General features: G+C 42.9%; 1 long non-coding RNA gene across 1 annotated transcript; it reads left to right on the top strand.

Annotated features, from left to right (window-relative positions):
• Positions 1–70,593: 70,593 nt before the first annotated feature.
• LOC311268186 lies at positions 70,594–129,007 on the top strand. Its single transcript, XR_014623942.1, has 4 exons — positions 70,594–71,194; positions 108,079–108,140; positions 125,076–125,140; positions 127,910–129,007. It is a non-coding gene; the product is annotated as an uncharacterized lncRNA (long non-coding RNA).
• The last annotated feature ends 15,172 nt before the right edge of the window (positions 129,008–144,179 follow it).

The raw sequence follows: 144,179 nt of genomic DNA, 5'->3' as shown, positions 1-144,179 counted from the left end.
GTTGCACGTTGTTTCTTTTTTTGCAGAACTTTTTTGCAGAGTTTCAATGGCACAATAAACTGCTTTACATTTTGTGTCTGTCAACCTTATTCTTAAACCCTTGGCAGCCTTTGTCAACTAAAAGGCACTCTTGTGGCAACAAAAGTGGTTCAAAGATCCTGCAAGCAGGAGACTGACAAGAGAAATGATTTTAATTTTGGCATTTAAACTCTTCCATATTTCCAAACCTGCGACATAAATGGGCTAAACATGTGAGGAATCATCTTTTGTAACACAGAATCATGGCTCCAACCTCCTCTGCCATTTGTTAAAATAAGTTAAAATAAACAGTGCAGGGCTGCTTGTATGTGAGCGTTTCTGTTCAAACACTTCATCGATCCACAGTGTTTTGCTTTTGACAGCTGTGGTGACTTTTAAAAAGTCAAGTCACTCAGGTCTCAGAGTCTCATCCAGCTATAGGGATTCAGCTGCTTAGCTGTCAGTAAAAACTCCTCAGCACGTCAAAAGTCAAAAGCGCCTCCACACAACTCGTCACCTCAGTGGGGGCACAGAAGTTACCAAATTTGCAGGCAAAGTTTGCTTTCAGTGCCTCCGAGAAGCCTCCATCGCTTCAGTTGCTCCGGTTGAGGAGTGGGTTGTGCAGTGGAGGGATGAAAATCCTTCATGTCAATCTTTAAAAACTCCACACTGAGTAAATCCACATTAATCTGTGGCTAGAAAGTAGCCCTAATCAAATGAGAGCTGGAAGGTTAATTAAATATTAACCATCAGAGACAAACAATGGGAGTCAGCAGGAGTCTGTCAAGCTATGTGGACATGCAATTCAAGATTCAAGGTAATTTATTGGTCATTTTCAACACAGTGTTGCATAACGAAATAGAAGTACGTGAACATCCCTCATGCTACGCAAACACAGAACACATATACACTTTTTTATATACATACAAACGTAGTGTATATTTTTACGTCAGGGTAAATGTCAACAGCAGCATCAGGATGATGGGCATAATATGGTCGGCATCTTCACATTAAAGGTGCGTTATGTAAAACTGGTCACATACTTAAATAAATAGAGGGCGCTGTATCTCCAGAGTAACCGCTAACTGCTGCCAACTGTAGCTCCTGTTAGCTAGTCAGCTGTGCAGCTAGCAGTCCAGTCTGGGTGCTTGTAGCACCAGGCAAGTGTCAGTGTTTACGCCCATAGCACAGGAGCTTTGTACATAGACACAGTAGATGTAACACTCATTCGTTCATCATTTTACTTAAGTTTTGAATGTTTTCAACCCGGATTCTTTCATATTGCACCTTTAAAAGTTTGAAATCATGGGAAACACTGATCAACAACTTTGACTGTGTTTGAGTACCGAGCATCAATGATGTAAACACGGAGTCCAGCTCTCCTCGTCTGGCTGTAGTCCTGCACTCTGGAAGACGGTCTGCCGGTCGAGGGAAACAGCTTGATCTGGGATATTTTGGGGGAGACAGGTCTCTGTAAAGATGTCTCTGATTACCTGTTGCTTGGCCAGTCCCAGTCTCCATTTGTCATTTTCCTGCGACTGGACATTAACCATAAGCAGCCTTAAATCCAAGATGGATTAGCATGACCCTTATCCTGACTCGCTTCCTCTTTGGGGTGGTCTGATCCTGGTCTGGTTGGATGGTCAAAGTTTCTGGGCAGTGATTAGGGTCCTCCACTCGTCCTCGCTCCGTTGGCTGTCTGCCCATCCAGTGCAACAGCCTGACCCATGATATTGTGACGAAGAGGTCATCTTGCCACAGGGCACAATCAATGACCCATTAGCTTTACTTTAATTAGATCTGTGTTTTCATTTAGCTTCTTGTGATATAAGGGCAGTTAAAGATTAATTGATGACACAAAACAAAACAACCCTTCGGGTATTTGCATTGTTTATCAGTTTTCTCCCACAGTGAAACCAGCATGCCAATACAAGTTGTCACTGAATGATGGTCAGGGGGAAGTCTTGACGGCTGCCTCGGTTGAATAGTTCTGTGTTACTTGAACTGATAGTGGTGATATAATGCAGGAGAGAGCTCGAAGCTCAGGTTTTTTATTTGCTTTCTAATTGCTGAGGCATGGCCGTGCACCCCTCTGGCTCAGGCCCTGAATTGAAAGCACTGATTATACATCCTGCCAGGGTAAATTGACAAACAATTAGTCGCTAGCGGCAGCTGCAAAATATTCAGTGAATACTGCTGGTGTTCTGGGCATTTTTAAAATGATTTTGCTCTGAGACAAATGCGTTACCCAGGTGTTCTGAAAGGTATTTCTGCAATATGTAAGCACAGAACAAAGGTATTATATTCTTTAGTGGCCTCAAGCAAACTTTTTCTCATTTTCTTAGATTCATTCAGAGGAAAGGAATAAGATTTGGAGTTGCATTTTCATTTAATGGATCAAAGCCGTACATCCATCTTGATGTTTGTCAGATGGTGCTGTACGTTTCATGCTGCCATAGTGCTGTGGTTGTGCTTCTTTTGGATGCTTTATATTCAGGTTTTACCGACTGTGTCTTAGTCATCCTTCCATCCGCTTCATGTCGTCTGAGTCACGTCGCAAATGTCTTTCTGTCTAATTTACTGTGAAGACACTCGCCCCTTTTGGGGCTAAATGGTCATCATTGACTCACTTCCCCTTCTCATCTTTTTACTTGTCAGGGTGCAGCGTCATTAGGCTGATGACATCATGACCTTTCACATTTGGGAAACTAAAGGTCGTCAAAGATTGAATTTAATTCTCTTCCATCTCATCCGATAAACTGTGCTGCCAAATGTGCTCATATAAGGAAATGGAAAATAATGATAACCTGTGTAGCTACATAGAATTCCCAATCATTATATGTGAAAAAGTGGAACTCCAAACCAATAAAATCAAGCCGAATCAGGCTCAAGCTCTGGCTAAAATCGGCACAAAAGTGTCATCACCAATGATTGCCTTGCCATATATTGTCTATCATACTGATTCAACTTTTCTTTATACTTATGGACTTTCTATGTATCAACTTGCTGTTCTGTGTATTTTTGTTTTTCTTGCCAAGGCCCAACAGATGCAAATGAGCTGCTAGCTAACTCCAGTGCAATAACTTTTAATGGTGTGCTGTCCCTGTAAAAATAAACAATAGAAATTAATTAATTCATTAAAAAAAATTACTATTTTCATCAAATGTATGTAATGGCCGGTCAAAACTTATCGAACTAATTAGCGCCCTTCGAGGAAATAGAGGCGGAAGCTGTGCTGTGGTTAAGATGTGACGAAGGCGAGAAGAGATTGCTAGCTTGTAAACAATGGCGGCCCCCGAAGAGGCTGGCCTGGAACAAACCCTTTTGTGAAACAATCCATCTGGCTTGTGAGGTTAGTTTCGTCTGGCAAACTGTCCAGAATATGATGGAGGAATCCTAGAACAGGAAGAACATTTGACTCGTCAGCCAATCAGAACCACGTTCCTTCCAGCCACAGAATAAAAACAACCCAAATTCGCAGCCCTTCCATTGTGACTCTTATCAAGTGAAAACAGTCCCAGTCATAAGCCTTGGCCGATACGTACAGTCTCCTCTGTGTGTGCTCTTTACACACTGCTGTTTATTTACATAAAACGAGTGTGGCTTGCTGTGATAAAGCCTGCTGAGGCACATCGACTCCTAGGAGACACTGTTGCAGTGACCAAGTGATTCTGGAGGATGTCCACTGTCGATGTGTCTCCAGTTCAAAAAGCAAAACACACAGAGAGGAAGAAATATGACTCGTGCTACTGAAGTCTTATGTTAAATGAATCTGTTCCTTATACCTCTGACTCTGAAACCTACCTCTTCCCTGACATTTGTATCATTTTTGCCTTCTCGCGAGGGCTAAAAAAATCGTAAAAACTGTAACACAACATACCATTTCGAATGAGGCAATGTATCCCTAAAGTCCAAATTAAAAGCTCTGTGAGTGTGACACATTCGGGCCACGTCCCGAAGCTTTCATGAACCACAGGTGTGATACTGTGCTGTTCATCTTTCTAACAGGTGCAGCTGTGAAACTGCAGGTGAAAGCCAAAGTGGGACCAAACAGTCTGAGCCTGTTGCTCCCGACTGGGACCAAACAGACAAGATAATGAGGAATCGGGGTTCTTAATAGAGAATATAAATACCTACTAATTACACCCGTGACATTTGACAAATCTGCATGTAAAATCCAAATTAATTAGACTTTAATCTGTGTGGTCGTACAGCTTCATCTAAAACTGGATCATATAAATGAGTTTCTGATTGAATTTGTTGGTAAAGTTAAGATGAACCTGCAATAGAAAGAATCTTGGAGGAAGTAGAAATGTAATTCTCCTGTTTATTCTGTCTTTTGAAAATGACTTTCCCAACCCTAACCAAGTGGCTTTTCTGCCCAAACCTTACAACAGCATAAGCCCAGTGCTGTGACAAGAGATACATTGAAAACTGAAGCTAAAGAAACAGAAAGTAGCAACATAAAGACACTGAAATATGTAACTTGGCAAAATGGGTTAGTCCGAAACCCAAAGACCTGACAATGAGTATCATACATGAAATCCTTACATTCAAGAATCTGGAAATGTTTGACTTTTGTCTGCGATTATTTTTTTCCCCCCAGACCCACTAATTGATTAATCAACCAATCGTTGCAGCTCTAACTTCAACAGAAGTTGTTGTACGTCCGCAGGGATCATAAAACCATATCGCCTAAAACATTTCCAAAAGGTTTTAGCCGCAGCTGCAGCTCAGACACGAACACTTATTCTGAAATCGAGCACACTCATTAAAAATGAAAACATTTATAGCAGCTCATTTTGTGTATAAAAGCTGACAGCTGGTCCAACCCAATCACCAGAATAAACGTTGGCAATGGACGTTCTGTTCTGTCCAGATGTGTCTGAGACATCTGGAAAGTGACCTGATCTTTTATGCGCATCAATGTTAAAACACCGTCTTGAACACCTGTCTCCAGCTGTCATGCCACCACCCTCTACTGCCGGACAACTCATGTACAAATAATGCAAATGCCTAAATTGTATTCTGGTGTCTGGATCAGTTCCTGGCATGGCTGCCTGTGCTCTCAGAGTCTTGTTGCAACCCGTTCTCTCTCAGGCAGAGCAGCTGCTGCTCATTTAAAGAACTGCTCATTACAAGTTCGTTAAGTTCGATTGATTGTGTTTGCTGCAGATTGTTCCAGGCTCTCAGGTTCAGTCCCGAAACTCTCATCAATTCCCCTTCTTTTGTTTTGGACCAGTCACAGGCAGTCGCTCTCTTTCATCACTTTATTCTCAAAGATAAAACAGAAAACATGTACAACACAGTCGTCAACATCTGAAGACATGACTTGAAATTGGTGTTTATTGTACCGTTTGGTGCCTTGTGGACTCTTTATTTCTATTTTGGGGGGACTTTCATGTTCATTTCATTTTTCCTTTTGGTTATGAGCGCATGCTTTATTTCCGGTGGAATGTACTAATTAAAATGTAAATGAACCCTTTGAATACTGAGCACTATTTTCAGAACACAGGATCAGTGCCACGTCGGAGCTTGGCAGCAAGCTCTCAACCTTGAGATGTAAGTGGGTTGGCATCTTTATAGTAGGTCTTCAGGCTTAGCGACTGAATGTTAGCTGTAATTTCTCAACATTTTCTTTTCCTCTCTGTATAGATTTAAAGGGCATTGGTATTGGTTTAATCCACCGTTAAATTCAGCCCTCAGACAGAGATTTATGAATGTTTTACTCCGGCTGTCCAGTGCACAATCTCTTTCAAGGATTAATGGCTGGTCCTGGCTGAGACTCAACAATAGCCATTTATAATTCAGGTAAGCAGAAAGCATCTTAGGTGCTTTGAAGTTGTCCCTGAAATAAGCAGCCAGCGAATAAATCATTGAAATGGCAAGAAATGCATTTCAAAATGTTGTATGATGAGTATGATTGAAGATTTTCTTCTGTTACTTTAAAGCAAAAAGGGACCCAACGCAAGACACGGAAAGACAGGCAGGTGGAAACAAAAGGCGAGCTTTATTAAAACCAGAAGAACAATAGTGTGAATGCTTTGGAGCATTCACACTGATAAAGCTGTGAAGCAAGTCCAATAAATACTAAGTCCAAGCACAAAAAGCTGGCAACTAAAGAAAACAGAAGGAGCAGGCAGGGGCAAAGTCACAAAAAGTCTGATAGCCTGATGGCAGAAGAAAAGGTTAACCAGGGATTATAGGCAGAAGGCACAGGCACTGTGAATCTGCGAAATTATGAGGCTGGGGCAGTAGGCCCAAGCGAAAGTCCAGACCTGATCTGAAGGGTGACCTGAAGGCAGGGCCAAAGGGTGGAAACCTTCTGGAAGCCAGCCGCGGAGACTCAAGCCTTCAGAAGGCCGACTGCAGAAACTAAAGTCTTTGGGAAGCTGGGCTGGAGGCCGCTGGCGAAGGCGGAAGCCCGAAGGAGGCCAGGCTGGAGCAGCACTAGAGGGTAGTAGCTTTGTTGACGTCATTTCTTTCTGCCAAAGTCATGGTCAGGATGTTGCACTGCAGTGGATCTTTTCTTGCAACAGCAGTTATTTAATTTTTCCAGCCTTTTTTCACTCGTGACATGAATGTCCTGTTTGTGAAAAGTGAGATTTCCATGTCTTTTTAATACAGATTCTGTTTTAAATATTGTTTAAATTTAAGTAACAAAACAGTCAATACATGAAGCACACAGACTGCGTTCAGAAACTGTTCCTTTAAACAAGCTGTCAGGACCGCCGTAAGGTTGTGAGGTCACAACTATACAGTCACCACCCCAAGTAATATACCTCCAGCACAGCTGTGGTTGCAAAAACACCACCAGAGTTGATGTGGAGACAAAAATACCTGCTCAGACCTGAGAGAGCTGACCAATCAGAGCAGCTTGGGATGTTCGGGAGGAGGGCCTAAAATGGATCATTCAGTCAGAGGGTGAATAGAGGTGCTGCAGCAGTTGACGGCACGAGTAAAATCATGTGTTATTACTTATTTTAGAAGACATCTAAAATGACAGTAAAATGAAAATGAGTGTCGTATGGGACCTTTAAAGCGCAACACAGCAACCACCATGTGAACAAAATGTGCTTCAAACAGTAATCCACAATGAGGTGTGCCTATTATCCATTATTCACTTTGCTTTCTATAGCTGGATCTCACAGCCAAAATTTCCTTTCACAATTCCACGTGAGAGGACAGGCTGAGTTGTCGAGCTCCCGGCCACTGTGTGCACCTTTCTAATCCCATGAGACCAAAATTGGTTTTCAGCCTTCTTTTGAGAGCCCGGAGAGAAGAGATAACGTGGCTCATGGAGGGAGGGCAAGGCGTCTGCTCAGATTTCAGGTGGGCTCTGGCTGAATGAGATGTCGGTCGCACTGACCAACTTTTGCTTGACCATCTGTGACTCACCATGTACAGCATCCCCTCCATCACCCCCTTAGTTTATAATCTCAGGATCAACACTTTTTACAGATAAGAACAGCCTCGTCATTCATAGTGTTTTATTTCACTTGTCATTGTAGATATCCAGCGTCCAGTCAACACATTATAGCAGAGCTTCCATCCTCTGTTCTTCCACATCCAACGACTATTTAATGGCTCTTTTTCATGCAGTGAATGTTAGAAAGTTACCTTTCTAGTTACCTCAGTCTGTCACCTCTGATGCCGCTCAGTCGTACCAACACATCAGCAGGAACTCCTCTGTGAACAGACAGAAAAATCTAATTGTCTCACACATTAAAAACACTTTTCTCCTGATGCCAGCTGGGCCCCTTACAAGCATCAATGATGAGTTTGTTCACATTTTTAAGATCCTGTTCTACTTAATGTGACATGTATGTCCCACATAAAAATATATTCCTGTTGCTGGGCTGAAAAAGAAGACGCATGATTGTGAGTGCGTTTTAATTATAAATTGCCTTCGGATCGCAGGCAAATTAATGGAGTGAGTAACACAACACCGCGTCCCCCAGTTCTGTTCCTGCTGCGTGGGTGAATTAAAACTTAGCCCATAAGAGCTGAATGTTATTAATGGGTAGACACTAAAGGGGAAAACATGTTTTTTTTTTACGTGCACTGGTCAATTTTTGGACTATTTTGCTCCCATAACATGTCTGCTTTCAGACTAGAGGTAAGGAAATGTCCAAAAAACACAAGCAGGTGTCCAGAAATCTTTTTATTTTTTAACTGAATGTTATAATATCTCTGGATGTATTGCAGTGGATTCAGATCAGCAGTGCACATGGTGTGGAGACTGGCTCCTAGTGAATGAGTGAAAGCAGCTTGGGGCATTCAGGGTGTGATGACACCATTTTGTGAAGGCTCAAAAGCAGTGGGGGAAAGTCACCCAGGTCAATCCGACGCTCATTCTGACTGTCCTTGACACACTGCAGACCTCAGCCAAACACTCGGTCTCTTTAGGCTCTGTTGAGATTTCTCTGCTGCCCTTGTTCGGTCTAGCTGAGGGAAATTAAGAGCGATCTACAGTTGAGCGTGCAGCTAAAGTCAACATTCAACTTGGCTACCTGCATCGGGACTGTGCTGATATGTGCAACAGTTTTGTTTGCTATCCTGGTTTATGTAACATTTTATACATATTGACAGTAAATTCTAATTTATGGAGATATAGACATTTAAAACACCCTCTGTATGAACCTTTAACTCTAAGATGTCAACAAGATGAAACAAGGATTTTGAACCTGGCTTTATCTAATGTTTAGGTTTCTGTGGAGAACAACATTTAATGCCCCTGTGGTAGGTAAAACATGACAGAGTCCCCTCTAGGGTGGCCTTCCAGTGGAGGAAACAAAAGGTGGTGCCATAAAGGCTTTAAAATCCTTTTGTAATTTTCAGTTAGTTGTGCACCGTGAGACTTAATTACTCCAACCTTGAAAGAGGTAAAACTGCAAACCAACAACAAACAAATGCCAGACGGCTCAGAGATATTTGTAAAAATAAATGAGTATTTTTTTAAAGACTTTTTGTGAATTATTTTCCTCAGAGGACCATCTGTATTTGTTTGTGTGTGTGTAAAGGAGGCTCGGTGCACTTAATATATTAGCCTTCAGACTGGGGCTGGGTTGTAAGATCTGGCTGCAGAGCTGTTGCTCGACGAGAGGTGTAAACAGAATGTGCAGCCATCTGCACAACAAAGACCTCTCTCATCTACCAACGACAACTGAAACACCTGCCAACGTTCAGATCGCTTGCGAAAGTAAAAATTATAACTTGAGGTAGTCTTGACTCTAATTTTTACAACATGACCGTCTGAGCATTTGAGCTTGTTGAGGATATGTTTGCCCTTGTCTGCAGGGCTAACAATGTGCTTTTCCCTCTTCTATGATTACATGCTTCAGGTTTACTGTAATTACAATTTAAATTAAAACGTGTAATACAGTATGCCACAGGATATCTCGGTTTGTTGTTATTTAAAAGGTTAAAACAAACCTTCTGGGAGCTGCTGATAGGCAGGTTGCACTAGTTGAAAAGGCTCTGTGTTCAGTAATCAACAACAGAGGAGCGATAAGGAGAGGAAGATGAGATTCCAGCTGAATTGGATCCTCTCAGGTGACACTCTTGACATGCTTCATACGTTATATCATGCCAGCTCATGTGAATTGAACTGGTTCCTAAACACGATCTTCAGATTTAAAAATGTTTCAAGATTTATGTAAGACGCTTTGACTAATAATGCGGCACGTCTCTGCAAAAGTTTCAGTGAGCACAGAAAAACTTTCCACTTTCAGCAGACGAACATGAAAAAAAGAAACATTCACCAGCAGGAACAGGAAGGGAAAGTTTTGTGTGAGACGCAGCACAGCACACAATGGAACAAAGGGATCAATGGCAGCTAGTTGTCCATTTGTCACAATTACACTGAAAAGACCCAAAAGAAAGACACACAGGAAAGGCAGGTAGCATTACAAAAAGTGAGCTTTAATGGGCTTACTGTCCAAAATCCAAAAAAATGCAAACAATAAAAAGAAGGTGGCAAAAACTGGCAACAAAAGGCAGGCAAAGGAAAGTACCGAAGTCATACAAAAACTAAGGACGAACCAGAAACCCACGGGGAAGAAACCAAAGCCTGGAACACACATGATGGATGGGGGAACAGGCACAGGAGACACGTGGGCAAAAAAGACGAGTGAGGGAACAAACTAAACTAACGAGGTGATGACGTTAAGGCGGAGAGACACTGGGAACACAAAACAGGAAATCAACGAACCAAACCATAAAGCCCCTTAACTCATTTCCATGTTGTTTTCTAGAACAAACGCTCTCACCTCTTTGTATCTGCCTTGTTCATAGAGTCCGAATATGGATGTTGATTTAATGACAGTTAATCAACTTAATTTGCTCTCTAGTTGAGTCAAGCCACTGTATGTATACATATGTCCAAAGAGTAAAATGGTCCTGTTCTTGACCTGAATCTGAAGACCTTGTTTCAGACAAAGTTGAATTTACATGAGCTGTTGTTGAAGTGGGTCAAGAGTGTGTAAAGCAATCCCATCTCTCTCCTCATCTCTTCCCTGGTGTTGATAAGCAAACACAGAGCCTTCTCAACTTGCTGCCATGACGTAATGGCCACATTATGTTTCAGCGGGACCAATTGTGAAATCAACACAAAAGCAGAGCGAGATGCGAGAGACAATCTATAATCTACGTTAATGCAGCTTTGTTCACAGTGGCATGGACTGTTTATGTTACTCTTTCACAGGCTGAGATTACGCAAAGCCCGGGTCAATATAATGACCGGTGGTATTAAGAACACATTTTCCTACATCATGCTTTGGGTACGTCGAATCTTTTTTTCTAGCTGCTTATTCGCTTTTCTCATCTTGTAATGATTCGGTCTTTTTCCTCTGAAGCCTTTTATGTGCATTCTGTAGTTTGAGCCCTTCAGCATTCACGACGAATAAAAGGACAAATCTCTTTAAAACTAATTAGCTGTCATCAGGGTGCGATTCTACCTTTTGTCTCTTCATTCCATTATGGTCTGTTAACTAGAAAATGTTCCGTTGAAAAGGCGCTGGTGCCATCTTTGTTGTAGTATATCAAACGAGGTCACTTCCAGCACATTACAGATGTTACGCGTAATAACTCGGCGGATTCTGCCACGTATGCCCGTACACAGCGCTGCAGCAGCGTGGTGTCTCCACCACCAAGGAGTTATTCAGCACAACAAAAGCCTTCTTCTTTTTTTAATAAGCTAGATGAAAAGTAACCTGTCGTCCTCTGTTCGTCCATGTGTCTGCTCGCGTGGGATGAGTTGTTTTCAGTTCTGGCTTTATTCATGCTTACGATGTGCGCCCCGTGGCCCTGAGGGGATTATCTCCGGTGCCATGGATGTGCATATTTATCTTGCTTAAATGCCACTGCCTTGAGTCTCTCAAACACACACATGGATATGCAAAACCTCAGACAACAACATGAATAATGTGTATAAAACATCAGAACTTTGTTGTGCCGTTGTTTATGCTTTCTTTTCATCCACTTGTAAGAAAGCCGCCTTTATTATAACACTGCGCCTTTCTAGATCTAAATCCCTTTGGGTAGATGTTATCTTGCTTTAGAGATATGGTTACCTCCAACACACGTGGCTGCTCTGTCAAACAATCCTTTCAAATTCCAATTTCCTGGAGTCATATGGCTTGTTAGGCTGCAAGTAATGATTGCTCTCATTATCAATTAATCTGTTGATTAGTCTCTAGATGAATCATTTGGTCTGTAACAAAACAGATTCAGTTTACTGTCAAAAAGGAGTAAAGAAACCAGGAAATATTTACATTTAAGACGCTGGAATTGGAGAATTGTGACTTATTTTTCCAATAATTGGTAAGTAGTTGGTCATTGTTGATTAATTGATGAATTATGGCAGCTCTAATGGCTTGACTAAACTACAGATAATACATCAATGAACCATTAGGTAATGATCAACTCCCTTGGTGCCCCCATGGTCGAAAAAAAAAAACGCTGCAGAAATCCCCTCTTTGATGCCCCTATGGTGGATAAAACATGAAAAGGCGCCGTGGGTTGCCCTTCCAGTGGACAGTGCTCTCTTCCCTATAAATATATACCGAATGTCTGCCCTTTTTATTTTTTCGCCCCTGCCCCTCAAACATCCTGTCGCGCCACTGCTTTTCGTGTATTGTATTGTAAAATGTTACTGTTTCTTTGACCATAGGTGAAGCCTAGACTCTGGATTACATACAGTTTAATAGCTATACGTTCTTTGTCAGCTTTTTCTGAAGGTCACTTTGTGCTTTTGTTAAAAATATCCTTGTTTTATTTTCTTACTAGGCAAAAACAGTATGAAATGCAGACAGGTCAGGCTGACCCTAAAGTGTCTCTGTGCCTCTGCTGCTTGATTTCACTCTTTTGCAAGTCTTTTCCCGCTCTTTAAATATTTGTTTTGGGATGTCTGTGTTTGCCTGTGCAGCAGCCAAATTGATGCAATTTCTGCCGTACATACACACTGGCTGTAAGCTTCTCAGCAGAGGTGTCCTTTTTTTTTTGCTTTTGTGCTTAAAAACACTGACGCAAACCTGTTACCTTGTGTATTATTGCCTTAAAATAATATCGCAATATTTGTAGAGTAAATCGTGATACACTAAGCTACAATAAGCGGTATCTCGATATTTTTGAGATCTCTGAGACTGGGCGACAAAGTCAAATATCACAATATCGATATTGCAACAATATTGTGGAGATGGCTATTGCTACTATCACAAAACATCATCAGTAATGTGGATATAATGACAAAGTGGGTAAAGACAATGACTTGACTGTGATGCAGCCTTTAAAACCAGGAAAAACAACACTTATGTCAAACCATCGTCAAGGCTGCAGCTGAATTACATGTATTTATCCACTTAGAATCGTGATTTGTTTGTGTTCTCCAATAAGAGGAAGTCCTTGTTTGTTTGTCCACATAATGCCCAGTGAGTAACAGTTTAGAATTTAAGCTCCTGAAATCTGTATCTCCGAGGCCCGCGTGGTGTTTGCTTAGCAACACAGATCACCGAACACACGGGGCCGGGGACAGATGGCTGTGTAAGCAGATACAGAAACACGGCTAGTGGCAAAGTGAGAGCGCCAGCGCGAGAAAGCGAGAAGGTTGTTTTCCTGTAGCGGCAGCAGAGGTGTGTTGTCATACACAAGCGGAGACGCGGTTACAGAGATGGAGAGCTGGGCTGCCTCCGGCTGTAAGCCCCTGCTCCGATAAAGCATCGCCCGCCTCTTAATGAATCTTTAATCTGAGTGAAAAAACAAGAACATCGATGCTATTGGAAGCTGCCATGTGCTTTGGGCTGTGTAATTGAGGGGGAGATTTGTAAATGGTGCAGTAATGAAATATAAATAACTTTGAATTATATTGAACAAAAGAAAGTACACACAGTAGCCTGTCAGCCATTGACTTCCACATAAATTATGACTCATTAAAACACAAAATAGTGTTGCAAATATCTCTAAGAGCTTTGTATAGATGTGAGCAAATGGTGACAAATCAGCACAGGAAACTGAGGTGTATGATGCATCAGTGAGCTTTCAGGCTGTCTGTAAACAGTCCGTAAGAGAATGATCTGCCCACTCTTATTCACACCAGACGTTATCCAATAAACATCCTTTCAAATCACTGTCACATTACGCTACCGAGAGCGAGAATCTGCAGCTCAATGCTAATGTTCGCCCAACTCTAGGTGAGAGGTTTCAGTGTCGAGACTCGTACCTGCCGCTGTTGAGGTGAACTGATGTGGATGGATGGGCTGTTGCGAGGGTAGACTGAGAGAAGAAAACAACAGTCGTGACTCTGTTAGACTCATTAGATGTGCCGCGGTGCAGCGGACCCATGTCTCCCGAGTCAACAGAGTCCAGAGGTGTCAGTCAGGAGTGTCTATTACATGCTGTGTTATTTAGCTTCAGGAGAAGGAGATGAAATCATCTGTTGTTGTGCTCTGAAGCTCACAGAACCGCAGGTCAGGCCAAATGCCACAGACGCTCTGCGGATTTCAGAATATTCTGAACTTTGCTTTGATGCTTCAATCAAGATTAGAAACTCTTTATCTGGATTACAGTTTGGGGTCATTTCAACATGCACCTGTGTGATCTCCATCCTCTCCAGTTAATCTGTTGTATGATTGCTTGAACATGAGTAATGTGTATAAAAAAATAAACATGCTTTTGTTCATATTTTCTCTACTTCTTTTAATATAAGAATGCACTTTTCACATACAAATCCCTTCGAGTCGATGTTGTTTCTGTTTGGAGACAGTGGCAGACTCAGGATGTTTGAGGGGCAGGGGCGAGAAACATTAAAAGGGAACCAGCTGTATGTGGTGGGGACAATGACAGTAATGATAACTGTCATTGTCGATGAATCTGTTGATTATTTTCTCGATTAATCGATTAATTGTTTGGACTGTTAAATGTCCGTCCATGTCTCCACAAGCCCAAGATTACGCCCCCCAATGTTATTTCGTCCTTTGTCTGTGGTTAATCTTTTGTATGATTGCTCCACTGTAATTGTGTATGGATCACATGCAAGTCAAAAGGGTCATTTTTGGATTAATGAATAGTTGTAGGATTTATATCTAAGTCCCAACAATCCCAATATGATTTCTGTTTATTTGTATGTGACCTTTTAGATCTTTACAGTTTGCATTTAATCAGTTTTGTAAGCTACAGCTGTTCACTTCTATTTAAAGCAGCCCCCATGCAAAAAGCTGAAAATCTATGTGACAGTAAGAAAGACATATTAAGGGGACCTATTATGCTTTTCTGTTTTCTTTTCCATTTCCTTCAGTGTTTCATATTAGTTCTTGTGCAAGTAAAAAATCTTAAAATGGTCAAAGTCTGCACCAACAGAAGCTCCTCTCTCCCACAGAAAACACTGCTCCTGAAACGCCTCGTCACCGGGATCACCATGTCACACATTTGTTTAATTACTGTCTAGCAGCTAGTTCGGTACGTATGATTTGATTTAGCCGGGCTGCTCTGTTGTTGTTGGCCTTAGAGAGACAGGAGCTAAAACAGATGGAGGGGGAAAATAATTATGAACCTGAAATTTAGTGTAATATGTCTCCTTTAATGCTTATAGCCGTCATGCTTGAGTTCTTGTTACATCTTCAAATCACTAGTTTTGGAGGTTGTGTCGGAACATCTGCACAAGTCTCACAGATTTAAAATGCGTTCATGTGAGAAATATGACCGAGATCCGAACTGGAACGTTTAACTGTGTCGGTGTGGACTTGACATCAATACGGATAACTACTGCGCTGTGACCCGTAATCACAGCAGGTGTCAAGTGTAATTTAGGACTAGCGTACCAACAGAAGACATTTGGTAATAAATGGATCGAGGCAGCTCTGAAGCCACTGAGCAGAGGGGTGAATCTGATTTAAATGAGACACATAAAGCTGCAACATGGAGATGAGCGACTGCAGCCATCATGAAGCCATATGCCTGTGCACAACGACAACAAAACCGACAGTCACTGGGATTTTCTATCTTACAAGCAAAAAATAGATGTTAGTTCTTTTGATGGGTTGCAGATGTCACAGCAGGCATAGCATCTTCCCTCAGCGTGTCAAGGCGGAATTGAAGTTGCTTTATTTTCAAGAGAGCTGCTGTGGAGAAGGTTTGCGAGGTTTTGTGGGCACCTGTGGCTTTAGAAGGGGGTTTAGATGGACTCTTTTAAAGGCTTTGAGAGAAAAGGGATAGCATGGGATGAAAGGACTGCTACTGAAAAAAGACAACTTGTGACTTTCTTGAATTTTTTTTAGCATGCAAATTCATTCTCAAAATGGAGCATGATGAAAATTCTTCCTCCATCCGTCAAACAATTCATTTGACTTTGTGTTTTCTAATTAAATGTATTACACACTCCGATGGTATTGTTGGTTTGAATTGGTTTGGCCACAGTTATGGTGAAAATCTCCAGCAAATTCTTTTCATACTTTATCCAGCTATTTTTCATTTTGGGGGAAACACAATACCAGTTAGATTTCATTGCTTTCATTCTGAGATATTGCTTTTTTTTTGACACATTATCTCCTTGCAAGGCCTGACTGGAGGCAGTGTTACGAGTTTAAAAAGCTTAATGTCATTGGGGGTTTGTTGCTGATAATGGGCACTGATGACTCATCGTTAAGTTCTGAAGTGTAATCAAATAAAGCCAGAGGCATTTTGGCCAAGCTTGCTTCAAGTGGTTGTCCAACCTGAATAATAAGAACAATAGTTCTTGTTTACAGTGTTTTCACATCAGGAAATAAATATCAAAATGTTCACATAAGCTTCTGAAACCACTCTTGCATCATTGCCAGTTTCAGCAGAAAAAACATATTTTTCCCCTGGTACACATTTTCTTTTTGTCTCTGAGGCTAATTTTCCCTGTTCATGACAGCTGCAGGCTATGATGGGGGGATTTTTATGTACATCACTTATTTAAACTATATTAAGGCATGCATTATTTAAAGGCATAGCCACTGTGAATGAAAGCTGTCAGCAACCAGGCTTCATTCAACCCGCCTCAGATCCACCACCATCCTTTTAGCCCTGTTTTGAATTAGAAAGGGCCAGATTCAAAGGTAGCTCCAAAACTATGGGGAGCAGCATAACTAATAATGATAATAATAATAATAATAATAATAATAATAATAATAATAATAACTACCTGTTGTTTACTGTATTCTTTGCTGTAGCTATGGCTTTGGCTGTAGTGATTAGCTGCTGTTAGCAAGTGGCCCTATTAGCTGACAGGAGTATGTCTGGATTGCAACCTTGGATAACCGGGAGACTTCAGGCAATGGGGCTCAGCTCAACCGGCCTCCCAGTGACCAAGTGCTGGACACCAGACTGAGACTGAACACAGCCTCTGAGACTTACAGATGCCAGTTTGATGACAGGGAATGAAGTATGGAGGCGATTTACAGCATCTCTGACCAGGAATGACTAAACCATGTACTGGATGCAAATATGAACCTGTTGTCTTCATTTATTTGTCTCTCAGCTACTACTCTTTGTGTTAGATAATAGACATGCTTGAATATAGATGGCTAATTTACTGTCGATAGCATAAAGCTGATGTGCCAATTAAACATCATAGGAACATGCAGCCAGCAAAACAAGCTCATATGCACAGCATGACTAGCTCACATGATTTCTTGAAACCAGTTTCACCCGGATTTCCATTGCTGAGTGTTCTTGTAATCGACCTCGCTTCCATGATTCCTCTAATCATATGACCCTACATCCCCTCTGATCCCAATTACATCTCAACAGCAGCAGCAATAATTCCATAAATGCTTTTTATTCATTCAGCACAAATCGTGCTGCCCCTTGATTGTAGCAATGAGAATGGGTCAGCCCCCACAAGGCCCAGGATGTATTTGCATTTGTCCATCACTTCTCAAGGATCCAAACACAATAATGTTTTATTTTTTACCCCTGAACAGATATCATGAAAAAAAGAAAAATGACATGCTTCCACCTCTCTTTAAAAAAAGCTGCAGTAAATTCTTTGAATGTCAACAGGCATCGTGTTGTTAGGCATGAAAGAGCATTTCCTTTCTGCTAGATGGATATTAAATTGACATTGATTGGCTCAAGAATCACAAAAGTAGACATGTTGGCAAACTGTAAAGCGTATCATGGCACAACCAATCTGAAAACACTTGCTTTGAGAATTATGAAGACTCCAGATGGACGCTCTACTTTCCCCTGTCCATGCAAAATAAGGAAATATACGAGTGACCTCTATGGTGCCGTGTCTTGACGACTCTCAGACATGTTATTTCCAATTAGGTTGCTCCTGCTGGGAGAGAAATCTCACAGAGGCTTCCTAATTCCTATATGTGTGTGCATGTGTGTGTGTGTGTGTGTGTCTATGTTTGTGTTAAGGTTTAATAAAGGTCAGAAGAAATAGGCTCAGGCTCAGGGGAGAGAACCCTTTGTTTGCCATCACTGGTCAATGTTTTCAAATCATTAAGATGAAGGGGACAGCCATTTGTCTTCTAAGAAAAAAAAAAGGACTCACAGACTGTGATGTTGGTAATTCATCATCCCTAGTCAACTGTACCAAATTATATACATCAACCTGTGGTCCATTTTTCTTTGCCTACTTTTTGGAGCACTTCTACCCTGTATAACACGTTACAGCCCACTGCGATTGGCAGAAATGTTGCCATGTTGCCATGTGACTCTGTTGCTATGGTCAAACACGCCACAGGGTACCTGTATCTTTCATCGTCTGATCTCATTGATGAAGCGTCTTTTTTATGTGTGTGTGTGAAGTGCAAGCTGCAAACCAACCATAATTTTAGTTACTGATCACCCTCTTATAACAGGAAAGCAGGACAAAAGATACATCTGTCAGCACAGAGCCTTTTAACTCTCTAACTACAGTCTAACGGCTCACTGATGACTGCAGTCTAATTGGCACAAAGTTTGGGTCATTTTTGAAAAAATATATTTTATGTGAAACTCTTGATGTGAAGTGCGGTGATATAAAACTCACTCAAATTAAACCCAGCTCAACACAAGATATGAAGTGTTGTCTTCACTGGAGTCCATTATAATTCTCATTACGCTCTCTCTAACGGTCTGATCAATTATCTATTCCATGCAGATGTTTTCTCATGCGGTGCTCTGTGGGACCAAACTCAATATCTTTGGACGCCCCAGGCATTATTCTGTGGAAAATAACCTAATATCCGGAACATACCTGTTGAGAAAGATTGAAATCATTAGATTCCAGATGGGACAATTGTATAGCGGTCAGGATTGTTCTGGGAGGGGGTTTGTATTGCTGGCAGCGTGTTCATACTGCATTCAGCGCCTTTGGTATGGGCAGATGGAAATGAGATGGAAGCGTGAGTCACAATGCATCCACAAGTCCAAAGCCTGCAGTGGGAAGTATAGTATGGTATAAAGAGTTGTAACATGAGGGTACGTTGATGGTGACTGACAGCAGGGTGGTGAGGGATAACTTCTCCATGCCGAACCAGCGAATCAGGAGCCAGCAGGACCCGGACCAAGGTGACTGCAAGAACACCAGAGAGGCAGATTCAACAGGTCACTGTAACTGCATGGAAAGAAGCAAATAATAATTGTGTACACATAAATGTGTATGTGTACACAAATAGTCAGTTGTGTACACATTGCAAATATATTTTTAACTCAAACCTATGAACCAACTGTACTTCTGAAATTAAGGATTAACTTCTAAACCTTACAGAAGTATAAATCAGGCTTTTTTAGAAGGGGCAGATTTGAGGAAAGGTGAGGAGCCATGGCCATACATTTCCTATTCCTGTGCTCAACAACAGACAACAAATGAATGGACGAACCAGCCTAAAACTGAAATGATGATCCTTTAATAATCAAACAATGTAAACCCGATGTTTGTGCAGTTATTTTCTCATTTTAAATACGAAATAAAGTCCTACCAGCATCGAAAACACTGAAAAGGTTGCTTCATATGAGGTCAGAGCACTCCACAGACGGTGATGAAAGTGAGAGGTGGTTGGTTTGTAATGACATTCATGTGCAAGAAACTGGGCTTATATGTGATCCAAGCATGACAAGCAGGAAAGCCACAAAGGATTCTTGCATTTCAATCTGTTCTAGTTGTGGGGAATCGTTGAGTGATATCAGCACCCTACTCCTTCTTGTGTGAAAGCCTCCCTTTGCAGAGAAAGGGTTCCCAGCCAACTGCAACGCCTCTTCAGGTAGTTTAAAAACATCAAATCTTGCGCGAAAGTTTGAGTGCAACACAATGAAAAGACATGCGAAAAACAAAAAAGGTGCGCCTCATTCAAATGTTGATTTAGAGTTTGAATGAAGCTCTGAGGCTTTTAACTGCAGTCTTTGCTCTATATCCTTTTGCTTGATGGAGAACATGCTTTTTTTCCATTCTTAGATAGAAGAGAAGCCAGCATGAGCTTTAAAAAATAATATAACTGTAGAGAGATAAAAAAACAAAAAACAGGGTGTTGATGAAAGCATTCCTCACCACACTTTGAGGTATTAATGGCACAGGGTGCTGCTCAATATGTCAGTCTGATAAGTCGGAGACAGCAAAATGAGTTTTCTTTGCTCCTCTTAATGGTTTTTCGGGTGCTTTTCAATCTCTGAAGCTTTAGAGGATTAGCAATAATGCTTTCACGTTGAACTGAGATACAAAAGCTGAGCTTTTTAATGCTCATGTTATTTTTTTCTAAGATTTCACAGCTCAAGAGTGATTGATTTTTAGTGATTATATCAGCAAGATCATCTTTTTCTTTGTTTGTGTTTGTTTTGAACTACTGAAGCCTTCACACATTCACAGAGGCTCAGTCTGTCAAGACAGCATCTCGCTTGTCTCATCCACCCACCACTGGAATGTGTTCAGAATTAAAATGCTGTGATAGCTAATAAATGAACCTTGTATAATCTTATATAAGTGTGCATTATGTTTGTGGTTTGTGTTCAGTAAGTAGCATTCGATATTAAAGTTCTCTATTGTTGCTGATACGTCTGTGTCAAGCAGAAACACGTTCTCTCTCGTTGCTCTCCCGCTGGCTTCGTCGCTGATTATCATCTGTGTTTGGCTGAGCGACAGCAACACCAAAGCGTTGGAAAGCACCGACACCTGATGTGTATCAAAGATCATAGAACATACGGGAAGGATATTGCCCCAAACCTAAGCTGCAGTCATCCTCTGTCTAACACGGGCGCTGAATGGGACCCGGGCCGACAAAGACGAGCTTTGTTCGCAAGAGGAATGACGACAGCTTCCTTTTTCACTGTCGGAAAAGGTTAAGGGGTTAACGGTGTGTTTCGTGACACCCATTATGGGAAGAGATAGAAGGCTTGATGAGAATCATTTTCATTAGAGCTTCCAGTCAGCTGTGTCCCCTACAATCAGTATATGAGCAGCTGATCTCAGAAATATAGTGGACAACAGTGCAACAATGGGCTTTGTTTTGCATGCTGCAGGAGATAGGGATTCTGGAAGTGGCAATGATGCTATTGTACCATTTAGATTTTTTCCTACCTGTAATTATTATCTATTGCAAATTAGTAAATGGTGTGCCAGATGCCTGGCGAACAGTTTATTCAGGTGTATTAGAAGGAGTAGTTCTCCTTTTCCTTTCAAATACCTGTGTATGTATCAAACATCTGTTTAAAAATGACTGAATAGGTAGATTGTCAGCATTTCCCAAAACATCAGCATCTATACATATTTAAAAGCCAGGTGATTCCAAGATGGCTCCCTCTCTCCCTCCTGGGAGCCTGGGGCTTGTTTGGCCCCATTGTTTGGGATGTGATTATGTTTAGTTAGCCTTGGTTGTTAAATAGTTTAGGTTAGCACCCACAGTTTCATTGCATCTTTCACTGCAGACTTTACACCTCATAGTTTGCTTCTGTTGAGTTATCTTTAAGAAATGATTTGGTTTACTTAAGCTGTTACTGTGTGGACCTCCCTTCTTTGTTGTGCTCTGAGTGTTACTTCAGCTGCCCGTCAACACACAGCAGTGCAGTGATTTGGTACCTTAAAGACTGTTTGAAATTAATGTGATCCTTCATGTGTGTATGACCGGGCAGCAAACAGTGCATCATCATCAAAGTCAAGGGTGGTGAGACGAGCCGGGAAGCGCTCGCTCGTCTGGTCTGTTGGTGGTTATCGGCAGCTTTTTGATGTGTCAGCCCAGGACTCATCCTGCCACCAAAGCAAACAGGCTAACTGAGAGAGCAGAGATAACATGCAGATGCTCTGAACATGAGCGCTTTTCATACCCACAGCGGTAGCAGCTCTAGCACCTAATGGCTGATAAAGACATACTCTAACTGCTGCAATTATATGATAATGATATGAAAATAATGATTACGTGAATCAAAATGTTGTGATTAATTACATAGGTTACATTATACATACAAGACGAAGTATATATTGTCAATATTGACTTTATGTTTCTATTATTATTTTAACTATCGCTTCTTTCTCTCTGTTTTTGGCTCTGAGCTGCTGTAACAAGTGAATTCAGACGCTGGCTCTTGAGGCTGATTGTTGTGGTACCAGTGTTGGTTGGATGTTGGTGCCGGTGTTTGGGGCCTGAGGCAGCTACAGGTGCAGTCAAATCAAATCAAATCAAATTTTATTTATATAGCCCGAAATCACAATCACATTGCCTCAATGGGCTTTACAGTCTGTACAGTGAGCGACATCCTCTGTCCTTAGATCCTCGATTCGAGTGAGGAAAAACTTGCCATCTTGATGGGAAAAAAACGACCCTTTTAACGGGGAAAAGTCAGCTGGACTGATAACGGGGATCATGATTAATGATTGGCTCCCGTGTAGTGAAGTCAGAAGAACGCTTGGCACAGGGAATTTGATGAAGTGCAGCACAGAAAAAGTTGGATGATGGGAAGTGTGGAATCTGGAGCCACGCGGCGTTATGAGAGCGAGTAATAAATCAAGTAGTCGGGGAGCTGTACATACAGTACTTAGCAAAATGATCTTAATAGCTCAGTGAATTTGAGTCGTGAAGCGAGTTCTTGGTATTCGGTTCTCTCACAAAATGAGAAAGGATACATGGTTAGATACATGGTACAACAACAACAATCTGTCCCAACAACTGTGGGACAGATCTAGCAAGACAGATGGATTCAACCGGACTTCATCTGGAGAGCATCAAGCATGCTACATTTAGCAACTGATCATCACTAGATTGACGCTAATAGGTTTCAGATTCCATTTGCACATCGGCAGGTGTCACATTAAAAAGGCAAAACCTGGTGTGAGATGTGTGTCCCCTCTTTGAAGCCAAACACCATTAACAAGAAAAAATATTGAGTTCATTTTGTCCAAGAACACACACATTGCATCATGCACAGTCACACACAGTGCTGTATCCTCTCTGCAGATGTTGCACCTCCCTCCCCGCTCTGTTTCACACATATTGTATGATTGGCTGACGCTGTTTATTCATAGCTGGGGGGGAGGCATCTCCTCCTCGCTGAAACTGCATCTTGCTCTTCGGAATGCAATTATCACATTAGAGCGATTATTACAAATCACTTTTAGCAGTTTGCAGCGTTAATCACTTCTAATATCTGTCGTGTCGCGGATCAGCTAAAGAAAGGACTAGAAATAAAGGTAAAATCAGAAGAAGGCTTGATAGTGATCTGCAATTTCCTGGTAATATCCTGTGATATCTGCTTGCATGATATTATGTGAATGGCACCGTGCGAGTGATTGACTTTTGTTTTCCTCAAACATTTGTATACAAGTCTTCACACATTATTGCCTCATGAATAAATGTTGTGTAAGAGTAATTTTCCCCCTGTTATTACTGTAATCACTCAAAACACTGTTGATGGCAGTACTAACAGTTTCACCAGCATTACTCCATTCATCGGGAATCGACACTTTATGTACAAACTAAGAAAGTGATATTCTCCTGCACTCATAATACATGTGAAATAGATTGTATTCGCATTTTTGGAAAGCGGCATGAATGCTCAGATTAGATGTGGAGGCTTCCTGTGATCTGATATCTCAAAATATTAAAGGTGAAATATCTAAGGATTTTAGTTATGACATTAAACACAAAAATGATCAACAAAATGTGAAGAAATAACAGTTTTGACGTCATGACGTCTATGTATCGGATGCTTCCAGGACAACAGGGAGTACAGAGAACTGACCCAGGACTTTGTGGACTGGTGGCAGCGATCAGCCTCCAGATCAATGCAGGGACAACCAGAGACCTGGTGGTGGATTTCCACAGGCAGCCATTTTCAATTGAGGGGTCTGCTGGGGCAGCAGCATCACGACTGCTGACAGAAAGTGACTTGACAAACTGATCAAGAAGGCCAGCTGTGTCTTGGGATTCCCCCTCGACTCAGTGCAGGTGGAGGGAGAAAACAGATCGATGTCCCTGTTGGAGAACGGCTCCCACCCTGTGGAGGAGCGATATCGCAGGTCCTTCCTTCCTGCTGCTGTTAGACTGTTCCACCAGCACTGCTCCCAGTAGACCCCATACACACCAAATCGACTTTAAACTGAGCAATCTCATTATCCCAATGTGTAAATGTATGCACCTCAGTGTGCAATGATGTGAATATAAGCATCAGTGTGCAATATTGTAAATATTTTCAGTTTTTGTTTCTTATTCATATTGTTTATATCTTTTTTCTGCTCTTCTACCTATATATTTATTTATATATATTTTTGACTGATTTATTAATACTGTTTTAACTGATGCCCTCCATTTTTGCTGTCTCCTTTGCTGCTATCTTATTGTGTTTCAGAGATCTCTACTGAAGTTAGCATGCTAACCAGCTAGCCCCCAACGGGCCTAAAGCTTCTGTGATAAACCGCTGGCTGTGTGGCTAACTGAGCAAACTACCTCACAGTAGCTAGTTAGCAGCAGTTAGCGGTTACTCTAGTGATTTGCTGCCCCCTACTTGTTTCTACTTGTAATTCTTACATGTTGCACCTTTAAAAAGTAAAAAAATGGTTGTTTAAAAGTGCAATATGTAAGAATTTTAGATGAAAACATTCAAAATTTTAGATGAAAACACTCAAAATTGTAGTTCTGACACTATGAAGGTGTATTATGTTGCAGAGATATATTAACTGAAGTTAGCATGCTAACCAGATAGCACAGGCCAACTCCCTAACATTTCTCCATCGCTCAGTCCGGTCCACCAGCTGTACTGCTACCAGAGCTAAATTGCTAATGGCAGCCACAGTTAGCAGCAGTTAGCAATTACTCTGGTCACTCTTACCTAAGAATCATGATCTTCAGTCACACGTCTGTTAATCTTTTGCTTAGCTCATTTTCAGTAGACAGTAACTTGCGGTGCAACCCCATCGAGGTTTCATAACTGGTCCGAGTGACCCATCTGTCAGTCTCTCTTGGTGGCCAGCCACAGCTCTCGCTCTGCATTTTATCAGCAGTCACTCCGACTGAAAGACAGCTTGACAGCAAGTGAGCCATCTCATCGGAGAGCAGATAAAAATCAATATTTCCAGAGAGTGAGTCATATTTCTTCATTTGGAGTCGGTCAGCTTCATAATAGAAGAAATTATGCTTTTTTTCACCTGATGACCACCAAGGTCAACGTACACATATTCTGATGTTGCAAATGCGAGAGAAGTGACCGAGTCTCTGGCAGAGTTTGTGCGTTAACCAACTGAGCCACCAGGATGCACCATTGTATCCCTCCTCCACACAGTGGTGGATGTCTGCTGCGACAAGACGTGTGTCAAAATTCTTTCATCAGTCTCCGGGCTTCTTAGGGTCATCGCCATGGTTACTCTGTGAAAGTCGTGACATTCAGGAGCTCAGTCTTCGTCGGATTCTTTTGCGAGGACGTCGGACCAGTTGGCGAGCGACGGAAACTTCTCACCTCCCTCTCTCCTGTCGAGCCAGCTGCCTCTCAGGGTGGACAGACTGCGCTGTGCTCCATCAGCCGAGTCAGTCACAGAGCAACAGGGCTGCACAATCTTAAGCATGAAGCCGTGCAAGTCAGTGCATACTGCGAGTTGCGAAAAGTCTCGCTGATATAATGGCTTGAAATTAATTGCCCTCCATTTCAAAAGACACTTTAAGAGTATTTATAGTCTGTGAGTCAGCCTAGTAACTATTGTGACTGCAATAGAAGGAAAAACACAGCAGTTTTTCATCCAGCTACGTTTCCATGTTCAATAATCAGGCTGTGATGTTTGCCTTCTGCTTTTCAAAAGATAACAACAACAAACAGAACAATCGAGAGGCTTTTTCTTGATTGGTGTTCTGTCTGCTTGCTCCATATCGATCTGGATTTATGAACAATGAACCAAAGTGTTTCGTATATTCGATGTCAGAGACACTGTCTGTGTTTTCCTAGTCTAAACAATGACTCACGCACACACAACATTCTGGTTTTCTGCTTAGACTGACTGCACCTTGGGAGCAGCTATACAGTGTAGATGCTGAGGGCTCACTTTATGGACATTAAGCTCTGCTTTGGCACCACTAACCTTTCCCATCAGACCTTCCCACCAGTGTTAGACTAATTAGCTTCTTATTTTACCAAGCCCTAAGCAATCATATAATTCTGATGCCCAAGCAGAAAAAAATGACATGCTTGCTGACTTGATGGAAATTTCATAACCTTTTTTAAAGGAAGGTTCCACATAAATGCTTGTCTGGCTAAATGTGTTAATGCAATGCCAGTTATATCTCAATCTGTCGTGACATTTGTCTTGACCCCCCTCCATGACCTCTGTTTTTTGCCTAAAGGCTACTGTTTGTCTGTAACTCAACAGCTATTGATTGGATTGCTTATTTCTGTATATATAGTCATGGAGGATGACTCCTTATCATTTTGGTGACCCTGTGACTCCTTCACTGCCACCATAACATGAAAAATAGCTAAACAACGTTTGGATGGATGTCCACAGACATTCAGTACCCCTTGGGATGACTGCAACTAGGCAGTTTATCAATGTTATATAGTCTAGAGACTATATAGCGGGCTAGGCTTAGGCACAAAATCCAACGCCATTGGGCAAACAACAGCTAAAGCAATACTAGTAGAAAATGTAATAATCAACCTGATGAATTCATCATATCTGACTACCACAATGCACCGATTGACACTTGTGGCACAGATTTGAATATGACAAATGTTGTTTTCCTTCAATAAATCTCATCACATCTTAATCTGGCCCATGATCTCCAGAAGGGCCAGCCAGTGATATCCTCACCTACTCATGGTTTACCGTTTGTTTGCCACCTTCCCTGATAATTACTTAGTGACGAAGCATGTGGGCAGGTGATGGAGGAGGTGACGCGGTGCTGCGTTTGTTTCCTGTGATGTATTTGTGCGCATTGATGTAATTTGCTACAGATATTCTGCACCTTGTGGTTCATGTCTAGGATTAATCAGTTAGAAGCATACACAATGTAAAACACAAGGTTTATTTACTGACGGCGGCAGCGTTGACTGGTAATGTTTTCATGTTGTGAGTCTTGTGTGTTCACAGTGTGTGTGTCTGTTGGTCTGTGGACATATTTTTGTCGGCGTCACAACAGGTGTATAGGTGAGATCAAAATGACAAAAGTTTAAAGACGGGTTACCGTCTGTACCCCTGACTTTGGATATGGCTTAGCATTGTTGCTCTGCTTTTTCAAAGTCATTGAGGGGAGAAGGTTCGATTATCATTGTGTCATGCTCAAATGAGCAACCTGTTCATTAAGGGAGGGGGCCTGAGGGTATCAAGGAGAAAGAGCAGAAATGTCACTCCCCTGTATCCCCTTTATAACACAGATTGCCTCAATGGAAGGAACACTGTTTTGGGGACCATGCTTATCACATTTAGTCTTACTATGAGTCTCTCAGCCATGATATGAACAAATGAATTCCCTTCCGATTCATCCCTGCGGGACTTAACCTTTATTCTCATCCAGATGATTTTTAATACATTTTGAGTTTTTCATTATAAAAGGACAAAAGGAGAGACTGTGACTACTGGCGATGTTCCTGACAATGTGTGCTGTCTCTGTGGGTTTGTGACAGCTTCGCAATTACCTGGCTAGCTATAAACTCAAATGCCAGGCAAGAAGGGAGGCTATATAAAGGCAGGTCATTAAATTGAAACGTAGCTCATTAACTTGTGTTGAATACCACATGTCTGACCTGTTGCTCTTTATTCTTCCTGTGGAGGATAAACAAGACTAGAAAAGCCACAGCCATGCTAGCGGCTCTGTGAGGCTGGGGTGATTTGAGCTGAATGCTCACATCAACATGCTCACAGCGACAATGCTAACATGCTGATGTTAAGCAGGTATAATGTTTACCGTCTTCATCATCTTAGTTTGGCCTGTTCGCATGCTAACATTTGCAAATTAGCACGAAAGACAAAGTGTAGCTCGAGGTGATGTGAATGTCATTAATTTTGTTTGCTCAACAAATAAAAAAATTGATCTGATGATGTCGCTGCAGGACAAGTCAGGGGGTCACCAATGACACAAGAATTCATGACAAGCCATCAAATTGTTGTGGCGACATTTAAATGCCCAAAATATCAACTTCACCACGGCAGTAGACGAAAAGTCAGATCATTAGTGTCTGTCGGATTCATTGTCTGGACACCAACGTAGCTGCCCATTTAGCCATGCTGCTAACGGGGCTAAAAACAATGAAATCTTGCAGCTTTTCTGTGCTTGCCTGCCCTCAAGGTTGCGAAGGGCTGGAGCCTATCCCAGCATGCACTGGGTGAGAAGCTGATTTGGACTGGTTGCCAGGCTATAAGTGCTATGCTATCACATGTACAAAGTTTGGTTCATGTTGGGTGATGTCTTCCAAATTGGCATATGACGATGTCCACAGTGAAGCATCGCCATGGTGGATGACATCATTGTTGGGTGGGTGGAGGGACGGGGTTACTATGTGTTTCTGAATGTGAGGTAGTTTGTCCCCTCAGAGTTGCTGTAAGGCAGGAGTTCCTCATTAGCAGACCACTGTATCGCCACCGTTTTCCCATGGCGACCTCCAACTGTCTCACTTAGCCGCAAAAACTGTCTCTTTTGACTTGTTTTAACATACAAAAAAGCAACAACCCAATACGGCCAAAAGAGACCCTCCCACTGTGAGGTTACAGTAAAGTCTTGCGGTGCAAACAAGAAGTCCCGTCTTCACTGACTGAATCCTGAGCTTTTGTGTTTCGTTGAATAACAAAGTCTGCAAAAATGAACAAAGCCGTGGATCCATTTGAAAAACTGCCTGCGAGAAAATCAACATAGCTCATTAGGTGTTCCAGGCTTTATTGTTACGATCAATGAAACAAGTAGGAGCTGGGAACTGAATGGGAAAGGCAGATGGTGGTTTTGGCTTCAGGATAGTTACTTGGATCAATCCTCAGAGCGCTGCAAAGGCCGTATGTTGCAAGCCTACATCAATTACATCTCATGTTCTTTCTGAAATTGTTTCCTTTCTTTCAATTTTGTAAATTAAGTGAATATTATAAGCAACAAACACTGGCCCTGTTGCTTAACAGATGCAACTTCTCTTACATAGGTTATCATGTGCAATCAGGAGCGTCGTGTGATTATGGGAAAGTGGTCATGCTGAGTTTAGTGCGTCATCCAGAAGCCGACAGACACTGTCTCCCTGCAGCACCGCTCATATCTAAGTGGTGTTCATCAGGTTCTCTTCCAGACATTTACACGCTTGAGTTGTTGAGTACACTTCGGTGGTGTCAGAAATGATGGACCATCAATGCGGTTTGGCTGTACATGCGGAGATTTGTGATCAGCGCCCACACAACAACAACACTTCCATCAAAATGCCGCTATCTGCATTTACTCTATCATCTACCATCCGGTGCTCGAGACGTGTCCGTCGATAAACCAGCAAATAAATGGTTATGACAAGTGTCCCTAGATACTGCCTCAATCAGACAGAGTAACTGATGATAAGTGCAGCAATATCCCCTAGTTATGTCTAGATGTGGAAGTATCGATTTCAGGGATAAGGATTTACAAGCAACACTTTCAGTCCATATCAGCATGGTTCTTTTTCCTTCGAGCAGACGGCCCAGAGAGCCTATAGATCCATCTTGGAGATTTGTTCAATCTTGGGCAGCAGAGCACAAAGTCTAGGCTGAAAGATTTGAGAGATTATCAACAAGCTGTTTTTTTTTTTTAAGCTCTGGTACTGCACCAGAGGAGAGTGGGATGTTTTCTCAGGGCAAGGTGGATGCCTGTGATCTCCTACTGATCTGTTGGAGCCCCCGAGAACGTGGGATGATCTCTTAAACAGCTACCTCAGTCTGCGGCCTCAGGCTAAAATGCTCTCCACACAACCGAGAGTAGAATTTAGGTTGATTGATTTCAACACCCTCCACACAATTTGTTCTGAAGTCACATTCTGTTTGTGAGCAGGGACTGGACAAATATGCAGTGAGAAACTTAGAGAGCAATTTGGTGATATGGGGCTTGGCAGGCAAGTCTGAAGCAGGAAGGCACAGATGGCCCCTGGCGGTGGTGATGAGGCGACTTTACAGTAAGTGTGGAACAAGGTGAAGTTATGAAGGACTAACTATGGCTTTGAGGTTAACGTTGGTGGGTTATTTATTCGATATTTCTTTTAGGTTGAGGTTAAAAGGATTTTCATATACACCATAATCAAGAAAATGGATGAAAATATCAATTCTGCTTTTTAAAACAGTGAAATTATTATTAATAGTGACATGTTCAGCTGCAAGACAGTTGGAAGAACAGAATTTCGGCAGAGCATCACAGCAGGGGGCGCTATAGTCAGTATGTATACCCTGTTCCTCTGAGCTTTATGTAGAGTACGGAGCATCTATCTTTCTTGACCTGCAGATAGTGTTTCTCCTAAACAGTTACTGTGCCTTTCAGAGGAATCAAGGCTGTGTTGTTATGAGCGATGCTCTGGAGGCAGTAATTGCACATAACTGAAGCAGGACGCATACATGGGGCTTTTAGAGCTCACACATCCAGAGGTGATTTATCAGAGTACAATGGCACAATGACTCTGATGACACACGACTGAAGAATCCATTAGAGCGCCATCCAAGAAAGAGACAGAAGTCTCTGAAGAGAGATCAAAGTTGTTTGATTAAAGAGGGATAGATGAGGACACCTGAGGGATTCGGTGATGGTTTCCTGTCTGATGGCAGTACCAAAGACACGATAAGCCTGCAGTGATACAGGGTGTACTATGACCTGGATTGGGTTTAATTCCTGCTCCATACAAGCATTACAAAGTCTTAGTGTGATCCCAGAGAAGGACAATTCCACTGATGCGTTTAAGAACATATTTCTTTATATTTTAATAACTCCTTCCTCTGTGTGTGTGACTGTGTGCTGTGTCTGAGCACAGTGTAGGCTCCCCTCTGCTGTGTGGTGACGCCACCTACTGGACAACCCTCGGTCGTACATTATTTTCGATCAGAATATAAACTCAGTGGTGGGTCCATCTCTTATCAACAGGACTCTTACACTCACGCACGTCTTGGTTGTTCAGCCTCAGAGGTCTATTTGCTCAAGATGGGTCATCTCTTGTGCACCAGGACAAAGCTTTCCTTTGTTAGCGGGATTTATAGCACTTTCCCTTCTGACTCTGCCTCTGTGGACTCATGATAAAGACACAAATACTGGCAGATTTCTCAACCACACCCTTTAGGGGTGATGCAGTCAGATGTTTTTGTATTTAATAATGTTCTAATTTCCTGAAAACGACTTAAAACTTGCCATCTGTTGTACAATTTTAGAGTTGACATTTTCTCACATTAAATTACATTTGCATTATTTTTATAATGTAGCCCCTAATGAATTTTGTATAGCAACCTCTTTCTATTTGTATTTTCCTGCTTTTTGTTCAATAAATTAGATCTTATTATCAGGATATTTATGTGCTATGTATATATATATATATATATATATATATATATATATATATATATATATATATATATGTATATTCTACTGGCACTGTAAAAATTCTTGAATTTTGCATAGTGAAATGTATTACCCTCCTCTATAGTTTTGTCTACCAGTTTGACCTGCAATTTATGAGGAAATGTATGTACTTTTCTATTGTTATATATTCATGATATCCTATGGAACTGTATACATTCTATTACAATATCAGTATGGACATCTGATCACATTATTGGTCGAGTTATTACATTTAAAGCCTCTCTGACTATCGATTTTTGGGGCTAATGCCAATACCGATATTAGGAAGTCAAAACTTCCGGTATCGATATATATCCAATATAAACAATTTTTTTGCAATGATCCCTTAAATGTGGTGAAACAAAACTCGTGACAGGAATGTAAAACTAAATGGTAAGGACCCAGATGCGAGCTGCATGCTTTAATGAGATGATGTTCCAAAAATACAAAGGTGCGAACAATAAAATGGCAGGCGACAAAAACTGGCAACAAAGAGGCAGGCAAAGAAAATACCAAAGGAACAAAAACAACAAAAAAACACTAGGAACAAATCAGGAACACGGGGAACACACGAGGACCACATGGACGAAAACGGATAAAATCAACAAAGAGTGAGGAAACAACACAGGCTTAAATACGAACTAAACTAACAAAGGGGATGAGGCGCAGATGGAGAGATACTGGGAACAAGGCAGTGCCAACGAGGCTGATGTGAGACAGTTGTGGGGGTAAAATCAGGCTGGGGAGGAGCACGAGGAACCCGGGAGGGAAACAGAACACTGGGAACACAGCTGAGCTGTAAGCAGAAAGTGACAACAAGACACAAGGGGATATAACTACAAATAAAACAGGAAATCAACAAACCAAAAAAAACAAAAAAACAAACCATGACCGCAGGATATTTCACAGCTCTCCTTACATTGTTGGGTTTTATGACATTTTCAATCAAGTTGAGGGCAAATTGTACTGCAATTAAGGTGTTTTTCACTTTACTGGGTGCTACATGGGTTATTTAGTTTATATGATTAAAGTATACATTTACTGGCTTTCATTTCAAGCCCTGATGAGCTGATAAGTGTCCTCAACAGGTGCTGGGTATCATTCTCAAAGCCGTACACCTGTCTTTGACTCGTATTCCTAATGAATCCCACCCGGTGTAGTTCACCAGCATCTGTGTCCGTTCTCGGCTATTCCGTGTTTTTAAGGAGGCAGACCAAACATACTGGGAACAAAGAGCACACTGTGTCTGCTGGAGATATTCGTCACCTGTGGTAACACTATGATGTAGTGGAGCTGGGATTACACGGGTTTAGGAATGTGAAGGGTGACAGTTTGGACAAAATGGCTATTGTTGAGGGTAACACCTGAACTGGTAGCAGGGGTGAAAGATGATCAGAAGGAGATGGGAAATGGCTCGGCGGCGGCCAAAGAACAGTTCTGGCAAAACTCTATAAACATATGATCTTATTCCCGTCCAGTCCAGTTTCCAGTCTAGTGATATCATAATATCACAGCAGTTCACAGTGACTTTAAGCACGTCGATACTGTATTTTATTATCGTGGTTTTTGTTTTGTACAAGAGCCAAGCTGTGTTCTCATTATGTTCAAAGAAAAGGTGAAGACAGGAATACACTTTGTATGTCATTTTAAAGTGCACAATAACAAAGTTAGCGCCGTTTAAACCCTCCTTCACAGATCTGAGGCCGAGACAGTAACAGTTTAATCTTATTTTGTTGCCCCTTTACGCAAATTCTTTCAAGTTTGAGTCTCTGCCTGAGGAAAATGTATGAAAACTCAAAGACTCCTGAAGTGTTGCGGCTATAAACCTTCACAAACTGCCAGCAGAACAAAGTTCTTCAAGGAGAGCTTGGAGTTTCAACATGTTCAGATCTGAGAGCTTCTCTGAATAGAGCACTGTTTTCAAGATCACTGCAGTCATATTTTTCAAATAAGAAACTCCTTAAAACTTCTGAAAACCCCGAGGCTGTCACAGCTGCTCCACCAGAATCAGCTGTTACAGATCAAGGTAGGAACTTTATGAAGAGTGAATAGTATTACTTTATTTCCAGTCCAGATGGGATGCATTAGGGAGTAGGCCTGGTCAAGTACACCAAACTATTTCAGCCTCCTTATAGCAGGTCTGTGCCCTGTGCATTAGGCGGCCAGCTGCTGAGAGTTTCAGATCTTTTTTTTTTTTACAAACGGGGCAAAACATGGAATAACATTTGGAGGGCTGGGAATTTTTTCACACATATGTAAGGTGCATGTCACGCAGGGTGGTGAGGGGATGTGAATAGAGCGATTGAGAGGCATGAGACCCCGTGGAATGCGCCGGAAACCACTGTCCAGATGTGGAGTGGTAAGGCAGGGTGGGGGATATGGGATAGGGGTGTGGGGTGGGTGCAGTTGGGGTAAGGGTTGGGGCTTGTACAATGTAGAAATGGTATGTTACATATGCAGCAATACAACAGAAGAGGGATGGATATTAGACCAATAGTGTGCAGACACTTTGCTCCTGATTCTTAATTATGTTAAGTCCGGCATTAATTTACTTTTACATGATTAACTTCCTTGGTTTTAATGTTGATAAAGATGCAGCATTGTTATTTCAAAGTTGGGAATCCACTGAACAGTATCAGGGCAGCAGACAAACACACGCAGGGTTGCTATGATAGGATTGAACAGCCTATCAATTAGCACAACACATCCTCACACACACATTCAAATTCAAATTGCAGTTTCTAAAAGAGGTTAATTTGATATTTAAAGATGTATTCATGTATGTATGTATTAATTTTTCATGCACATCAGTATCACAGCAAGACGATAACACACTTATTTGTCTGACAAGGAAGCAAGGGCAATAGTTCACCTGTTATTAAGTCATAATTTTGATTAGCCTCAGAAAATGGATAACCAGAATTTTTCCTTTCTCGCTTGCCTGTCTGGGCTTCTGTCTCCACTGTTCAGTTTATGAGAGCGATCATGTCCAACACACTTTATCAATGTCATTATTTGTAGTTTTTCAGGCCTGTTGTTCATCCACGATCATCCAAGTCTGCCTCTGAGTCCCACAGTTCTGTAAATTCTCATAAAAGCTGCCTTTTCTTTTAAAATGAGCCAGAGAGAAAAGTTTAAGAGGAGGAAAAGTGTTTTTATAGAGCAGTGCACCCAGGAGTCCAGTGATGATGAGCTGTGATGACTTGTTCCCGTTCTATGTTGAATGTTTCCCACAGCTACAGTCTACTATACAAATATGAAGTAAACCATTCTGTGTATCAACCCTGCATCCTAAAGGCGGTGTCTGCTTCCCGCATAGAAACGGTCAAAGTGTCTTTCCACTGAACACTCAGGGTGTGTTCCTTATGTGTGTGCATGTCCGTGTGTCTCTGTGTTTTCTTTAACAAGTGGTTTCTTGTGTGTGGCTCCGCGACGCATTGTACTTATTAAAGTCAGTAAGAAAGGAGTCTTTGTCACGGCCATCATCTAAACCCGGTCACACGGGCCATCTTGTGCCAGAGAGCCCAACTCATTTTTACCACTGCATTCCTGGGCTGTTTGGTAAGCCCATAGGGGTCCTTTGCCTTCTCTCCTCCTCCTCCTCCCTCCCTCCCTCCAACTCCTCTCGCCTGGATTCCTCATTCCATCTTCATTTGGGTCCTAATGGGAACATTAGTCTCACAGCCTATAGTCTGGACCCTCAAACAGGGGTGCACTGCTATAATTAGTCAAGTGTAATGCACTTAATTAGGTGTCACTGTGTAATCCAATACAACAATCTACATATCTAATGCCTAGAATGTTGCCATAGATGTGATAATTAATGTAAATGTTTTAGCATGATGGTGTTGACCTGGACTGTATTGAGAGGTTTTCTAATAATCTGCTCTCCTCGTATGCAGGAAGGACTGAAAAATCTGCAACTTTTATTGTAGCACAGTTCAGTAAAACATCACCTTTAAAAGGTCCCATATTATACTGTTTTTCATCAATTTCACACAGCTGTCAGAGGTCCAACAACACTGTATTCGAAATGTATTGCCCCAAACCCATCCTGGTCCTGAATTTCAGCTGTCTGAAAGTCGCTCAAGTGAGCTCTACTGAGAGCAGCTGTTTCTGTGCCTGCACCTTTAATGCTAATGAGCTCCGTCTGTCAGCGCGTGCCTTGCCTGCTACGCGCCCTTCAGGGAGAGGATGCCGCTGACGCTAGCGGTAGCATGCGCTAATGTTTACGTGGATGTATCGCTATGGCTCGCCGAGACGCTGTCGTTCAACCACACCAGTTTGACCCAGAACCGGACCCAGAAGCAGAGGCTCCTGAAGAAATACAGACTCTGCGGCTGCAGCAGGACGTTTCAGAAGGGTTAGTGTGTCTGAGTATGTTACTTAGTTTGTTCGTATGTGTTGTTACAGTTACTACCATGTAGCTAATGCTAGCCCCTGCTAACGGTAGAAGTAACTTACAGTTCTGACTTCACCAAACTCGTAGGCAGCTGTAAATACTATCAACACGTGGCGACACTTACCTGTGGCTCCGGTGCAGTTGCTGGGTCCGGTGTGGTTGGGACTGATCCTTTTACGAGGGTCAGTGTCGAGGCAAAGCCAGCTTTGTACTGACCCTCGTTACTGAAGCAGTCCGATGTGAAGTGGTTAGCACAGACAGACTTACGGAACCGTAGCCGGCACGTTGTCGTTAAAAATGAAACGCAGCCACTTTCTCTTCTGTTCTTCTGTAACTGGGACAGAATATAGGCACTTATGTTGATTATTACAACCAACAACAGAGCAATTTGCGTGTCTAGCTCTGAGCGACGACATTGCGAAACACTGCTATCTTACCGCTGGACACACCGACCTTCACCTCGGGGATGAACGCCCCCCTCTCGGGTATCTCCGGAGAGAGGGGGGAGTGTTTTCGGCCTGTGAAAATCAGGAGCTGAATCTGAACAGCCTGTAGGAGCCTCGTTTCACCAGTGGGTGGGCTGCAGAGAGATGCAGGACTCGTTTGCTTTCCACATTCTGGGAGTTGGTAGGCTCAGGGAGGACCAGTTTATATATGTAGACACCAGAGAAAACGTGTTGTTCATAATATGGGACCTTTAAGTGGGACCTCATTAATAAACATATGATGGCTGGAAAAGCTTGGAATAGCTCCGTCAGGTAAAAAAATTAATTGGATAAATACTAGTCACAAAGGGTATTTTTCCGCAATTGTAATGCCATTTTGTAATTATCTACGAAAAAATGTGATTTTAAATATGTGTATTATAGTAGGTTGTTTGATTTGAGTCTTGGAGGCTCGTGTGTGGATTTGAACCAGAACATTTTCATTAAAGTTTAATAAACTTACACCTAAAACTGAACATTATACGCGTTGTAAGGATATATATAGGGCAGGGCTGTTGTTGTTGGTGTACCTAATAAAGTGGCCACCTAATAGTTTAACCTTCAATAAATGTAAACCCAAAGTAAAATCTCGATATGCATACAGATTTGCACCAATACTCTGCGTTAATCCATATATCTGTACCATTTCTGAAAGCTTATGGACCAACAGAGCTGTACCACGGTAGTTGTTGGCAGTGTAGCCCGACCATAGGACAAGGGGAGGAAGTTTTAAAAGTTGGTGAGAAGTTTTAAACATCTGTATGATGTTACTTCACCTGAGCACTGAGACAAAGCATTACTACAGAACAGCTGGGAGGAGACCTGACGGTGGCGAAGGAAAAGCCGAGGTCATACAAGATCGATTTGACCCTGAGCAGCGCCCTCTAGTGGAGTATGTGGGCAGTGATGGTTATATCATTTGAAACGAACGTATGTAAAGGGAGTATAAATGAGCCTTAAGTCTGCATAAAAGACTTGTAACTGTTAATGGTTTTGTTTAAAATAATTTTAACAGTGTGGAAATACACATAAAAAGCCCAGTTGACACCTAAGTTGTACTCAAGCGTATCAATGATTAAACAAGAAAAGAAAGAAAAGTATTAAATGAAACAGGTTATATTGCAGAACTGTGATTGGATGTGGTCAAGAAAGGATGTTAGTGAGTTAGTTCATTTATGAAATAAAAAGAAAAAACTGAAAAGCTATTGACAAAAACAGACCAGCCCCTCAGCATAGTTGCATACACCTTTCAGGCGGTATGTAGCTTCAGCTGCTTAGTTCCTGTTTACAGTTGAGTCGAATGCCAGATAAAGAAAAACACCTGTGGAACATCCGACGAACAGTCTGCTCACACTACTGCAAAAATGTTTAAGTTTTTGTTATCCGTTCATTATCAAATGAAATGAGGATCAGCCGAAATGTCCCTCATCACTCTGTAGGCAGCTACTTTCCCGTGTCGGTACTGATTCCCTCACCAGGCCCTGAGCTTTCACTTTCTGCAGCCAGGTTGACGATTCTACTGCACTTTATTTCAATATTGTTGTGACCACTTATGTCTTCCAGAAGTTATGTTACATAGTGTGCTATAAGCCCAGAGGGAGCAGTTAAACTGATGGCTTTTGCAGTTCAGTTGCTCTTTTCTCATCTGTTTTATTTCCCCCCCGTCTCTGTAAACGTCTCGTGTGTTGCTCCCCGCATCGTTTCAGCGACTGACAAACAAACAATCCATTCATAGGACAGCCAGACTTCCTACGAAACTCAACCGTATGTTTATACATTCTTTCAGGGAAAGAGCCTATTTGCGGTTGAGCTATTCTAGTTTCCCATGTTCCACTCTCTCCTGTTGCTTCGCTCACACATTTTCCAGTCTTTCTTCCTTCTTCCTTCTCTTGTTCTCTTCCTTAACTCGTGCTTGCCCTCTTGTCTTTTTCCACATGAGATAGTATGGGTAGAAAACACATTCCTCAACATTTGTTCAATTAAAAAGTTTTAGTTTGTATCTGGTTGGAACATATGCCGCCTCACACAGTTTGTCTACAGGTGACTTCGCCTGGTGGAGCGAAATTGAGGTAGTAACTGCCCTGAGCCTCAAGATGATGGTGGACCCCTGAACTGTCTCACTTAAACACTTCGAAGGATACATACTTGCATACAAGAACTTGAGAAAATAAGTAAATAAAGTCTCCACCAACATAGAAATAAGACGTTTAATCTATTTTGTTTGGATTATATTACATGTTATTTGAAGTTCACGCTAAAAGTTGCGACATAAAAGCTTTTAAACACATTAAGATAGAAATGTCAAACTATTAGTAACAAAGGAATGAGAGCTGTGTACAAAAAACCCTCCATGTATATTTTTAAAGCGATTCTCGCTTTCGATTTTCCCCTTTCTGTATCGTTGCCAGTACGAAACTGGGTGTGCACGATTTGTTTTAATTCTCATGTTTGTTGAGTAACGCACCGTCAACTATGATACAACGGTTACTGTGCTTTCTTTGTTTGATCGGGTGAATGTTTTCCTTGCGAGCAGACATATGGTAATGCAGACAGAGACGCCGTGCGGCTTGATTTGTTTAATGATGATTATTGTTAATAATCACCACCTTGATCTAATTCCAGAGAGGGGATTTATCCAAATGAAGTAAAGTAAACGTCATATCGTTTCGTAAGTGAAGAAATCTCAGGTATCTGTTCCTTTATTGAGAATATTTTGGAATTCTAGAGGGAAATATCACAACTTTGTTCTCCAGATTTATGTCAGAATATAAGACATCAAATATAAAGCTTTCTGTTGACCAGTGGCGGACTCAGGATGTTTAAGGGGCAGGGGCAAAAAGAAAAAAAAAGGGCACCAGTGCACAGAAAGCTGTGATACATTTATAAAGTCATAAGGGCATCCAAGAGGGCACTTCGGTGCCAAAGTTTGACTCAACAATGACTCAGAACCAGCAGGCTGAGTCACTGAACCTTTATGGCAATCATTCACACGCATAGCATTGCCCCACTTTATCTGTTCATCCTACCTACGTTTTTATGTATTTCATCGTTCAGTGTGTGGCATTTGTAACGTAAGCAGTGTCCAACAGCCTCATCCAGAGGACATTTTGGCATTTTTGAATTTGGGGACTTCTGTATGAATAATATCGTTACAGGAGTTTACTCTTAATATTATTTAAGTGAGCATGAGATTTCTTTTTTTATTATTAAATACATAACTTCACGCAATGCATTCTGTGTTTTTGAATTCAGAATCACTTAACTGCTGTTTACCAAAGGTCAACTGTTTGCAGGAGATGCCAGTGCCAATACCATGCACGATGGAACTGTGAAATTTATTTTATAATATTTATCCCTCAGTTTGCGTTGGTCAGATCTAATCAAATGACTCCTTTATCAGAATTTAACATTCCCGTCCCACCTTACTGTGATTCTGTCTGACAGTCTTAATTAGTGTGGTCTCCTTTACAGCCAAACCCAATCAGTGGATTTATCTTAATCTAAGGGGTTTAACTCCTGTCTCGGCATGCCAATGTTTTGGTCAGGCCTGGGCATATGTGGCAGGCGCCTCGTCGCCTCCCGACTCTCCCATGTGTTTGTCTTGGCAGAGTATCCCTCTCTGTATGATCTATTTTGCCACCCTGCCCTTCCCTTTTACACCACGTCAGCTAGTCCCAGCTGCCCAAAACTTATATCCCAAACGTGCCCTACATGCTAAAGAAAAAGAAGTATTATGTCAGATGTATCTGGAGATGTGGGACAGGAAGTGAGTATTTTTTGTCTTGTGTTTCCATAGATGACTATGATGCACTCCCATCTCTCTGTTTGTTAAAACTTCCTTTGCTTTTGTATGACAGGCTGACTGCATGCATAACAATATTGGTTTAGAACATACTGAGTATGTTTGACCTGGGCTGTTACCTCCTTTAGTTGGTTCCCATTACTCTCCTTAAAGCAGTTTTCTACCTGATTAGTTAGAGTTGGTTACACAGGAGGTCAGAAGTTGGGCCAAACTCTGATACTGACTTTTGATTATGAATATGGGTTTTTGGTATGGTAGGCCATGGTGGACTAAAAATGGAAGAAAAAATGCAATAATTAATTTTTTTGCATTCTTGTAGGGGCGTTGTATGGCTGTCTTAAAACTATAAATGGAAAATCTGTTTTTCAAAAATACATTTTTATTTTCTAACATTTTTTTAAATGAGCCCTGAACAAATAATTTTCAAAGAGTCAAACTGCAAGCTGACATTATCATTTTAATAAAGTCCTCTATGGGCTTTCATACGTTGACTGAATGACTGACATTAAAATAATATAGGCTATATGCAAGTAAGAATTAACAATAAGAATATTATATCGCTTCTTCATTTGTTGTGCTTCTGCTGTTGAACACATGTAGCTGTGCAAAATCTGTAATATTTCAGTGTGTGTTACGGACAAAAAGTAACTTTTTTCCACAGGTGTGACATTCCTCGCCAAGGGTCAGTGAGCAAAATCTGTGTACTTTAAAACATTTCCAATAATATGACGGGCCTGGCTTTTTATGAGTGCATGAAAAAAGAGAAGTTCCTTCCTTCCTTCTCCGGCTGACAAAGCTTGTTCACAGAGACCGCAGAGAAAACCTTTCCTCCCTGGACACCCTTGGTATATTACTTCCTGAATTCTTCTGTGGAAACATCTCGACAAACCTTGCTCCAAAACTGCCAAGGCACATTCTGTACTACAACAAGTAATGTGTTGTGCCCTGTTTGACTCCAGGGCTGTGGAAACACAGAGTGGCTCAGTTCCCTCCACTCTGCAGGTGCTGGGAGCGCATTTCACAAACACCTGCTGGGAGTTTCGAGCGTGTGGAACTCTGCATCCTGGACTGTGTTTGTCTGGGCTTGAGTGAATGACAGACACAGCCATATCCTGCTTGACACTTTGATTTTGTTTACAAGAACACTTGGCATGACCAGTCAACAAAAATTCTTCAATTTTCTTACAATATATTTGACATTTCCTTGTCTGTATTGTGTTCAAAGTATCTTGGGGTGCTCACTTTATCTCCCGTGGGTCGTGGGCTGAAGTCTGCAGCCACAGCTCTGGTCCGAACTCTGGCTAGAGTCTTCAACCCTAACCTCAGCACCAACCCTTCAACAGTTTAGAGAGCGGGAGGACTGAGCGAGCTGACCCAAACTTCCCAGGATGAGAAAACTTTAAATCTAAATGTTATTCTTCTGGGTCCTCAAAGGATACATTGTGTGGGGATCCAGAAGGACATACCAGGCTGTGAAAGAGGCTCTTTCTTGTTTTCTGCCCGTTGGCCCCCTCCCAGTCTCTCCGGGGCGGCCTGTCTCTCTCTGACAACAGCTGCTTGCTGCCTGTGGAGGCCGGGGGTGAGCGGCGCAGCTCCAGACATCTGTAGGCCCTGAGCCTGGGCCGCCTAGCTCTCTCTTTCTTTTTCGCACACACACACACACATACATCGGAGCCCACAGTCTGCCCAGCACAAAGGACTACATTCATCCCCCTCGTACAGTCTCTACTGGTGAAGAGGTCGTCTGAAGCTCCCAAGCTCTCACTCTTTTCTGCCTCCTCTCTCTCCTTCTGCATCTCCTGTCATCTCAGATATCGCCTCCCTTCTCAAACTCTGTCTCTCTGTTTATCGGAGTGAATGTTCCTCCATTCAGGTCCAGGAGGTTAACATAATCATCAACATTATGAGCCGTGGTTAACCGGGATGACATCGAGGGCCCACACGTCTCAATTAGAGGAGACGTGTTCTCCATTTTGGGAAGCACAGCGACCTGTCTTTGGCTTTCCGTTATGTCCAAATGTTGGCGCCCTGTGAAAAATATGCGGGGAAGTGTATGAGTATGTGTTTGTGTGTCCCTCTGTGTGCGTTTTACCTCCTAACCCTGAGAACAAGCATTCCAGTGCAGAGGACTTGCCGACTAAGTTCACAAAGGGATACTGAGAGAGGCCAGAGCGAACAGAGATCCTTTGTACGGCGTGAATGTGGCCATGAGAAGTTTGGGAACGGCATGGTTTGAGAAACATCACAAAGTTGCTTTTAAAAAGCCCCTTTGGTAGGAAACCATCTACTTTCAACACAGGAGCTTGAGGTTGGCCATATGTCTGTTACCTCGCCTTTGACAGCGGGAGACTGCACAGCACAGCTACTGTACACAGTGCGTGGGAACTCACCCTGAAAAAAGTGCACTTTGAATGATAAATGTCAGCTTTAAGTCACTTTCCTCATCTAAAATATGTTGCAAAATATGCGACAGATGCAGCGGGGCGCTTGGTAGGTCTCTGCTCTCCAAGCATCTGCCCTACTGATGTGCCCTTGAGCAACACAGGAAATTCCAGATCATTGCACACTGTGGTGTAGCTGACTGACTATTAGCTCGAATGCTGGAGCTCAAAGCAGGTTGCTTGTCGGTCAGCCAATCGAATTTGCACTTTTGTAAATGTATCCCCTTGGACCCATAATTGACTTTCTCATTGAAAGCTTTTCTTGGACCTTTTTTATTGCACGTCTTTAGTTGGATTTCTTAGTTTAGTATTGGACTTGGTGGAATATTGACCCCTTGTGATTGGAGTTCACACTGTTACAACCTCATGTTTTTCATATAATTGTATTACTCAGACCTAGAGCTCCTATTGCACACAAAAGAGGAAATATCTCCTTCTAACTTGCTTCTTAAAGAGATGTCATCCATTTTATTTTATTACCTCAAATAACACCAAGGTGGTTGTGTTTTCACCTGTGTCAACTGACAACTGCTTAAATTATAATCAAGCAGTTATGGATGATTTAAAATTTGGAGAAATAGGGAGCAATCGAGTTTGATATTGGATTAGGCTTGATTGAATTAAAGGGGATTGTTGGGCCTTAGCGGAGGTAAGCGCTTTTCTGAGTGCCATTCTAGTTTGTTTGTTTGTTGGTTGGTTTGTCGGAAGGATTACACAAAAATTACTGCACGGATTTCCACGAAGCTTGGATGGAGGACAGGTCTCACCCCAGAATAGTCCCCATTAACTTTTGGTGCAGATTCAGATGAAAGAACAGATTCAGAATATTTTTTATCACTCTCTTTAACATTACGAGATTTCTTTTGACATTTTTGTTGAATCATAGATTGATCGTGATACATTTTTTTTTTTAAATGATAAAAAAAACAGTATATAATGGATAATGATGGAGTTTTGTTATGTGCTTGGTTTTCTGCTTGGAACCATTTTATTTTGATCAAAGGTACAACGGTGACACTTTCTATCAAGATCCTTGTACTAAGCGTTACTTAAAAGGTTTAAAAAACAGCCCTTATAAGATACTTATTAACATTATTACGTCTTCATTTTAACTCTGTGTTTATTTATATATAAGTGTTAGTTTTATAAAAACATTACCACCTTTATTTTTTGGGATTATAAGAAATGTGTAGCCATAAGCACTATTAATACTATTAAAGCAACAACAAAGCTTACATTACGATTATTATAGCCAATAACTGTGTTTTGATGCAGTTATCAAAAAATATAAGAACCTCATATGGCTTAAATTAATGTTATTCAGCATCTATAACTTTTGCAAGTTTCTTTTAAGCGCTTACAAATTTCATATAATCCAACAAAAAAGACATATTTGTGATACTATTATTATCTAAGACATATATATTAACTTAAATTAAATTAAGCATTTTATTAGGACCTATACAGGCCTTACTATATATTGACTTATGCTTATTACAAAGACCTTAATGTAAAGCGTTATTTGCACAAGTGTTACTCTGTCACTATTATATTGTTTATACACAATTCACTACTGCATAGACAACTTCTCTGCACATCTCACATCCCAGGTTTCTACTTCAGACTTTTGTCACTCTGAATATTAATAATGAAGACGTGCCACAACCACTTATGTCTGAATTTGTTTAAAATGTGCTGACAGTGGTCATAAAATCTGATACAGACCAGAGTGCATGTTTTACATCAGCATGTACTGATCTCTACAGAAACCATGTTTTTAACCCGTGAAGTTCCGTAAAAAAATCTAATCTCCCCACACACACACGCATGCATCAGTCCCTAACACACACAGTCAGAGCAGAGCACAACTTGTCTGCTCATCTGCTTCTGATTAGTGACGACATGAGCGATGCCAAATGGGAGATATGGATCTCATTCCTCTGCAGACAAAGCCTCATTCATTGGCAGAAAGCTCAGATGTGGGAAGATGATTTCTGTGACTTGGACCTGAGCCGGTCCGCTCCTTCTGGGTCTCATGTTGTCCTGTGAACGGGGGGTTTGTACCACATGTGTTTGGATGGATAGAGGGATGTTGGATTGGATAGTAGGAAGGTGGACATTTAAGCAATGTGCTGTACGGGGAGTGTAGACAATAGATAATGTAGATAGATAATGCTGATAATGAAGGCAAAGTTCATCTTGACTTTTGAGCAATATTAAAGGTTTCCAATTTCAGGGATCTTTCAAAATAAACAATATATATTACAAGTAGCAATTAGCTGCCTACAATATCTGCCATTGTACTTACAACGAAGCCTTTCTATTTGGTGTCAAACTGATGTGTGTGTTTTGGATGACTTACAGCATGTCAGTAACCTCTTCATTCTTCATGTTTGCCAATGTTGTGCTTGGCCAGCCTGTGGGTTAGCTTAGCTCTAGCCGTAAGCCAGAAGTCAGTGACCTGCAGACATATCCCTGACAGCTGTAAGGGTGATGGCACACCTTAAGAGGACAGGCAACCTTTTGATGGCAGCTTACCCACGAGCTCTGTGTGTGTGACTCACTGTTGAGGAAAAAAAAGAAAGGTGCCAGCGCTTGGGTGAAACTTTACCTTTGAGCTCCATCAAATATGACTAATACATTAAGAAAGAAATCAAGCATTGCCCTTCTAAAACACACATGTAGATACGCACTGAAGTTCCCGACCAAGTCCGACCCAGTCGCCAGAATAAATGTTCGCTAGGTACGTCTCTATAAAACCCAAGTTAAAACTGAACATTTCTGTATGTTATTAACTTGATGTCTGATTACGTTGAATTGTCTGTTGAGCTCTTGTCACACAGCCGTGAATTCCCGTGAAAAACAGCCAGTTTTCATCGCCTCAAAAATGGCTGGAAATGTCCCAAGGTGACCTTTGAAATATCCGCTGGCATGACTCAAACGGCCGTTTGGCAGCCATGTTGGCTGTAATGACACTACCGCTGTCCCCTTCACCTGCTGATGTGCAAATCTGCTAATAAGCATATCATTTAAATATGATATGCTACGTCTGGCACAAAAGTCAACCTTGGACGTATGTGTGGTTTGCAGAAACATTAAATCCAGGCAGTAACCTCTAGTCCTATTTGTTTTAACACATACACACAAACCTTATGCTATAGTCATTTACAGAAGTTAGCCCATTGTAACAATTGACATGACCGAACTGAACCCGGACATCATTTTAACATTTTTCTCCGAACCCCGCCTGGCTCGTCGGGTCACGACAGGTTTGAGTCGGGTATTCACACTCTAATACAAACATATCGTTTTTGTCCTCTCAAATGCTAAGAGTGATGTCACACATGGAGAAAACCAGCACCACGTCCCACTGTAATGAAGTCCAATAAAGGTCATATTCTGTAGTTTAAACAACAGTTATCACCACAGCAGAACAATGGCTATAAAGCTCTTTACTGCTACTGCCTGTGGTTTATAGTGTCATATTTACTTTTTATAGTCTCTTAACAGCTGATAAAAATGTATTAATATGTAGAAATGTAAGTCAAAATGTTGCTTGTGAAATTAAGCAATTTTTCAAACAATTTGCTTTTATTCCGCGCATTGTTCTGGTTTCAAGTTTGCTAATTACACAACATGATTCCACTGTATGTTTGACAAGTTGTTCGTTGGAACTTGCAGTGCATTCGTCAGAGTCAGAGGTTGTTGACCTATCGTTCAACTGCATGCTGGCACAATACGTCACGGATAATAATGTGTGTCATTGTTCTGTCTTTGTTCCTCACAGGTGTGCAGTGTCATCACTTTAGTAAAACAATCTAATCCCATAGTAACGCAGCATCTGGACTCTCTCTCTCTCTCTCTCTCCCTTCCTCCCTCTCTCACTGAACTGAGAGCAACGTGCTCGCCAAAACGTTTGAGGGCAAAGTCATCATAAAGTCATTTCCCCCATCATATTAAGTGAACATTTCTGAGGGGATAAAAGGTCATTGGCAGATTTATTTCAGAACCTGGGAGGCAGCGCGGGCGATTTTTGGATCGTGCTGGGAACCTCAACCACATTACACACATGCCCAGAAACTCACTCATGAGACTTGGATGTGTGGGTTTTTGTGCATGTGCCTGTTTGCGTAAGACATGGCGCAGTGTTTTTACTGTCCTGATGAGCAAAACCAACAAAAGCTGTCACACTTAAGCGAATGACAGGACGTGTCCGCTTGGTGTTTTCCAGAGTCATCCAGCAGTGTTGACATTATTACTGCCATTTAGGGTGGAGCACAATGACGCATACTACAAATACTGTGAATCGATTGAAGTCTGTGCATGAAGACTATTCCTTTCTTCCTTCCAACCATTTAGGTCTGAGTAGGAACCTAGCGAGTCAACCTCGACAAGATCCGAGTACAGCACCACCAGGTTTTTCTGTAATCTGCGAAAACAAGCAAATGTTTTGGGCTTTTCTCTCCTGGGCGCTCCCCTCCCTCTGCACCGCATGGAGCAGGGTTCATTTGAAAGGCGCTGTTTGTTAAGGCTTTAGCGGTTAGTAAGTGCTTCCTTTGTTTGGTGGGAGCGCGGAGACGGGGGGTTAATATCTCCCAGGGAGCACATACAAAGAGGGCCTTCAGCTCCCCTGGCCGGAGAGGGGTGGCTAGATGAATGAGGCCGGGCCGTGGGGCAAAGGTGCCAGGGAGGGCAAAGGGAGGGTGGGGAAGTGCAGGAGGCAGGGGAGAGTGCGGGAGGTCATGGGGGTATTACAGCGGTGGTGGGGGTTGAAAAGGCTGCAGGGGGCAAGAGCGAGACGGAGAGTAGGTGACTTGTCGAGGCTGGGGGTCACCATTAGTGTACATTTGTCTCATGCCAACCACTGCAAACTTTCATAGGGAGCAGTCAGGAAGTGAGTGATTACAGCGTTTTTACATTCCTCCTGTCTGCTTCCAGTGCAGGATAGTTTGATGCCCAGTGGTGGGGATTTGGGGATATTATATACGCTCTGTTTGGAATAGCTCCCTCTGGACCCTTTAATCTACCTGGTTCTTTAGGGCAGGTGCCACAGGTGGCAGTGCGAATCTAGTGGGTAAAGCAGCAAACAGATGCAGTCACACAATCCAAAAAAGACAAGGACTTCATGGCATGTAATGACAAACAAAACGGTGAGAAGGGGCCATCCACACATCCCTGAGAGGCATGTCTTTACTGTCCATTGCTGCGGATCACTGGTGGTCTCGAGGGGTCATCACCCCCCTTCAAGAACCCATTTTCGAAAAAACTGTAAAAGTGCCCTCCTTGATGCCCCTATGGTAGATAAAACAGAAGTGCCCTGGTTTCACTTTATATCACGACTTTGGTGCCCCGAAAAGATGTGGTGCCCTTTTTACTTCTTCCCTCCCTGCACCTCAAACATCCTGAGTCCGCCATCAAAAAGTGGGTACATTTCCGAGCTGTGTTTAACAGGAGTGCAGAGTTTCTCAATAGAGCTCGATTGTAGAGGGTCGTTGTTGCATGATGAAGAACAATGGGATATCTGTAATACTCTTGGATCAGATTGGTGCTTTTAGTTCATGGGAATTGCTGTATGCTTTGAATTGCAACATATTTTGGCTTGGGTCATGTTACAGATAAAACTATGGGAGAATATGACTGTTGGTCTTATTCTTTTACTTGTTTTGGCAGATTCAAATGTATCCAGGTGTTGTTGTACAACGCATTAAAAAGAAGCCTCATTATTTTTCTGGGAGCTTTATCCTTATTTTGTTACGTCTTACCAATATTACAGAGAACAAACAAATCATTGAAAGTGGATGTTTGTAAGTACTCATAATATGTGTAAGAAGACTTTGGTGTTGGCGTTCGTTACCTTGCCCCTCATTAGTTTGACTTCCCTACTGGCAGCATTTAAAGGTGCCTATGTCATGTGAGATTGTAATAATGACAGCACTGAATTATTGAGTACTGCTTTGGGAGGCCATTGTTGACGTCTCCATCTCCCTCTTCTCTGTCACAAACTCATTGAGAAGCCAGAGAGAGAGAGGGAGAGAGATCTGTCTCATTGAGCTCAACTCTTCCCACGGAACTCCAACTGGATTCCTGCTGCGTCTCGGCCAAACCAATGGTCCCTTTGTGCCCGTCTATCGGAGTTCCTCTCTCCCCTAGACACTGCCCTCTCTGTGCCCTGCAACCCAGGACCGACTATCGCCTCTCTTACTTGCTATGGATCTCTGTGAACTGTGTCAACCCTACGACCGCTTCAGCCAAGACTCAAAGGGTTCACTGCTGACCTCTGTTTACAGTACGGCTAATCTTGTGGGAAGATTTGGGGATTGTAGTCAGTGTCAGAGCTACTGTTATTCATGTAATGGCATGATTTAAATTGAATAATTGATGCTGATGACTGGTTCTGTTCTGGTTTACGCACCTAATTATGAACTTTTTGTGGCATGTAGACAAAAAGTAAACCGGTTCAGAACCTGAAAGGTTGGTACTGAGCTGAAACCAAAGAATAGGTTTTCCTTGACCTGAAGTTTGAACTGAAGAGGGTGAGTCATTCTCCAGGTCATTGTGCAACACCCTCTTCTGGTGACGCTTCCATAATTACGATGATTCAAAAGGTTCTTGTCTATGTTGCAGTCATCTCACACACTTACAGTATGCATCGCACATCGCATCACATTTTGTAGTAGGACTTTAAACACTCTAAACACACACATAAAAATAACTAAAGCTCAATGATTTCTCATGAAAATACATCAGATTTTGAAGAAATAAAAGTCTCTCTATCTCACCCAAATTAACCATACCATTGTCACATCATGAAATTAATGTATTTTTCAACTGTGTTGAATGGCATAGACAGATCATGTCATCCTGTTGATAGAAGTCTGAGATCCATCGACCGTGGAAAAACACTGACATTGTCTCCATGATGTCATCAATCCATCTTGGCAGTGCCTGACTCCATTTATCACCCAGCTAATCGAGCATAAGCATGCTGGATAAAACCTGGTTGGCAACAGCTATCTATAGATAGCTAGTGGCTAGCGGTCGCTCCGAGCAGCGGAGCCCCATAAATTTAAACTTGAACAGGGAAATTGGCTTTAGAGATCAAAACTGTTCTGTAAACATGTTCATTTCTGCTGTTAAGTTGAACATTTTGGGATCGACTTGCTTTTTGAGCCAGCCTCAAGAGAAAAATTGGAGGAACTGCATTTTTTTTTCTTTTTGCAGTTTTAGTTGGCGTAGCTTTACAACCCAGGATGTTGCTGCTTGGTCAGATCTGAAAACATGCCGAACATGCCATTGATGAAAGTATTCGGACAATTCTATGAATACAGATGGCCTTCAAGATATAAGCGGAATGATTGCCACACCTGTGACTGTTGTGCATTTGACAAACAAAGTTGTAAAGTGACACGCCACATAAAGTCCAAGTACAGCTTTGCACTGTGAAAGAACTCCACAGTAACACAGTGCTACTGGTCACCATGTATGATAGGGCTAATTGTTTAGCTTGAATGCTCCTGAAGCTCACAATCTGCAGGAAACAATATCCAAGATTTATGTCAGCATTTCATGAACATGCCTTGTGTTTATTTAAGACACCCACACTCATAAAGCCCGAGCTACACTGCCTCTTTAAGCTCCCAGTGTCTTTTCGACAAAAGAAGGGCAAAGTAATTGTCTCTCTATCACCATAAATCTAACTTTATTGACTTTTCTGTCTTTCTGTCACCACTGACCGCTTTCTTCCGTCTTTGTACGTGTAACCATGGCAGCACTTTCCCCGAATGATCTCATCCAAGTCATACAACCTGATATATGCTGTTCAACGCTGATTCAGAGCAGTTCTGTGAAAGAATAATATTTATTCTCTTTAATCCCCCTCTCCACCTCTACACATTCCCCAGCCTACAGAACTGCAGGAGTGTGCCAACAATAGCACCCCTCCCTTCCTCACTTTCTCCCTGCCGCCCACTCTGCTCTCTCCCCTCGTCACGTCGGCAGAATGGGCGGCAGGTGACATGGTAAAATGCTATGTCGGAAGTATGTATGGGAAGTACTGATACACCTGGCTGGGAACATCTTTGTGGACAGATACCCTGTTTGTTCTCTGTAGATAACCGACAGTTGGAGATATCCATGCTCCGATTCAGAGATATCACAGCTGTGCAGAGTATGTATTGTATAGTCTGCCAGATAAAACGGTGCTGAAATGCACCATTCAGTTTGACTGTTTTGCTTAGCTAAATTCATTTCCTCCAGGTGCACCGATGGAAATACAGAAGTGATTCAGGGAGAGTTGTACCACAGATCGCTTTCTTTGACAGTTTTCTTAAACTGTACAACTAATGTGGTTATGGCAGTAATAGATTAAGTTCTCCCTGCAAAGTGTTTTGACATATTGCAAATACAGCAACCAGCTCACCAAACATCGGAAATTATGAAAAGCCCCCAAAGACGTTCAAGTGACAAATGATTTGAACAGTCCACACCAGTGTTATTTTATTAATTCTCCAACATCATAAACTGTACTTTGCAACTACACTCTAAAGAATTGTATAACCACACTGTGTCACAACATTGAAAGGAGTCGTTCATAGTAATGAACCGAAAGAGAGCAACCTGAATGTGCAGCTCCCCTCAGCTTTCAAGCAGCTTTATGAACTCATTGTTTAGCTGTCTGGTTTATGAGATGACCAAAGATACTCGAAATGTTTGAAAGTATTTTGCAATATTGACTCAAATGCAAAATATGTTATTTCTGTTGCTAAGGGGTCTCCAAATCAAAACAAAACAGAAGGCGTTCGCTTATCATCGCTCCCATTTATCAACCTGACTGCAGCAGCGATCTGTTGAGGTGACCTCCATTGTCAGGTCACGGAGGGTGTTGCCTCACAGCGAGAGGGACCCCGAAGTTCTAACCTTTTCAGTAGTTGTACCCAACATCTATAAACGTACTTGGATGCAACTGACCAATCCTGCATAGTATGCCTTTAAGGCTTTTTACAAAGCTAACAATGATTGTGAGTGTGAGACTGGACAGGAAGGCAGAGTCAAAAGTCCACCACATTTCATGAACATCAACCGCCACCTCCAAAACTGCGCTTCACACTCCTTCACTTCACTTGAATCGTCCAGTATGAAAGTTATCCCCAGTTAATGTGAGCTGCATACAGCCCTTAGTTAGACATTTCAACACACTGTCTTATGAAGTCATTTTCTCTGCTCAGAGAGATGTTCGCCGGATAAAAATGCTCTTACAGGATAATTTTCCCTTCATTCTTGTGGTCAGAAGTGCCTGGCACCATGAAATGGAGCATTTTACCATGCATTATGATGGAGGAATCCAGCCTGTCTCCACAATGAAGTAAACAGCCCTGAAAAGCAGACACACATGTTCTCGTCTTCTCTCTCTCTCTCTCTCTCTCTCTCTCAGTTTGAGAAATCTTTGGTCCCATCAGGAAAACTTTGCTCAGGATAGCGATACAAAGACTTAAGTCTGTTTTGGGCCTCCGAAAGGAGTGAGGTCATGAGCAGTGTGGTCAGGGAATGAAAGAGGAGACGAGGAGAGTGAGTTCACTGTGACCTGGGCTTGCTCTGTCGTCCGGGACTTTGGTTTTGGGTTTGGGCCGGGAGGCGGAGAGAGAGGTCAGCCCTACCACTGCACTCGCCTCAGCTCTTGGCTCGTTCACCGTATTCTAGTTGGGGTCCAGGTCAGTTACCTCCTGGAGAAACACTATATTTCTACAAGATATAACACAAGAACTCGCCGCCCTCCACGCAACACATCACACTTAATGAGGGAAAACAATGTGATGAGGATTCACAACACTGTCTGTTCTGGTGTCATTATGGGAATAGATGTAACGTCTAGACCGTAACTAAACAAAACCTGTGTAATTAGCTATCCCTCACCCTGCCCAGGCAGAGGTGCTGAGCGTATGGAGCCTGATAGGGTGAGGTTTCCGTGAGTTAAGTGGCTGTCAGACCTGTCATGTGGACATTAGCTGGATTAGTGTGATGAAATTCAGGGGAAGAATGCATCCAGTCATTGTCTTCACCGTGTTTTTACAACTATTACGAAAGTTTATGAGGATTGTTTTAAACTGTCTAATCTGTGTTTGTACTTGGCTCTTTTTTCGAGACACAAAAAAACACACACCTTTAACTCATACCTGCTGCTATCACTCCCACGTCAACACAGCGGCTCCTCACCTTTGTTTCCCTCCCTCCCCCCCTTCCCTCCCTCCTCTCCATCTTCCCTCTCCCACTCTATCCCTCTCTCTTTTGCTCTCTGCTGCTGTAAAGCCTTTCCGTGACTAGCTGTCATTAATCTTCCCTCTCTGGGGGCAGGATCTTGACTGCGTGCCAGCGAGCGCTCATACAAAGCCAAGACAGCCATCCAAAAACAGAGCCGCTTTTCTTGTTTCCAGAGCACCACGTAGCTCGCACTCACGCTGCTGCAGCCCTCGGGGCAACGCTGCTCCACACAACAAAGGAATGGCTCTGGATGCGGCCTCGCACATCACACCTAGGCTAATATCCATACGTTTGGACACACACGCAGGCATGCGGGTTGGCGTGTATGAAACCTGTCTATTTTTTCACACTTTCTCACACTGATTGGGCCTTTTTCCTTCTGCACTAACATGCTTGTTGTTTGAATGCATGCTGCATAAAGTCATCAAATCAAATCTTGTTACAAATTACTTGTTTCTTATTAAATGTATCAAAGTAAAATACAAAACACCAGCATGAGATTGATATTTAATTAATAAACATTTAAGGAATTTGTAATTTAAAAAAATACAGTCGATACAAACTGATATTATCACATTTTTAGGCGTTAAGCGTCAATATGGGTCTGAACTTCATCCCCTACATTGAAAACATGAGCTCGTCATCATTGATTTGAAGGTGCCAATCAGGATGGCACCTTCAGTTTAAAACTGCCGATAAAAACACGTCGCGTAAATATCGTGCACAATATACCTCCACCTTTCCCTGGCTGTAGCTAGCCACCGTTAGCTAATTGGCTCACGGCTCATGGTTAGCCATGGAGCCAGTGGCCGCAAGAGTCTGCCTGGGAATACAGGGACGATAAGACATGATAGGCAGGGACATTTTGGTGCATCTTTTTCCAAATCTCCTAAATTTCATTGTTTTGGGGTCTATATTCAAATCATACTGGACATGGCACAATTCTCAGTGTTTTACATGTCATTTCGCTCATCTGTACCTGCAGCCTTTAACAGCACCTGCAGCAGCTTCCGAGAGGAGAAAAAAAATGATTATAGTTGCTGCAAGTACATGAGTCAGTCAACCACTGTTGACATTTGAGTATGATGTTATCAAACCATACACACCTATGCAATAATAACACCGTTGACAAGAAAGAACACCTACAGCAAAAATACCTGGAATTGTTTTTCAGGACGCACAAAGTTCCCCGTTAATGTTTGAGCCGTAACTGTACACCACCTCGAGTTATTTCCTTTTTCCTCTTCCTTCCTCATTCATATTTTTATGTAATGGTTTGGATTCGCATTAAAGGTTGAAGTCAGTGTGCCAACTTGTTATTCTGCAGTTCTCTCCTGCTAGATGCATCTTTGACCCAGAGAAACCACGGGTCACCTGACTGTCCCAGTAATCTGCTCTGACCGGTGTTTACTGGGTGAAATAATGCTCCGCGTCATCCTCAGTGTGTTGGCAGCAGACTCTGGACTTTGTGTCACAGGCAGAAGTCCCACATTGCAGCGCTGCGAAGAAGAATGAGTAGCAATTTCAACAGTTGCCCCTAATAAAAAAACAGATCCATCACCATCATAAAGAGCTACTGTGAGGTTAACAGTCCATTGTTGGTGCTATAAATGTCTGTCAAGGGAAAGAGATGAAACGGGGGAGAGCAGGAGGGTGGAAACTCAGCTGTGTAGCAACACCTGTTCTATGAGTGTGTTGTCTTTATGTGTGTGTGTGTGTCTCAGGGGCTTACTCTCTCTTATGAATAGGCTGAATCTCTCTTTCTTATCTTCTCACAACACTTTTTCTGAACCCGGTCCCCCCTGGTTTCTCCTTTCCTGTGTGAAGAGATGATCTGCACAATGAAAAGAAAGACGGGGCCACTGGCAGTGGGCGTGCAGCAATATCTCCTTTTAACAAGTGCCTCATTCAGCCGCCTTCAACCACTCCAAAACACGCACATACACGAACACATCAACTTACCTTCAAAAACCACCACCACATACTACTTCACTTACCCACTTCCCTTTGCCCCCAGATCCTTTTTAGCTCCACCACTTCAATCCAGCTGGACCACCATGTTTTTCGTCAACAGTCCCCCACCTATTCAGTGATCCAACAGCAGGAACTAAGCACAGTTTACACTTCGGACTGAAGAAACACAAAGCGATTATAACACTGCTTGGCGTTCGTCTCGTCTAGCCATCGTGCTGCCGCCATCCCCTCCTCGTGAAGCCTGAATGTTATATGACACGATTTGTAGAAATATTGATGTATGTGTGAAACATACACATTTTACTTATCCATGTAATGCAACAATGTACAATGTAATGCAAAATATCCATAGATGGATCAGGCGTAAAGGGCGTTTCTGATATTTTTAAACCTGGGCTCTATATTTGTGTATTTTGGTGTGTAAATGATTCATGTCTACCAAAAGTCTTGGAACCACTCAGGGCAACTACAACTGTCAAAGTTACGTCCACTAAACAAATAGATTTAGTTAAATAATAAGATCTGCTAATGTAACCAGAAATAGAAGCCTCTCATGAGAGGTGAGTTGTTGGAGGAAGGCGACTGTGAACAGGTGAGTCAGAGAGAGTTTACGATGAGGTGTAACAGCTCACTTCATGGGATTCCATAATAAGACTTATCTATCTCCAAATCGTTTCCGTCATGTTCTCAGTCTTACAATAACAACCGAAGCCACGGCAAAAACAAGCACTTTTATGTGATGTAACTTTAACGGTCGTAGTTGCCCCAAAGGGTTACATTGCAGCCGTATCACAGCAGCCAGTTGAGGTGATCCACTGGACCGATCCAAAAACTTTTGTTAAGTATGAACCAAAACCTGTAAACATAGGGCCCAGGTTTAAAAAAAACAACAACCAGAATTCCTCCGTAAATGCAACAATTTTTGGCTTTATAAAGTGCACTGCTGTAGGCTTGGGGCAATGTTTTGCTTAAGTGGTATTTTCTACGTCTTAGACAGCCATCTGAGAGACAGAATTAAAGAGTTTACTGATTTCACTCACAGCCTCTCGATGTGTTAAGATCTACACCAGAGCCACGGTTTATTTAGACAGAGCTGATGTTTTTCTTCAAAACCAGGCATGTCGCACGCTGCTCTGTTATTGTTTCTACTATCAGTCATCAGTGAACAATAGTATAACTTGTACTCGAAGCTTGTGTTTTCATGAACAGCATAAAATCAACATCGGGCATGTTAAAAGTTGCCATCAGCTCATTGGAAAGCCTTTCCATTGTGTCAGGGGAGGAATAGTCGTATCATGACGAGTCAGTAGTGGAGAGGCGGGAGAAGTCGCACACGTGTAAGTCTAAAGGTCTTAACCTTTAATTCTCAAGAATGATGCTTACACGTTATAAATCTTACTGATATTTGACATTTTGTGGCAATCAATAACAAGCCTCTAGGTAACGTTTGCTAACAAGCTAGCCAACAGGTTAGCTTAAATGCCAATAAGTTAGCTAAAAAGATAAATCACGCACCTTTCTGACTGGATTTTGGAGTGGCTGCGTCGCTGTGAGTTAGCGAAACGTTGCAAACCTCTGTTCTCCTCTTATTGTCATTGACAACATCCAAAACGTATCATTTTTTAACTAGCCCCCTCATGCATTGGCCTTTGCTAGTCTGCTGTGGCCTAGTAGGTTGCCAGGTTTCCGTGCATTAACTTCTCGATATCTAAAAATCAAATTCGAGTCTCAAATCATGAATACCAAGTCAAAGTTAAGCCGGCTCTTTAATCAATGTTTGTCAAGCAGGTCCACAACTTTTCAACTCCAGTCGAGTCAGGTGACTCAAGCCCCCCACCTCAGCATTAGTGTCATAAATGTTAGACACTAATAAGGCTTTTACAGAGAGCTCAGAGTGCGCTCTCTCTGCCCAGGGCCATGATGGATTTACATTCACTTGTGGATTCAAATGGGATTGTAATGATCCTTTCCTAATGTGTGCAGCGATCTGAGCGCAGTAAGTGTCTTATATCACAGTAATTGGTCTGACTTCTTAAACACAAAGATGAGATAAGCCCCATGTAATTCTTTTTTTTTTAGCCGAGGCCTTGCTCGTAAAACCTCCAAAATGTTCAAACAGAGAAGTTCTCTTTCCTCCGCGCTTCACATGTCCTCTGCCTCAAGGCAGCAGTCACTCACTCGTATTTCATTGTGTTTGTCTGGAGGGGGGAACACATTAACCTGCCTCGGCTGTCACGCTAGCTCCCAGTTGAGTGAGTCAGCGAGAGAAGTTGGACCTCAGCATACCTTTCTCACACATCAAAGGCAGGCTAAAGTGACTCCATACGCTGAGCCTCCATGGCGTGGCGTATGCATATTCACTGCTGTTTCCATATCGGTTCTTAAGAGCCGACACAAACAAAACGTTGTTGCGTGTGACCTCGCTCTGTCTCCAAATGGGCAATATCGGCAACATGATTAATTATTGCTAATCACACTGGATTTGCCAGTCAGATAAATCCCTTTATTGTTCCTTTGAAGTGGTTGTCAGATGTGTTACATGGGTGTTCCCGTGCAGGGAAACAAATGGTAATCCTTTTCTTCAGATATTGCACAGCCGTAGCAGTAATAACTGACGTTGCCATGTGATGCACGCAACAAGTCATGCATGAGGTGCATGGTATGTGCATACAAACAAAAAGCAAAACAAATACCATCACTCAGACTTGGGAGGTGAATGGTGCTTTCTGATCTCTGATAGTGCTAAATAAGCTCAAAGCTGAGGCTAAGAAGGCGCATGCCTTTTGTTAACTCAGCTTTTTTGGGGGTGTTTCCACGTATTTCCTAGTAGGTGATGATCAGGACACTTGATCCTCCAGAAATGTCATTGAGTCATTGGATTTTACGGCTCAGCTGTAAACTACAAAAACATGTGAAATGAACCATCCATCGGTGCTAATGCTAAATACACAATTGTTTTGTCAGACATAAAGGTGTTAGCAGCTGCAGCTTCCTGAGGATTGCAAATGGTTTGCAGAACGTGAATTACACTTTGGAGCTGATATAAATAATACAGTGTTGTGAAATGATATCACTTTCATGTCTGTAGGATAAAATTGTAGCTGTACACCAGTAGCTGGTTAGCATCTTAGCATAAAGAGCTAGCTTAGCTTATTGTAAAGAGGGATGGATGGATGTTAATTAGCGAGCATTAGAGATGCAGTGGAGTTTGTCTCCTTTGGACAGAACCAGGCTAACTGTGTAGTCATCATGCCTAGCTAACTGTGTCCTATAGCCTTATATTTACCATACTGACATAAAATTAGTATCAATCTTATAGCTCAGTAACTCTGAGCAAGAAATAAAAAAAGTGCATTTCACCAAAATATTCCTTAAAGTTACATAATGTAGCATATTTGACCACGTAGCTGAGTGTTTTCCCGATCTTCAGCACTGATTTTGTCTACAGGCTACTTGAACTCAACGTTATTCTCTCCCCATGCAGAGGTATAAAATTGTACAATAAGGTAAATCAATCCCAATAAAAATTCCCTCCCCGAAATTGCTGCTTCAGTTTCCACACTTACGTTCCTGATGAGCCTCTGGTATTCATTCCTTTGTCAGTGCTGTTCTTTTCTCAGCTAGAGCGTGCCAGGAAGCAGCCATTGTATTCCAGCTCAACCCTGTCATTAGCTGGCTGGGGTGTCGGGAGGACTGTTTACAAACAGCTGCATGACATGACCAGAGAGAAAGTGACACACACGCGATGCACTACAACACACCCGGTAATTATCTGCGTGCGCTTGCGTGACTGGATGACATTTTACTATGGATCAAACATCACGCTTAAAGTGTCAAAACAAAGATATTGGGTCGGAGTGACGGGAAAAAAACTGTCTGTTTTAAAAATAATAAAATAACCGAGATGATAAAAATGACATCTGGTATAGTCGTGATCCTTCTTTATTTACATTTTTTGATAAACTGAAGGATGAAATGTTCGATGGGTTGAGAACATTCTCCTACTTTTTAAAGGTACAGTGTGTAATATGTAGTGGCATCTAGCGGAACAGACTTGGCTAAAATGGGTATAATATTCATAAGTGTGTTTTAATATAATCAGAGTCGTTAATATCTACATAGGGAGCGGGTGTCCTTCAACGGAGAACACCATGTTTCTACAGTAGCCCAGTATGGACAAACTTGGCACTAGTGAGGGCCTTTTGCGTTTTTAAATTCAGTTTGTGGCCGCTGGAAATGACCAGGTTGGAAGACGAAGAAGAAGAATCAGATCAGTGGCAAAGTTTGAAACCACAATCTGATAAAGGATGGATGATCATACTTATTTTAAGACGCTAAACGAGATCGGGACACGACACAAAATGAGGCTGTTTTTTAAGCTAATGAAATGTTGACTTTTTGAGACATACGTGGTTTTACAGGACAGTGACAGTAAAAGCACATGATACATTGCTGTAGCTTAAATTATCCTTAAGTATGTAAAGTAGGCCAAATGTGCTCAACCTGAAGCATCTACAGCAGTAAAATACAATACACATCAGTGGAGCATATGTATTAATTAAAAGACATCATAGCTATAATAGTAAAACACTGACACACAGGAAACATTTTACTGCAGTACTTTTACTTGCAATACTTAAAGCACTTTCTCTGATACATATCTTTTTATAAATGCAGGCCCTTTGCATGTAGTGGAGGACTTTACCTTCTGGTTTCGACAGGACCTGTATATTTATTCCACCACATGTTTTATGAATACTGCCTTAAATATTTGTTATCCTTTAATGCGGGTAATGAGAAGGAACAATGGCTCCTTTAGCAGCCATGTGGTGCAAATTTACAGAGAAAGCGTATTTCATCGTAAATGTGCCACGATGTTGGGTCGTCTCCAGGCGAGCACACCTTGCGGTGTGAGGAAGGACAATGCAGCTCTTTCACAGCCCTGACCCAACTGTCGCACCTTATATCCAGGACATCCAGCGGCTTCGCGGACAAAAGCAATTGTTCCCAATGTCAGAGAGTGACAGCTGAACTGAGCGTGAAACAATAGACGCAGACAGGACACAGCAAGATTAAGAGGGAAGCTTAATAAATGCAAGTAGAGGGGAAATATGTCAGGAATTGTTCAAGCTGGGTGAAATTGAGGATTTCTATTGCATCAAGGGGTCCGATGACGAACAGCGGAGACTGTAAGAAGTATCCCTTTCTTCTCCCACACCAATTGCTTCATATTCCCAATCAAACAGCCCCTTTGTCTCAGTGCACGGGGGAAACAGTGCGCCGCAATGACGAGTCGCAGACAGATTATCTTGTTTGAATGGCTTTTCCAGAGCAGCAGAAAGGCCAGCACAACAATAGGTAACTTGTTGTAGGCACAACAAATCTAATATTCATTTAACATAGCCTTGTTGCAGGCTACCCATGGGAGCTGCTCACGCTGGTACAGTGGCTGTTTGTATTTGCATAATACACTCCACCTCGGCAGGGCTGCTAATTGGGCTGGTTGGAGGGAGCCAAAAGCCCCCCGATGAAAGAGAGCAGCGGCCACAATTATCACAGGAGACACAACAATGTAGGGATTGAAATAATTTCTTTTATGCCTGCATGGGACATCTCTGACAGGCTTGACTTTTCCAAATCAAAAGAAACAGCTGAACTTCCCCCTTAGAGAGTAATCTTGAACCAGAGGAATCGCTAAATCATAAGTAAACAGGAACAATGCTAAATGTTTGGTAACCATGCAATCTGAAATCCCCATGCACTAACTTAATCCTCATGTCTGGGTTCGTCAATAGGCAGCACGTGAGTATTTGTGCAGACATGCATCCATGCGTGGGTGGGTGTGTTTGATATTGCTAACAAGGTAAAAAATATTCTTCTCTGCCCATATATTCATTAGCGCTGATTGAAGGCATATGTGCCCCTGGTAACGTTGGCAGAGAGGCTCTTGTTTTCCCTCTGCTCGGACACGATGGTCGCCCCGTGATGTGTCAGAACCAGTCAGAACTTCCCTCGGCCACGGAGTTCCTGCAGCGCAGCTCGAGGGATGTGCGTGACAGAGATTGGCAGAGCGGGAGTCCACAGACCAGATTTGGGCTTGTTTTATTACCTTCCCTCAGTGTTCAACATCTGTTAGATCACAATCATTCACACGCAACAATAAATATTTTGGATGTTATTCACACATCTGCACTGGAAACCAAGTAGCAGCAACAACAGGCTAATGGTTACAGATGTTTGAAAGTGATCTTATTGTTGCACATGAATCAATTAAAAAAAGATTAAATAAGCTTCCCATTGCCGTGAATCAGGATTTATACTAAGATCACATCGTTTTGGATCATGTCTTGCAAAAAGTAGTTGTCCAGTTCTTGTATAGATATTTACATTGTCAAACTAAATGTCAAATGTATGTTGTTAACATTTTCATCTTCCTTTAGAGAGGGAGCTTGAATTAAATCAGTTTGGTAAGTTACTTTGGTTGGACATTTATTCCAAGAGCTGATGAGGATGTGGGATCTGCCTAAAGACAAAAACTAACCATGATGAGAAGGTTTTTGAGTTTCTGACATCTGTTTCACTGAACAGATTGTTTCCATTTTGCAACTGAGGGATGCGACCTCTCACATTTTTTGGAATTTCTGTTTATTTATTTGAATTTTGAAGCACAGAAGACCATTTCAATAGTGTTTTACAAAAGGCTCCATTTTCATGATGAGATTCACATTTTCACTGTGAGCACAAAGGGCAAGCGTTGGCAGAGGAAACAAGATGAATAACCGAGTTGATAAAAATTAATCTGTCAGACCTTTCAGCAGGCGGTGCAGCTGGTTCTGACGTCAGCGATGCTGTAATTGAGGTCAGGTTTGATGTGGCTAGAGCAGCTCTCACTTGCGCAGCGCTGAGGGCATTGGCTCGATCACACTGTTTGGTACACAGGTTCTTTAATTAAACAAAAAACACCTTGGTTTTGCACGTATCATGACAAAATAATGGCATTCATTCTCATACAATCACCCAGAGATGTAGTCTTTTGCCAAACAAGTTACATAACAAACAGTTCCAACCAAATTTCTAGGTGCGACAAACACCCAGGGGCTTCATTTATAACATGGAGTTGGATCGATCTTACGCTTCGGTTTCCCAACTTGTCAAATGTGGACGCTTTGGGATTGTAGGTCATCTTCCGGTTTGATGTTGTCTTTCTGGCCATGGCTACTTCTGACTAAATCCTCAATTCTTTGGCGGGCACTTTATAAGGGGAAATTGCAGGGCATGTGCCGTGAATTGAAAGCAGAAAAAGACAACGTTCAACCCTTCTAGCGTTTCCTTGTTGTATCACTGTTGGCACCTGCCACATGGCTACAGCTAGCAACCTGGCTATAGCCCGACACAAAAAACAACCATAAGAATCCCAATTTGACTTAGTAATGCGATCGCAGTGCTTTGAAAATGCTATGAGTAAAACACCCGGTTGTATTGATAAGTGAGCAGGTTTTGGTACTCACAGATCTATAAGAATGCTAGTGTTGAACTGGTCTAATGGACTTCGACACAACACCAGAGCTATCCACTGAGTGAATCCTCGTTGGTTTCTGTGACTTTCCCTTTGTTTTTTTTCAGTGTAGAGTTTCCACAGTTATACCACTCGTTCCGCCGTTACCTGGTGATAGCGACCGGGGAAAACAATTCCTCTTACTGATGTGTTTGCGCAACAAAAATGCTTGCTTTGTGTCGTAATGTGACCATTGTTTCAAAATTGAGAATCAGGTCCAGGAATAGCCACAAAAACGAGCAGTATGAGCAGAATGGAAACATTAGCCTACAATGGAAAGTACACTGCTGACGTAGTGACTGGACTTGTAAAGAGATGATAGGGCGTATTTCAACGCTTGACAGAAAATACGGTATTATGCTGAGAAAACACAGTTATCTACTTTAATGGTTTACATGCAAAGGATGAATATATAATAGTATTTTACACTGACGGTCAGTCACCGTAGATTTTTATTATTTTTTATCTACGACAGTGAAGCTAAAACAAATAAATTGTCTGCAAGTTTCACAGTTTTTTATACAATTGGGACTCTTCTGCAAGGTTTTGTATGCTAAGAGCATTTTTATAAATGAGGCCCTGACTCTTTAAAGTGCACTAAGACAAAAAAAAGGATATGAGGTGCCACTTGAACCCTGAAACTGGACATGAGTTTCCAGTCAATCAAAAATCTGATCAGTCACTCAGCAGCAGAGAGAGCGAGAGAAGCCTAATAACCTCCAGAGGAAACAGGTGCTGAGTCAGTGCGGAGAGGAATGCCAGAAGAATGGGGAGGGAAGGGTAGCGTGTCTGTGTGTGCACGGCAGGGAGAGCGAGCGAGGTGTGTGTGTGTGTGTGAGAGAGAGAAAAGAGTGTGAGTAACGCTGAGTGGAAGCCAGGGAGGCGAGGAGAGAACAAGGGGAGGAGACTCTCCGGGGATTGCGTGCGGACATCAAATGTTTACCTGTAACAAAAAGAAAGGGGAAGGTGTAGAAGGGAAAAAAAGGAGAGGAAAAAAAGGCCGTGGTTTACAGGGGTGGGCGGGGACCCAAAGCCTAAAGCATGAGCTTCGCACGCAACTTAACAATACTACCTTTATGAAGACTGTATTGCGTTAGTCAGTGAGCACACACACACACATACTCATGGAAGATACCGCTGGTGTTACACACACACACACACACGTCAAGGAATTTAACAGGAATAGATAACTGAATGATGGCATTTACGCTGCAGCTCACCACGTAAAAGTCACAAAACAGAGATGTAGAAAAAGCCTTCGTGACTCCCAGATAATGGGATCAAAGAGGCACGGACCCACACATTATACACACCAAATGGAGCCAAATAACCGGCCCCATCTGTGGAACAGCTGGAGTTTATGTTTGACAGAAGGAGTACTTGTGTCCATCCAAGCTCGGCCCAGAACCGAAAACTTCTGAAAGCAGATGTTCAGCATTCCCCCTTCCCGTCCCCCGGACCCCCTCTCTGTGGCTGCCCTGTTCATTTTTCATCATAATTGGCCAACAAATCAAGACAAAATGAGAGTGGGGCCTTTGTTGTGGAAACCGCAGAGAGCGACAGTGATTTACAGACAGGCGGCCTCTCTTGCTTTCTCTCTGGGTGTCTGTCTGACTGTCTGTCTCCCGCTGTCTCTACATCTACAGTATCTTGGCTCTCCATCTCAACTTTGCCTTATATGTGCTGAGAACAAAAAGCCTGGAAGAACTAAGGCTGGTGCAGGACTGATAATAGACTACTTAACAAAAGCCTATTATATCGAAAGTCTCTCTATTATTACAGGCCTTTTGAAATATGTGTGTGTAAGTTTGCTCAGCTGCAGAGGAATATTAATCATCGTGATAAACTTTTAAATGCAGACTCTATACAAAAGACTTTTTCTACATTTGTTTTAACATCCATTCTAATGAATGTCTTAATAAAGACGTGCATGCGAGACGTTCCCATGACATTTAACCAAACACAGCCTCCATCCTCTTTCTTTCTCCTCTCTTTGATTGGAAGTCAAATCTGTCAGTCAGAGCTCTGAGTGGCAGCTTGCGTGTAAAAGGCAGAGTTCTTGGGATTTAGCCCGGGGCGCCTGCGGTCAGCACGATATGTGTACTATAAATAATTTGACTCCGTATGTCGTGTGATTGTGCGAGGTGAGAGAGAGAGAGAGGGAGTTACACACAGTGAGCTCAGGGCTTCCTCTCCTGTGAGCGTCTGCAGTCAGAGCGCAGGTACAATAGGGAGCATTGTTCGGCTGGCAGGCCCCTGCGTGCCGGCTCCCCCTCCGTACCTGAGCACAGAGACAGGTGTATTTCTCCTAGTCACGCATAGCCCTGCCACACTCCCAGCTGCCTACACACAGCTTGCCACTGAGATCACACACACACACACACACACACACACACACACACACACACACCTAGAAGCTTGCTTATACAGTACCTACGTGCCGATTGCAGATATTCCTCACAGTAGGTCTTTTATTTGAAGCCTGAGCCTTGCCTTCACCTTTTCCTGGTTCAAATTTAAATCCTCAGACTGACCTTGATAGGCGCCCTTTTGTGAATATTCAAGGCTTGAATGTATTTCCCAAAAAAACACACAAATCTCTAAAAAAAAAAGGAGTGCCAAGCTGCAAATCCCTGCATGGGACTTTCCTGCAGCAAGCTGTGGTGAATTCTGTTGGTACATTTAATGTTTGCAATCATAAAGTAAACATGTTTTATATATTATATGAAGATCAAATATATGAACATTCTACTTTTTTTAATGATTTTTGTCAGAGTTGTGCAGTTATAACAGTATTTCCACCTTGTAGGAGTTGACACAGGTTTATGTATGAATTTAGTGTCATCTTCATATATAATGCACTTACAGTGTTGAATTTAAATATATATTAAATGTTATATTGTCTTTATATTGACAAATATACCATTTATTTTCATATATTGTAAAACATATAGTTATATATGCTAAATATATGTTAAGTAATAGATTTTTAATACATACTCTAAAGTATTAACTAACACATAGCCCCTTAATTAAAGGGGCTATGTGTTAGAATTGACACCTGTCGAATTCAACTACAGCTGCTGTTAGCTCAGTTAGCCGTGCAGCTAGCAATTCGAACTGGGAGCTCAGGGACGAGGGGAGTATTAGTGTTTGCATTGCTAGCATAGGAGCTTTGGACCAGGAGGGGACGGGGCTCGCTGGTTTGCATGCAGACTTCAGTAGATATCTCTGCAGCACAACCCGCAGACATCATAATGACAAAATTGTTATTGTTTCACATTCTTCTGATTATTTTATTTAGCAGCAGTTAGGGGTTAATCTGATATGCTGCCCCCTATTTCTTTTGAGTATGAATTTGACAGGTGGCCAATTTTTACATGTTGTACCTTCAATAATGCTCTATCAACATGTACCTTCATTATAGAGACCTTCCATATATTATATTGAAATGTTTAAGGACCCTAACCAATAAGACTGTATAATAACCATTATTATTAAATGGTAACTCCATTGTTACTTAGCTAATTAAAGGTGCACTATGCAGTTTTGGGAAAGACATTTTAATCAGAAGAGAAAGTTTTTTTTTATGCCTAAACAAACTAAATAAACAAACTATTGTTTCTTTCATGACTGAATAAACAAACTGACCTTAAAGGGCAACACAGTTTCATACTGTTCTACTTTGTTTATATTTGGCGGACCCTGCCACCTTTCTAGCTTCAAACAGTGTTCTGGAGACCTTATTTTCCTCTGAGAACAGCTTGTTTATTCAGTTATGGAAAAGATAAATATTTTGTATTATAGTTTGTATTATTACCTCATTCAAATTATAATCATTAACATTCTGAGTTTGAAGTTCTTCAAAAACTACATAGGTTATCGATTACATTAATAGTTATTTGACTGTTGACCATAACTTAATTGCTTTATAAATCATTATCAACATTATTTGGATGACCATTAATAAGTGACAACATGATGTTTATAACTCTTTACAATGCTTGATTAATGGTTTCTGAAGCATTTTATCGTTCCAAATGACTATTACAGTTTAATCAACTATATATTTACCATGCAGTAATGATGGTTATTATCGTGTTACCTGTATTTTTAATGTCATGATGATGTTTTTCAGCATGTAACTATATGCTTGCTCCTGAAGAGGAAGTGTATGCTGTTTGACAGACACCCAATAAACCGAGGCACCTGCAGGTTAAAAAATTCTCATGGTCACACCTAAGGCAAGTCCCTGGGAAGGGTGTGTTTGTCCAAAGAACACCCCCTCCCCTCTTTTACCCAGAATACGAGGGAGGAAGGAGGAATGAGTCATGCACGTCAGTGGTATTGTACAGCCAGTCCGGGCCAAAAGTTCATTTAATTTCTCCCTAAGTGGGAAAACATGTTTGAGTAAACATTCGAACCCCCTGTTGGAGCTTGACATCTTAATGCAAGGCGAGAGGGGAAAGGCCCGAAGGGAGCGAGGGATAAAGGAAGGGACTTTACCAAAAATCTTTGCTCCTAATCGTATGTTAAGAATAACATAGTGGGAGGGAAGGGGAAGGGGGGGTCATTGATTACATGGTACTCCTTTAAAAGAGCCTCCCTTGCAAAGATCTGACTCCCTGAGGTGCTGGAAGGAGTCCAGCCCTATCAGTCTCATAGCACAAGGGGATTAGCTCTTTATCCTGGGTGATTCCATAGAAAAGAGGTACACGCCACATTATGTCTTATTATATAGTGCAGGCACAAGCCATTTTTTTTTTACCAGCTTTCACATTACTAATCATCACCCACGTCACTCTGAAACCTCGCCGTGACCCCTGTCTAGCTTCTCTCTTCGCCCGTTCCCACGGAGAGGCCAGAAACCTGACGGAAGTCGGCATATTGAGCTTGTACATGAGCCGCCAACATGGAATCCAACCTCAGGTTTCCTGGCTGATATTTACCGAATTAACTCCCATGCGGATGTAGAAATAATAACACCCGTGAAAAGTGGGAAAATAAGGAGGAGAAACCGAATGTAGCCGTGCCAGTGAAAGGGCATGACTGTTATTGGGAAATACTTGTCATTTCTCATCTACCCCTCGGTTTCCATGACGTCATTGCCCCCGTTGCCCCCACCTAATAACCACAAGCTCACATCATACTGTATAAGAAGGGCTTGGTAGTTAAACAGCCACGGTATGGCCTGCGTTATTGTAACCTTCCCTGTCTTTTCGGTCTCATAGGCTCTTGCTCTCTATCCCGTCGCTGGAGCTCGGGCACTCAGAGGCACATAAGGAAACATTTGTTCCCAGTCTGGTTGAATAGAGCCTTGTGTTGGAGGTAGTCAAAGAGATACAAGGGGATAGGACATCCAAACAGTCCAACACAAGAGCTGTGCTCTGAAGCCCCTCTCTGTCTGAGCCGGGCCAGTAATGAATGTCCTCTAGTCTTAATCACTCTCAGAGCACACACTGGAGATATGACTGACTCCATTGTCCTCCTCTCTATGTTTTGTATGTTGGAAGCAGAAGTCGTAGAGGTCATCGCTTCCAGTAAATATTAGATTTGTTTCACCGCCACCTGGTGATCAGTGTGTCGCTTGAATGGGCTCTTTGGAGGGAGATTTCCTGCATCACGCATTTTACAGTTGCGCACCTTGATATGTGCGCTATTGTACTTTAACAATATTTGAATCTTCTGATCTCTCAGTCAGCTTTGTTTCTCCCTGGATTCTCTGATGCTACCCCCTTCTTTTCCTCCCATCTCTGTAAGCAATGCTCAGAATGGTTTTGTGCTCTCTGGATATGATTATCCTTGTCACACCAATCTGGAAAACATTTGTATGCACATTAGCGCATACCTACGTACACACACTGGCGGGAGTAGAGACATGGAGGAGGAGGATACACACACTTGCAGGCGCTTGTGCACACACACACACACACACAGGATGGGCCTGCAGACGTGCATGCATCGTGCACATACACACACTGAGATACGATGCATTTTCATTCTATTTGTCTCTGTTGTGAGGCTGAGACATGAAAGCAGGAGGAATTATTAATTATTAATTATTTATTAATTATTAATGAAAGAGCTAAGAGGCCAGATTGACTTTGGTGCAAGACGCGAGGTCAACACAGTGAACCAGGTAAAAATCTTAAACCTTTTTCTTTCTTCTTATATTTTTTTCTCCAAAGGGAAAAGAGAAAAAAAAAACCCTTCACACAGCAGCGGTGGCTTAGGAATGCGAGACAGGAATGCTGTTGAGTTACTATAAAGGGGGTTTGATCACTGAAAACAATGTCTTTGTGTTTTCATCCCCAGCTCTAGTCACGCAACGCTGTGTGCGCAAACCTCCAGCAACTTTTCAACCCCGGCACACAAGAAAGCCATCAAGTACCTGCAATTGACAGAATCGCGTGCAATTCAGGTACTCCAGGATTGTACTGGAGCACGGCCAAACGGGGAGTAAAGGAAAAGGCGGAGTGGAGCTTCACCTGCTCAAAGTGCAGGGCAGCAGTGTTGTGATTGTTAGGAGGAGAAAGCCACTTTAACTGGCTTCTTTAACTACATATATGTGAATTAATGGGATGATAAAATGTACACTTGATACACTAAGTATATATACATAAACATTAATAAAAACACCTTATAATAGGCATCATTAATAACACTTTATAATAAGCATCATTAAAACCTGTAATAAATGGTAAATCTATAGTTAATTAAACTTTAATTAAAAGTTATTTGACTGTTGACAGACAATGAAATGCTTTATAATCTATTTATTAAACAACTGTAAAGGTTTATAAACATCAGTTGCAACTTTGAAACAAACAATTGTTTAATAAATGGTTCATAAAGCATTTCATTGTTTGTTAGCAATAACTATAATATATAATGATGCTTATTATAAAGTGTTACCAATGTTCTTACTTGAGGTTTACCAACATATACTGGGGCTTCATTCAAGTTGCAGCCATACTGTGTCACAGTGAAATTCATAAGTAACATGATATATACATAACTGACATATGCAGTATACTCACAGATACATAATCAATGTACTTACTTTAAATGTTTGTATTTAGAGGAATAGACAAACACCACACACCCATCAGCTATGTGAGTTTATGTTCTTACACATGTAAATGAATCAAACTTCTTCGAGGAGCTACTCCACGTTCTCAGGAATCCAGTCCTTGTTTTTGACTTTTAGGGGAAGCTATGATCCCAGAAATACAAGCAAGCCTGGAGGTGGTTAGGACATGAAAGTGAGGTGAGAAAGACAAGAGATTCATTCATGGGAAGGTGATTCAAGGCACCGACATCCCTGTATCTCTGCGCAGCGACAGATGATCATTATTACTCACTCGCACTGCTCACACAGGGCTCACACGCAACCTGGCATCCAACTGACACGCGATGATTGATTGCAACAAGACTCTAACAGCTTGTTGTCATGACATAACAAGTTACTTGACTGTTGCAGATTAATAATAATAATAGCATTACCTGTTATATATTTCTATTTTACATAAGTTCATTTCAGGGACAGTGCATTTTAATGAACATTACTGTAAACATGCCAGTATTTTTTGTTGTTCCCAGTCAGGTGTGTAAAGTGGGGGACCTAAAATCAAGAAACAAGTTTAAAGGTGCACAAACTAAATAAACTGTTTTTGTTTTCATGACTGAATAAACAAACTGACCTTAAAGGACGACACAATTTCATACTTTTTTACTTTGTTTATATGTGGTGGACCCTGCCACCTTTCTAGGACCTTATTTTCCTCTGAGAACAGCTTGTTTTGCAGTCATGGGAAAAAAAATAATATTTCTGAGTTTGTATTATTGCCTCATTAATATTGCAGATATTTAAATTATGAGTTTGAGTTTCTTCTCCAAAACAACACAGTGCCCCTTTAAAACAATAGTCATGATGATAAGATGTGTCATGTTTGACCTTCTAAGGTAAATGTCTCAAAACGTATTTTCAGTTATACTTATTTTGTACTATATTTCCCTACATTTCCAGTGTTTCCCCCCCTTTTTCTATTTTTAAGTTTCAATCTGATACCATTCTCTTGTCCTCAAATATTTATAGCTGCTCCAACAATAAACTCCATGTACCGTCATGCCTTGCGCGCCTACGTCGTGCCGAGAGCTGCATGTGCTCCGCTGCTCTGCTCCAACTATGGCTCAGTGCGGCTCAGGCTCTTCACGGGAGTACATCGTATGAGCGACGAAGACGCTTAGTGGAGCTCCTGCAGAGACCATCACTGCACTGCACTGGACTGGACTGGACCTTGAGGAGGAACCACCTTGTTTTACCTCATATTGGAAGTAATCACACTGATCGATCTGCTTGATTCGCTCAGAGCGCCAATCACTTTACGCACGGATTCTTTGGACGCGTGAAGCGGATTAAATGCAGCCATAACGGCACTGACACACGTGGAGATATTGTTATTATTATTATTATTATTGATAAAAGTTGATGATGGCAGCAGCTGATGGATTCAACACTCCAGCTGTAAACCGTCCTGTTGGATATAAGGAAATACTGTCTCTCACACGGGATGAGCGGTGTCCATTACTCTGCTGGACAAGCCGTTTGGCGGACAGACGAGTCTCTTGGGATACTTCACGCGTGTGGCCGGTGTGACAGACGGCCGATGGCATGGTACGGTTTTTGGGGAAAAGTCGCTTGGTGGATTTTGGCGCAAGGAAACGGAATATCCTGGATTATATTATGAAAGCGATGCTCGGCAGATGTGCTGCTATGTTGGATAATGACAGCACGCATCTCCTCATCCGGCAGGTATGTGAGAAAAGACTTCTACCTGAGCTGAACATTAATTTGTCTTTTCTTTTTTGGTGTTTCCCTGTCAGGAGTGAACTTAATTCATGCCACTGTTTCAGAAAACAAAGGAATAAATTAAGTAAAAAACGGTTCGACAGTGGCTGTTTGGACCCAAGGTTCGGTCGTTATCTCCCCACATCTTCCCTCGCAAAGTGCACAGTCAGACTCCTCTCCCTGGGGATTCCTCAGGTCAACTATTATCAATATATGTGATGTGTGTCTGTGGAGGGGGGCGTGTTTGGCACCCCCTTATCTGCGCCACACACTCAGCGTCACCTGTTCACCTCTCTTGGGTTCATTACGCGCGCATCTCTCCCCCCCGAAAACTCCAAATGGTGTCGTTTTGTTTTTGTTTTTCTACACTGCCCTCACCTTTACGACCTGCCACACACACCTGCACTGCCCAGGTGTCCTGTCATAGCTGTAAAAATGCCCAGGCGCAGCAGTGTGGGCGCAGTGACCAACATGCGGTCCCACCCACCTCTCTCCCTACAGGGACTCCATTCAGGTGAGGGTGTATGTTGAGGGTCGGTGCCATGTGAGGCACCTGTCACCTGACACATGGAGCAAACCTGCGTCATGTTCAGATGCTTTTATTTGAGTTGGAACCTACAGGTGCACTCACGTATGAGCCATTTAAGGTCAGGAAACCATCTGTGACATAACTGCACGGCGTTCATAGTGGGTCTGCGCTCACGCACGTCATCCGATGAAGCTTCCACCTTCCTCTTCCTGAAGAATTCCACCTATTGTTGCTGCAGGGGGACAGAGACCCCACTATATGTCTGCATACAGCGCAAGGCACAGACCAACGACCGACCCCCCCCACGCCCCCTTCTAACTCAGCAACCCCCCACACACCCCCTCCATTAAAAATCTTCTCCAAACAAGACCCCCTTTCTCCACTGAAGAGGGACCCTCTGTCTAATGCCAAGTGACTCTCATGGCCAGCATTGACGGTGGGACACTTGCTTCACAAAAGGAGCTGAAGTGTCAAATAAACTCGGTCAGAGCCCCCGACACACAAGAATTCCTTTATCTGGCACCCTGGGAGGCAGACAAAGACAGACTTTGTGTCAGTGAGCAGGCCTTGACTAAACACTGGGGCTTTTTTTTTTTTTTTTTTTTTTTTTTTTTTACTCCTCTTCTCACAACTTCTGCCTCTTCTTCCTCCTCCTCCTTTTGTCGTTCGAACGGCGGAGCGGGAGCATGTCTGCTGTCGTGACCCCCGCTCGCCCTGCATCTGTCCTGCACGCTGCCAGCCTGGCCCCCATGCGAACGCAGACGCACGCACACGCCCCTCGCCATCAAGGCAGCGTCACAAATACATCCACTTATTTCTTTTTTTGGATGCTTTTGTTTTATTTCCTTGCTTCCGCGCAGGGCTGAGTGTGTTGGATGAGCTGTCATATGATACTCTTGTGGTGAACCGCAGTGGAGAGCCATATACACACCAGGGTCAGACTCACTTAACAACCGCTGTTATTATCGTCTGGTAAACAACGTCTGAGCTCCTCACACCGGTTTCCGTGACCTTAAAGTGTCACCTGGACAATAAAGGTAACGCACGCAGCTCAGACTAAACAGACACACTCTTTCCACACCACCGTGATCCTATAGAGGGCCTTCAAGTCCAAAAAAACTGCCCGTCCGTAAGTCCAAAGTGCTGGAAAGTGACCTCATACGGCGTTGAGACAAACCTCAAGAAAATGTAACGGCTCAGAGCTGGAGCTGGACATCATGTGCACCCCCTACCTCCGCTCAGGCGATAGTCCCCCAGCACAGCGGCGAAGGTAAACAGATCGAGTTGCTGTGGTCGAGCGTGTTAATGGCGTGTTTATGAGCTTAAGTTGAGTGGTGATATATCATGTCCATACTCAAGTCTCACCTCGGGTCCCCGGCCTTGATCGGGGCTCAGTATCGTGTGTGTGTGTGTGTGTGTGACATTGCACACAGGTGACAACGCTGACTGCGCAGCAATGACCTCCAGGTGAACTTGATGTCACGACCGTTTTTCGGGAAGCGATAGGGACATTTATTAGGTATTAATCACCACCCTCAGCGTTACCTCATCAGGTCTGCAGGAAAAAAAACATCCCTCCATCCATCGTGTCAGATAACCTTTTAACAAGCTCCATGAGAAATATCAGGCCTGAGAGCGAAGCCGTTGTGTCCTTTCATATAGAGCGCCATTTACACACTACAGTGTGTGTGTGTCTGTGTGTGTTCAGAATGAGCTCTAAAGTTTGTCTGAACAGGAGAACTGTCATTTATTAGTAGTGCAGGAACAATGGGGAGCTTGTCTCCGGGGTGGTGGGGGCCAGAGGGGGGCCAGAGGGGGCCGGTGGAGCCAGGGGAGGGTGGCCTGAGATTGGGCAGCAGCCTCTGACCAAGAACAAGCCCCTGTCTGATGGAGAGAACTGCTGACCCTTCCTGAGTAAAATGGCACCTTTGTTTCGAGGTGTATGTGTTTGTGCCTATGTGTTTATGTGTGTGTGTGAGAGAGGGAGAAGGAGAGAGGTTTTGAAAAGCTGGGAGCGCTGTGTAAAGTGTTTTTTTTTTTCTTTTCTCAGTCGGTGATTTTCCCTCCGTTTGTGATTTTCTCTCGGCTTTAAAGGTGCACCGTGGAGTTTTTGCAGAAGAAATTCTCATCAGAAGAGAAACAAAGTTTTGATGCCAAAGGAAACTCAATAAACAAACTGACCTTAAAGGACAACACAGTTTCATACTGCTTTACTTTGTTTATATTTGGCGGACCCTGCCACCTTTCTAGCTTCGAACAGTGTTCTGGGAACCTTATTTTCCTCTGAGAACAGCTTGTTTATTCAGTTATGGAAAGAAATAAACATTTCCGAGGTTGTATTATCACCTCATTGATATTGTTAATATTAAAATTCTGAGTTTGAATTTCTACACAGTGCCCCTTTAAGGAACACGTGTAAGAAATGTGCCAATTTTGTGAGTAGCCATCTCATCAGTTTGCCCAGATTTTGTCACTTTACAGATGAAAGGCACAATGTTCTGAATGTCAGCTCTGAGGAGACACTTTAACTCGTCCAATCCTCCCATCGAGCATCATCCTCTCTGATGCTATGACACCAGACCACCGCGTCAGACTAATTAGCTATTTTGTGTTTTCCTCTGGCCTGTTGCCACCGTCTGGGCGCTGCTTTCTTCCTACTGACCTACCACCGATTGTCTCCTCTCTGTCTAATGATGCTCATGAGGGAGAGACGCTTTGTTTAAAAGGAAAAAAAAAAAAAGGGAGGGAGGAGAGAGGAGGAGTAAGTGCTGGTGGGGTAATGGCAGCAGATCGCTGATTTCCTACGGGGAAACCACAACTTGGAGGGTGTGTGCGTGTGCGGTGCCCCACTTTGGGAGTTATCAGGAAGTGGGAGGCTGAGAGAGACAGACAGCTTAAGTGAGAGTAGAGGAAGTGGTGAACAGGAGTGGGGGATTCTTCGAAACGATGCCTCTGGGCCTCGTGCTCTTTGATAAAACCTCCCTCTGCACCTGGTGTTCAGAAATCTGGCACACTTATTTAAATCCTGCCATCCCTTCTGTCCTCGACCTCCCGTGTAAGCGCCCTGCAGAAGGAAAAGAGGGCGCGGTGGAGATGGAGAGGCGCAGAAAGGTGAGAGAAAGATGGGTGGAGGACAGGCAGAAAGCAAACAGCAAAGACACACAGTGCAGCACAGGGGCACCTCTGTCGGACCGGACGAAGACAGACAGCGCTCCATTCAGCCAGGGGAAGGCTGCACGCACCACCCACCTCACTACCGGGATCTGCAGAGAACAGGCTGAGACTCTGCTAGTTAAACACGAATACATGCAGGCAGGAATGAAGGGTGTGTTCAGGTGTGTGCCTCGCACGCGAGAAAATATCAAACCGATCTCAGCTTTGGCGATGCTTTAAATGCCACGCATTCCTCCTCCCGTTTTCTCGCAATACTGACCTCTCTTGTTCCTCCCGTGCTCTCGTTTTGGAGGGAAAATTCCTCCCTTTGTGTTTCTCACAAATGTCACATTCCACCGAACCTGTGACCACATTCGGCCTTTACTTTGCCGGCTGGGTTTCCAGCTAGTCACACCTACACAAGTGAGCCATCCTCATTCAGCAGTTTCTTTTTTTTTTTCCTTCTCGATCGAGCCACTCTTTTCACTCCTCGTCCCTTTTCTTCCCTTCCCAGTGGGGAGGATAAAGGAGACATTTTCAGTGTGAATAGGAGCGTGAAATTTCCTGCGTGACCTCCCCGGGACACAGCAGACCACCAGGCTCCTCAGACGACTGTGTGTGTGTATGTGTGTGTGTGTGTGTGTGTGTTAAATCCTGTGATTGTGTAGGACCGGTGTGTTTTTTTTAGCAGTGTTAAAATGAGAGTGTTAAAATTATCATTTAGAAGGTGCCACCCGCATGATCATGTATTAAGTCAAGCCATCAATCAAGCTGTAATCTGGTTGGCTAGTCAGGCCTGTACGCTCTGTGGTCAAGCCACCACACTGAGCCCTGAGCCCTCCCTCTGACAGACATGCTGCCGGAGTGGAAGAAGTGGCTGTCAGTGTCCTCTGACCAGAGGCACAGATAAGCACACAGCGCCAAAGTGCCGTAATGACAGATGAAATCAACTGGAGGCTGTCCAGCCGACAGGCTGTCATCACCGGGCATCACTCATCCAGCAGGCTGTGGAGGAGAGACAGACGTTCGTGTCCTCAGTGGGCTGATGCTGGACGGACTTTGTGTCGTGGTTGAGAGGATTCAAATATTGTTACAAGCTGTTTAAATTGTTTTATGATAAAAAAAATGTGTTACATTCCGTCTAACATTGTTATTTTGTTTTTGAAAAAATGGCATTGAGGAAAGGTGGCTATGTGGTAGTGCAAGGCCGTAGTTGGTGTATTTATTATACTCTGCTGCCCCCTTGTGGACAGTGTAGGTTGTAACAGGATATTGGTTTCCTGGGCTGCATTTCCTCAGTCGGCCACTGAAGATCTGTGGCGCTAATTCACTCATCAAACATTGTTTGGTTTTTTTCACCAGACCTTTATTTATAATCAGTGACAGGCCATTACAATATTGGCATAAAGTACAAACAGTGCACATGAGGTAAACAAAACAAAAGGACAACACGAAACATTAAAATTAAAAAGAAATAAATAAAGTCAGAGATCTAATCAGAAAAAAAGATAGTTTGGTAAATCTTCAAGGTTTTCTTAGTTTTTTAACTCATTTGTGAAAAGAAGAACTTTTATGTTTTGGCATTAATACATTTAAAATCAATGGATGAAATGTTTATCCTTAATGATCAGGGTATTTTTTTTATTTTTTTTTTACACTATTTCCCTTTTTTATCCACTACTATGGTATTATCATATTCTAGATTTGGTGACTGAAGGTCCTTTTTGAAAATCGAAACCTCCACGTTTCAGTATCAGAAATACAAAATACACAAATGTTTTTATCAATATTAATATATTATCTTCCTCTCAGAATATAATCAAAAGTCCTCTTTTAAACTTAATATAAATAATACTGTCCTGATGATATTTGATCAAAACTATCAAAACAAATTGTCTTGTTAAAAATTCTTGAATGAGCAATGATGACTAACATGACATGACAGAAAGTAATCTAATCATTATTAAAAAAGATGTTCATTCAGTCCCTCACAGAACATGTTTATGCCATCTCTGTATAAAACCTAACCTGACTCTGTCTGCTGAGACATTGTGCACTTCTTAATTACAAATTTAGGTCACTTAACAGTAACCTTTCTATCATGTGTCCAAGTACAAATTCCTTTGATTGAACCTTGAATGAAGTTTATTTCTATCGCAGCCATCAGACACGAGGCAACCAATACATTTACATTTCATGAAAACAGTCCAAACAAAACTGAAAACAAGCAAAAATAGTTAACAAAGAAATAGCATTTAGAAGACAACACAAACAAAAGTAAGCAAATGAATGGTCACAGATCAAAAACAAGTTATGCATCTAACTTATTAGAAAGCCACAGTGAACAGTTATGTTCCAGGCCCTGATTTATACCAGCTGACAGTTGCAGCGGACCCCAGGTATTCAGGAAACTTGTTGGAGGGCATCGAACCTAAAAGCTGAATGTTTCCCTGCTCCAACACACCTGATTCGAATGATCAGCTCGTCCTCAAGCTCTGCTGCAGCCTGATAACGACCCGTTCATTTGAATCAGGTGCACTGGAGCAGGGAAGGAAGGGTCATTACATCACCGGACCTTGTTTTGGTGCCGGACTGTACTGAATTATTTTTATCGTCCCTCAACTTCATTTGGGAAAGTCTCCTTCAATCCCATCAGGGATATCTGGTCGGACCCTGTCGGTCATTCGGGGGAAAAAATCAGTTGTTAACTTCTCTGAAGTGTTTTCTGGAGGCATTTCCTCATCAGAGGTCATACAGTGTAGCTATGTTGGGTTTTAGTGTGTTTCTCCATGCTTCTCCTGTAGACTTCAATACAACTGACAGCACAGTCTGGCACCAAAGCAAGATTCAGTGACGTAACGAGCCTGCCTTATTTTTCAGGCTCCTTGACACTGCTTCAAAGCAACAAAAGTGTCACTTACCTCAAACACCACTAGAGGTCAGAGTTTGTCTGGAGACATACTGGGAGACTCCACTGCTCAGCTTCTTCACTGTAGCATGCACTACAATACAAAACAATGTCTTTTCATAAGTGGCATGAAATGAGCATTTCCACATCTCACATCACAGTGGACACACGGTTAAAGATCTGTGTTGTGTAGGACGTATCTTCAGGTCAAACTGTTTTCAGTTACAGTGTTGAATGAGCTGAAGGCTCAACTGTAGTTAACAACAGAGCTCCTTTCTTTTCTCCTTGTCTAAAATATATCACTGCACTACAGTTGACTGTATTACCCACAAGGTGTCGCTCTTGCATAAGACAACGCCCTCTCCTGCACATAGAGCAGTTTTCTCTTTTTTTATATACGACTTGTTACTGTTTAAAATCCAAAATCTTTGCCAGCGGGTGCTTCACAGACTTTTCAATACATTTGTTTTTTATCATTATGTGAAGGTTTGCTGCCATTGCAGGTATGGTGCACTCAGCACCAGTGGTGGGATGTAACTAAGTATGTTTACTTACTAAATACGAGTATTTCCATTTCATGCCAATTTATACTTCTACTCAGCTACATCTCGGAGGCAGTATTGTACTAACACTTTTCAGATGACAGTTTTTCATACCCTCCCTGTCAGATGTGTTTATGCTGAATGTTTCTGATAAACTGAAGGATTGAGTGTTTCTCTGTCTTAAAGAGCCTCTCAGATTTGCTAGAAATGCAACGTCACAGAGCTGAAACAGGCTGTTTTCTTTTCTGAGCTCATGAAAAGTTTAACACAACAAACATATGGTGATTTTATAGAATATCATTGCTGTCGATTAAACTAACCAACGGTATATAAAGTACATCTGCATGTACGATAGTAAAATGCAACATATGCATTCATGCAGGGAGCATTTCTTTTACTTTTGATACTTTAACAATGTGTGTTTTGCTTATTATAGGTACATACTTTTGAATGCAGGATTTTCACAGTGTGGTTTTGATCAAGCAAAGGGTCTGAATACGTCCTCCACCACTGCTCAGCTCACGTCTGTGAGTCTCTTCAGGTTTAGTCTCAAATGTAATCACTAGATGGCAATGTGGGACCATTAAATGTGCCTCCCCCCCTCCTGAGAGTAAAGGCTACTTAGCATGTTGAAGTAACCCTGTGATCTATGGAGTAATGGATGTCGATTGGCATTATTATCTTCTTATTGCCCCTCATTCGTGCTCATCTCCCTTTGAAGATCAAAGTGGCCGTGTGCCTCTGTGTGTACCGACGCTGATAAACTCAGAGTGAACTTCAATAAAGCCAACTGTTCACTTTGTACATCTGTCGCTCTGAGACCTCTTCCGGCCTGACTGGTTGAGATGCTGCTGAACCAGCGGAGTCATTTTTTGTTTTCAGAATAATTAAGTCTAAATCTTGATGAGGAAACCTTGCCAGTTCTTCAGCTCTTTGTTCGCTCCCCGTCTGTGAAATTCAGACATTACAGAGTGCAGAATTAATGAGAGGAAGACACAGGTGACATGTTTCAGGAACAGGTGGGGCAGCTTATGATTGGCAGTAATCGCACGAGGATAAATCCACCTACAGTCTAGTTCCCACAGGTGGCTTTTATGTGTGGATGCTGGGCGCTTTATGTCCGGGCTCATAATTACAGTTGTTTATTGCTTCATGCATGTGTTGGAACTTATAAAACTTACAAAACAGGACTTTTTCTATACGTCTAGCTCTGTTTAACTCCTCACAACCACTGGTGAAACACGATTCAGCTCCTCTGAATTAACTTCTTGAATATTATGTTTCTTGCTGCACACCTTGGAAGGCCCTGTCTTCCGTTTCCTCTCGCTGTGTACACTTCATTGTTGAACGCTGACCAATTCGCTCTCAGCAAATCAGATTTCAGAATATGTCGTTCTTCAGGTTCCTGTCAGATGGAGATTATGGGAAAAAGGTGTCATGGGAAGAAGTTGTAATCACATGCGAATCGTTAATCTTCAACTGTTGTGCAACCGCGTGCACATGCAGCACGGTCCGTCTATCGTGCCGTATTTCATGTGTGCAGGTGTATGTTAAGTGAATTAGTGGATCGGTGCAGAGTGTGTGTACTTTAAACGCGTAGCCACACCTCCTGCAGTGTATGTCAAGTTGTTCTTAAGCTACAGCTAATCAGATTTCTCCTTTAAGGTTTGTCACAAAGGGGACTTTAGCCACCTTGAAGAGCTGTGCACACACACACACACACACACACGAAACGTCTGCATAACCTTTGTAATATTTCTGCGAGCAGTTCCTCCGGATCTCTCTTATCTACTTTCTTTCTTATGAAAACCAACATCAAATTCCTAACCGGGCCTTATCTAAGCTGCTGGCCACTATTTGATTTCTGTTTATTCTCAGTGAAAGTGCGAGCCCACAAGTTTACTCTCAGCTCTTTGTGGAGAGCTTGTTGACATTAGCGCCTGCGTCAAATCTCCTTCTCCGAGTGCCAACGCTAACCCGCAACAGAAGTCGATGGTTGGTTGCAACACTGCTGCTCCCAGTTGCTTATCTTTTCTCATCTCTTCTCCGGTTCTCCAAAGCAACTCATCTCTTCATAATAATTCGATCGTCTAAATCCTTCAGCAGCTTTTGATAACAGCTACCGCGGGTTAGCCGAGCTGAGGGCCTGACCAGACGCGTCCAAGGCGGGCGGGCGGGCGGGCGGGTACTGTGGGCGCTCTCTTGCCTTTAGGGAAGAGATCCATGTTTTTTTTCCCAAGCTGTTGTTTATGGCAGACACCATGAGCGGGTAGAGTGAGCAAGTCAAGGTGGAGCTTCGAGGAGGAAGTCTGATTGTATATCTGTCTAGTCGATGGCGAAGGTAAACCTCTGTCTACTGTTCGAGTTAATAATTCACTTTGGACTCTCTGGAGTCTTTCTGTACTTTGCAGGCAGGCCATGCTTTAGGAAAACATTTGTTCATTAACTGCATTTTTTGCACCTTTTCAGCCTCAGATGGCGAATGCTGCCTGTTGCATTAACCACATTCTGCAGCAGTGCAATAAAGCATTACACGGTGAGCCTTTCTCTATAACTTTCTCTTACGGTTCTGTGCTCCCTGTGGTTGACGTTAATGGGGTGTTGTTAGTGGCAGCAGCTCCTTTACGGGGCCTTCTAGCTGTACGCAGCAACCCAGCCTCTCTGCTCGACACTGTTTCACCCTTCAACTGCATGGGTAACCTGCACTAACGTCTGCAAAACCCCAATTAGAAATCGGGGGAAACCCTAGCGCAGTGAAAATGAATAACTATGTCGTCGTCCCCCGTCCGCGATCGGTGCTGCAGCGCTCAATCAGCAGCGGCTTAAATGGGGTGCACGTGTGTCGGGGCAGCTGTGGAGAGGGCGTCTTATAGCCGGAGTCGAACACATAGACACATGTGCATGCACACACAAGGCGGGCATCAGCAGCGGCTGTTGTGAGCTCAGGTTTCAGTGCGTTTGTGTGAGGTGGGTACGTATGTTTGTGTGTGTTCCTCTGTTAGCTCCTCCACTGTAAACGCTGCCAACCGAGCCTCCACCAGACATCTGTCTTTCCCTCTCACACACACACACACACACACACACACACACACACACATGCCTACGCCACCATCTCAGTAAATCCCCGATTCTCCGTACAAGCTGCAACTTGAAACCCAAAAATCTGCGCTTATTAAAAGGGTGATCCACAAGCAAATATAATTACAGCTGTGACATTTCTAAAATCGTGTATTAGCCGTGGGTTACGTGCGCCGTGTGACCTGTAAAGGCAGAAGTGGCCGCTCTCACGTGTTTACTGTTACTCAGAGGCCTCGCGGAGAGACTGGTGGCCGTGAGGGACAGGTCAGAGGTCACACAGGTGAGGCCGGACTTTTCCAGAGCCGCGGCGCCACGCAGCAGACCCGCCGGCCCCTTTGCTTGTTATGGAGGGTGCCGAGTCCGGTCGAACCACAGCAGAGCAGATTGAGAAAAACAGCTTTTTTTTTTTTTGGAAAATGTGAGTGAAGTGGTCGGGGACCTGGTGGTTACTGATGGCAAGCTTCCCTCCTGCCAGCTGCCAGCTTATCGACTTTAACGATGTGAGCGAGCGATAGCCAGTCCCTCTGCCCCCTGGGTCTCCGTGTCCTTCATGCCCGCCAAGGCAGCAGCACACCAATAAAGCCCCACATGGTACTGATTGAGAGGTATTAAAGTTCCCTTTCCCCTCGCCCGCGTTCAATCATTCACTGAATCATGAAGATCAAAGAAATTCAAACAGGCCAGCACGTTTGATAATCTTTATGCCTCAGACGTTTTGCCTTCCTAGATCGTCTAATGAAACAAGTTTGCTAAAATAATGCACACACCATCCTCGGACTAAATGGCCCGGTCTATCTGCGATTTTTTTAGCTCAAGAATGAACTTTTTGCCTTGTGGCACTGCCAGCCCCTCCTCCTCCTCCTCCCGCTGTAATTTTCATCCCTCCGTCACTATCACCTCCATTCCTCCCCCTGCGACTGAGCTGTTTTGGAAGGAGCTCCAGGGGCAGCATTCATTTAAGAGTCAGATATAAACAGGCATTAAAAGGCAGCGTGGTCTTAATTAGCTGAAGCTGCTCGTATGTTTGCTGCGATTGTGTAATGTTTATACTTCAGTGTGTGTGTGTGTGTGTGTGCGCATGCTGTGTCAGGCCACCGTGCTAATCACCTAGCCTGACTTTTATTGCCCTGCGCAATGTCGTAACGATGCCGGAGTGGGACGAGCAGAGAACGTTCACACTGGGGCACAAGGATGAGGTGACGCATGTCGCAGTGACATTAAGAGAGTAAAAAAAGGGTTAGGGTTAGACTTTAATCTAAATCTGCGAAAAAAAAGTCACAACTCTAACTTCAAACTCAGAAGTCTGACTTTAACCTCAGAAATGTGACTTAAAACTCTTTTTTTAGTCAGATTTCTGAGTTAAATTCTGAGATTTAAATCAACATTCTTGGAAAAAAGTCAGAATTGTGACTTTAAACTATTTTTCTGACTTTAATTTTGAGATTAAAGTCAGATCGCTGAGAAAAAAAGTCAAAATTCTGAGTCTAAAGTCAGAATTCTAAAGATAAAATGATTCATTAGCCCTAATCTTCCTCCATATACTGTATATGTTATTACCCTAATCGCAGAAATGTTATTTGAGAAGTAAATGACGGATGATTTGTCTCTCATTACAAACAAACATCTTGCGGAGCCTCCCATAACGGCTGATTCATTGTGTAACTTGTTTTTCACATTGGATCGTTGTTTTGTGAGATGAGCTGCCAGTGTGCCGCACTGTTGTCTAAGCTGCAGCCTTTGAGTTGCAAGTGTGCCGGTGATCTACTCATCAGTGCTTCTTCATCCTGACCACAGTTTCCTTGGTCCAAAATGACCCACCTTGCTCCTCTTCTGAACTACCTGCCCCTGCACTGTACAGTAACGCAATGACGTCTGGCCCGGTCATAAAGGAGCTACACGCACCATAAAAAACACCTTACGATGTCTGGGTCTCTGTAGCCCGGCTATCAGGCTGTAAAACCCCATTGTAAAAGTCTAGATTAAACGGATACAGTTGAAGGGAGTGCAGTGAAGATGAAAAGCCGCACTTTCATAAACCTGCAGTGGGCTTGGTTTGTACCGGTAAGCACACGGGAAAATTCTTTAAATTCCCCCGGCCTCGCACCCTCTCTCTACTTTTGCCGCCCTGCAGCCAATAGCTCTGGTTACTCGTTTGTAGCGCGTTTGACGTCACAGAGAGATCGATTAGTTCCTCAAACGAGTAAGTTATTTTACTTTACAGTTTGTACATTGGACCAAGTCCATAGATAAGAAAGTGTGTTGGCTTTGGCACACTTAATATTCAGCTACTACCGTCCAGGAGGGTCAGATCTCATACTGGAATCCATCCACGTGTAAGTTTGGACGCTCCACTTTCCTGCCATTTTTCCTTTGTCCCTCACCTCCTCTATCTATCTTTCTATAATTGTGTCCCAGACCCAGACATGTCCATAAATAAACGGGGTCTCCCTCTTCACAACCAGACCCAAGCCATGTTTATGTTCAGGCCTGTGTTGGTGGGGGGCCATCTGGACCACTGGGCCCGTCTCACACCGCCTCTCTCTGGGCTCAGGTGGAATCAAGATGTGCCACCAAACACCAGCATCTGCTTAATGGACTAACATCGGCTTAAAACATGACGGCTGGGTCACTGGAGATATATTTTTTTAACTTTTATTCAAGATTAAACAATCCTTGACTCGTGTCCTGCACATTTTTTGGTTTGCAGGCTTAGCATAGCAGTCTAGAGTAGACAAAAGGATCCGGATTCAAGTTCTCTCTGATGAATACATGAATGTCTTTTCAGTCATAAGTACTCCAGAATGAAAAACTGTACCGTTTGGCAAAATCTTCCTTTACTCTTAGTCAGTCTGTAAAGAAAGCAAGAGAAAATTTTTCAAGATGGACAGTGGAGGAGATTTCGGGTTTATTTACATTAGCTGGATGCGGTCTCCTAGTCTTCATTTCATTTGGTCCAGGAGCCGGGCTATTAAAACTAATGAACACTTATTACCTCGAGTTGGATCCTGAGCTCCTTGCTAAACATCCCTTCTGTTGCTGTTTGTTTTACTTGTACCTGATTATTCAAACAGAGCAGTAAAACATGTGGCCGAGCCTTTGCCTCTGGTCTTTACAGGTTGTCTCATAAACAGTCTGATCTATGAGATGTGATTGGACGTGAGACCCACGGGTTTCATGCAGCTTTTGGTTTTTATAGCAAACACGGGTGGTCTTTACTTTTCTTACTAATCATCTTAGACTGACCCCAGTTTTCCATCTTTTTTAATGCATTTATTGTAGATTTTGGATAATGGAATATCGTGATATGGAATAAGTTTAGTCTTTTCCTTGGTTTTAAAGGCTGAATTACAGTAAAGTGATGTATTTTTATTGTTCCATTACTTGTCTTTACCCACTTAGTCAATATATCCCAATTACTGATGATTATTTGTAAAAAAATCTCTTGTGAAAGTACGTAGTCCTCTGCATCCGTCTTCTCATATTGTCCATACTGCAGCTCTGTATTCCCCCTCTCTCTGAAACACAGTTTTTTATCGCCCATCTCTTTAAGGCCCGCCTCTTGCTGCTCTGATTGGTCAGCCCACACACACCTGACCCAGCACTGTGAGCAACAAAAGAGCAGCTGTGCTAAATCAAGTCTCATGAGCTAAACTAGCCACTAGGCATACATAATGCAAATGTGTGACATAATGATGTATTATGATGTCACAAAGTCACAGAATTAAAGGCGGGACTACTGACGAGGCGTTCCAGGAGCAGCGTTTTCTGTGGGAGAGAGGAGCTTCTGTTGGTTTTTAACTTTCAAGAACTTTTAAATGTGCAAGAAAACAAAAAAGCATGTTAGGTCTCCTTTAAGGCCGTAACGCCCAGGCGTGATATATTAGCAGTCTGATGTGCTGTGTGTTGAATCATCAGGATACTATGTTGCTTTTAGAAAACAAAACGGTTTCAGTGTTGAACACTTTGCTGTTTTTATGTCCAGAGCTGTCTCTATGCATTTTCATGCCCCGCGTCTTGTCGGGAGGGATGACAGATTTTCTCTCTATGCTCTAATCAAGACATCTGCTCTGCAAATGTGAGGGCGCATGGAGACTAGGACTCCTCAGAACTTAGCTGAGGCACAGTTTGACGCATTATGATGTTTAATACTGCTGTCAAATAAAAAAAACGTGTTTTTGTCTTTGGGAATTTCATAGCAGATGTAAAACATATGCATGTCCCAAGATTTATAGACATGCCCCTTTTGAATACGCTCAAATCTGATAATTATTTTAACACGCTTGTGTTTTTAGACGATGCGCAACACTTCTCGTTCAACCACTGTGGCCTTTTATCATGATTTCAACACCACCAGGATTTTGCCTGCTTGATTGCTTTATAATTGTTTGCTGAACGCCAGGTGTCAGATTGAAGATTATGGCCGCAACTGACAGATGCACCAGTTTAGCTACTCTCAGTGTGTGTGCAAAAGTCCACATGCCACATGTGTTTGTGTACATGACAGCTTCGATGTGTCGCTGCAGATCATCTGCGGCAGCAGAGACTGTCAGTGAGTGACGCATGGGTGTGTATTTCTCTCCCCTCGCTGAGACCTTTGTGCTGCATAAATCAGGCCGAACAGCTCGGGTATTGTTGAGCGAAGGAAAGGGCCCTTTCTTCTGACTCCTCTCCCGACACTTGTGGTTTTTAATACGATACGTGCATGCGGAAAGCATGGTCAAATAAACAGCGTGTAAAGTTTCCCCTGTGTCTGTACCAATCCATCAAAAAGACATGAAGCTCGACTTTCATCTCCACTGCACCAAACCCCTCCCACTGCCCTGCAGCCCCTGTCATTCCCCAGCTGGAATTTCCCTGGAGTCGGAGTTGGCCATTTTTCACTTGATTTAACCTAATTAAATATTGTTAGAGGGAAGGCATGCAACTTAATGGCACCTTTGTTTGTCAAATACGAGATAAAAGAAATGCGCCTGAAAATGAGCAGCAGATTGAAGGAAAAAGGACCGAAAGACAAAAAGAAAAATCACTTCTGCGCCAGCGACATCACCTGTGCACTCCTGAGGAGGAAGCATATCAGCCCTTTTTTCGCTGAAACCCTATATTGTTAAATTAAAAGGTAGGGCTGCTATGTCTAGGTCAAAGCAATGGCTCTAACACTCTTGTATTACATTTCGCTTAACATGCTATCACTGTAAAAAATCTGTAATTAGATATAGAACACAAGGCACCACACCTATAAATCTAGCACCATTATAAAGGCCTGTGTTGGCTTGATACTCGGACTCCACCTACGTCAGTGGCACAGCTGGCACTCTGCGACTGTGCGAATTTGTGTGTGCTCACTGCTCACAGGTTACACACTATATCAGTCCCTGTTGCACTTAGTCATACTACAGCTTTGCTCTAAAGAGTTCGGAGATCTCACAGCAGCACGAAACCTTCTTTTACAACCCGACTTTCATCAAATCACAGAACGTGCTGGCAAGTCGGCAAACAATGGAAAGAACCGATTAGAGCATTACAGCATGACAAGCTATTTAGCACACGAACGGGCCCTGGGCAGCTGTGTGAAGTAACATAAAGAAAGAGAGCAGGAGATATGTGAGCCAAGCGTTGAGAGGGAACGTCGAAGACAGGCCTATGGAAATAGTTTCAGGTCCTCGGAGTGTATTAACTGCAGCTACTGGTGGAGGAAATACTGAATTCTCACTGCAGGGGCCTTCCTCTGTTCTCTCCCGGAGAGAGGGTGCCTGATAGCACACGTTTTTCTTGGATGCCTCACAAAGTCCTTCCTCCTTCTCTCCCCATACATCTGAAGACATATTTTTATCACAGAACACATGACAGTGGTAATCCTTTGGTGTCCTGCCACCCGCCCACCCCCCTACCCCACCCCAACTGACCGTTCACTTCCTCTTTTTGTTTTGCTTTCCCTCTCTTTCTTCACCCCCTCTTATCGGCTAATCCCTCGCTGTATAGAACCGTCAATTAAGAAGCTTAGTTGATAGAAAACGAGACCATTTTGGATGCATTGAATGTGTGAAAATGCAGTGAAAAGGGGGGTTGTGACTAGCCCTCCAACCAAAGAAAAGAGGGAAATGGAGCCTTTTCGGTGGGATTCATTAACCAAAGGAGAGGCTGTGTCGGAGCGGTGAAAAGTGGCACAAAAGTTGAGTCGAGAAATCTCACGTCCCTTGGATGCAAACCACTTGTGTTACACAAGTGGTTTGGATCAGGGATTTCGGACGTCACAATCAGACACTTTTGTAACTGTAGCATTGCTGACCTTAGCATTCCTGACCTTTGTATTGGATGCAGAAAAAAAAAAGGCCCGGCAGCATCTCGCACGGCAAACACACACACACGGTTTCTGATCTGCTTAGGAAGATTAGACACAAATGACCAGGCTTATGACGCTGCAAAACGCTGTGATTAAGAAGCATAGAATTATGGTTTTAGAGCTTTTAGCCATCTACTTTTGTCTCATTGAGAAAAGTTTAAAGGGACAGTTCACCCTTAAATCTAAAAGACGAAGATATTTTTCTCCTTACCTGTAGTGCTATTTATCCATGTAGATTGTTTTGGTGGCGATATCGGTCATAGAGTCTGCATTGCACCTTTAAAGCCATTTTTGCTAGAGTCAGTAGTTGTGCATGTTAGCTGTCACTGTGATACAAGCATGCAAAGTGAGAACTATCAGTGATTTTGGTCGGATCCTTTCTTATCCTTCTCAAACCCAGAAATCGTACTCAATTCATACTACGCACCCATTTTTAATCTAATCCACTTTAAGTTGAACGAGAGGCACGCCATTTCTGCTGCGAAGTTTGAGTTTCGACTCGGGGTGAAAGAAATGCTTTCTGTGTACAAAACATAAACGAGATGTGCTTTGGAACAGACTCCGTGCTGTGCCGCTCGGAGAAGAGAGAAGAGGTGAGGGAGAGGGAAGGGGGGGGGTAATTGCCACATTAAGGGGAAGGAATTCAAAATAAATGTAATCTCCCTATCCCTTTCACCCCCCAAGAGGCTTACAGTGAGCATGCTCCATCTTGTTGTGAGACACAAGGAGAGCACAGAGAGAGTGAAATGGAGACGGGAAGAAAGAGGGCGAGGTTCTGATCGAGGTAACCGGCTGGCTCCCGACCAGGTTGAACTTGTGTGGGAAGGTTCACGCAAAAGGGGAAACTTTGTATGCAAAAGCTGCGTAGCCATCTTTCACTTGCTCGCGTCGTGTTTGTGCGTGTGGGAAGTAGCCGCTAATGACCTTTGCTGCCAAAGCCACATTTGCATTAACTCTTCTCTGTCGGTACCTTTCTCACAGTGCCTCGCTCTGTAACTGAATACACAGAACGCCAGCTAATTGCACCGACTGGCACATCTACAAGAGAAGGAAGGAGAAGTGTGGACGCCATTAACATCGGCTGCTAATGTGTTTGGTCGGACTTTAATCTTAGCAGAGTATGATTGAGAACCAGACGTTTAGCTAAGCACAAACTCTCCTTGTGGTGTCTTTCGGTCCCATTTTTCCGTCTTGCTGAATAAGCATTTGCTGTCTTGTAAGTCACTCCATCTTGCTCTCTCTTCTGGAAATAACTTCAGGTGAGCGGATCGCCCAAAGCCGCTGCGAGGCTGCGTCAGCTCAGAAGCAGGGTTAGAGAAGGCCTGCTGGATTCTACTGTATGTCATCGTGTGGTTTGGGCTCTCACTAGGACATATGGTGTGGTGTATTTTTATAATGTAATCATTCCTCCTCCTGCAACAACACTGTTAAAACTTTCTGCATGCTGGGGCAAGAATTCAGTCAAGAACCCTGCTGACCCAGACACAGCAGAGCATAAACAATGGAGCTAGGGCCTTGGCAACACACGCGGCACACATGGACACACTGAGGCACACACTTTGTCCCATGCACCTTTTGTTAAACTGCTTAATTTCCTGCAATCTTTTTCATCTCCGTCTGTAGCTATTAGCTAAAAACGCTGGTGATTGGTGCGCACATGTGCACCCTTTCGAGTGGTTTTATGAGTGTGGTGTGTTTACTTGACCAAATGTAACCTGCGGTATTCGGAGTTGAGTCACCTTCCGCCGTCAGGGAGGGACGGTGAGGTCAGCTGGAGTTGTTTCCTCCAGGAGCAGGTTAAGTGACACTGATTTGACTTTCAGGTAGTAAAGGCAATTAAGACGGTTGCACAAGCCTGTAATTATGGCCTCTCCCCATGCTTCACCCATGTGTAGCCTTTCTACACTCATGAGCTGTAAATATCTATCTACTGTATGTCGTTGAGAACCAGGTTCCCCTTAAGAGAAAGAAACACTCCTCACATCTTGCTTTTTCATCTCAAGGCGGATGCCATTTAGTTATCACCCCCTTCCGCAATGTCAGCTATCCTGCCGCCGTGGCACAGGAGGATTGGCAGCGTGATTGAATGGGATTGTCTTTGTTCCTCCCGGCTCATTAGGGAAACACCAGCCTTCAGAGTTTCGGGGCGCTGACAGGTTGATTCGGTGTGATGGGGTGTCCCCGTGCACGAACATGCTATCCCCTCGGCTGCCGGACAACACTGCGCTCTGTGTTGATGGGCACGACGGGCACTCAGATCACGTTTCCAGCAGAAGCAGGAAGTGAGAATTGGAGGGTTCCTGTTACCAGGCCCCTTCTTTCCTCCCGGTCCTACACAGAGCCAAACTCAAACCATGTGTGTTCTCACCCTGTGGACCTCCGCGTACAGCCGGCCCGGCTGGCTGGTTGGCAAGTGCTGTGGTCGTCTGAACAACATGTGATCTCAGGAAACATTCAGCCCCTCCCTCCTGCCATTGTTATTTGAATCCCTCCTCTGTATAACTCCACTGGGGTCTCTTGGGGAAAGTGGTAAGTGATTCCTCTCTGTGTCCGGTCTCCAAAGACACAGCCCTCCCCCTCTGAGCTTTCATTCAAGGTTAGGCACACGATGGATGTGATTGGGGAAGTACAGTAGTCTGTCCCCAGGGCCGAAGGTCATTTCCTGATACTCAAGCTGCCACTGGTTAACTAGAAGCAGATTAAGAAAGATGGCTTAAACTCACAATGACAATGGAGGAATTAAGCTCTTCAATCTGTGTACAATTTACATTATTTTACACAATTTAATTGTGTGCAGTGAATACACCAAAGTCCAAATACACCAGTTGTCCCGGTTAACTTCTGCAGAGAGCAGATGCGTCCAAATAGCACGCATTAAAATATGTCAGGTATATATAGAGCGAGAAAGCCCATGCAGGGCTGAGGTTGGACTTAAGGATGGGTCGAATAAACACAGAACTTTCACCCAGGAGACCAGTGAAACTTCCTTTTGGGTTTAGGTCATGGCAACAAGAGATTTTTCTGTAGGTCTAGATGCGATACACATTTGTACCAAATTTCATATGTCTAGGTGAAACTATCTGCAGGGGCTGCTCTTTAGGGGGCACCGACGACCGCTCTTGCCCCAACCATTCCCAACAACCATAAAACCTTACATTTTCACCATCTGCAATGCATGTGCAAAGTTTTGTGAATTTCAGAGTCTTTAGCCCCCGCAAAAAGCAATTTATTCTGGGGACAGACAGAAAGACATTATAACGCCTTGCATTTGAAGAAAGTCTTGCCACCACTCTCACCATTTGGTGCTCAGGCCCTAAAAATTTCATTCTTTTATGATTAATTGCTTTTTTCTCTTCATGTTGGAAAACAGGGCTTTAGCTTTAGCCACCTTTATCGACACATCACTCCCTTAATACGCTGTGTAATACACACTTATGTGCTTAACAAACGTCAAAAACAGAGCATAAAAACGCTTCATAGACTTAGTCACAGTCATCTACTTCAACACAAACAGTTGGTGCCCATTTGTGCACTGAAGCTCCCTCTGAGCATCGGGATATAAAGTTTATGTAAACCTCATTGTGTACAGTTTCATCAAAGTCAGAATATTTTAGTCATTAAAGGCATGTTCTGGCACGGTGATACCCTTAAGATGAGGTATTTATGTTGATGGAAAGCGAGGCTGTATGAGGCTGATTAGGTGAAATACCTGTCTCTGCTCTCAATCCTTCCACTTCAAAATGGCTGTTTACAGAAAACAGCGACTGATGAAGGGATAATCTGTCAAAAATACATGTCCCACTTCTTTCTTTCACTCAGTCTTTCACTCTATTACTGACTTTTCTGGTTCTTACTTTCTCGAGAAAGGGAAAGCTCATTTAACACCAGCGTGGTTAAAAAAAACAACTTATTCCAACAAGGCTGCTGTGCCGGCACTCGTGGAGCTGCTGTCAAGCCTTTTGTGAAGGCACCTCTCCTGCCCCATGTGAAAGTCACCCCCGACCCACCTCCCGCCACCCATTTTTTTGTAATGAGACACATTGTATGGACACCTGTGGGCTGCCATTTCCAATGGGGGGGGGGGGGGGGGGGGGTGGTTGAGGAACGGGGGTGTGGCAGCATTGCCAGCTTTTAATCGAGACGCGTTGACTAATCGCCCGAGGATTAGCCTCTTAGACAAGGCCTCTTTCATTCTGACACTCCATATACCGCAAAGACTCTGCATGGAGATGGAGAGGGCGGGGGAGAGTAAATTTTTGGGGGTTGGGGGGGGGAGTACAGATGGCACACTGTACCTGGATGTGCTTTGTTTGATCATGCCTGAGCCCTCTGCATGTACACACACACACACACACACACACATATCCTGAGGCTGGATCTTTCCCCAAGTTCTCTGATTGGAGACAGCTCTGCATATTTCTCACAGCAGTCACATACGGTGACTCGAACAGCGGCGAAGTGATGGAATGGGTTTACATTAGCCTGCCCTTGAGTTGTCAGTTAGTTACAAAAATGAAAAATAACAGTGCTTAACTGATTTTGACCAACAATACCATTGTATCATCTCGCTGAACGCCTCTAAAACACTCTGCTCACCACACTGAATGAAGATGACATGTCTTTCGGGAAATTTGCCCTTTCTTCAGCCCACTCACAAACACACACACACACATATATGCACACAGACGCGCTCTGAGTGAGATTGAGTTTAGCATGCCGTGAATGGTTTGTGTATGTGTGTTTTGGGAGTGGGCTGTGGACCTGTATATTGTTGTATGTAAATGAAGCGAGGAGACACCGTCGGGGCTCTGTGGCGTAGCTCAGACCTGATGTTGCCCAGGCCCCTCCGCTGTATATTCTTGGGTTTGATGAGGTCATTCGTAACACACAGTACATACACACATGTCCCCGAACACACAGGCACAAAAATAAGAAAGAAAAAGAAGTAATCCTTGCATGTGGCTGGGTGTATGTTTTCAACCAGCTAAATTATCTGTAATGGGAGGGATAAATGTTTTTGATCACAATAGTAAAAGGACTATGTAAAGATCAGGTTTTTATAAACCTGAATTAATAAACTTCAGTCAGCTACCCAGTGAGGATTTTTCTTTCATCACGAACGTGGATATTGACACATTCAACTCGAATGAGACCGAGATGAGACATAATCAGAGATAACATCCTGTTTTCCACTTTCTAATCTTATTCCTTGTCAAAACCATGGATGTATAATGAGAACTGTATAGAACGTCTGAGGTTCATCTTATGAAAGCTGCTCAGCGGTGCCTGAAGCCAAGAAATACTTCCTGTGTGTAAAATTACCTGGATCTTCCGCATCGTTGATCCAATAGAGCCTGTGTGCTACAGACTAGATACTAACTTCCATTTTGTCCCCGGTTAACTTGAACATATTGATAAAATGATTTAATCGTGTGGCTCCTTAATGTTATTGGACAAAATGGATACAAGTATGATGGTGTTTTGATGCTCAAAAACCTGTATCCACTGTTTGAAGGTCACTTCTTTCACAGAGTAAGCCAGTGGGAAAGACATCTTTTTGAGCTAGTGTGCATCACCTGACGTTGTAGTTACATGGTTTAGCCACTATGTAAGATTGGCTTCAAAGCCTGGGACCCATTCTGGGGGCTTTATCAACACCCAGCACCTACATTACCCATTTTTTCTTATTTCTTTAAACTTTTAGTCTTCCCCAGATAGCAGAATTCAGATTTGGCAAACAGGAGCGGACCGCTCAAGTGCCATCATCCCACGCAGTATGTGGGCCGGATGAAGGTGTCTGGTACAATTTTCTGCTTCCAACTATTTACACATTTTTATTAAACGGCATGCTGCAATCTTCAATTTCCAAGAGGTCTTTGATGTTCAACGTCCTTGTAAGAGAACGCATTGATATTCTGGATAATCCGCTGTTAATGGCTGGTAATTGAGGCCTGTGAGGCGGCATGCTGTTTTTCTAGATTCTCCATTTGCACAGTTGGCCTCTAAAGACTGAGTTTCGGGTTTCACACACCTATCAGAAGTAACCTGCTACACACTAAGCTCTCTCTGAATAGAACATGGTGCAGAGCAAGCACAGGCCCAGGACAACCTTGTAACTTGACAAAGGAGGGCAAACACCACCTCGATTGTCTTCCTCAAAGGCTTCTGCTGGGGAAGCACGTTCCAGAGGTCCTCCATTGTTCCCTCGATTAACTCTAACTGAAGTGTCTGTTTGTACTGAGCGGCCCTAAACCAGCAGGCTGGGATCCTCAGAAGTCTTTCTTGCGTCTGATTTGTCACTGTGACAGCTTCTGTAAAGGTCACGCATGTGTGGCAGGCGGGCTAAGCTCAGGTGTTACATGTTTGCTCAGTAGTCGTGTGTGTTCTTTCAACCATGTGCGCTCTCGAGTTGTCCTGGCTCGAGCAAACACTGATGAAGAAACACACGAGAGGAAGACATTGCAGTCAAATATCAGGCTTGTTGAATCGTAATCTGCTTGACCTGAGACTGGATTAGAAAGTTCCTTTTCTTTTGTTGAGCTGTACCTCTCAACCTCCGAGAATCTTCTTACTGTGTTTGCTCTGTAATGCATACTGTGGCCTGTTGTTTGTCTTGTCACAGCAGCAGCCTGGAAGCGGCTGCCAACCTGGCTCTGTAGTGTGTGCTGTTTCGCTCAGCTGGTGAGGCAATTGATAACAAAGGAAATAAATTAAATAGCACTAAAGCATTTGCGGTCGGGGAGATAGAAAAGTGAGACATATTTTACAGCAAATGGGAGGGGCAAGGTACAAGCTGAGGCTGCAGGATATGAATAGGTGTGTGTGTCTTTATCCTATGTGTGTGTGTGTGTGTGTGTGTTAAAAGGCTGTGTTTACGAAGCACAAAGCTGGGAACTAAGTGTTTGGCCCTCCAGGTGTGTGTGCCGGTGGTTGTCGAGGCTTGCGAGGCCCGCTGCGGAGGTGGCTACGTGACAGCGGTAATGATAGGTTGTGGCGGGTGAAGACATGAGTGTGTGTTGCTGCAGGCAAGTGTTAGCTTGGCTCCCGATGACATACACACACACACACACACAAGCCGGTGCACACAGTCAACAATGTACCTTATATCAGACTTCACATCCCACGCAGAGAGAGCAATTAGACGCATGACATCAGGACGAGTAAGCACTTGCCAAGTGAGGACGGCGAAGTTCTACAAGTCTGGGGTCAGATAATCCTCAACCAACCAGCTCCGTCTGAAATGCAGGCTCTTAAATCAGGTGACGGAGGGGTCAAGTTCAGGTTGAGCTGTAATCTAGCGGGAAGGGTCAAGTGCATCTGCTTGTCTCATTGCCTTTGACCTGCTGACAAGTCTACTGTATGTGTGTTTTTAGCTCTTTAGGTACATTTACACCAAGTATGGATGATTCAATCAGAGTCTGGAGCATTTACATGTTTGTGCAGATGAGAATGATACTTAAAAAACACAAAACATTAAGTTGAAGACATTTTTATCAGGTTGCCAAACTTGCCAAAAGGTTAGCCTTGTTTTCGGTACGAGTATGCAGCAAATAGCTCTTTTCCTCCAGATTAGCTCTGGTTTGTGAGCTCTCACAGTTCTTTGAGTATTAGTGATTCCTCAAGTTCTGAGTGGAAGCATTGAAGTCAAGGATGTGCTATCAGCAGAGAGCGTTGCACAATGCACAGCGACAGGAACACTAGGACACACTCGCTTCCATTTGCACCTCAGGTTACGGAAATCTAAACGCTATTTTTGGTTCCTGCTGAGAACAAACCTTTCGGGTTTCGAATCAAAGTATATTCGGTCAAAATGCTCAGCATGCTTCAATTAAAAGATGCACAAACTGGAACGAAACAGGTTCCATGTTGATGGAAAAGCCTCCAAAGTAGACATTTCCTCTACGATTCAGGTCAAAGAAAGCTGCTTGAAATTGACATTTGTTTCCTTAGAATTCTGTTTCTTATCCCAAAGTTTTTTCTATTGAGTATAACTGATCAGATTATGTGGACCTCATCTCCTCAGACCTCTTAAAATGACTAAGCATCTTTCAGATCGGCATTGACATGCTCTCTGGCGCTGAAGGCACATGAGTTCAGCTCTGCAGATGTTTAAATTAGTTTCTCGTTTTATGACAAGCACATACCTGGAGCTCATTAAATGGGATCTTCGACACACTACCCTCTCCTGTCATTTGCAGTAATGTGCAAAGATAATAGTGTAGCCCGACAAAGATGCTCATTGTTGTGGCTTGCAGCGAGGCCTTATATCTCGAGGAAATAAACTTGCTGCGGCTAGCCACCCCACACAAGAAAGCTCTCAGGAGGACTTGTTCATTGCCGGGGTATTCCACAATGGGCTCACCACTCCGGCCGCATCCGTTCGCCCAGTTCTGCGTTTCTCTGTTTTATCATACCGCAGCATTTGAAAACACACACACACATATGCACAGAGGCAAGAGACAACAGGCAAGCTATTGTCTTACATAGGAAGGACTCAGAACCACTCATGTCTGCTTGTCTGATCTTAAAGTATTAGCTTTGGTTGAGTTGCTGCCGCCTTTTTGTCGAAATGACTCTTACATTTCAGCTGCAATTGAACTTCTTCTAATAGTAAGACATATAAAAGAGATGACACAGGAGACACATGGCTTTTAGAGAGTCCTGAATCATTCTTAAAATGGCAGCTCCCCACACACTATCCTCTGGTGCGAAGTAATAAAAGTTACTCCATGCGGCGGGCAACCGCTAGTTGCTTTTGTTCACAAAGATCAGACGCTATTGTCAGGTGCGTCTATATAAATCCTTGTGAGATTATTTTTTCATTACGTTCTATATTCTGAATTGAACTCTAATGGGGCCGAGTTCAAAGAAGTGAAGAGGATATTTCCTGCTGTCTCAGGGCTTAGTGGTAAGTTCAAAGCCTCCCAACTGTTGACAGCAGCTGGTCCTCTCAGGAGCTCCGACTTTGTCCTACTGTATGAAAAAGCTACCACTCAACTGCTGCAGTCAATCTCCAGCAGTACAACACTATACATCCCCCCATGCACTGAAGTAGAAAGCTTTATGATTTAGGCAGTATTAAGCTGTCTGGAGAGATATCAAAGCCTCCCCTCTTCCATCTCTGACTCTTGTTGTTCCTCTTCAGTTCATTTCTCTCCCCGTCCCAGAGACGGCAGTGCCCGGAGGCAGTGTCAGTGCTTATATTTGTGATTTTGTTGGCAGAGGAACAATGGTTTAGTTTAGGCAGTGCATTCCTGATTATTGACACACTGTGGTATGGAGAAGGATTAGTGAGAGCCTTGGCTTTCTGATTCTTCTGCGCTGGCTCGTGAGCAGCACCTGGGTGTATCTATGACAACAGGCATCACAATGAACAGTGATTTCGCCACCAACCGGTTTGACAGAGAGTCTGTGGTGATGCTTGTGCAAGGAGGGTCACTTTGAAGAGACAGGAGGTGGGAAATGTTTGCTTGACGCTGCTGCTAAATGCAGCTCAAAGTGAGAGCTTGCACAAGTCCCCAGCCACCATCAGAAGTTAATTTTTCCTACTCGTAAAGACAAATCCTAAAATGAGTTCCTGTGCAAGTTTCTGTCTGGCATGCTCAGTAGAAATAGTTGTGTAGGGTGGAGATGGTTTCTGCAAGAGGAGCTGGTCCCATTCTGACAGCCCTGATTACCTGAGTCCTGCTAGACCCACATGTGGTCTGTCGTGAGATGGTCCGATAGCTGGGACTGAGGCAGCATTGTTAGCCAGCGAGCAGCGTGCTGAGGGTCTCGTAATGACCTGCTCCTCAATCTTATCAGCAGTAGCCCACAGGACCCATATCAAGCCTCCTGGTAAAGACTTCCACTGACATCATGGCCTCCAGGGCATACTGCATTTAGGCTTTAGTGTCATCTTTGAGAACCTGCTACTTGGTTTCACAAGAATGCTGAAATGCATCATAATAATTTCAACACATTACCCTTACCTTCTGTGCCATTTATCCATCTAGATTGCTTTGGTAATTGGCGAGTTTTGGAGATATCGGCCAGAGAGAGTTCTGTCGACCTACACCATATGACCATGCAGAGGGAAGCATTCGTCTTCTCATGGACATGAGGCGAGCTAACTAAGCTAATGAATCTAGCTGAAAAGATATTAACATCCTGCACTGCGAAGAACACAAGCCTCTCATCCATAAGTAGATGCATGCTTCCCTCTGTGTGGCGATACATGTGTTGTTCGGTAGAGAGAAAATAGTTCTGACATGAAACTGCTCACAACAAGGTCTGTCCATTATCTTGGGTAACCGGGTCATGATTTTTGGAAAGAGGCACTGCTGTTTAGCTTTTTAAATGTACAATCTCAGTGCCATCTAGTTCCATTATATTCAAGAGAGGGAAGACATCTCTACAGCCGATATCTCTAAAACTTGGCAACTCAAACCAAAACAATGTAGATGGACAAAAGGCACTGCAGGTAAGAAGAAAAATATGCTTTTTTGATTTTGGATTGAACTGTACCTTTAAATAAGAGAACTGGTGCTGGTGGTGTTGAATTGAAACCCCGGCTCAAAGACTGATTGTTGGAATTAGGATCAATGTTGTCTTTCCGTTCAGCCCTGGCAGTTTCTAGGAATATTTTGGCGAGGAAAGTCGTAGTTTGATTGACTGGTGTAATCGAACGTATTTGCCTTCCAGAAGAACAAAATATCATCATGTTGTTGTCATTAACACATTTGGTTTGTCTTTTTGATTTCGTTATCTTTGACGTAACATGCACAGCACAGTATGTGGGAAAAAACCTGCTCTGAAGCTGTCGAGGAGCAGCTGCACTGGTGTCATGTTCGCGTTTCTTTTTACAGCACTTCTGCTTGATGTTCAAGCTTCCCTGCTGGGCTCGGCATTGGTTAATTACTTGCTCTTCATTCGTGTAGCTTCTGTGTCCTTTCCTGAGTGGAAGACGAACCTTGAAAACGAGCAGAAGAGAACAGCGTGTTCTCATAAAGTTACTGTCCATACATCCCCAGAGGTGACTGTAGTCTGCAGCAGAAAGTTTATCTCAAATTCTCAAACTGTGTTACTAACGAGCACTGATAAGTGAGGTATTTAGGGCATTAGACTGCCCTGTCATGTGCAATCAGAGGTGATATTGTTTGGCAGGCCAGACAGCTGACAAATACACCAAGCGGGGGAAATCCCATTAGCCCCTTTGAGTCACTGAATGTTTCCAACCAACTCACTCTTACCTCACCTGGTGTGTAGAAATAATCTCAAATGACGTTTTTACATACTGGTTAAGATAGTTTGGTACCTTTTTTCTGCAAGACTGCCAAGCATCAGAACAAAAGGCCTTTTTCTGTTAATGTTCCCATGTATCTCACCATAAACATGATTGCTTTGCCATCTCGAGACTTTACACGACTAATTACATGTAAACAATCAGATCTACTTATAATAATCATCTACCTGCTTATTATTTCATTAGGTTATGAGTGGAAAGTGATGAAATGTCATGCATTTGTCTTGTCAGTCTGTCACAGGCAGCAGCACTGACAAGAGAAATTGTAAATTTTATTAAAGTCATCGTTCAAAGACTTCAAATACCAAGATGGTCATCTGACAGTGAGCGTGGGCGGCAGCCGAAAATAACACCTGATGAGTGAAAGAAAAACAAACATGAACTGTTCTTCCTGATAGCTGAGATGTCAAGGAGACATAGTGTAACTGGAAATGAGGGCTGAGCGGAGTGTAGTGGAACCGGACCTAGCCTGTTTAGTAGCTGGCCCTCTCACTCACTCACAACAAGTGGTTTTGTTTGGCACTGTCCCTTTGTTGACACTGTCAGGTTCTCATGCCTATTAGGTTGCTGTCGACAAACGGGCACCGTGATGACATGCCCCTCACAACGGCATTGGCTGGCACCGTGTCATTGTCGAATTATCACCTGCTTCATTCACTGGTTCTCGAGCGCTCGAGTGGAAAGGTGCATAGGCTTTGTCTATTTGCATTATAGCGTTAAAGTATCAATAGGTGACGTAACTGTACTGTGTAGTTAGTGTATCACTGTGACATCATCTGGTATATTTTCTTCAGGATTTATGTAAAAACACAAATGTTTTTCTTATTCATTCTTTCATCCCAATTGTGTCATTGCTGTCTGAGCAGGTGTGGGCTTGGATGACATGTGATCAAGACAACGTAATCAGATGACAGAAGACAAATTAGACATGTCAAAACAATATGGATAAACGAGAAGAATAAACAAATAAATAGGCAAGATGAATGACATGAAGTAGCATCCTCTATTTACAGTGTGTACACAGTGTTATCATCAGATTGTTATCAGTAATTACATTATAGTTAAATTGACCAGAATTACGTGATACATTTTTTATCCTAAAATAGTCTAATAACTCTTCTGAAGGATGCTAAAGGAGTTTATATTCCTTTTTGTTAACAATAAAATGGAAAATGTGCTCACTCAGCTCCTCCATGTTGGCAAAAAAGAGGAACATCCAGGGCTAATCTTACAAAAAATGATACTGGCACAATGTACCAGTGTACTGTGTGTACTCTACCACATGTCGGATGCTGTTTCTTGTGTGTGAGTTTTTGTTGTGGCCATTTTTATATCAAAGGCCACATGGAGAAGGAGAAGTCTACAGTGCTCGGAAGCAAAATGTGATGAAAGTGCTCTTCGGTAGGGAACACAGAAATTAAAAAAAAAAAGAAAACACTTCTGGAAAAAAAAGGTTGAAGAGCTGTTTATTTCATACGGAATTTCTTAGAAAACATTGACAATGCATGTTAAAAATGAACTGAGTAGAAACCCACCCACAAACTGTCGTCTCCAGGGTGTTACCGTAACGTGAATTGTCAATGTTCTTACGAATTTCAGCTTGAAATAGCCATCTGATTGAAGGTTTTTTCAACTTTTTAGCCAGAACACTGCCTTAGATTTTTCTCTGTTCCCTACCAAAGAGCACTTTCATCACATTTTGTTTGAACTTGCGAGCACTCCTGAAGTTTCCTCCTCCATGTGGGCTTTGAATTAAAAATGGCCGCAACAAAAATGAAAGAACAGCACCCCAAAAACAGCATGTTTGCATTGGAAATGTTTAATATGTTTAAGGAGAAAAATAACTATTGTGGGAATCGCCATCAATGTATTTTAGTATAAGCTGTAACACTGTCACAGTTTGATTTTGAAGCCATCCAAAAGTAATTTAAAAGTACTGGGATTAGATTACAATTGTTGTAATCCGGTGGGTAACGTCACTGATTACAAAAATAGCCATGTAATTTGTATTTAGTAACCTTTCGACATTCCAAAGCAATTCGACCCAACCCTGTGTGTTAGCCTTGTCATGCTGATGAGGAAGTCTGCTTTATTTATTTTTTTCTGATGGCTCATCCCTGTGTGGGCACCGGCCCCTGTGGAAACTATATTCCCCTGCCAATAATGAAGAGTGTTACTGGCTTTTACTGCAATCTTACGGTGTACGGCAGCGTGGGAAGTTTGGTGAACTTCCTGACCCCACGCACCACCACTGCACATTGACCCTCGTCACGTGACAAAGGAATGCTCCGCGTCTTTTGTTTTAACATCCACGGCACTTATGGAGTTGAGAGCAATTTTGCATACTATAGAATGATCGCTAGCTTGGCATTTTACCTCCCCATTCTCCTCCAGCCTTCCTCCCAAACAGGATTTGCAGGCAGCTCTCTCCTGCATCTTTTAAATCACTTCAAACGCTACTGAAGCCTTTTTCACCCAAAGCGGGCACCCAATCTAATGGCATCATTTGGGCCCGCTCACATCGAGAGAATCAACCCCTTTTTTTTCTCTGCTTAAGGTTTTGTGAACAGGGGAAGACAAAAGGCCGGCCCAGTGAAGCGCATCTCTGCTGGCGGGCTGAATAGAGGGGCCCCTTTCATGGCTGTTTATGAGCACCCCTCTTCAAAAACACACATACAAATCACATCCAGTTCTCCCAATGGCTCCTCTGATACGAGGATGATGGCAGGGAGGGAAGGGGGCGGGGAGGGAGCTGGAATCTCGCGGTGCCTCTCTTCCCTTTTCATATGTTCCAGTTGATTGATTTCCACCCAGTGTCACCACTGTTTTACTATCGGATCCATCGGTTTGTTTTCATAGGCTCAATCACACGTTGCATAAGAGCAAGTCGGGCATCTCCGCTGAAAACATCATTAAAATGTTTGATATAACAGATGCTGGACAGAAGGCAGAAGAAAGGAAAGGTTATTAAACTGTCGTTGCATTTGGTGTTTTAAAATGTGAGGTACGTCATACATCATGACACCAAGCAGCACTGTATCAATTAGAGTATGTATAAGTGTAGGTGTAAAGTATTTTCATGATCAAGCAATTGGCAGGAATTTCATTTTCACAACTTTTTCATGTTTTATAGATCAAACGATTCATCGATTAATTAAAAAAATCTGCAGATTAAACAGTAATGAAAATGATTGTTAGTTTCTGCCTGAAATTGTTGATTATATTTGGTCATTTAGTTCCAATGATTTTAACAATATATGAAATACGGTAAAGCACCGTATAATCACATTTTAGAAACTGTCATCAGCAAATATTTTTCATTTTCTGACTTCAACAATCGACTGATATTCAAAATAGTTGCTGATTCACTTTCTGTCCATTAAGTTATTGTTTCAGCTCCGTGGCAAGAAAGTTTGGATGAAATTCAGAAATACAAAACACAGTTCAAATGCAGCTTTCAACCATCGGAGGAATACTCGATGTGCTTGATTCTTGACTGTGAGTAATGACTGTGCTGTCAGTTTACTGATGAGTGAAGTGGCCTACATTTCTAAAGTCAGCTGTTTTCATACTGGCACATTGTTTTCACTGACGAGAAGTCATGTGATGTGTCAAGATGTGATTTGTTATGTTGCAGTCCTGTGGCACAACAGCGTAATTAATTCTAATTGTAATTTGATTCAAAACAAATTTTCTGGTCGTATAAAGTTGATATTTATTCAGTTGCACATAAATCCATTAGAATTCTCTAGTTGAGTCAACACAATCTTTTAATGTCTGAAAATTATTTATCTACAGTTCAGACGACCTACAGTATCTAATAATAGTAATATAATAGATGAATGATAACAATGATATAAAGTAATTAACTTTGTTATGTCACCTTTATCACTGTAAATAACAGCTGTAGGTGCTCCTGTTGGAGCTACTGTGTTCAAATATTTGTTCAAAGATGAAACCACTCCCAGTTATTTTTTCCAAAGTGTAAAAGTGTGACGACTGAATAAAATACTAACCGTTATCATCGTTAGCAATGCTTTGATTACTGTTAAAACATAAAAACGAAGACTTATCTTAAACTACATTAAAGACACGCAGCAACTCTCCATCATGTATGTTTTAACCGCCGCATAGTGCATGCTGGGAGGTTTTCTTTTATCGGTTACCTTTCCATGCAAGACAATCACATCCTGATTACATAATGATGTAAAATTAAATTCCTCATCATCGATTGCTCACTGAAATCCATCCGTTCCAAAATGACGTATAGGAATTAATCACAGATATGACATTCTGGAAAAAATGTTGAAGACAGAGAACGTGTGGATGCATGCCTGTTTCCTGAGGTCAAATATAAAGGTCAGAGAGCTGACAACCTCGAAACAAATTGCAAGTAATCGCACCACGAAGTCGATCTTCTTGTAACTTCCTTTCCGCTCTGTGTCATATCTTGTTCTACAGGTAGGGTTTGATGGACAGGAGGAATGCAGGCCGAGGGAGTTGTTTTGTCATGGCGGTCCATTCTCTGGGTGTTCTTAAGCAAACAGAGCGGCGCTATGTCCTGTTTTTCACTGGTTTCACACGTCACTGTTCAAATTCTCAAACAGGCTGGTCCCCAAGAGTACATGGAGGAGAGCAAACAGTGCGCTAATACTTCACCACTCTGACCTTCTGCTAACTTGATACACACATGGACAAACACACGCACACACCTTTTGCTAATGCAGTCCGACCAAAAGGATGTGTGAAATGTTTATTTTAATCTTACATTTTTTGTGCGTTTTATTTGTTAGGCAGCTGCATAAAATACAGCGACAAAGACACTGATAATGGTGACGCAACAAAACCCAGCTTTTGTCTCCCTATCAAAGTGCTTTAACCGCGGAGGGTTAATAATCCAAAAGTGTTGATCCACCTGATGTTACTGACACAGTTCAGCTCAGTTTGCTCTCTTTCATGTGTTCAAAAACTACTACTCTAACTGTACTTAATAAATGACTTTTCATTGTCTATACATGTCAGGAAATAGGATTTTTTAAAGGGGTACTATGTAGTTTTGGAAAAGACATTCAGAAACTTAATTATGTTTACAATATGAATATAATATTGTTTATAATTAATATAAACTCCATAACTGAATAAACAAGCTGTCCTCAGAGGAAAACCAGAGTAACTGCTAACTGCTGCTAACTAACAAAGCATGTACTGTAGCGCCCGTTAGCTTAGATGGATGTGCAGCTAGCTGTATGGAGGGGGAGTGTTTGTGTTTACACTGATAGCATGCTAACTTGAGTAGATATCTCTGTTATATATTACATATAAATGATAACTTCAAAACTGTTATTTTGTTGGTAATTTTAGTTTTTTTTATGTTTTCGACTAAAATTCGAAAATTCTACACATTGCACCTTTAATGTCAGTTTGTATATTCAGTTTATTCGGTCATGAAACCGAAGACAGCTTGAGTATTTATTTTGTTGAAGCATGAAAAATCCATCAATTAAAATGTTTCTCTTCTGATTAAAAATTCTTACCAAAAAAAAGACAGAGTGCACCTTTAATGCAACGTGGGTGCTCGGTGCTATACGTCTAAATTTGGGCAGCTTATGAGTGCCCCATTTCAGGCTCCGTCTGCCATCCCTTAATTGAGTGCTACTTTATCGTGTGTGGGTCGAACGCACGGAAAAATGGGTGGGAATTCTGTGGGAAAGTTTATGAAGCTCGTAAAGTGATGGATTCTCAAGTGCTCCCCGAATGCCAACAAAACGTATTGAAACAGTACAATGTCTATTTTTATTAATGGCATGGAAAAATATAGAGAAAGCGTGTACAGCGCTCCCTTGGTTGGTGCACGCACAGCCTCGCGTCCCGGGCTGATTTAGTTTATGTAAGCATGTGTGAAGTAGTTGGGTGCGTATGTGTCTGAACTTGTGTGCCACTGCGGCGCTGCCAGAGCTCCCTGCCATGTTGTCCGTTTATACGAGCATAAAAGAACCAAGCAACCCCTACTGCTTCTATGGATCCCTCCGCTGTCCCCTCTTTACTGCTCTTTTCTTTTCCGCTTGTTTTAAATCTGTCTCCGATATATGAGGCATTCCTTTGTGGTTGTGTAACATGAGTTGAGGCGAAAACAGAGAGAGGGTGAATGAGACGGGGAGAGAGGGAGAAAGAGAGGGGAGAGGTTTGTCTTGCTGGGTTTCATGTCCTACTGTGCGCTCATATTTCTCAGCCCGCTTCACAGTTGTGGGTAGCCGGCTTATCGTTGGCCTCCTCGGCTCTTTCCGTCATGCGTGGCCTACCTTAATCTCTCCTGTGTACTGTAAACCGCCCCCTAATAACCCTGAACACGATTAAAGCAAACATCTTAATAACGGCCTGCCTCATTATCAACTCACACTGGGAAAATGAGCCGTTCGACCTCACCTCTGTAATCGTGCATATGTGTGGCAGAAATGAGCCAGAGGACAAGACAACCTGTTTTTAAAAAAAAAACAGCGATACGCCTGCGAGCTCGTCTGATTTTCTTATTTTTACATTAAAGGAAGATTCTTGGCTTTTATTTGCAGCATTTGTGGCTGATGACTCTGCAATCGGACTCTAGTTTTCTGCTGTTTCTCAGGAGCAGGAATGAGAGTGAGGTGCAGGATTGGAAGTAGGGTGTTGCTCTAGAGGGTGCTGTTCACTGAGGAAAAGTTGCCTCCATCCCTGCTGCTCTCACTAAATTTGATTTTTTTTTTTTTGATTTTTTTTGGAAAAGAAACATCCTATCGGTGTAAACAATGTTTAAAATGTTTTGTGCAGCAGACATGTTTCAGATCAGATTCGACTCCCGAGGCGACATGAGATGAATAACATAAATCATGATGAATCAAAAGGCAATTTCTCGAAAAAAAACAAAACACATTACAGTCTCTGAAAGTATGTGTGGTATTGTGCTGCGAGGCTTCTTTGACATGACATTAGGCCATTGTAATCCTTCTGTGTGTGTTCTCACCTGTGGCTCCCGCTCCACACACACACACACACACACACACACACACACACATAGATGTGCAGATCTGCAGATGTTTACACAAGTTTCACGCAGCCGACAAGGGTAGACGATGAGCTGTCACTCAGTCAGACCTCCACTGGCAGACGGCGAAGAAAAGTGTCCGCGGCGATGCTTACACCTGCGCTGTCTGTGGTTTTCCCGCGGCGGTATTGCAGGGTGTAATCCTTAACATCGCTTGTGTTTATGCTTGTGTTTTAGTTACAGGCCTGATGCTAGCATGCTTTGGAGCTTAGATGGGACTTCTGCTTCACTTGCTCCTCAGCCTGGCCCAGGGGCATCCTCCCCAGCCTGCCACACACAGGCTCATCTCCGGCATCTAGGGATAGAGTAAACAAACATGGTTCGCTGTCTGCATGTGTCACACATCCTTTATTCACTTCAGAGCCACACAAACTTCACTTAAAGGTGCACTATGTAGTTTTGTGGAAGAGATTTTAATCAGAAGAGAAACTGATGATGAACAAACTAAATAAACAAACTCTTTGTGTTCTTGACTGAATAAACTGAATATACAAACTGACCTTAAAGGACAACACAGTTTCATACTGTTTTACTTTGTTTATATTTGGCGGACCCTGCCACCTCTCTAGCTTCGAACAGTGTTCTGGGATCTTATTTTCATCTGAGAACAGCTTGTTTATTCAGTGGAAAATATAAATATTTCTGAGTTTGTGTGAGTACCTCATTAATATTGTAAATATTAATATTCTGGGTTTGTGTTTCTTCTCCAAAGCTACACAGTGCCCTTTCAAAGGTTTGATTTTTTTCATATCAAACTTCAGGCTGTGTTCTGTTTAAAGCTCTTATGTAAAATGCTCACTGTTCTAAATTTAGACTGTGCTAACCCATATTTTTCTGTTGATTCGGACTCGGATTGCCATAATAGGATCATTTACGGGGAACATTAAATTGCGGTTGTTTCCTTATGTACTCTGAGTATTTGAGGAGGTCCTTTTTTGTTGTTTTATATGGTTTGTATTTCGTCATTGAGTGACGCCGGCTGCACCGCTGAGGTCATGAATGGAGTGGAGAAAGTTCCAGAGCCAGCGACTCAACTGAACTCACTTTTTATTTTAGTAAATATGCTAAATATAGAGCACAGCCACGGCCAAGAAGTTCGTCCCAAACTCCCTGAATGACACACCTTTCGAGAAGTGACTGTTAACATCTGCTATTTTTATCACGGTCTTACTTTTTTCCCCTTGTTTTTCTTCCTTTCTCTCCTCTCTCGCTCTCTTTTTTCCCCCTGACAGACGTGTTATAAATGATGTAGTCCTGTTTTTCATTTATAAGATTTGTTGGGTGGATTATTATAGAGAGGATCCTAATTCCCTGTAAAGGAAGGACATGCTTGAGCAGTGTTTATGAAAACACTGCGCTATGACGTGAGTAGCAGGGGAGAACCAGTAACAGGTCCACTCCGCTAACACGCCCTCCTTGCACCGCTGCCCAGTGAAAGGTCTGTCGTAATGGTGGCATTTCATCCCTTCAAAGTAAGACGGCCAATTGGATAATGGGTTTCGGTCTGCCAATATTATGAGGAGCAGACCAGGCCGTGACAGTGCATAAAGTCACATAAGTACGACAGCTTCTGCTGACACTACGTAAGGTCTAGCCTAATATAAGTACAGCATTGAAGCATTGTGGTTCTCCTTCTGCATGAAATGACATTGATGAGATCCACCCGTCGCTCGGCTGTTATTCCTGCCTCTGACCCATCATTGTCAAGCGGCGCTCTGCTCCACCGTAAAGTGGTCAGCGTCTTGAAGCCTGGTCCTGTGGGTTGAGGCTTTGAACCGTTTTCCATTCGTACCTCATATTACATGCTCGAACACTGTTTCACCTAAATGAACCCAGCTGCACAAATGGAGAATGAAGAGTTAAGCAGATATAGCAATGTAATACTATACAGTCGGGGTGTGAAGTGACGTTTGTCTTCTTTTGATTTTCTCTTTCACAGTGAAGGAATCCAAATTCTCGGAATGAGATGTCAGCCTTTAATTGCTTCCCAGGGAGCTTCTGGTGAGTATATGTTTCTAAACGCTGTCGAAAGTTTCAGTGTGCATGTGGTGCTATAGCCATGTGCTTAAAGGAGACATATGACGCTCATTTTCAGGTTCATAATTTTATTTTTGGTTACAACTAGAATAGGTTTTCATGCTTTAATGCTAAAAAAGCACATCAGCGCTCACTGTGTACACTGTATTCCCCCCTCTGGGCTCTGTATTAGCTCCTGTCTCTTTAAGCCCCACCCCTCCTAAATACCCAGTCTCCTCTGATTGGTCAGCTCACACATGCCTGAACCAGCACGGATAACAACAACAGAGCAGCTGTGTTACGAGAATCAAATATGTTGTTTTGCCTTGAAATATGGCCTGATGTCCCTCCAGATTTTCACTGCCCATTGTCTTGATCAATTGGGAAGCTGTAAAAGGACAACAATTTGTCACACTCCCTCCCTTGATTACCTTAATTCAAGCTTCCCACCCTGAGTGTGACATTGCAGAAAATGGCTGCCGTGTGAATGAGGTTCATAACTACGGTGGCCGACAAGGACAAACGCGCAGCAACGGCCAAACGCTGCAAATACACAAGATGCAGACCCAAAGACACACAAAACACATGCAACAACAAAATGCTGCAACGGAAAAATGCTGCAAACAAAGAAACGATGCAGAACCAAAGACACACAAACACACAAAACAAATGCGATAACAAAATGCTGCAAATACAGAAAAGATGCAAAACCAAAACGACACAAACCCCCAAATCACATGCAATAGAGAAATGCGGCATATTGAGTCAACACAACGGAAGTGTCCACACAACGGAAGTGTCCACACAACGGAAAAGCGCCAGGCCGCTACGAGGTCCCGACCTCGCGACCTGGACCTATTACTGTATAGACCAGTCTGTATTGTACCTGACGAGAGTGAGCTAAAAAAACAAACAGAAAACGTACAATCAGCTAGCGTTAGGCCTACGTAAATCTGTTAATCTTTTTGAACTGTTATTGTTATATTATTGTAAAAGATTACAACCAAATGTTTAAACCACGTACCTTTTTATGTCGCCTCTGTAAAAGTTTTGCTCACTCTCGTCAGGTACAAGTGTGGACACTTCCGTTGTGTTGACTCAATATGCCGCATTTCTCTATTGCATGTGTTTTGGGGGTTTGTGTCGTTTTGGTTTTGCATCTTTTCTGTATTTGCAGCATTTTGTTATCGCATTTGTTTTGTGTGTTTGTGTGTCTTTGGTTCTGCATCGTTTCTTTGTTTGCAGCATTTTGTTGTTGCATGTGTTTTGTGTGTCTTTGGGTCTGCATCTTGTGTATTTGCAGCGTTTGGCCGTTGCTGCGCGTTTGTCCTTGTCGGCCACCGTACATAACCAGTTAAAAACCTTTTGTCGTAAGTTTTTGTCCCTGTTGGGAAAACTCAGTCCTCATTACGCGATGTTATGATCTTATTCCCAAGCTTTTTTGTCCAGTAGTGTTTTGCTCCTCAGCGCCTGCAGCTCGCCCAGATGTGCTAAATTTCCTCACTATCTGTAACCGAGCAGATGTATGCCAGAGACTTCTAGTGCTGCTGTGGTTTAGGCTTATAAAACTGACGCAAGTCCTGCTTTACTGTTGGCACAACTGCTAGCCAAGTGTCGTTAATTATTTAGCTTTACATGAAGAGTTGGGACAGAATTTACTGGGTGATATTTGTTGTGGTTTACTTAAAACATTGTTCTCGTCCTCAAAATGGCATTTTAACACACATCATTTAATTGCACGGCTTTACAAAAGCCACAGCCATCAATACTGTTCTGTCACTGTGCCGTACTCAATGTACCCTCTCCAACGTCCCCTCCCTCCCCACTGGTGCCCCCTATCCCTTACTCCCTCCTCCAGCTGGTCCACCCTCTACCCACCAGTGTGTGCCTGTCAGCATGTCACCCCAGGGTGATGCCCCTCTCTCAGCCCCTCGGGGCCCTTTTGACTCCGCAGCACTCCGTGTTTGCCCAATCATTTGGGAGCCGGATACGGGGATGAATTGTTAACTACAGCAGGTCAGCCTGTGCCCCACAACCCACGGCCCTCTCTGCTCCCCCTCCGACCTGCTGTTGACTCATCTCCATGGCAATGGGGCAGGAATTTGTTTTCTCTCATGTGTCCGCTGCCAGCCAGCTCCCCACCCTCCCTCCTCCACCACCACCACCACCGCCACCGCCTCCGCCGCCCCCCTCTCCTTCTTCATCCTCTCTGCCTCAGAGCGTTCCAATCAAGAGGCAGCTAGAGGGAGTCACATGGTGAGGAAGCGTTGAGGGTGCATCCCACTGAGCGAAGAGGTGCTGTCACTGCCGGGGAAGAAAGGCCTTGAGTGGAAATAGTGTGTGATTTGTTTGGTAGGAAAGTGAGCGCAGGCATCAATGATTTCCTGACGCACAAGCATGCGGACATCGCAAACGCAGAGTGAGTTTTGAGGCGGCTACGTACAGACGTGGTTTATAATGTGCAACTTATTAAAAAATACATTAAATCCTCCTCCTGAAGCCATTGTGATGTTAAAATAATGCATTTTCGTTTTATATTTGCAGTGCGATGATTAAGAGAAACACTTAACAGAGCGGTTCCTCCTTGGTGATTTTGTTTTGCTCTTTTCTCAGATGGGTCCTATCTTTACGCCAATGCGCTTCTGCGCCGTCAAATTCCCATCATTGTCCCAACGTATCGACAAGCTCAAGTGTGTGCATGTGTGACCGTGTGTGTGTTTGTGTGTTTGCCTCCACACGTGTTATTAGCTCAGGGCAGGTGAGTGTTTGCCTACCTGTCTCCCTTTAATGAGGCGAGTGTTTGCCCAAGGAATGCACCACGTCCGATTTGTCATTGACTCCTATTGTTCGGCTCATCCAACCCGGTGCCTTGAGGTTGAGTTGTGCTGTGCCCTGGCAAGTGAGAAATATGTGCTTTTCTTCCTTTTCTCCTCTTTTGCTCAGTGTATTTGCACATGTTCTTGGACGGAAATGTGACTTGGTGGAAAAGTATTAAGGATGGTAAACGCATTCGGAGTGAAAATGAGAGAAGTCCGGAACCGCTTCGAGAAAAGTGGAAACTGTTATCTTGTCATCAAGATCAATGTCACCAACTTTAGAAAAACAAACAAAGGTTTTGAATTTGAGCCTGGATTTTGCTCCCTGGGCTGTCTTTTTTGGATCGGGCTCAGTTGAGAAATTATGTAAAGTTGTCGCTTCTCAGCTGTGCGTTAAAGGATAAGCTCACCCAAAAAGGAAAATTCAGGCATTATGTGCTCACCCTCATGTTGATGGAAAGTCAGGTGAAGATTCGTAGTCTACAAAACATCTCTGGAGCAGATGTGTTGCAGCATTATCAGCAACAACTGATTTTAAAAACATTGAAAAATTAAACATAAATTAGCTCTGTGCAACTTGTCTGGTGTAACCCAAGTCTGTGGCGGCCTTTACACCCTTTAATAAGCCGGAAGCTTCACCGCTAAAAGCTGCTAGGCTAAAAGTGTTAGCATGGGTCCATTTTATGTTTTTTAATGTTTTTTTTTTTTTTTACATCCCCATCTATAGTGCGACGCTGTTTTTCTGTGAAGCTCCAGAAATGTTTTCTGGACTACGAAACTTCACCCGACGTTCCATTGGCATGACGGTGAAATAAGTAATAACTGGCCACTGCTTGAACTCCGAACAAATCGGGTGCAGCATCTGCTGTTAGCTAGTTAGCTCAGTTAGCCATGCAGCTAGTGGTCCGGACTGGGAGCCAGGAGTGGTATCATGAGAAAAGACAGCTGGGGCTAACTGGTTAGCATGCTAACCTCTGGAGATATCTCAGTACTGTTATTTATTAACGTTCTGCTGATAATCTGTTGCTTATTCTTGAATGTTTTAAACTTGAACCTTTTAAGCAAACGTGAAGTGAGAAAGAAGAAGAACTTGTATGACATGATTGAGTGGAATTACCTCTAAACAAGCAAACCTGTAGACACTTTTGAACCCTGATGAACAAAGCTTTGTGTTAATGAGGAAGCCTCAGCAAACTAATCCCCCCCACTGCACTTGAGTGGTTAACAGAGCTGTTACAAACGGCATGCGCAGCTTTTCATGTGTGGTTATTTCCAGAAAGTATTAAACTTTAATATCCAACACCTCAGATAGCAGCTGTAAGTTAGTTTTTGTTTGGATTTCTGTGGATAGCCGTGTTAAAAGGTACATATAAGTGCGTGTGTGGATGTATAAGTACACTTGAATTTGCGTGCATGTGTGCCTGCGTGTGTTTGTGCGGCCGGCGTCCTGTGCCACCATCTGGGTGGTCCTCACGGCTGGTTTGATGGTAATCCCCCTGTCCCATAAATCAGTGTCCGGGCTCGGGCCGGGAGCTGATGCTGTGTGACCACTGGAGCGAGGGGGCTTGAGGCACTAAGCCCAGCCACTGCCCTGCCCCGGCCTGGCCACACGTCAGCTCTCCACACCACCTTTAAAATAACTCGTCATGCATGGCTGACTTCGGGAAACGGCCTCCGCTCCACCAAGCCACCGACAACTAAAGCCACGGCAGCCTCCGAAACTTTTCCATCCATTTTCAGGCTTTCAAAACTTTTTCATTACTTTTCTTTTTTGCTATTTTCAAATATAATAAAGTGTATTTACTGATAATACAGTTTGTTTGTTCCGACATGTGTCGCAACAACCTGAAGTGACTTCTGATAGCCTCGTAGAGAGCTGCTCTCAGTTCAAATGTTTCTGTCTGGCTGAAAGTGCCAAGATTAAAGCCATATCTTAGTCTTTGTAGGGCCTGTACCTCTCTCTGAGAACGAGGAGGGAGGATGAAGGCCTGTCCGAGCTGTCTGGCTTGCATACAGCTCTCCGCTGAGCTTTTATCTAGGGAGATTGGTTGCAGCTCTTTCCAGACCCGGCTCACGGGGAGTGCACAGTCCTGAGACCTGTGGCATTAATAAAGATAATGCTGTTTGGAATAATAACAGTCAATTCTGCGACAACAGACACGAGTGTAGCAGAATACAAAAGAAGCCAAGATGAAAGGCTGAGAGGACGGCCGGTGCACCTCTCTGGCTCTCTTGTGGGAACTGATGGAACCTATATCAACATGCTCGCACACAAACAGCGCTGAGAGGGACCCGATGCCGATTCTGACCCTCGGGTGCCATGACGCAGAAATGTAATTTGTTCTTTTGTCTGCCAAGATCACAGAGGGAGAGCAGTGACTCTTTCTTTTTATTCTTACTGATTTTTTCCCTCTTGCGCCCCTCTTTTTCATCCTCTATGTTCCCCCTATTGCCTTCAGTGAGTGCAATTTAGTTTGATGAGCAGGTGGTCTTTTTTGAATCTCACAGTGCTTTTGGCTCCCACCTCTGGCGTGTGGTGCTTTCAGTTGGAGTCAGTCATGTAGGCCAGGATTAGAGGGGTGGAGGAGGAGGAGGAGGAGGAGGAGGAGGAGGTCCAGTAAGAGTCTTGGTATTGGCGACCTCAACGCCCTGCAGTCAGAACCATGCAGAGCGCAGACTGAAAGAGTTATTTTGTTGCTAAAGCTCTCAGCCGCACCCCAGATGGCTTTTGTGCGGGCCAGGGACATGCTTGGGGACAGGGTTAAAGCCACGGTGGTGAGTCTCTGGGCTCAGCAGGTACAGCGCTGAAGGCCAGACGGACTGAGAAGGCAAAACGTTACCGTCGCGGCACTTTTCCACCTTGAATCTAAACAGTGGACCGAAACAAAATAGGTGGATTAGAGCTGAGGGAAGACTTTACTTCTCAGCACACCCACAAATACGCACACACCCATGTACAGAGCGAGATTAAGGCTACGGAACATCCACCCAAGTTAAGACTTAGTGGATCATCTCATCTGATGTCGGATCAGAGAAAAGAGCTGGTAGAAGGGTGGAGACAAACATTCTTTTCCTTTCTCCTCTCCCACTATTTCCTGCGAGGAGAAAACTCTAACCTGCTTTCACTGCTTCACCTTTGATCTGGGTTTCATCTCACGCTGCTAATTAACAAACTCTGTTACCATTTAGGGGAATTTATGGCCCATTAGTTTATCAGTCCAACATTCCCCGCTAAAACACCATGGTGACGCCGGCACAAGCAATCAATATTTTGTCAACAATGCTTAACAGGTGTGCTGCTCCGCTGTCCGTCTCATGTTGACCTGCTGTTTCATGAGGACTTTGTAGCGTCGTTTCAGACATCTGAACTGCCACTCACATCTCAAATTTATTCAATTTATTAAGTCATAAAAAACAGTCTGGTGTAGGTCTTGTGTGTAGCTGTTTCCCTGGTTTGTAACATAAGTTGGTATAATTAGCAAGATTTGTCATATTGGAACATGTAGAGGCCAGGATATAAATCTGAGGCTGCGACACTGCAAAAAGTCAGCTCTTAAAAACAAGGGAAAAAAGCAATAAAACGAGGGAAATATTCCTCAAAAGAAGCAAAATGCTCTGAACAAAAAATATCTAGTCTCAAAGAACCCAGACTTGCTCCAGCACAGTAACAGTGAAATACACCAAATATAAGCAAATGATTCTTAATTTAAGTATATTTGCATTCATGATTTTAGCTGAATCTCAGAAAACCTTTGGACCAGCCTGTCTGCATGTCCACACCTGGACTTGAACCCAAATCCAGATGGGTTTACTTTTGAGTTGAAAGTCATGTTCACCTACCAGTGCACCATTCACCTGACATTAATAAATGTTACCACATTTAAATCTAAATCTAAGTTTATCTCACTTGAAATGAGATGTCTTCGTCTTGACCTACTACTGCTTAAAATAAGTCTTATCGCCTTGAAGTGTATTTTTTTTTACAAACATGTCTCTTGTATCGAGTTAACAAAAAACTCGTAATAAAGACACAAATGCTTGTCGAGACAAGGCAGGTGATATTGAATTAAGCCAAAGCATCATCTCTTGAAAGCACTAGATAATCCTTCTGTGCTTAAAACAAGAGTAACCACATTTTTACAGTTTACAGTTTAATGTCCACTACAGTTTCAAAGTAGACACACAGAGAAGTATTTTATCTGATGACCCAGTGAAACTGTTGACAATTAAATTCAATGTCAATCAACCACATATGAATTTAGTAAAATAATACCTTCAGCACTGCTTTAATCACTTCTGAATCACTGCTCGGGTTATGTTACACTGCATGAACCGTATAATAAATTACAAAGTAAACGTTTACTTTGAAAGGATGATATGCCTTCAGAGGTTTTTTCTAAACCAATGCGAAGCATATCATGTCATTTAACCAGCACGTCCTCCATATCAACAACATATGATGTCTATATTACAAACACAAATTCTTTAAATTTGCTTAATTTATACTAGATAATTTATACTTTATCATATTGCGATTATTTTAACCGATATTGCAATTGTGATATGAGTCACGATTTTTGTTGGGATGGCCATTTTTCATGAGAAAAAAAACACACAAATGATGAATATGTGATTTTTACTGGGGTCTGTACCAAACAGGAATGTCCCCGAACATCTGGAGAGAAAGATTTGCATCTCTGTGGCACCATAATGCTTTTATAATGGTCGTATAACTGTTGTTGCTTTTACCTGGTTAGCTAAGTTAGCCGTGCAGCTATCAATCAGTCTGAATATTAAGGATTTGAAAATGGAGCTGTGATTGGTTGGACTCCTGTTTGCCATCCTGGGTTTGTCATGGAGGTTTCGCAAATGGCCGTTTCTTTTCTGCTCGCACTGATAAACAGCAGGGATTGGATCCAGACCCTGCTGGGTTCTAGCTGCAGCCCCGGGGCTTGTAAACCACACACTGGGAATGTTAGTCATTTGTTTATTATTGGCGAGATTTGCCTGCTCATAATCCCGGGATGGATTAGCCTAATATGTTCCTCATCCCACCTTTTTCCACCGCTGCAGTCCCTGACATTTGCATCGGGAAGTTTGTGTGCATAGACGAAATGTACACACACGTGCATGTAATGGCTTTCTTCTAGGCTTGTGCATGATAGTGTGTTTGCCATTTCGCATGTCTCGCTGAGGGATGTTTGTAATCATGGGAGTTTGACAGATGTCCGCTTTAACTGCATCCCATGTCATGCTGTGATCACTGTCTATGGGAAAACTCTGTCACTGTGGCTGATATTTAACTCATGCCAGGGCTTATGCTCCGTGGCCGTGCCTGCAGTTTGGGGCGTATTTGGATCTGACAATCCAGGCTCCAGAAAGTGATTTTTGCCATTTATTTGGTTCAAATGGAAACACTCCAAGAGTCTTATAGGAACCAATTAATCAAAGATGCTGAATGTCAGTGTGGCGTCACTGGAATCGGAAATTACTGATGTCATGAAGGAGGAGAGAGCCGTGCTTACGTTTCTGTCCAGTGTGTTGTGAAACTATTGGCCGAGAGTCACCTGGATCTCAGAGGGAACAGGGTTTACTGAGCAGAGCTAACTTGTTCAGTGTGACCTTTTAAAGAGCTGATCCCGAACACTACATAAATCTGTTTCCAGTTTCAAAACACGGCTACGCACATGCTTATTAACATGCCGTACTCTTTCAGCCACCATGTTTTTGTGGGTGAGAAAGTGCTGCAAATCTGCACAAACACTTAGGCCCTGCAGAAAATCCTCGCTTCCCAGTTCCTCCCACAAACTCCACAAATATATCAATGTCACAAGACTGACAGACATATACATTGCATAGATGTGCAATTATCTCCGTTTATGTGTGTGGGCTCTGAGGCCAAAAGGTTAAGAATGAGAATTATTTGGAATATATAACTTAAACTTGCATGTGAAAGGATCCCATGCGACTGGATGGAGCAAAGTAGCGTGATCTGGGGCAAAGTCAAATCAAGTTTCAAGTAATTTAGGGTACAGCCAAGTCGAATCACAAGAATCTATAAGTAAATGGCAGAGTATTTGACATTTTTCATTTTCGGCCTGTGGTACCGGCCCTTCCTCAATTGAAAAACAGCCAAATATGTTATCTGTTAAAGCAGCTTACATGTATTAAGTCTTAATACGTATGTTTATTGTTAGGTGGCAACTTCTAGTAGCCATAGTAATTATGACAGGAGGAAAGGCTTGTGACGTAGCATAAAGAGCAAGAAAGTCTGCATATGGAGGAAGACGGAGTGGATGGACTGGTCAAACACAACCAGACTAAGTCGGCATACGTAACACACTTAACTCATGTCATGTATGTAACATTACTAAAGATGTACTGATACTGTACCTGATACTGATTCTGATACCTTGTTGCCGAAACCGAACCTAGTATCTTTGGTGCCTAAACCTAGCCAAACTGCGACCCTTTCACAATGTTAACCACGTGATGAGGAAGGTCTGGTACAACTATGGTCTGGTACGCCTGTCGCTGGTACTCCCCAGCATCATATATGTTGTTTTAGGGTCACTGGAAATCTAACTTTTCAGTCTAAGTGTTGAGTTTTAGGAAAGAACAGTTGATTATGGCCCAGGACTTAAACAGTAAAACTGTGACAGAGCACTGTGTTCTTTAATGTGCAATTTCTATCCAGTCAAAAGTTGACCCGAAATGTTCTGGCTTTTTAAGTCTAAAGGCCCAATTTTTATGACTAGGGTCGAATTTAAAGAAAAAAAAATCAGCTTGAATCAAGTTGAGTAAACTCTCAAGCAGACTCTGACCCTCCCTCTTCATCCTTTTCTTACGCTGCACACAAAGTGTTTTTACTCACTGCACATGGAAGCAGTCCAGCTGAAGCGGTCACAGCTGAGCTTCATGGGGTGTTGGTTAATTGGCAGTTTTTGGTAAGTGCAGATATGCTCCACTATGCATATCTTCCTCAATGTCCCTTGTAGTATTTCCCTTTTAAAAGTGTCCTTTTTAATTGGCTGCACAGTCACAGTCTCCTGCTTTAACTGTCCCCTGTGGTACCTGAATGTGGCCTATTTGACCCTGAGGCCCTGGGGTGAAAACGTTATATTTGGCAGCCAAAACCAATGAACCTAAACCACATTGCTCTGCTTTTGTTGTCAGTCTAACTCCAACTTCACCTCTTTTTTTTCTCTGTTTCTGCCTTTAATATGAGTTTTGAAGGTGATCGCTTACAGGGCGACAGTATTGGGCCCCTGAAAAGCAAAATCCGTTTTGTTTCAACACCTTTTCATAATCGTTACCTTGCCCGTGTTTGTGCGAGTGTCGGCCAGCTCAGTCAGGCATTTCTGTCAACATGTTAACATGCCTGCCTCTTTAGCCCCACAGAACGGCCTCGCATTTAGGCTCTAGAGGACCCCGAGTAGTCCATCGGCTAGATCTGGCCACAGCTTCTCCCTGCACACCAGCCACTTGCAACTGGGCTGCATCAGCAGTACTGAAAGACCGGAGAGGACTGTGATCCCACCATGGGGTGTATGGCTGTGGCTCCGGCTGCACTACACTTTAATCCCCTTCCCTTTTAACCACAATGGGAAACATGTGCTTACTCTGTGTAGGGTACAGGCCCACCATGGGAGAGACTGTTTACCTTCACTCTTAAACTAACATTTCACAGCTCCTTTGGCCACTCCTGGTCAATACCTCTGCATGGTTGAAAAGGTGACAGAAGATCATTGGGTGACAATTTAGTTTTAGGCAACATCACCACTGTTGCTCCTGAACAGAACTGTCTCCTCACCTCTCACCTTGTAAAATCTGACACACAAATTAGCTTGTTTTCCACAGTATACTCACCAAGGCAGAGCTGTCTAATTTGTCTTATTAAAGAGCCGTTTGATGTAACATTATTATCCTCGTAAATTTCCATTCCAGATTGAGCTTTGGGTCAGTGTGACACTAATGATTGCACCTCTCGGCTTCTTGGTGAGAGAATAAAGCAAAACTGGGAACTGTGCTTGTCAAAACTATATCCCAAAACCAACATAATCCACCATGTAGGATTTTCCAGATGTGGGGAGTACATCTCATCGCTTTAGATTTTGAACACCCAGAACAGATGTCAGGTCACGGTCCTTGTCCTTAAAGTTCTGACCTGTGTCTATTGTTAAGACAGTTGTTTCTGCGCAGCAGGAAACAACAACAACAACAGAGAGATGCAGCGGTGTAAAACAGGAACCAGCAGCCATGTGCCAACCAGGAGGACAGGAAATGCACTCCAGATGAAGATACTACATTGTGGTTTATTTTACCGGTGTGTGTGTGTGTGTGTGTGTGTGTGTGTCTGTGTGTGTTGTCAGTAATGTGTGCTGTAGGGATGACCATATGTCTCGAGCTACATCACCATCACAACATTTCCATGCATGGTTACTTACAAGGCCAGCAACTTTTGTAAAGTTTTCATTAATACTTAATCAGTTGTTTAGCTTATATAAATGTCAAACATGCTGACAAACGCCACCATTGCTTCTTTTGTCTGACTAACAGTCTTCAAGGTATTTAGCATAAATGAAAACTGAGAAACATAAACCTCTGTTGCACACCCTTCTGTTGTAACCCGCAAATGCTTTTCATTTATTGCAGCGAGGTATAAAAATGAACATGCAGAGACTTGAAACCTGCTTGCCTTGCTATTACTGTTGGCACATGGCACTGCAGCTGTATACAGATGCTGGGTTTTGCGTAGCAGCTGCCGGTGTTGCCTTCAGTCGCTGTTCGGTCACAAAATCTGACAACATATGAATGATGCATTTATTGCATTAAAAGTTGTTGCTCAGTAATCACCTTTCAAACCTCAGATGTCAGTGTGGCAGCAAAAGGACCAGGTTAGGGTTAACCCAAGGGTAAGGGTTGGGGTTAGGGCTTAGTGTCTCTGTTAGTTGTTAGTGTTTGTTGCTCTGCACTGAAATTGATGATAAGTAGACACCTATCTGTATTTCAAAACATGTAAATCCACCAGTACAATCATTTGTACCCTTCATTGGTTCACTTCAATCTGAGGCTTTGGTGATTATTTCCCAACTCCTGGCTGGTTGCATCGTGTGACTGACTGAATCCTGGCCTCCACAGGTGTGGCAGGTGACCTGAGGGATGAGTGAGCTCTTCCTGGGGGTAACAGTAGCCCGAGCCAGCTTCCCCCTGCTACCTTGCCCCAGTCTGCCCTTTCCTGTCGCCTTATCTGAGCATCCAGTGCAATCCAATCTAACCCAGGGTGCGGTCCCCCTGTTCCTCCATTCCCCCTCGCTGCCGGTCTCCATCGCTGGTCTTCTCAGATGTCACTGTGAAGAGAGACTGACCCGCTTGAGTTGAACCTGAGTTGGACCGACTGACAGAGTCCTGACACCCCACTGTAGGCACAACTGTCTCAGCTTCCTGCCACCCACAACTTCCCACCCTCTGACCTCCATAGCACCAAGGGCAAAAAGGAGCACAGACAATGAGCTACACTGCTGATCTATTCAGGAAATTCTTCACTGTGATGAACACTGAGGCAGCAGTGATAGAAGAGTAATTCAAGTTTCCTTAAAAAGTTATAAAAACAAATAAGATTTGGTTGTTGGTTGGGCCAGAGGGACATGCTGTTGTAGTTGAAGGGCTTTCTGATTAGCAGAGTGGAGACTTAATGGGGATCCTGTAGGGACAAAGACTTGTACTTCCTCCAACTATCTGGGTTTAATTAAGCCGACCAGTCCACCAGCAGCCAGCTCACCAGAGTTTTTTTTTACATTGTGGCTTAAATTGAAAAAGCACAAAAAAACTTGGATTATTTAAAATCTGATCACTGAAGGAAAAATCTAAAGAGAAATCAAGCACCAGAAGTAAACAGCATGATAATATATGCACACTCACTCTTTTGCTGTGCTCATTTAACTATTCATGTACTTATTTATCTGCTAACTCAATCACTAAATGGAATAATTAAGCTTGTCACTAAAGCGTATGTGACGCTGATTACTGATTTTCCTTCTTTAACACATCAGTGTTTGGTAACATGAATAGGACTTGAATCATTTGCAAATCATCTATCATTTGCATTCCTGCCAAACACACTATAAACACGTTTCCACATGTGCTCATTCCACAGCAGAGCTGCCAAACAGCAGTCGAGCGTTGCTGAAAGGAGGCTTATCACAGCGCTCTATGATTTTCCTTGACAAAGAAATTGTTTTGTTTTGTTCTTATTCAAGGGAATTTACGACCTTAGCCACACTTGTTTAAGTATACAGTATAAAGTCCACTCATGGCTGTATATTTACTGTATCTTGTAAGTTTATATTCATTTTGAGCCAGTATATCCGGACCTGGCTGAGTTTGCGCACACTCACAAAGACGGGAAGGTTTGTGGGGCAAAATCTGATTAAGCTGTGTGTGTGTGTATGTGTGTGTGTGTTACGTGGACCTGAGCCCTGAGCTTTAAATGTGTGTGTGGACTTGCAGACCTCAGCTCGGAGATGTAATCTGATTTGCAGAAAGGAACGGGTCGTTTCACATGACTGGTTTAAAGGACCACAGGCGCAAGGTTGTGCCAGTGTCCCTGACTGGTTTGTGTGTGTGTGTGTGTGTGTGTGTGTGTGTGTATGTGGACGCTTGCATGTGTGCTTGCATGCTTGTGTGCATACACGCCTACAACTATTTGTTTTTCACAGAGCGCGCTGCAGAAATGTAAGTGTTTGTTAGTGTAGGCTCCTAAACAGTAGAACAGTAGAAATAAAAAGGTGTTGAAGTTTGCTGTGCGGGTGAACAAACCAGAATGCTGAATTTATTCTGCTGTTTCTGGTTTTAAACGAGAGTTCAAATGAAAGTAAGGCAAATGCTCATTAACAGATTACACATCTGGAAAAAAGTACAGCCTCGCTTCAGACTCTGATGCAGGGTTTGTTTGCTACTTTCTGTTTACACGTCTCTTATAATCCAAGCTTTATTTTGAACTAATGGACCATCAGAAATTATATCAAATAATTGAAATCATCCTATAGCCTCAGCTTCCTTTAGCGGACGGCTGGGATCAAATCCCCTGAAAGCTTTGCCTCTGAATCCTTTCTGTTGATGTTTTTTTTTTTTTCTGGTTGGAGATTCTTGGCTGTTTTTTTTCAAAAGCTGGATGTGGTCCATCATGTGATTTTCATTGGTGAGTGGCTGGAGGAGACGACCAAAGTAAAACCAAGTGAGAATGCATGAGCGTGTGTTACTGTGTCATCTGGCCTTGTTCATAAGCGCAGGTTGTTTTCCATCTGCGGGTCATCAGTCGTGGTCATCACGTGCACAAGTGAAAGCGAGAGGGCCTTCAGAGGTGATGTTTGCAGCTGTGTCTGTTCTTGTTGGTGTGTCCTTGTACATTTTTGTTTACACGTAAGGATGCACAGAAGTGTCTGAATCATTTTTTTAATTGCAACTGAAATCCACAATCTAAATTGCAATCTGTTTTCTGAATTTTGAAATGGCTTGTAGACTATAGCCAGACTTGAAATGCTTGACTTTCTGCATTTGCATAAGTTAAACTCTATTGGTAGGCAGCTATAACTCACATTGGGTTGCTAACAGTACGTCACCAAAAGACGAGCCTCGTGGAGTAATTTGTCCACTAAGCATAGCCGTCTAGCTGGCTACATTACTCTACTGGTTTGTTCAAATAGTGTTGATCTGCAGGTCAATGAGGTTATGTGAAGTTTAGAAACATAATTAAGAGAAATACAGTGATCTCTAAAATACGCTTGGAAAGTAGATAGATCACGACCCAAAGTACTCAGATCGCCCAGCCTTGTTAGGTTTGATCCCCCAGTGTCATGCCTGTCTTTCCGAGAGGTTCAAGTGTGTGCTCTTGATGTTTGGTTGTGTTCTTTCTCTCCTGTGGGTGGAAAGCTCATAAGCAGGACGATGCAGCGGGCAGGAAGCTCTGATCCCATCAGGCATGTCAGCAGGGGCAGTTTTTCATAAGGTAGTAATCTCACCACACAAAGGGGTGTCCAATATTAGAAAGAGCCCCTACCCTTGAGCTAATCAAGACCTGACCAACCCTTCTCCTGGCTCGCCAAACCTCTAAACATTACCTCATCTGGAGGCTTAGCCTAGCCCCATGCTGCTCCAGCCTGCTGGTGTACATGATAACTCACTTAGCTCAGTATGCTAGCTAGAAAAAAAAACGGAAATATAAGAAGGCATATAAAAGAAATGGGACCGGCACACAACTACCTATGGTGCCTGGTGCCAGGGAAAGGTATTTTAAAAGGGAGAGGAAAGAAAGAATCATTTTACCATGTCTTCCAGAAACTCTGGGAAGCAATTTGCCGGTATTCAGTTTCTCTCCCCGCCGTCCTGTTATTGCTGTTTTCCCCTCGACTCTTGGAGCCTTCAACCTGAAAGGAGGTTCTTTGGTTCAGCCTTTGTGTCACTCGGAAACAGTGCATTTGTTGCCAAAGTAACAGGTCTGGGACAGTGAAACTCAGAAGCAGAGAGCACCTTTGTCAGTGAATGGATTAAGAGGGGACTGTCATTGGTCCAGAGAGCACAGCTCCAGTCTTAAACTTGTCTGTATGAATAAACCTGTGATTTAAAAAGAAAATTCTTGATCCAATATCTACCTGAACCTGTTAACCTTATGAAATAAAAGCAGCACACCACGTAATTTTAAATGGTACAATGGAAAAGCCACTTTGACTGCCTCCTTCTTCCTGACCTGCCAGCTACTGCAGAGCTCCACTGAAACCTTAGATTTACATAAAACACAGTGGAGTGATCTATGCCGCTACTCCAGGTCTGACTTTTTTTAATGTTCTGTGAAGATACTGGAGAAGGTCTGAGTCATGTGGTCATTATAAAACCAGCTTCGGTTGACCAAGAGTCTTGAGTACAATGCAACAAGAAGGTAGTCAAGTTGAGTGATTGCCTGAGCGAGAGTAAGAGGGCCTTTTCCTCGATTTTGATGGCGGAGCGACCACTTTTTCTCACTTTATACATTTGTGTAGTCATTGTACTCATTGTCATTGTGAGGATCACAATTAAGTAAAAAAGATCAAATTTTCTACAAGTATGTCTGAATGCATTCCTAGCAGGTGGCTGTCGATACCAGTGGTTACATCTGAGGATGGGAATCTAGAATGATTTCCAGTTGAGAGCCGTTTCCAAATTGTCTGATTCATCAGAACTGTATGCGTCCGAGCAAACCAAATTCCTTGTATTCCTTCTGTCAGTGCTGAAATCTTTCTCTGACAGTTGCACATTGCAAAACAATGGCATCAAACTCATTTGAGTGCAACATTTATAGGCTGTAACAACTTTTTCTACTGTGTTTCTATGCTGTTTTCAGACTCGGGAATCGATAACCCCAGTAGCACACATACGTCTCGCAGATGTCCGCACGAGTTATGTTGGAAACACGTAGTTGGCGAGACGTTGGTATTTGGTCTACGTCTCACCAACGTCTTCCCAATTAGCAAATGCTCCCCATACTACGTGTTTCCAACTTCTATTCGTCGGGCCAACATCTGCAAGACGTATGTGTGCTATCTGGGAAGGGAACTTATTAAGAAAAGGGCCAAAAAGCAAATCCATAATGGTATAGGTATCAGTTCCTACCCCTACCATGTCCCATTAATCAGTTATTGGTCAACCAATGATGTTTTATTTGACTAATGTTGAGAGGCATGGAGCGGTTCAATTTTCCAGTACTTCACAAGAAAAATAGATCCACAATAGAAAAGTAAAAAAAGATCATTGCAATTTTGTGTAGCACTAATGTTTTCTATTTTCCTATCATGTTAATCAGCTCACGATTCTTCAAACTTAATGTTGTTACCCACCTCAAATGCTGGAAACCACTGCACTGTCACCTCATCATACGTATGAAAACGGAAGGAACTGATCCCTCTCTAACTGTACTGTGAGAAAATAAAGTTTTTGTCGGTGTGTTATGCAAGTTTGGGCAGAGCTGGACTAAATGATATCTGAATCCTCAGTTTTTCGCCGACGATTATGTCTTCTTTTCAATGAGCTCCTCTCTGAATCACCTCATTTCCCTCTCCTTTATCTTTTCCAGATGATCTCAGGTGAGCAGTGAGAAGAGGCTGACTAATGGAAACATGATCTCAAGAGATTCAACAGGTAGGGATGACTCTGATTTCTGTTTGATCTTCCTTCAGTGGAATATGTGATCACAGACAGACAGCGCAGACTTATTATGGACTGACAGTTGCTATAAACAAGCAGAGTAGGGCACACTCGCTGATCAAACAGAGGTTAGCCGTGGTAGTTCACATGTTTGTGAGACATGATCAGGGTGGTGGCACTGGATCCATGCCCATGTTCTTGCCTTTTTTTTTTAAAAATTGTGTAACTCAAGTCATGACAGCACGGTAAAGAATGCAGTGGCACAGAGATATCACTTCAAAAACAGCGTCTCTCAGGAGCCTCAGATCCTTTCAGCTGAACTGAATGAAGATATGCTTTGATGACCCACCACAGAGTCGGTGGCCTTCAAAGAAACCTGTTGATGGGCTTGTGCGGGGCAGCCAGCAGGCTGAATGAGTGGTACTGTATACGTGCACCTCCCAGGGTAGCCGTGGGTGTTCTCAATGCAGGTCAAACATGCTTGACCCCGACATGAGTAGTCTTTTTCTATAGATTCTAGGCCTGCATTATCTTTTTTCCCTCCTACCAGGCTCCATGGGTAAATGAAGGGGAACTGTGTGTGTGGAAGGCAGGGTGCCAGCAGACAGGTACAGTAGATGTACTGATGAGGGAGGGCGATAAGGGCCGGCCTCAGTCGCAGCCCCAGGCACAGACAAGGCGTACACAGGCAGGCTGAGACTCAGAGGCAGGTTGGGACCTGGTTCTGTATGCAGATGCTGCTCTATGGGCTCTGCTCCAAGGTGAGGCATAGGAGAGAAACGTGGGAAGGGAAAAAGCAGAATGGAGGGCAAATCGAGAGACAGACAAATACATGGTAAAAGACTGATTGTTGAGTGGTGAAGCTGAGAAAGCATACGTCCAGAATCGAGGGTAGATAATAGAAAAGCACAAGAGTGGTTGTAGCTCAGCAAGCTGGAAAAAGATGATGATGATGTGTGAGTGGAGGTGAAGGAGGAGGGAGATTAAGCAAGAGTACGAGAGTGAGGCCACATCCTGTACGCTGGTGGAACGTGACTCCTCGCAGGTAAACCAGCTCAGAGGTGCAGACAGGCAGAAAGAAGATGAGAAACGCTGATGGATGACTACTCATCCTGTGACACGTTGTTCCTTCCCTAAAGGCAGGACAGGCCGGTCCCACCACTATGCTGCAAGGCAGGGCTGAGTAAATGGTGTGGCAAGACGACGTAATGTCATTAAGCGTGGTTGTATGCGCAAGCACATGTAAAGGAAGGCACAGGTTGAACAGAGGCCACCTACCTGCATTACCTCACCTATGATGTTCTGACATTGTGAAAGAAGCAGATGTTGTACACTGATCAACGCTGCCTTATCAGAAAACAACACACTTATCCAGCTGTTGCTCCGCACATAAAGCAGTTTTCTTTTCATCTTCCTCAACTGTTCACACACTATCATTGAAATGAGACTTATCTATCTTACCACATAGCTCTGTGTACGTGTGCGAGTCATCCCAAAGTCATTTCATTGCTATGGGAACCTCCTTGGTCCCTGATGTGTTTTTGAAACACCTCCTTCAGTTCCTTTTTTTTTTTTTTTTTTGCAGTCCAGAATAAGGACATTGAAAAATGTAAGCATTTGCTTTGTGTATTTTGGACCGACCACGTGCCACAGGAAGTTAGCATAAAAATGAATTAGCTAACCGACTGATGAATGTAATAAACTTCTATCTTTAAGTGAAAAGTTTGATATTATAGCTACAATATTTAGCTCATAATAGTAGCATGCTAGCTGTGTAACAGAGAATATGCATAACGTTAGGGGTCCAAATGTCTTTTAACGAAATATTCCACAAAACTGATGCCATGCAGTGTTGGTCCTCATAAGTGCTCCATGTGCCCATAAAAATACAGAAAATTAGCTTCTCTCGCATTTTGGTTTCTATCCATCCTAAAAGGTGTAATACATTAGAACTTTGGTTGAAAACTTAAAAAAAAAAAAAATGTTTTACTGAAATTATCAACAGAATGTGAAGAAAAAACAGTTTTGATGTTATGATGTCAATGTATTGCATTGCAGAGATATCTACTGACAACAAACTAGCCCCAGGTCCAAAGCTTCTGTGCTAGCATTGTAAACGCCAGCACTTCCTCGGCTCTCCGAGCTCCCAGTCTGGATCGCTAGCTGTAAAGCTTGCTGAGCTAACTAGCTATCTCTGGTGGTATTTGAAAGCTGGCCGATTCTTACATATTGCCGCTTTAAAGAAATGCACTTCCATTTGTTGAAAACTAGGGGCATTGTCTGTAATTAGGGACACAAAACAGTTTGGAACCGAGGCGTTAAAATTTGGGTATTGGACTGAAAAGTAGCTTGTGCACCGTGAGAAGGCCTGATGATTAGTAGCCATACTGCCAGGGGCAAAACACACTGTGGCTGGAATTTGACACCACTCATAATGCGATATATTCAGCTGCAGATGAGGCTTTGGGTGGTTCTTCTGCAACATTTTTATGCCAGTTTGAATCCTCTGGCCCTTTTTTGTGTGGAAAGTTTTTGAAAGAAGCCAAAGCCTATGTGTTAAAGGAATCAGCAGAGCAGAAGTCTGTGTTGATCATTTTTTTATGAATCTGATTACTGAGCAGTTACTTTAAAAAAAAATGTTGCCAGAAAAGATTAAATACCTCTAATTTTCCTAAGTCTGGGTATGAGAAACATGTGTCAATGTTCATGCTTCAAGCGGTTTTTGGCCTCAGTCAATCATTAGTTTCTGTATTATGTTTCTAGGATCAGACTAAATCCTGGTTTGGACTGTGGACCAGCATCCCCTGCAGCAGATGTTCGCTCCTGGCATGGCTACGAACAGCATGAGCTCCATCACTGACAATCTCGCTCTCAGGAGCCAACGCCGCCAGCAGCTTGGACTTGGAGAAGCTGTGACATAAACTCAGCAGGACAGTGGAGTGTATTCTGCTGCTCAGACATTGTGGAACAGTTCAGTCGAGCCTGTTTGGAGAGCTGCTCGATAGGAAAGTCAACTCGATCCACCGGATTCACCACAATGGATCTACATAAAGTTAACTCTTTTTTTTTTTTCAAGTTGAACCTGGATCAATATTAGTGTACATCTGTTTTTGATATTCAGCATTTATTGACGCTGTTGCTCAAACGCACTGCGGTTTTGACATTTGAGTGATTACATAAAAGCCATTTATTTTGGGTCCCAGTGATTTAAAGGAATAACAGTTGAAAATAAATCATTTTTGCTTTCAGTGGCTGAAGGCAATAATTCAAGTGTACTTTTTAGCATGAATTAAGATACATTAATTAATAAAATTATATTTTTATAATTAAGTATTCCATGAATTTTAGACTTTAAAAAAAAAAAAAATTAGGATCATGAATGCCTCCCTCTTCATGAGAAATGTTTGAATAAAATGTAAGTGGAGTTTAAGAAGTGACATCGAGTTTTGATCTTCTTTCAGATATTTTTTTGTGCATTTTTCTTTCAAAACCTTCTTTGTCAAGCATAACATATCCACCATGCCATGCAACAATCTTGAAGAAATCATTTTTTTAATACATTTTTTTAAATATAAATTCTATAAAACTTTTTAAAAGATGTTTATTTCTTTTTTTATCTTCATGCTTAGTGTGTTGCCCACAGAGGAAATTTCAGCCATACTACTATGAATAGTGGTGGGATGTGATTAGATGTGAAAAATACATTATCCCTGATCTTACAAAATATGATTTGTTACATCACTAACATATCCTTCATGCTATGAAATAAAGCTTCTACAGAAAACATAAAATTCCAGTGTCCTACTTTTTCCATAGAATGACCCCATAGGCTGTTTTACACAAGACAGATAGCGCTGTAACTGGAACAAATAGATGTTATTGTTGTTTAGTTGCATTTGTACAGACTGAAGGCAGCTCTTACACCATTGCAGGCCAACCCAAATCACCAGAATAAATGTTGACAATGTACGTTTTTGTAAACCACAAATATGTTGGAACGCTAACACTTGGTTAAGGTTATAAAAAGATCATGTTTTGGCTTAAAATACCTGTTTTGGTCACCACAAACACACAGCTGGAGATGTTCTAATGTTTCATTATAAAAAAATATCCATTGGTGTGACACTTTAAAATGTTGAAACACAGTCTCAAACTGTGGTCACTGGCTTGGCAGCCTTCTCCTGTAACACCACCACCACCAGTTGCTTCACTTCATATGACACAAATTGTAGAAATGTCAGCATGGTACAAAGGCCTATGACACGTACACATGTGAAAGTATCAGTGGGTTGCAGAGACGTTGACTGTAAACATTTGTATTCCTAGCAACCGGGCTGTGGAGTCACATACAAAGTTTATCTAGCGAAAAAGAAGCGTCAAACCAATTAATACACATGTGGTCAGATTCCACTGAAAGATTACTCATTCACTGGAAATGTAACGCCATCATTTGACATTCTCTAATTGCGATCACAAAGAAGCCATTGTAATCAAGGTGGTGATGAATCAAGCAAACCAAAAACTTATTGACACTGCATTTCATTGTGACACATTTGACAGCCTGCGTTAATATCGCTTCATAATCCTGTCATGATGATTTACGGCCCCAAAGCTTTTGTTGTGTCTGTGAAACCCTGTTAGCAGAAATAAAAACAACGAGTGTTTCCAAGCTTCTGCCTGTTTGATTTGTCATTGCAGGTGCAGATCTGTGGGCTTAATAACTGATAAGACACTCGGATGATGTTCGTTATGTGTCTGCGTACGTGTCTGCCGCTCGTGTGAGTCAGGCTGGCTTCATTAGTTGTTAGGTCAGTTTATGTGCCAATCTGCTACTAGGAGGACTATTAGCGGTTATATCACTTTCTTTTCTACTGCTCAGACAAAGAGAAGCAGGGTGAATGTTCAGCTTAAATTGAAAATGTGACATTTAAATGACGAATTAATCAAATTTACTGGAAATCACAAGGTTTTACTTTACAAATAATGTGATTAATAGGTAGATTTTTAAAGTCATGCACAAAAATAGTAGTTATTTGTAACCAGCTGTCACAAGTTTTCCTGAAAATGATGACATCATTGGAAAATGTGTTTTAGTTTCTAGAAGCCTTGTATGTGTGATGAGGCTGACAGAGAAGTGCTTAATGTCACAGTGAACATAGGTCAAACTTCAGGGTGTTTTCACCATTTTCTGGGTAGAAATCCCCACAGAAAGACTTTCCAGTGTACACTAAAAATGCATTAACTGTTTTCAATTAGTTTAACTGAGTTCAGTAATTCAGCAGTGAGTTCCCATTCAACTGTCTTTCACTGTCAATTTCAGCTGTGATTCAATAAGGCCTGGCTCTGGTGGGGGCTACGGGCCCTACGGGGGATGGGGCGTGGGTGCAGGAGCGCGGGGTGGCAGAGTTGCTAAGGGGGTAATTATTCCTCAAGGGGTTTGCTTATTGTTGTCTTTCTCTCTGCGATAAAACAAAGCGGACCGGGTTAGGCTCCATTGCACTGTGCTCGGGGCTTTTATTCTGGCGCTTGACAATGTTCTGACAAGTTGTTAAAAGCATCATAGGGTTCATATTAAGAATCAAATTTGTGGGGGAAGAGGTCATCGGCATCTGAAAAAGAAAGGAGTGTGAAGGCCCCAGCGCTGATGTTCTGGAAGTTGAGCTTCATGACATCTTTATGGCCCTGCTTATGGTCAACAACATTAGCATGTCCACAATGGACTTGCCTGCCCGAACCCCCCTTTATTTTTTCGCCCCCGCTTTTTCTCACACACATACACAGCTCAGGGGAAAAATGACCTCTCTGCAGCTCTCAATTCACTGCACTTCTATAGCTCTGAATGGACCGGCTCAACAAAAGGTGACATAATTTTCTCAGGGTTTGATTGGCCCCCTCCATGCCACAGGATGACATCATGCATCCCCCCCCCCCTCAACACATCACAACCAGCACCAGCACACACAACCAACCCTCCCCTCCATGTTCTTGGATGCTGGGTTGCCAAGACAACAGAGCTAGGCCCAGGCTGTGGGGCAGGACTTGGCAGTATATTGCGGCTTGGCTGTCCATAATGAGCTCAGGCAGTGCTGCTCTTGTGTTTGTGGTAAACAGTCTTGGGAAATGATAGAAGGAGACGGGAAGAAGGGGAGGGATGAGGAACGCTGTCTTGGATATAATGGCGGCTTCATTGCACCTCTCGCCCTATAGGGAGTGTTGATGTAACCTCCTGCAATAAGAAGAGCTTTCCAGCAAGAAGTGTCAAGCCACAAACTTTTAATGTCAAGCGTGAGCTTTGTGTCGGCCGCCGGGCTCTAACTTGAAGCTCTGCCAAGTTTTGGTGCAAGTTTCATTGTGTCTCACTTTCTCTCTCATGAGGTTCGAGGAGGGAGTGTGTGTGTTTATGGGGTGGAGGAGGGAGGGGGATGGCATTTGAAGAGGGTCGTGGGCTCATCCACAGCCCATGATTAATTTTTCTTAAATTAATGCCGACATTGTTGTATTGTAGAGGATTACCATTTCTTTTATTTTACTACATTAGGGTCTACTCTGATTGTTTCAAATTTAAATTGGGGTTAGGGTTAGGGGGTCAGGTTATGGATTTTGGTTTGGAGGGTCGGGATAGCTTTGGGGTTTGGGGTTAGGGGTAAGGGCTAGCCCCAACCCTGACTTTCCTAGAGATTTTCCTGATTTCACAGATAAACTTTCTTTTCTATCTACCCACAGCTTTAAAAAAGGGCAGTAACTGGGGTGTTCCTTCATTCATCGCTCTATGACGTCAAGTAACAAACCCAGGGTTCTCCCACAGAATCCGAGCCAAAAGAGCTGCAACTGGCTGCCTAGTTCAGCTCAGTACAACCTGTGACCCTGACTAATAAATGCCACTTTTCACGCTGGTGTGCATCCAGAACTATTACAGGCCCCGTACGCCAGAGTATCACACACATACAAATGGCCGCTTCCCCTTGGAATTGTCGTTAATGAGGATAATTTGAAGTGAGGTTGACATGCAGCCCCGAGCCAAACCTTGTTGGTTCCAAACACTCCTGCAGCATAGACGCCTTTAAGCACACTCCAAACCATTTCCTCGAATTGGAGCTGCATCTGAAGAAAAAAAAATGACACAATTACTTCTTGGTCTTGGAAAAGGGCCACATTTGCGTGTTGAACATTACATCTCGCATTAAGTACTCGTACATACTGGTTTTAATGGAAAAAATAAGACAACTTTCTTTTTTCTTCTTCTCATGCAGTTTTCTGTCTTTATCTTCTCCATCATGCCAAGTCTCTTACCCACTTTAAAGTGCACCTCTTTACAGTTTTCATGCTTCCCCTTCCTCGCCGTTCCTTGCGGTGTGATGTGATTAACTGTGGTGTGCCGGGTTGGCCCCTCCTCGGACGGCTTTAGTGGGTTTTCGAGCTTGGATGAGCGCTGACTGGGTATCGGTTACCTCTGGCATGCTGAGGGTGCGTGGGCTCCCAGTGACCATGACGTCGATCCACTCAGCTCTGCTTGCACAGGAGAAATGGTGGGAATCCACTACTTTCCCTGTGCTCTGTATTTTCCACAATTGTTCTTTATAGAGGTAACCTATTTTCCAACAGGTTTTCACTTTCTAATGTGTCATGGGAGTTACCTTGAGTTTATGACGACCACGTTTGCCCAAGCAAGAACTTTATCAATCCAAGAGCAGCAAATTGAGAGTGACATTACGGCTATGTGCTTCCCCAAAAATCATAGAACACGCTGCAACGTTTCTGGTTTATTCGTGGTGTCAGCCTTGATTGGCAAGGTGACACAGATGAGGCAGTTGCATGGGAAACCATCCCTCGTTCTGGCAAAGCACCCTCTCTCACCCTCTCCATCCCTCGCCGCTCTCCCTCTCTTTTAATCCCCATTGAGAAGGGGAAGGGGAGACTCGGGAAGCAGGAGAGGATGAGGAGCAGGAGGAGGAGGGGAGCGACAGAACAGGCCAAAGGCTCTGCTGACATCCATGGGAATCTGCAGATCCATTCAGCGGTAATTATTAGCATCAATGCAGAGAGGCAGTGGCAAGGCGAGGGGCGGGGGCAAGGGGGTGTGGGAGAGTTTTGGGGGGTGGGGTTGGGCGGGAGGGAGTGGAGTGGAAAGGAGGGGGGGCTTGTAATGAGAGTGAGAGAGGTGGGGAGGTGGAGAGTGATGTGGTTTTACTTTCAATTACAGGCAAAGATGATGTGAGCTTGACCTTATGAGCAAGCACATTTCGATTCAGCGCAGCATTTCCCTTCCTCTTCACGTCTGGTCTCTGGAGGAGAAGTGATTACAAGAAAAGAAATATTTATAGACTGAGGAACTGTACAGGGAGGCAAGTGATCACGAACATTTTATCTACGATTAAGTCATTTGCCATTTGGTTTTTATGTTTTAGGTCACAGATGACTGGGTGAGGGCTTTTTAATGGATTACAGTCGGCACTGATTAGCAACAAGTCGTTGTTGTTGTTGTTATTTGCCTCTTAATGGCACATTCTTCATGCAAGTATATCATACAGATGTGGGAGACGGTAGAAGAATTGTGTGCTTCCTGTCTGTCTGCGTGGACTGAAGGGGCATGGCACAACCCTCTGTCCCCTCTCCATCATATATCAACGCTGACAGGCCATTTCACTCCTGGATTCAGAATTCCATCTGAGAGACCACCTCAAACACTCCGAGTTGTCCCTGCTTGGTGAGAACGTCACTCCCAGCCCGCTGAACACCACGTTTGAACTTTCGCCCACCGACCAGCAGTGCCAAATCTGTCCGACGGGGGAAATTATGACAAATGATTTTTACTTTCTCCCTTCTTTTTCACTAGAAAATCTGAAAAAATTCCAGCAGAGTGTGATTCAGCACAGCAGCTTTAGTGGCTTGACCTTTAAAGACTGGCAAAGAGGAAGGAGCAGATTTAAATGGAAGACACTAAAATTTTTAGAGGTGCATTTTCCCCAATGGTGTTGTTCATTTCTTCTCTGTGTGTGAAAGAAAGGTCAAGTCAAAGGTCAGGTCAGTACTTGTCCTCTTCGATAGAAGCGCTGGAGTTTACCTTGGGAAACCCAGACAGATAGAGATGTCTCATTATGCCTCTGGTGAATTTAGACAGAGGGTGTCAACCTGTCAACTGCAGCGACAAATTATGTCTTCAAGTGAAGCTGTCAGAGGGATGTTTCAATCAACTGGCCGCATTATTTGTGTAGTATGCATGCAGCATTATAGAAAAAACATATTTCTTGTAATATTATATTAAATCATATCATGTGATGCATTAGAAACAAATCCCTAAAAAAGCAGATATGAAAATCAAATGCTGACATCATGATTTGTACATTTATGTGATCTAAAATGCTGCCTTTTTCGCACTTCCTGCACATGGTCTGACATTTTACTTGTATCTTTTGATGGTCACATCTGCTTCCTTGAACATTGTAAACAAACAGAAAAAAGAGTTCCCTTTTAAAACAATATTTTACAACTGCTGTCTCTTTTTGGAGCCACCCACTGCAGATTCATCGTGCATATCCAACAAAATCCTATTTACGGCAGAGTTTTCCCAAGATTTGCGGGAGACTTCAGTTCATGTAGCTGGCAGAGGAGGACGGTTTATGTTTTTTTAGTTTAAAAAAAATCACATCATTTTTGGACCTTTTTTCTTACCATATCGGTATGCAAAAAGTTGGACAAGCAGATAATAAATGCACAATAGCCCAAAACCCGAAGGAGTAAAGCCTACTGAGGGCTCAAATTTGATGCCGTCCATATTGGTGTTACATTCAATCTACTTAGGTGGTGCCCAAAACAGCTCGGGTGCTGCACCTAAACTGTATAATGGTGGGGAAAACCCCCTACAGTACTGTGAAAGGTGTGATTACACTCTGTATCAGGATCGCATTATTTTGTCTAGAAAGTTTTCGGCCGCCCACACTGCAGGAATCCTCTGGTTAGAGAGAAGAGTGACCCTTGACCCACACACACAAAGTTCCTTTTTACATGCAGCACATGAATTTCGTTTCCTGATGTGTAGAGTTGGCAGAGGGGTGTGGAACAACGAGAACTCACACGACCATTTATCACAGTGATAGCACAAACAAGATGGCGGTGTTCTGTCACTCATGCAGTGGCATTGTGTGCAATGTGGATGTGTTCCTGCACAAAGTCTGAACCATTGATGTATAAAATATGGACAAAGCATCCGGGTCTGAAAAGTGAAGTCAATGTGGGAGTGACTTAAACTTGATTCTCCCCTTGTTTCAAAAAGAAGTCTGATTGTATGAAAGCTTATGAGAAAATTACGTTACATCTTGTAGAGTGTATCAAAAAACGACCTCAAACGGGGCACCACAGCAGGCAGTTAGGAAAAAAGCACGATTTATTAAGTAAAACTGTGATCCAGAAAAAAAAAAGGCAGGCAAAAAAGGGACAATACAGGACAAATACATGAGGAAATAAGAACGGGAAGTGGAAGGAAGTGGAAAGAATCACCTAACACATGAGGATATAATCTACAAAATAAAACAGGAAATAACTAAACCAAAACCCAAACCCTGACACTCTGATGTTCATCTTGTAAATTATGGACCCATCTAAAGTTAAACAGATGATAAGACAGCTTTAGGGTGTGGCTACCTATTGACCTCGGTTCTCAGTCAGATCCAATCAGCATCTCTTATCCAAATATGGTCACTTCTCGCTCCAAAATCAACATGGCACCACAATACCAAACTCAAGACTTCAAAATGTTTTAACCATTGGCCCACATCATGGTGGGTTTGCACTTGGTGTAAACCATTTGCCCCAGAAATTGAACATACTGGTATTGCACACACACATTCACACACGTAGTCATGTATCACACATAACCAATCTCAGTCACAGATAAGACCTGTCATTCCTGGGCCTGGGATGGTCGATAGCCATCAACTCTCAGGCCCTGTTTACACAGCCAGTGAGGCCCTCAGTACCAACACACTCATCTTATTCAGGCGCTGCTCCACTATACCACGATAACAACTGGACACCCATATTTGCACACCGCCAAGGACATAACAAAGATATGGACAAAATCGACACCATCTACTCCTTTCCCACCTTCTGTCGGGGACCATGGCACACATTCAGTCTACCCGTGAGGCCAAACTGAATTTTCCAACAGCCACACAAATACTGCTCTGACTCTATATAGTTTATATTTAGGCTTTGAATGGCTGACAATGATACCAAAGCGGGTAAAGGTTAGATCCAACTTCCTGTAGGAAGAAATCGGAGGAATCCGAGACAAAATTAGGCCCGCTTTTTTATCTTGAAACAGAGGATGATCAAAATACTGCAGACTCAGGGTTTTTCTTCACTCGTGTTTGTATTTCAAAGGCCGCTTTGTCTTCCTGTTCATCCTGCTTGAAACGTAGCCCAGAAAGTTGACGTTGTGTGATCTTATCAGCAGGCCCCAGAATGTTCTTGTCCTCACAAGAAACTCAACACTCTTCCAACTTCTTCGAAAGCTCCGGGGTCAACACCATTCTTCATTCCATAGAGTATATCATGTTTAATCCTTTTCGGGCACATTTTAAGCGAGCTGAGTAACATGTTACATAATTATCACATTCACACATTATTTAATTGTAATGAGCAGTATTTGATCCATTCTGAGAGCCATTTAGAAAATCTATTTTCCTTTTCCATACACATCAGATCGAAGTTTTCAAAATTTCTACTTCTAAGCATCAAATATAAAGTCAGATTTTAGCTGAATAAACCAAACCAATACAGGTAGACTTAGTCAAGTTCAGGTGTGTCTATCTTTTATCATTAAAGATGCCTTGTGCAGTTCCCTTGTAGAAGTTTGTGTTCACGTTCAGTATCAATCCCATCATGTATATCTTTCAGGCCTAACAAACAAGGCTTACATCCATATTTTCTTCTTCCTTGCCTCTGTTGGCACATTGCTGCATTTCTAGGTGGATTCTCTCCACCTGTAGATCAGCGTGAAGGCATTGGCAAGAATGTGTATCACATCGTTGTACGCATGAATGGGAACAAACAAACAGGGGCCACCTCATTGAAACTTTGCTCCACAGCGCCACTAGTGGTCAAAAAACCCACAGGATACCTTTAAAGCTCGATTTGGTGAGATTGAGGAAACCAGCAAGAGCCAGAAAAATGTTCAAAGTATCCAACCATAACATCCCACCCCCTGTGTTCAGGCCTCCCTCCAAAGCCATACCCCCAAAACACACTAATGCACACTGCCTGACTACACAGACTGACCCCGTAGCTCTTGCTAACTGAGTTAGCTGCAGATCAAGTCAGTTGCTGCCACAGTGGCTCATTCTTCAGCTCAGGGGCTGTGAACTGTGAGCACAGCGCATCATGGTCACCTTAACTTATCCATCTACCTCATGACTCACTCACATGTTAGAAAACACCTAACATTATCATAATCAATGTCCAGCTGCCTGTGTTATTGGGAAATGTTGGCTGCACTTTCTCTGCCCTTCTTGTATGACTAGCTCACTTAGTTTCATAAAAGACTCCCCCCAATGAGTGTGCAATAAGTGTGTGGCCAGGGGTGTGTGTTACTCACATTGTGGGGACATAGAACTGTTTATACAGTCACAATGTGGGGACCAGCTTTCTTTATGTGGACAAAACACAAGTGCCAATAGCGTAAAATTGTTACATTTTAGGGTGAAGACTTGGTTTATGGTTAGAGTACTGGACCAGGTTTTCAACCAAAAAGTGAGGACTTTTTTGGAAAGCGTCCTCACACCCTAACCCCTAACCCATTTCAAAGGGCTGTTTGAAGGTTAAGACTTGGTTTTAGGAGTTAGGTTAGAATTAGATTATGGTTAAGTTGAGGGTATGGGGCAAGGGAATGCAATATGTCAATGAGGGTGCTCACAAGTATAGTAGGACAAGTGCGTGTGCGCGCAGGTAGGTAGGTACGTAGTTAGACAAGAAGGTAGACCGTCCAATCATTTCATTTGGGTTGATTGAATTGATTGGCTTTATCAGAGGAGTAAGAAGGAAGGATTTTATATCGGTTACTTCTTCAATAGTGACACTTTAATGTCCAACAAATGGTGATGCTAATTTCAAAGATCATTTAATGGAAATTTTCAAAACATCTGCTGAGTATTTCTAGAAATTTAGCAGCTCAAAAGTGCCTGGACACGAGTCAGCAAGTCCATTTGCTAAAACAACACAGTAATTGAGCTGAGCTACTCCCCAGAGTTTACTTTCAATGTGCTCAGAAATAAACATGAATTCACTCATTTAAGGGAATTTTATTTGGATGAAGAATTACATTGCACTGGCCTTTGTCCAGCCGTCGAGAGTTCTGGAGTAAAGTGCAGCAGTAGCGTCTGTCAGTGGCAACATACGACACATAATACAATCTGATCAGGCAAAGTGGAGCACTTGAACCCTCCTTTTCAGTCCAAAAGGCCAGAGCCTCTGAATATGGATGTTTTGTGTGACACGCTCATATGCTGAGGCACGTTTTGATTTTCTGCGGCCTGTGGGAGCACACATCAATCGCTGACAGTGAGTGGTGTTTTAGGGTGGGTGCCTGATGTGACTAAGTCGAGACTGTGCAAGATTTTCCAGCAGTTGGCTCCATGTGTCCTCTCTCTGGGGACGTGTTTGTGTGTGAGAGCAGGAGCAGAGGCTGTGTTCCTCCCAGCCTCTTCTAAAAATCTCGTGCCAGAATGCTGCCTGCACTGGCTGTTGATTGTATATATTGTTCTGCTTGAGACAATGCAGGAACTCCTAATTGAGCATTTGTTGCTTTGTTTGTGTGCTTCTGTCAGGTGTGTTTTAATATGACTTCTTGGCATATGCCTGCATGGTTAAACTCTTTCCATGGACAGGAATGTGAAAAGTTTCATTGTGCTCACGGGTGGATGAAAAGCATTCCCACGTTGAATCCTCCTGAGAACGACCATTAGCAAACAGTCCCATCTACACCTGATGCAGTTTAAATGACGCTGTCGTCTTTGCAGTTGAGTGTAATTTGGCACCTGTGAGGGTCAGGCACGGTTTCTCATGGGACAGAATGCAAATATCAATAATTAGAAATCACAAAATTGTAGTGTCTAAAATGGAAGTTGCTTCTCTGTACTGTGAGAAAGCAGCATACTCAGATCAAATTATCCCATTACAGTACACCCTTTGTACGTCTCCTTCATGTAACTTTTTGTTTACCTTAAAATAACTGCTTCAAGGTCGTTTTGATGGTACCAATTTTTACATATTGTTGCTTTTAGAGTACACCTAAGAGACCTAACTCATTGGGCTTTACCATTGCCACTTTTGGCAGTGCAGAGTCAGACCATGCCGCACTGATTTGCGTCACCATTACCACTTTAATTGCGCCAAGTTGTGCAAATTTGCATTGGACTTTCTCCAGATTCGGGCCAAAAACATTTCCTAGCCGCCTCTAAGCACTCATTACTTTTGTAGCTTCTAACTGAATTTCTGTGGTTTGAAGTCTTTCCTGTGTCCTTGTTTGTACTTTCAGACATCTGCTATCTTTTACCGTCATCACTTACAGCTGTTTCTTTTCCTTAAAAAAATTAATATGATGGTAAATCAATAATTTAAAAAATGTTGTTGGGTCAAAAATTATTGTTTTGTTTATCTCTGTGTAAGAATTCTACTAGTAGCACTAGTGTTAGCGATGTTTGTTTAGTTTTTGACTCCATTGTCTAAAATAGATGTAGTGGGACTTAAAAAGGACTCAGACTTTGTTTTGTTTTTTTAACACTTGTTTTAAAAATGGCATTAAATTCACCTGGTTAATGCTAGTTAGCATTAACAACATTAAGATTAGCTAGCTATTGTTAGCCACATCAACACACATTAATGTTAGCTAGCTAGCCTTAGCAACATTGGGTAGTGCACTGTTACTGGTAGTGCAACAAACTGGCAACCACTTGAGATGATTCAAACAACAGCCATGTTGCAACATAACACAGGTCTTTTATCGTGAAGAATTTATTGGAAATGAATTGTGTTTCTTACAGAATTAGCAAAGCGTTGTTAGCGCTGATTCTTCAGTAGTACTGCAGGAAGGAAAAGTATTTACAGCCAATAGTCACAGCCATGGATCAGCCTGCTGATTTTAAACGTTATCAACTCAAGACGAGTGCATCATGAGTTAAAAGCACACCTACTAGCCCTGTTGTGATAGAGATGCAAATCCCTGCTCTGCTGAGTCAAACCGAGTCAAGCCAAGTTAGCACATATGTATGGAAAGCCCCATAATATCCAATCTGATCACACTGCTGTACTCAAACATGACATATACTAAGAATCAGAGCATTAAATGCCCCTTGGTCACGTTCTTCCTGTTTTGCTACAATAGTCTCACATTTCACCCTCTGGAGCACCTGGGAAATCCCCTGAGAGAGGGAAAGCAAGAGAGGGACTTATTTGCTATAGTAGACAGAGGGAAGTGACAATGACTTTGTGGTGTAGAAAGGGGAACGTTCAGCTCAGCTATCTAAAGAATCCCTCCAGCATAGCAATGTGCTCTGCTCTTGTTTATGTGTTTACAACCAGGGCATGCTGGAGTCACTCAGCGAGGCCGATGGACAATGGGTGTGATGCTGCGGCTTCACAGCTGGAGCCAAGCTTCGCGTCTCACATGATTAGAGCTCAAGTGATGGCCATAATGACAGCGGTGGTGGCGGGGTTACAGAGAGGTTATGACCGGCTGAGGAAGAGCCACAGTTTATTGCCACTGGGGGGGGATCAATTAAGTGAAACACCACAATGTTTTTTTCGGTTTCACATCCAGAACTTCTTCAGAAATTGGTGTCATTTAAAGGCATTTAAAGGCATTATTTATAGCCGGTTGAGACGACAGAAAAATGTTAAAACTTTACTGTTATGGGGGAAATAGTTCTGAACCAGCACGGAAAGTGATTGATAACAAACACGGAGTGTGGGATGGATGGATGGGAGTGAAAGAGTGTCTGGGGACTGGAGCACATCCTGTCAGCTGAGCTCCCTCCCTCTCCCTGCCTCCGTTGCTCCTCTTAACAGCTGGTGCTCCCGACTGCATGCCGGGTGATGTGTGGGTTGAAGGGGGTCTCTCCTCAGGGTGTCCAGCTGAAACTGGGCTCGGCCTGGAGTAGTGTCCTGGGGTTACCTCACCTTTTGACCCCTGGGTTAACCTCTCAACTTCATCTCTCCCCGGGGCCAACCGATAGCCATACTGAACACATTAACCCACTGACCCACTCTGTCCTGCATATTGATACACAAGACACTTCACCCTCGCTCAGTAGTAACAATAGCTGTTATTAAATGCCTCAAGATGCTCATTTGCAACTAGTGTGAAGTGTTGGAGGTGATCAGGAAATCTCTCTGGAATTTAGAGCATGCTAATGCTGAGTGGACTGAGGGCAGTTCAGGACACAGTCACGCCAACAGCGAGCTCAAAGTCTGTTCAGCCAGACTTAGCCGTAACTGTTCAGCAGCTCCTGATAGAAGATGAAGGCTGAGTCTCGGGGCCTGCAGGCTGCAGGGCTGCCAGGATGGTCAGGTGGAAGGCTCGGGGCTGGGTGACTGCCACGGGGTAGCACCACTCCTCCCTCAGTCCCTGATCTGCCCAGCGTGCACAGGACTTAGGGCAAAAGCCGGGGATTATCTCCACTGCACTTCCACCCCTACCACCCACTGCCTCCTCGCAACGCAGCACCCTTACCTCCTCCCTCCTCGCTTTACTGCCCTGCACCTGCATGACAACGAGCATGACACACGCACGCACGCATTGACTAACAAGATTTTTACATTTGATCATTTCACATAGAAATTCAATACAGTTTCTCTTTCGCTGATCACCAGGGAGCCTCCATTACCAAACACTTCTTGTGAAATGAATGGATGTTTGCCAAAGGTGTATGAACGGAAGTTCTTTATTGTTCTTTTTTTTTTTTTTTTTAAGCAGGACTCTCAGTGACAGGCAGGTAATGATACTTGTTTTTCATGTTCTGTGTTCCTCACCCACACAGTCAGTCATCACTCACTAATCAACTCAGACAGCACGATACTGCGATTGTCATGTGCAGATAAGAAACCTTCAGACAGTTTATGTCATACGTTTTTTTAAGGTGCTTTTTCTACGGAAGAGGATTCATGCATTTTTTCTAAGTCAGTGGCTATTTTCCTCTTCTGTATTTTTCACTTCAAAATTCCTGTCATGTAATTATATAACCAGATACTGAACCACATTTGATTCACATTCTTTCTTGTACCTACATAAAATAACTTTAAAACGTTATTTATTTAGAGGACTTCGTGCAGTCTTTTAATGTGGTTTGCACGATTAGGCATATCCTTTCTTTTGTTCAGAGTTAAGGATGTATCCTTGTTGTGAAAGAGATGACAGAGGCCTCTACCTTTCTCTCTGTAGGGCTCCTCTCCACAGGACAGGGCTTTAAAAGAATCACTCATGGCCTACTGTGTGCTCTACCTCTGTATCTCTGCTACTCTTTACGTCTTGCGGCCCTACTTCACCAACAATTCACGCCCTGACGAGCTGCCTCTCACTCATGATGTCATGTTTGAGTGTTGACAAGAGACTTGTCTCCATGTGGGTTGAAAAGCAAACAGTAGCTGAATAAGATGACTGCCGATAGAGACGCCACAAAAAAACAAATCAGCCTTCACAATCGGATGATGTCAGTTAGGCTGTGGCGGACCCTGCCAGGCGGCAACAAAAGGCAAGGAGAGATAAACACCCAGTGGATTCATCAAACATTTAAGATGAAGTGATACAGCTCTGGGTTGGAGAGCAAGGCATAAAAAGATGAAGGGAATTACCTCATCGTGTTGGAATAGAGACGTTCCTCTTGCAATGATTAAATTATATTCTTTTTGGGGGGGTGAGGGGGTATATTTCCCTGTGCGCAATGTCAATGTGTGTGTGTGTGTGCCTTCAAAACAGGCCAAAAAGCTGTAGCGATGCAGCTGTGGGGTGGGATCTAGCTGCTTGGCACTGTGACATACTGTAGTTTTGTGTTAAAGCTGAGGTCACCGAGATGTATAGCATTCCCTGTGCGTTTCCGTGCACGATGTTGCTGATGTAACGTCTTATCAAAAAAGAGTCTTGCCCTATTTGAACACAAACAGCTTTGTGCTGTCTCCTCCGCTCAGGCTTAGACAAGCTAAACAAGCTAAAATGGCCTCCGAGAAACTGGATGTGTGGGGACATGTTCTCACAGCGCTGCCGGCTGCAGGCTTTGGCTCAGACTCCAGGGTAGAGGGTGGCAGTGTGTGCATGTGTGTGTACGTACGTACGTGTGTGTTTTAGTGGGGCACGGAGGGGGGAGTGGCAAGGAGCGCAGGCAACGACTCGTGGGCCCGATGCCAGGTGAGATAATGACACTGTCGAGCAGGATTTGGGGTAATGGGGGTGATAGTAGCTGTGGAAAAAATGATGTCATTAAGCCGTTTTGGCTGCTATCTTGAACTGCTGCTTTCATGGAGGGTGGCAGCTTTATAATGCGAAAGAGGGAGGAATGAGATATAAGGGTTGGGAAGGGGTGAGGTGGAGGGGAGTTTATATGAGTGTGTGCACACAGGAAGGGCTGCGATGGAAGTGATAGGAAAGAGATTACGTGATATTTAGCTTGTTCTTGGTATGCAATCGTGCATAACGCACGAGGCATATCTATATGCAGAGCATGGTGGCTGGGCATGGTGTACTGTATAGGAGATTTATCATAGTACATCCTTTCCCTTTAGCCTGGCCCCTGTAAAACCATTTTGCAGGCACGTAGCCACTGCACCCCTCCCTACACCTGCCCGTGTCTGCAAGCACATTGCCCTCACACACTGCTGGCAAGGTTCCATATAAACAATGTGGAGACCACATTTTGCCTACATGTCCCAATACCCACACCTGACAGACTGTTAAGGCATAATGGCAGCAGAGAATCGCAAGTAGCAAAGTTGCAAAGTAGCACCTGCGTTGTTTTACTTTTCAGCAGCATGTTCATCTGTCGGATGATGT

This window comes from Pagrus pagrus (assembly GCF_965226575.1).
Source record: "Pagrus pagrus genome assembly, chromosome: 13".
NCBI classification, from domain to species: domain Eukaryota; kingdom Metazoa; phylum Chordata; class Actinopteri; order Spariformes; family Sparidae; genus Pagrus; species Pagrus pagrus.
Note: the sequence above shows the minus strand (reverse complement) of the source record. Positions and strands in the feature narration are given on the sequence as shown.